Source organism: Musa acuminata, chromosome BXJ1-9 (assembly GCF_036884655.1).
Source record: "Musa acuminata AAA Group cultivar baxijiao chromosome BXJ1-9, Cavendish_Baxijiao_AAA, whole genome shotgun sequence".
NCBI classification, from domain to species: domain Eukaryota; kingdom Viridiplantae; phylum Streptophyta; class Magnoliopsida; order Zingiberales; family Musaceae; genus Musa; species Musa acuminata.
In genome coordinates this window covers 915,767-1,056,035 of record NC_088335.1, presented here as the reverse complement: position 1 = coordinate 1,056,035, position 140,269 = coordinate 915,767, and the positions used below count along the sequence as shown (strand labels likewise).

General features: G+C 38.1%; 18 protein-coding genes and 1 long non-coding RNA gene across 28 annotated transcripts; 13 read left to right on the top strand and 6 right to left on the bottom strand.

Moving 5' to 3' along the window:
- Positions 1–996: 996 nt before the first annotated feature.
- Positions 997–9,859, top strand: LOC135586841 (agamous-like MADS-box protein MADS4). The gene is made up of 8 exons (XM_065081688.1): positions 997–1,208; positions 4,322–4,400; positions 8,385–8,446; positions 8,561–8,660; positions 8,807–8,848; positions 8,932–8,973; positions 9,075–9,214; positions 9,519–9,859. The coding sequence occupies exons 1-8, from the start codon at positions 1,024–1,026 to the stop codon at positions 9,598–9,600; spliced, it is 732 nt and encodes a 243-aa protein (XP_064937760.1). The 5' UTR covers positions 997–1,023; the 3' UTR covers positions 9,601–9,859.
- Positions 9,860–11,728: 1,869 nt separating this feature from the next.
- Positions 11,729–12,203, bottom strand: LOC135592304 (uncharacterized). Its single transcript, XM_065081689.1, has one exon. It carries the CDS (start codon positions 12,163–12,165, stop codon positions 11,956–11,958), a length of 210 nt encoding a protein of 69 aa, XP_064937761.1. The 5' UTR covers positions 12,166–12,203; the 3' UTR covers positions 11,729–11,955.
- Positions 12,204–13,777: 1,574 nt separating this feature from the next.
- LOC135592302 (uncharacterized) lies at positions 13,778–14,235 on the top strand. Its single transcript, XM_065081687.1, has one exon. It carries the CDS (start codon positions 13,897–13,899, stop codon positions 14,101–14,103), a length of 207 nt encoding a protein of 68 aa, XP_064937759.1. The 5' UTR covers positions 13,778–13,896; the 3' UTR covers positions 14,104–14,235.
- Positions 14,096–22,311, top strand: LOC135583411 (CBS domain-containing protein CBSCBSPB5-like). 4 transcript variants are annotated; one of them, XM_065081685.1, is made up of 14 exons: positions 14,096–14,231; positions 15,542–15,710; positions 15,799–15,931; positions 16,029–16,199; positions 16,450–16,528; positions 16,693–16,806; positions 16,917–16,983; positions 18,418–18,523; positions 18,649–18,707; positions 20,753–20,862; positions 20,960–21,090; positions 21,188–21,273; positions 21,342–21,431; positions 21,665–22,311. In XM_065081685.1, exons 2-14 carry the CDS (start codon positions 15,597–15,599, stop codon positions 21,842–21,844), a joined length of 1,440 nt encoding a protein of 479 aa, XP_064937757.1. In that variant the 5' UTR covers positions 14,096–14,231; positions 15,542–15,596; the 3' UTR covers positions 21,845–22,311. The 4 variants fall into 4 exon arrangements, with proteins under 4 accessions (XP_064937757.1, XP_064937755.1, XP_064937756.1 ...); XM_065081683.1 differs by lacking the exon at positions 14,096–14,231 and adding an exon at positions 14,372–15,032; XM_065081684.1 differs by lacking the exons at positions 14,096–14,231; positions 21,342–21,431 and adding an exon at positions 14,372–15,032.
- Positions 22,312–24,302: 1,991 nt separating this feature from the next.
- Positions 24,303–43,596, top strand: LOC135592301 (calmodulin-binding transcription activator 4-like). 2 transcript variants are annotated; one of them, XM_065081681.1, is made up of 12 exons: positions 24,303–24,593; positions 25,190–25,315; positions 25,409–25,524; positions 31,130–31,218; positions 32,656–32,701; positions 35,018–35,531; positions 38,462–38,619; positions 38,987–39,457; positions 39,905–40,590; positions 40,848–41,439; positions 42,304–42,597; positions 43,256–43,596. In XM_065081681.1, exons 1-12 carry the CDS (start codon positions 24,584–24,586, stop codon positions 43,334–43,336), a joined length of 3,183 nt encoding a protein of 1,060 aa, XP_064937753.1. In that variant the 5' UTR covers positions 24,303–24,583; the 3' UTR covers positions 43,337–43,596. The 2 variants fall into 2 exon arrangements, with proteins under 2 accessions (XP_064937753.1, XP_064937754.1); XM_065081682.1 differs by lacking the exons at positions 24,303–24,593; positions 25,190–25,315 and adding an exon at positions 25,317–25,335.
- Positions 43,597–45,713: 2,117 nt separating this feature from the next.
- Positions 45,714–47,593, top strand: LOC135594180 (uncharacterized). The gene is made up of 2 exons (XM_065084594.1): positions 45,714–45,896; positions 46,762–47,593. The coding sequence occupies exons 1-2, from the start codon at positions 45,762–45,764 to the stop codon at positions 47,176–47,178; spliced, it is 552 nt and encodes a 183-aa protein (XP_064940666.1). The 5' UTR covers positions 45,714–45,761; the 3' UTR covers positions 47,179–47,593.
- A 789-nt stretch (positions 47,594–48,382) lies between these two features.
- Positions 48,383–52,071, bottom strand: LOC135592300 (nuclear transport factor 2B-like). The gene is made up of 2 exons (XM_065081680.1): positions 51,612–52,071; positions 48,383–48,739 (listed from the first exon to the last, which is right to left on the bottom strand). Exons 1-2 carry the CDS (start codon positions 51,906–51,908, stop codon positions 48,665–48,667), a joined length of 372 nt encoding a protein of 123 aa, XP_064937752.1. The 5' UTR covers positions 51,909–52,071; the 3' UTR covers positions 48,383–48,664.
- A 1,961-nt stretch (positions 52,072–54,032) lies between these two features.
- On the bottom strand, positions 54,033–58,936 carry LOC103996652 (mediator of RNA polymerase II transcription subunit 30). Of its 3 annotated transcripts, XM_065081676.1 has the most exons (4): positions 58,477–58,936; positions 58,147–58,224; positions 57,021–57,077; positions 54,033–54,405 (listed from the first exon to the last, which is right to left on the bottom strand). In XM_065081676.1, exons 1-4 carry the CDS (start codon positions 58,789–58,791, stop codon positions 54,307–54,309), a joined length of 549 nt encoding a protein of 182 aa, XP_064937748.1. In that variant the 5' UTR covers positions 58,792–58,936; the 3' UTR covers positions 54,033–54,306. The 3 variants fall into 3 exon arrangements, with proteins under 3 accessions (XP_064937748.1, XP_064937749.1, XP_064937750.1); XM_065081677.1 differs by lacking the exon at positions 57,021–57,077 and having other exon boundaries at positions 58,477–58,921; XM_065081678.1 differs by lacking the exon at positions 57,021–57,077 and having other exon boundaries at positions 54,033–54,324; positions 58,477–58,918.
- Positions 58,937–59,215: 279 nt separating this feature from the next.
- Positions 59,216–62,043, top strand: LOC135592298 (PHD finger-like domain-containing protein 5A). The gene is made up of 2 exons (XM_065081679.1): positions 59,216–59,334; positions 61,491–62,043. Exon 2 carries the CDS (start codon positions 61,512–61,514, stop codon positions 61,842–61,844), a length of 333 nt encoding a protein of 110 aa, XP_064937751.1. The 5' UTR covers positions 59,216–59,334; positions 61,491–61,511; the 3' UTR covers positions 61,845–62,043.
- A 3,685-nt stretch (positions 62,044–65,728) lies between these two features.
- On the top strand, positions 65,729–67,909 carry LOC135592297 (heavy metal-associated isoprenylated plant protein 7-like). Its single transcript, XM_065081675.1, has 5 exons — positions 65,729–65,833; positions 65,945–66,245; positions 66,358–66,572; positions 66,681–66,768; positions 67,292–67,909. The coding sequence occupies exons 1-5, from the start codon at positions 65,825–65,827 to the stop codon at positions 67,768–67,770; spliced, it is 1,092 nt and encodes a 363-aa protein (XP_064937747.1). The 5' UTR covers positions 65,729–65,824; the 3' UTR covers positions 67,771–67,909.
- Positions 67,910–78,673: 10,764 nt separating this feature from the next.
- On the top strand, positions 78,674–89,086 carry LOC103996649 (probable metal-nicotianamine transporter YSL6). Of its 2 annotated transcripts, none has more exons than XM_009417605.3 (7): positions 78,674–79,123; positions 81,016–81,188; positions 83,342–83,439; positions 84,744–84,881; positions 85,742–85,931; positions 87,211–87,343; positions 87,953–89,086. In XM_009417605.3, exons 1-7 carry the CDS (start codon positions 78,754–78,756, stop codon positions 88,879–88,881), a joined length of 2,031 nt encoding a protein of 676 aa, XP_009415880.2. In that variant the 5' UTR covers positions 78,674–78,753; the 3' UTR covers positions 88,882–89,086. The 2 variants fall into 2 exon arrangements, with proteins under 2 accessions (XP_009415880.2, XP_009415879.2); XM_009417604.3 differs by lacking the exon at positions 78,674–79,123 and adding an exon at positions 80,021–80,699.
- A 2,313-nt stretch (positions 89,087–91,399) lies between these two features.
- Positions 91,400–92,070, top strand: LOC135592296 (uncharacterized). The gene is made up of 2 exons (XR_010478986.1): positions 91,400–91,539; positions 91,612–92,070. It is a non-coding gene; the product is annotated as an uncharacterized LOC135592296 (long non-coding RNA).
- Positions 92,071–92,604: 534 nt separating this feature from the next.
- Positions 92,605–97,175, bottom strand: LOC103996647 (pentatricopeptide repeat-containing protein At2g13420, mitochondrial). The gene is made up of 3 exons (XM_009417601.3): positions 96,432–97,175; positions 92,853–95,169; positions 92,605–92,757 (listed from the first exon to the last, which is right to left on the bottom strand). The coding sequence occupies exons 1-2, from the start codon at positions 97,059–97,061 to the stop codon at positions 94,204–94,206; spliced, it is 1,596 nt and encodes a 531-aa protein (XP_009415876.2). The 5' UTR covers positions 97,062–97,175; the 3' UTR covers positions 92,605–92,757; positions 92,853–94,203.
- Positions 97,176–98,831: 1,656 nt separating this feature from the next.
- LOC103996645 (TPD1 protein homolog 1) lies at positions 98,832–101,061 on the top strand. 3 transcript variants are annotated; one of them, XM_009417597.3, is made up of 4 exons: positions 98,832–98,989; positions 99,435–99,688; positions 99,884–99,991; positions 100,143–101,061. In XM_009417597.3, exons 2-4 carry the CDS (start codon positions 99,562–99,564, stop codon positions 100,532–100,534), a joined length of 627 nt encoding a protein of 208 aa, XP_009415872.2. In that variant the 5' UTR covers positions 98,832–98,989; positions 99,435–99,561; the 3' UTR covers positions 100,535–101,061. The 3 variants fall into 3 exon arrangements, with proteins under 3 accessions (XP_009415872.2, XP_009415873.2, XP_009415874.2); XM_009417598.3 differs by having other exon boundaries at positions 98,840–98,989; positions 99,438–99,688; XM_009417599.3 differs by lacking the exon at positions 98,832–98,989 and adding an exon at positions 99,049–99,185.
- A 1,194-nt stretch (positions 101,062–102,255) lies between these two features.
- LOC103996644 (leucine-rich repeat extensin-like protein 3) lies at positions 102,256–103,816 on the bottom strand. Its single transcript, XM_065081674.1, has 2 exons — positions 103,424–103,816; positions 102,256–103,352 (listed from the first exon to the last, which is right to left on the bottom strand). Exons 1-2 carry the CDS (start codon positions 103,584–103,586, stop codon positions 102,583–102,585), a joined length of 933 nt encoding a protein of 310 aa, XP_064937746.1. The 5' UTR covers positions 103,587–103,816; the 3' UTR covers positions 102,256–102,582.
- Positions 103,817–107,650: 3,834 nt separating this feature from the next.
- Positions 107,651–113,210, top strand: LOC103996684 (probable serine/threonine-protein kinase PBL7). The gene is made up of 5 exons (XM_065081673.1): positions 107,651–108,108; positions 108,642–108,847; positions 109,099–109,288; positions 110,663–111,054; positions 112,283–113,210. Exons 1-5 carry the CDS (start codon positions 107,988–107,990, stop codon positions 112,739–112,741), a joined length of 1,368 nt encoding a protein of 455 aa, XP_064937745.1. The 5' UTR covers positions 107,651–107,987; the 3' UTR covers positions 112,742–113,210.
- Positions 113,211–118,123: 4,913 nt separating this feature from the next.
- On the top strand, positions 118,124–119,589 carry LOC103975081 (NAC domain-containing protein 83). The gene is made up of 3 exons (XM_009389992.3): positions 118,124–118,509; positions 118,627–118,913; positions 119,154–119,589. The coding sequence occupies exons 1-3, from the start codon at positions 118,326–118,328 to the stop codon at positions 119,340–119,342; spliced, it is 660 nt and encodes a 219-aa protein (XP_009388267.1). The 5' UTR covers positions 118,124–118,325; the 3' UTR covers positions 119,343–119,589.
- A 1,476-nt stretch (positions 119,590–121,065) lies between these two features.
- Positions 121,066–122,830, bottom strand: LOC103975080 (protein JINGUBANG-like). The gene has a single exon (XM_009389990.3). It carries the CDS (start codon positions 122,720–122,722, stop codon positions 121,211–121,213), a length of 1,512 nt encoding a protein of 503 aa, XP_009388265.2. The 5' UTR covers positions 122,723–122,830; the 3' UTR covers positions 121,066–121,210.
- Positions 122,831–122,882: 52 nt separating this feature from the next.
- LOC135592293 (dihydrolipoyllysine-residue succinyltransferase component of 2-oxoglutarate dehydrogenase complex 2, mitochondrial-like) lies at positions 122,883–136,693 on the top strand. The gene is made up of 14 exons (XM_065081672.1): positions 122,883–123,029; positions 124,991–125,046; positions 130,349–130,409; positions 130,486–130,513; positions 130,614–130,684; positions 130,775–130,849; positions 131,756–131,811; positions 131,908–131,952; positions 132,057–132,320; positions 132,419–132,513; positions 135,398–135,488; positions 135,561–135,671; positions 135,832–136,026; positions 136,105–136,693. The coding sequence occupies exons 1-14, from the start codon at positions 123,020–123,022 to the stop codon at positions 136,294–136,296; spliced, it is 1,350 nt and encodes a 449-aa protein (XP_064937744.1). The 5' UTR covers positions 122,883–123,019; the 3' UTR covers positions 136,297–136,693.
- The last annotated feature ends 3,576 nt before the right edge of the window (positions 136,694–140,269 follow it).

Genomic DNA, 140,269 nt, shown 5'->3' with positions numbered 1-140,269 from the left:
TTTCTTTATTTTTGATATGATATCTCCTCGGAGATAATACTAATTCTAAAATTTCCTAGATCTCTCTCTCTATATATATATATATATATCCACATATTAATGAATGTATTTATACTTTTTCTTCATTTCTTTTCTGATGGAAAACAGAAAATGCATCGAAATAGATAAAGAAAAAGACTCTGTGGATTATTATTCAGCATCAAGTAAACTCTCATTAAAATCAGCATCGATTCAGATTAAACTGTAAGGTTAAAATGGTTTGACGGAAATTGTTACCATGTCAATCATATGATGTCTAACAATATTTAACCAAGCAAGATAAAGAAAGTAAACCATCTTTCTTATGAGCTACACACAACTCTCTCTTTTGTACACATCTCATCAAATAGCAAGTTTAGCTACATGTTTACGTCAACGCTTTACTCTCACCAACTCCTCTCTCTCTCTGTCTCTCTCTACCATCTTCTCATCAGCCAATCCGAAGCTGATGCATTCCCCTCCGTCCATATGTCCAAGGTTGGGTCTGCATGATTTGAAGGCCGGATCCGATCCAAGACCGACGAACCAGCACTTTTTTACATCCCGCCTCGTCGTTCGACACGTACCCCGTCCCGGGACCAACGACTTCAATTCCACTGCCACCGCCACCACTCCATGTCAGTAGTCCCGCTCGTAGCGACTGACTCCTCTGCTAGTTTCCGCATAAATGTTAACGTGAAAATGGCTTAATCACCGTTAAAATATCGGTAAATCTCATCCTGACCGTACGTTTCGTGACGGGAAGATATTTGCTGTGCGGAAAATGGGAATATGGGAGTTTCCGAGGGTTGAAAGGGTGACGCTTTGTTAGAGGTCGCCTTCGTCTTCCACTCGCCTATAAATAGCAAATGGGGTTTGGTTTCCCCTTCTCTTCCTCAGCGCGAAAGCTCTCCTTTTTCTCCTCCTTTCTTGTTGTTGTTGTTGTTGTTGTTGCTGTTGTTGCTGTTGATCTGGTTCTTTGAGGGGAGGGGTGGGAAGGCGGAGATGGGGAGGGGGAGAGTGGAGCTGAAGCGGATCGAGAACAAGATCAATCGGCAGGTGACCTTCGCGAAGCGGAGGAACGGACTGCTCAAGAAAGCCTACGAGCTTTCGGTGCTCTGCGATGCTGAGGTCGCCCTCATAGTCTTCTCCAACCGCGGGAAGCTTTACGAGTTCTGCAGCAGCTCCAGGTACGTTGGCGCGGAAACGTGACCTGACCTAGAAAAGGTTTGCTTGGCTTGATCTTGGGTCGCTCCTGTTTTGTTGCTTGGTATGATGGGTTTCCGCTTTGGCCGGTTTCCAAGCTTGGATCTTTCTTATGGGTTTCCGGTTTCGTGAAAGAAATGGAAGGTTGATTGGACCTGATGATGAAATAGCACAAGATGGTGCACCAAAGGATTTGTTTTCCGATTTGGTTCTGCTACTTTCCTAAAAGTTTCTTTCTCGCTAGGGACCTGTGGACTGGACTATTTTGATGTTATGAAAATGGATCAGGCCTCTAACAATGAGATCTTTTTTTGCTTGCACCAGAAAAAGAAGCCAGCAAATGATCTGCGAAATGAACTCGCTTCGTCCTTCTCTGCTTCTCTATAATAAGAAATCTCTTTCTTTACTTCAACCTTAGCTTAAATCTTCAGCTGCTAGGCGAGAAATCACACACAAAAAGAAAACCTTTTTTTCCCCCCGGTTCCTTGTGCTTTTCACCAGCTCTACTCGACGGAGATTTACATGTGGATCTTTCTGGGAAAGAGCAATTTAAGATGTTATAGTCGATGTTGTTCTTATGGCTATGGTTTAAGGTTTCCTAACATCTTCAGTTTTTTCTATCTATTTTCTGGTGATCTCTCTTGGCACCCAAAAAGATCGGCTTGACTAATTTCTTCGTCTACCTTTGGCAGTTAAGAGAAACGTTTAGCCGAAAAGAAAGTCCAGGTTTTCTCTTTGGATTTTCTACGTATTATTACCCTTCCACATGTTTAGGGTTTCCTTCCGTGTTGTTTGATTCTGATTCAAGACTATTCAAGTACAGATCGGTGTAAGAAGCACATCATATGGCAAGTATATGCTAAAATAGACCTCGATTTCAGTATGTGACTTGATAATTCTTTCTTGCAGAGTTAAGGTTCCACCACATCGTCACTGTAGTGAAGAATTTAGGGTTTTAGCTCTTCCTACAAAGAAACCGCCTCATCTATCATTCTGCTGAAGAAGTCATGGCTTTTGAGGCAAACTAATCATCTTCTTGTCCTTTGGTTTTCCGGATTCCTCCTTGCCCTTCATATATACATAGCAACAGTTAATCACACAATTGTTCTGAAGAAACTAGGGTTTTTTGTTCTCTTAGATCCGTGCTGCAAGCCATCGCACATTCACATCTCTATGCCCTTACAGCTCTTCTGGAAATCGTCTCTCTTTTTTCTGGTCCTTTGCTGTCTAGATTTCAGCGTTTGGAACCAGGCAGCAGTAACCCTTTGGTAAAAGCTTGTGCTTTCGAATTGTATGCATGGCTTCGCCGCAGAATTTCTTTTCCTGATTTGATTGCTACTTTTCGCAGCATTTATTACTGTATTCTTATTTCAAGGTTGTGTTTTGTAATTCGAAATTTCGGAAGCCATATTATATGTTAGCCAGTTTTGAGAATTTTGATGAATAAAATAAACTATCTACATCAACTTATAATATTTTTTTCCCCAAAAGTTAAAATCTTTGACGCAACAACAATTATACACAGCTTTTCTCGATTTTTGGGAAGTAATTCACTGTAGGACTTCCAAATGATGCTTCATTCTATCTCCTGTTCATCATCTTGGATTTCAGCCAATATAGTAGTATCTCAAAATGAACAAAAAGAAAAACTTCTTTGAGAATGAAAATTTTATCCAATAAAATCTTGAGTTTCATGTAAATTTTCATCATACAAATGGATACCGCCTTGTTTTTCTTGTCTTCTTGTAGTTTTTCAAATATGATGCACTTGGCAATCCGTTTCCTCACCTTTTTTATAATCAGAGAACTAATTTGAAGTTACTGCCTATCCTCAATAGTAACTAACTCAAACACCATCTAAAAGTTAGGTTGAGATCATGTTCATAGTTTCTAATGGCCTCAAAGTGTTCTGTGACTATGCCAGGATCAGTAGATTAAATTGTAGTGCAATAATAGGCCTAGATGAAGAACTGGGAGAAAGATATATATTCTCAATTATGTTATTGATTGAATTGATTTTTCACATCTTTACCAAATCTTATGCATTTACCAATCTGTTTCCTCCCCCTTTTTTTTTTAATCAAAGAACTAATTTGAAGTTGCTGCCTGTCCTCAATAGTGACTGCTCATACACCATCTCAAAGTTAGTTTGAGATCATGTTCATAGTTTCTAATGGCCTTAAAATGTTCTGTGATCATGCCGGGATCATTGGAATAAATTGTAATGCTATAGTAGGCCTAGATGAAGACATTTCTGAAAATTATACTATAGATTAAATCGATTTTTTCATATCTTTTAATTTCCATTTGAAGAATACATATGATCAATATGTAAATGCTATAATCGCTGCATACTGAAGAGAATAACAAAACAAATAAAGATAAAAAATCATTAACCACAACTATCTACTCTTTTTAAGAAGCTAATTCAATCTTTATAAATGAGTTCACTTTTTTAAAAAACCATTTTAGAGTTTTTAGATCCCCACACTTGCAGATGAGTTGTGTGAACACCAAATCATTGGCTGGTTTGAGGAATCCATATATCGATGTCTTGCAAATCTTTGAGATATTATTTACAGAAAGAGAGAAGAGTCGAGAAATTTTCACCTTTTATCATGATAAGAATATGAAGGGAGAAAATATATGACCATTGAAAATCTGAGAGTAAAACATGATGAGAGAATAATGCAATATTTTACTCATTTTGCAACTTCGTATTCACTAAAAATTAAACATGTAGCTACATTCTTTTAAACAATAAATATTATGGGAAACTTTATGTTTTCATTTGCAAATCATTCTTTTAAGTTTTGACAATGTACAACAGTTTCATTAGTAGCTGACTTTATTTTCTTTTCCTTTTTGATTGTGGCTACTGAATTTTTTTTTTCCATAACAGAAAATGCATATTTTAGTATTTGATTGTTTTGAGTTGAACAAATGATCACAACCAACCATGATATATATATATATATATATATATATATATATATATATATATATATATATATATATATATATATTTTTTTTTTTTTTTTTTTTTTCATAGGCTGTTTTCTATTCTAATGGCTTGCTTTTGTTATTAATTTTACAGTATGCTAAAGACACTGGAGAGGTACCAGAAATGCAACTACGGGGCACCGGAAACAAATATAATATCAAGGGAGATCCAAGTAAAATATTTTTGGATTCTAAGGATCAGCTTTCTTCTCTTCTTTTGCTTTACACAAAAGTTATTTTTCTCAAATTTGTTCTGTTGGATTTGGTCTATGAACGAACAAAAACATGGCTATAGTGGCCCATCAATTATGCAAAGCTTCAAGAAATTTTGACATTTGAAACCATTTGCCATCATGACATCGTATTAATTGTAGTTGATTAGCCAAAGAAGCTGGAAAAAAGGAAAAATGAACAACTAAAGTCTATAGAGTTTTTTTCAAAGTCCAACATTTCATCTAAGGTTGGATCTGAATACAAATACTATTAATTGTCATTGAATTCCTTAAAAACTCGTAAATTTGTATTGTTTCTATATTATATAAGATCATTGAAATTAAGTATGACAAGAAGATTGTAATGAGATCCAAGTTTCTCCTATAGAACTATATTTTAAGAAAGTTGCAAAGAATTTCAAAGATATCCCAATGGGAATTTGCAAATGCTAGATAGATGGTTGATATGTTTATATCGGTTAACTTAAAAATTGATTGTATGCCATCATTTGCATCAAGTTGCGAGTGTTCTAATTTTTGTAATTCTTTGTCTTATCACTTTGTGCTTATTTGGTGAAATGGAAGAGCCAAAAATTAAGAGATCATAGAGTAATAGATTTGCAATCCATAAAAAAATTTGAGGGCCATTGAGATATATGGGGGAAGTGGGTGTTCATGACTACCAACATAGTATTATAGTTTTCATTTGCATACCAACATAGTACTATAGTGTCCATTTGTTTTAAGCTCTGAAGGTTTTTGCCTGTCCTCAAAGAATATCATCAATACCTTCTTGGTGCACCTTTCAATTGTAAAATTAGGGTTGCAATTTTAAACTATATAGAAATAACAAACAAAAATTAGTTACAGTTTGTGCAATTTGTCAACCTATTAGCCAAATGTGTACTTTCTGCATCATCATTTAGAGGATAACACATGCTATTTTTGTTAGTTTGCATGCCTTCCATGAAATATATTATAATGGTATACTGGTATTATACAATTTTAAGTTAAAAAATAATGCTAATTTTTAGGTTGGCAGTAAGTAGTAAAGAATTTTGCTAAAGACATGGTTATTTAAAAAAAAAATCTCATGATATGCAGGAGAGAAGTAACAAAAAACAAAAAAGAAGAAGGAAAATTAGTAGCAAATGAACTTGTAAAATTTGTAGTGAAATGTTGATGGTGGAATAGCAAATTTCTATTAGATAAGGGATAATCTAGAAAAATAACGTTATGGTTTCCAAAGAAGCTTTCAGTTAACTACTCTTTTCTTTATTGTAAAATTATATAGGAACATATAAGTGGGCCTTTGATCATTTAATTAAAGTAGCACTAAATTCATTGTTCACTTTAGCTGTTCTTTTTAGCACAGTCAATTAATCAAGTTATGAAATCATTAGATAGAAAGAAATATGAAGTTATGGTCAGTAGGAAGGGACTTAGACTTCTATCACTAGAACCACTATCGATAATTCTCCCATTGGCCACTATTACTATATAGTCTTTGCTATTATCAAGGTTGGTAGACTCACGATCAACATTGGTTCAGGAATTGGACAAATCAAATTGGTAGGATCATTATTGGACAAAATATTTTTAATAATTGTAATGTAAACTTGAAATATAAACATTCCTTTACCTATATGTTACCTATTTACGATATCTGATCCTTTAAAATGTTATGAAAAAAATTATTAAATAATACAACATATATAAGAATACAGGACATTGAAGAATTTACCTGAGTCATGAAATTTCATGGCTTCTCACCTCCACATTTTCATTATCTCTAGTTATTTTCAGTTGTCTAGCATATACTCAGTTTATTGGCACAGTTTAGATCTTTTGCTCTTCCAAGTTTTGCTTCTTCTTTTTCTTTGTTTGAGGAATCAACAAAGGACACAACATAGCAATATCAATTTCCAGATAGAGTTTAAATTTTTAACTTATTTGTGGTTATTCAATTGGTCAAATCTTGGAAGTTTGTCATATATACGATCTAGTCAGGAAAGAATATGTGATGCACAAATGCTTCAGCATTCAAAGAGTTAAATGCCTCCTTTTCATTATGATGAATAATTCTTCATTTGCTTCCTTTTCATTCAAAGAGTTATATTCTTCCTTTAAATAATTTTTATATGGCCTGTAGCTTATAACTTGTTCTCCTTTTCTTTTTTAAGTTTTACTAGTATATTATTATGTTAATTATATATAGCATCTTTTGGTTAAATATTCAGGATTTGATATTGAACCATCAGAATTGCCAGGAACAAAACTTGGGATCATTTTTCCCCTTCAAAGAGGAAAAGAAATTAGTCTTTTTGTTTATATAGAAAAACAATTAAGAAAAAGAAATAAGATAAGCATTTTCAATATGACTATTCAAACAAGAAACAAACTACCATATCTTTAGAGATAAAAAGTTGGGAAAATGTGAGATTAAAGGGCAACATGACTATTCAACTAAAGAAATTCGAGACTAGATTTTTTTGTTGACTTTCTTTTAGGTCCTATTAAAACTTAACTATGTTTTTTTTTTTTTTTTTCGTTTATCAACGATACATGTTAATTTCTATGCTAGGGAAGGTACATTAACATAAGTATTATACTTTTATGGCTCCTCTTAAAAATAGTTTCAAGTTCGACTGCCGCCCTGCATAGGTGTTATATATATGTAACTATTAGTTTTTGAGGTGTATATACTTAAAAATTGTTTGGCTTTTCATAATTCTTACCAAAATTTTGCTTTTCTTATTTTATAGATATAAACTGATTACATGGCAGAGAGTTACTTAGGTTGGAATGCATGTTTGTTATGTAACACTGTGAGCAAGTTATATGTATTAGATAGGTGGACATTCCTGTGGGTGTTTTCTCTTATGATATATGAACTTAGAGCCACTAAAGCAAGGAAAGAAAATGAATGGACCTCACAGGCAGACCTTTGTCTTTCATAGCATCATCAAAATTGGTCATGTTCAGTAGCCGTATGAGCTAGATTTTGCATTCACAGCAACAGCTTGCTGTAGTTGCTGAACTTTTCTCCATCCTGCTAGTTAAAGAAAAGTTGTTCTTTTGGATGTTTTTTTATTCTTGTCCCTTTCAAATTTTAGTGGAGAAACATGCTAGTGAATGTTGGATGACAAAGCACATACAATTAATAAATCAGTAAGTGCTAAAGAGAAATTAGCAAATGAACACATCAAAATGTGAATGTTCTCCGACCACATGAGACCTGTTTTTCTGATTATTGTTGATCTTATCCGTATTCTTGCAACGTCACATTTTCTCCCTTTTCTTCTCTCTTGTGCTTCTGCTGTAGTTCTGCATCTTTCATATCTTCTGGTAATTAGAGAATGAAATAATCTGATGTCTAACGCTTCGAGTTTATTCCATCTTTTATTGTCTTCAGGCTACACCCTTTGTTTATTGAATCTCCAGACAAGAAGCATTTCATTCCCTAGTTTGCATCAAATTCTAAAATCATCAACTAACATGGTAGTCATTTTATTTATGGTATCACCAGAAAATGCTTTGACTTGGGAGTCTAGTCGCCACCATTCTAAGGGTTCTTAGATGTAATACATGCTATCACACGAAACTGGACGAAGAAAACAGTTGAGATACTTTAGAGATTGATAGTAAATCTTAATTGCTTGTATAACTGGAAATTCTCGGATAGGTTGACCATTTTTTTCCTACATGATTTCTCAACAATCAGAATAAGATTATTCAGCAAAATGCTGCAACAGTCTGTCTAGTGCCTTCAGATTTCGGATGTGCAAACCAGAAGGCTCATTGCAGTTGCAGCAGTATAGAAATATAAGTAGTTACTATGTAAAGGATGTGCTTCCTCGATGAATTATTTGTGTTTTCTAAGTTTAATGATGATGTTAAATTCAGGCAATGCTGCGAGTTCACATCTTGTTTTGGCAAACGCAGACTAGCCAACAGGAGTACTTGAAGCTCAAGGCACGTGTTGAAGCCTTACAACGATCACAAAGGTGAACTTCTTTTGCCATCCATCCATCGACCTTAGTCTTCCTTTCTTTTACTGGAATTTTGGAAGATCATCAAAAGGAGTAATTGTCCATTTTTAATCTTCTTTGCGACTATAGAAATCTGCTGGGGGAGGATCTGGGGCCACTCAGCATCAAGGAGCTCGAGCAACTGGAGCGCCAACTCGATGCATCGTTGCGACAAATACGATCGACAAGGGTAATGTTCAGTCTCCTGATAGAAGTTGTCGGTAGCGACACTTGATAGGCCTCACTTATATTTTGTTCATCAGCTAGTTAAGCGATTGTTAAGCAAATGCTAAACACATCAGCTATTAACCATGAACTTGTATGATCCTTTGACAGACGCAGTGCATGCTTGACCAACTTGCTGATCTCCAAAGAAGGGTATCATTGCAAAATGAAATGCTTGTGAGCATATTTAGTTCTTACTATGTTTTCGAGTAACATCGTTTTTTGAGTTGTGACAGGAACAAATGCTCTGTGAAGCTAATAAAGCTCTGAAGATAAGAGTAAGAGGCATTCTGATGCTCATGCAATCTAATACTCGAGAAAGCGTTTAGTATAGCATACACCGGTCATCACATTGTCATGGTTTTCATGTGTCATGCAGATGGATGAAGGAAACCAGGCCAATCAGCAACAACTGTGGGATCCTAATGCTCATGCTGTGGCTTACTGCCGCCACCAACCACAGCCGCAGGGTGACGGGTTCTTCCAACCCATAGAATGCGAACCTACTCTTCAAATCGGGTAACTCCTGCTCTTCTTCTTCCGTCCCTCACACGATCACTGTGTATGATGACATCGAAGGCAGAGCAGATTGTCTCTCCATCCCATGCTATTTATTATTGGAGTAAAGAAATGGTAGATTAGCGTACATGAACTAAGAAATATTCATGACGAAGATTGAAAAAGAAAAGAGAAAGAGTCGTCACATTGATAAGGTTAAAAAGTCGGGGTATTTGATGCATGTTAAACCTGCACAAGACAGTTTTGACTCTAAAACTCATATAACATCATCAATCGATTTCAAGAATGGTTGTGTGTTCCACAGGTATCATCCAGATCAGATGGCGATTGCTGCGGCAACACCTGGGCCGAGTGTGAGTAGCTACGTGCCAGGATGGCTTGCTTGACAGCAAGATAAGACCGGCATTTCTGGGTGCCTCTAATTATGTGTTGTATGCTAGCGAGGAATGCTCCTATTTCTTGTGCTGATGATTGCTTATATAACTGGCAAACATGATGTCAATTACTGTCGGATGATCTATATGTTATTAATGACCTGCTATAAAGACCTCCTTCGGAGGGAGGTAGTCCCAAGCGTCGTATGTACTCGAATGCTATTTGGTTCTCCTCCTAAGTTGCTGTCAGCTATGATGATTTGGTTTCAAATGCTGTTTGGTCCTTGTTCTACGGCGCAGGCAAAGCTCTCTTTTATCTCGCCATGCCCTTCCCCGTCCTCCGCACCGTGAAGGAGAGGGTCTGCTCACCATGAAACATGGGGTGGGGGCGGCGACTTCTTCCACCACCCGATATCCACCGACAGCACAGAGGACACCCTGGCTCATCATCGGAGACCGCCGTCCGATAGGGCCAACTTAGTCCCATATCGGTTGAGGAGCGAGGGAACCAGGGGGTCATAAGGCAACCGTGAGTTTTTTAAATTTAATTTCTTGCACCCCCAAGGTACATTGAGACAGACCAAGTGGTCCTCTATCGCTTAGCATAGCAACTCACATAGAACTATTGACGAATCAATATCCCTTTTTTTTATCTTAAATTGACTACCGATATCCCAAAAGGTTCGATCGCACTCACCCAAAGCAGACAACCAAATCCTCTTTGGCTCCCAACGAAGGAGGGTCACCTGATGGGACCAACTTGGTCCTACATCGATTGAGAAGTGGGGGAGCCAATGACTCATAAGATAGCCGTCCCTCCGTTATCCTTAGAGACACCTTTTGGAGCTCTGTGACTTCGAAAGGATAAAACCGTACGAATTCGATCGTACTCATCCAAAACGAACAATCCCTCGAACCCCAAAGGATTCGATAACAATAGAGTCCAAAGATAAATAATTTGATCTCTTATTTTCGTTATTATCACTTCATGGGAAAAATATTCATTTTCATTAATCGAAGTATCAGTCTCTGATTCCCTATCTTTGGGCTATCGATAGTCAATTTAAGATTAATAAAAAGAGATACTATTCCTATTGCTACTGATTTGTCAATAATTCAACTGATTTGTTAATAATTTGATCGTACTCATCCAAAACGAACAATCCCTCAAACCCTAAAAGGTTCGATAATAATAGGAATAGTATCCCTTGTTTTTTAATCTTCAATTATCTATCGATAGTCCAAAAATAAATAATTTGATCTCTTTTTTTTCGTTATTATCACTTCATGGGAAAATATTCATTTCCATTAATCGAAGTACCGGTCTCTATATATCAAAGTACCAGTCTCTGATCCCCTATCTTTGGGCTATCGATAGTCAATTTAAGATTAATAAAAAGAGATACTATTCCTATTGCTATTGATTTATCAATAATTCAACTAATTTATCAATAATACATCGGTATGTGCTCACATGAACTATTGACAAATCAATAGCAATAGAAATAATATCCCTTTTTTTTTATCTTAAATTGACTACCGATAACCCAAAGATAGACGATCAAAGATGTCTTTTGAAGCTTCGTGACTCCGAAAAGACAAAATCGTACGGATTCGATCGCACTCATCCAAAGCAAACAATCCCTCATCGAGAGGGACCAAATGATCTCATCTCAAATTGACGCCTACCGTGAGACCCGAGTGGCCCAAACCCTCTTTGACTCCCAAAGAAGGAGAGTCACCTGATAGGACCAACTTAATCTCACATCGATTAAGAAGTGGGGAAGCCAAGGACTCATAAGATAACCGTGCCTCCTTTATCCTTTGAGGTCTTATTCTTAGAGACACCTTGGAGTCGGGAGTTCTATGACTCCGAAAGGACAAAACCGTATTCATCCAAAACTAACAATCCCTCGAACCCTTGAGGGTTAGATAGCAATAGGAATAGTATTTCTTATTTTTCAGTCTTAAATTATCTACCGATAGTCCAAAGATAAATAATTTGATCTCTTATTTTCGTTATTATCACTTCATGGAAAATATTCATTTCCATCGAATCGAAGTACCAGTATCTATATATCATTCAGAACTTGGTAGATGGCAGTGATACACTCCACAAACACATACTATAAACCAGAGAGACAACCGAAGGAGATGACGCCTTTCTGGTCATTCGTTAATCACCGAAGCTACTGCTCCCGAGATGAGAGGAACAACAGCAAATCAAGCTCGGCATCAAGCTAATCTCCAAGAACATGTTTTCGTTGACCGTACTCCGACACGACACAACAACGCATCCTCCTCTTAGAAATCCAGATAGCACAAACCTAATTATGACCATCCATCGGAGGTGATGGTGGTGGCGTGTCAGCCGGCGTAGATGTGGACGCCGATGGCGATGAGGAAGATGGTGACGAAAGCGAAGTAGAGGATGGCGTGGACGAGGATGGAGAGGCCGCTCGTCTGCATGTTGCCGAACTCCACCACTCTCCCCCTGGCCGGAAGCTGGATCAGCAGCCCCGGCGACAGCAGCACGAACAGCATCACCGCCACCACCACCGGCCCCCAATCCGCCATGAACCCCTTTTTATGTTGTTCTCCCCTCCCAGCAAGAAAGCATCTTATAGAGACAGAGCGGGGGCGGTTGTGATGTCCAGTTATGCAAGAAAGTGGGCCCAACATGTGTTATTTTATTATGAGTCGGGTAGCGGATGCGTGTATACGAAAGAAACGAGCATAAACGACGACAGAGGATGGTTCTGGAGCGCAACACGTGGAGAGCTGTGGGAACACGTGGTGGCGCAGGAGGTCCGACGCGGCTCTTCTCTCCACTCACCGATGGCCGACCTCACGTGACGCTTTGGATGATCCCCACGACACCACACAAGTCACGAATTTGCACGGTGTCGGTGGCTTGCCTGTGGCGGACACTAATCTCCACTGCACACGTCACTCTCACGCTTCTGTGGGACTCTGTCGTCGTGTTGTGCACCAATTAAATCGGGTTTAACGGACGAATTTAAATTAACGAGAGAATTCCTAAATAAAAAAAAAATCGAGTTTTTTTTAACGGAATTTTTCTTTTTACTTAATATCTGAAACGTTTAGAGAAGAATGTTATTAGAAAATTCTAAAAATAAAAATAACAATATGATGGATACCTCATTGTCACGTGATTAATACGTTCTTATCGTATGATTCATATTTTTATTATCGATATTTTCTTTTCATATAACGATATCTCGTTGTCGCTAATACTTCAGTATCACATAATCGATTCATACGATATAATATCACTCAACAATTTCAAACACTTTAAATTTAACGTAACATATTTATGCTTAATGCTTGAAAAGACATATATCTTTTAATTTTTTTATTTATCTTGTCAAATTTGAAGGGATATATTATATATATAATTATTATGACAAGAGGGTAAAGCTTGCGACATGATAATAGATTGACGAGCACGCACTTCTTTACATGCCCTCTCGTTGACAGTATTTAAAGGTTATTGTAAAGCTGTAACTCACATGGATCATTCTTGCGCTCACTATATATTCTATTAAAGCTTCTCGAGGATGTTACTGATTTCTTTTCACTAGAAAACCGAAGAAGTATACGTCCGATGATTTGAAATGCCATGATCCTTTAATGAACTTTGAGATCGATTGAGGTACAAACAAAACTAGGAATTATTGGGTTTTAGTTCAAGCAAGCAATAGAAAAATTACACATACTCTTCTTCATGTTGTTATACAAAACACAATTACATAAAACAGTAAAACGAAAGGTTTCTTGAGATGCCAAAGAGAATAACAATGACAAGTAAGTATGCGGACTTAATACTGTGAAACCAAAGCTCTTTCTTGAGTTGATGCCAAAGAAAATGAGCAAAGAATCCGATTCGATTCCCCACTCGCCGTAACGAAAGCTGTTGAGGATTATATCGATTGATGAAGGAAGATAGATAGCTTTTCTAACGAATCATTCTCCATCCATCCACTCCTTAATGTTCAACCAAGTTGATTAATCGAATCGAGTGCTCCTTCCTTAATCTAAGCCAGTTTTCCCGGCACACACCGATTTGGTATGCGTTGCATGGATCATATTCAATCCAAGTCTACATACAGCACACGTATAAAGGTGGATTCCATGAAATGATTGCGGCGTTCCCCAGCTTTCCCGTCGTCTCTGATGGTGCGCTGAGCATATTGGCATCCGAGGCGGTGGCTTTATGTTGGCTCATTCTTCCTTCCTTCCTTCCTTCCTTCCTTCTTCTGTACTCATCCTTCTTCTGGGAGAGCCATGAAGGACTGGGCTCCCTCCATCATCGCCACGGCTCTGTTTGCGTTCCTGTGTCCGGGCGTCATCCTGCAGCTGCCGGGGAAGCATCGCCCGGTGGACTTCCTCAACATGAAGACCAGCGTCGTCGCCATCTTGGCTCATGCTCTTCTCTTCGGCTTGCTCCTCTTGCTCTTCCTCGTCATCTTGAAGGCCCATCTCTATATCTGAAACCCTTTCCCTTCCCCTTGTATCTTTCAGCTCGGAGATCTTAGATGGTTATCAACGTTGGAATATTCTCAAAACAGTGTTGTATCATCATCTTCTTTTAATGCTCAACGCACGGACACCATCGACCGGTAATTTCGCATCATGAGATGTACAAATCAACACGCACACACACACAACATCTTGACCATTAAAATGTTTCTTGATGAATCTCCTATGACATGCATTGATATGATTTTTAATTATAGCATTCAGTACAAGATGATAATGCAAGAGAGATATTATATGTAATTAATATATATATAATTAATTATATGTAATTTTATAATTATTTTTTTTAAAAAAATATTAGAGGATATTTAAGTATATTTTGAAAAATAAAATAAAATAAATATAATAAATAATATGGAATTAGTCTTTGTTAAGCTGTGTTTTAACCGACCTGCCATTTGGCGGCACGCAAGGAAGCTACCTTTTCTTTCCGTAAAGCCACCCAACCTGGAAACACAAAGATGTACCTTTCCCGACCATCTCCATAGATTGGTGGGTGCATCGTGGGTGTTTGGTTTAATGGGCATAACATTTCATGTCAAAGTGCTAAAATAAAATAAAATAAACTATTGTTTTCCCCTTAATTTGAGAATGTGAGCGGTGATGGAAGCCCTCCGTTCCGTTCGAAACGGGGACGAAGAGGCGCGATAATAGAAGAAGGACACCGTGACAGCTCGAGTCCTCCGTTCCCCGGTGTGCTCCTAAGCGCTTCCTTGCCCATCTCGCGGGAGATTTGGTACTTCCGGTGGGGATTCGGGCCAACCGGAGATGGACCGCCGAGGCCATTCGAGGAGGAGCTCGTCGTTCAGTAGCTCGCCGGCGAGGAAAAAGCAGCCAGAGATCGGGAACACCGGTTGGAAGGCGCCCATCCCTCGTTCTCTGTGCGCTCCCTCTATTGCCTGCCTTGATTCAATCGGTTTCTACTTACATTTTGTTTCTCGCAAAAAATGAATATTCTTGTAATGTTTGTGTCAAATTTCTCCGATCGGTGGGTGGAACAGAATGATGTTTTCTTCGATCAATCATTTCGTTGTTCTAATCGTATGCCTCTACTTCTAAACGAATGCATAGAATCGCATCAAGCTCTTGAAGAAGATGATTGTTGCGGAAATTTTTGGTCAAAACTTCTAATTCTTATCCTACTCTTTATCTGTTGTACTGCTAAATCAAGATGTTCGCTGATGATCATGATGCTTATGTTGTGAATAAAGCAGGTAATGTGAAGTACGTTCTTAAAATTTTGGTAGGAGACTTTTAGATTTGTAACTCACCTTGAAATTGATGACATGAGATTAATCATATCGTCAGTTTCCTTGCTGACCTATGGGATGGTTACATTTGATGTGATAATTCAGTACTTTTATACAGCTCCTGTTTCTTCTGGAAGCAGGAGTTTGAGTGGTGACAGAACCGTGAAGAGGCTACGATTGTCGAAAGCGTTGACAATGCCTGACAGTACAACGGTGCTGGAGGCTTGCCGACGGATGGCTGCTTGTAGGGTTGACGCTGCATTGCTGACTGACTCAAATGCTTTGCTCTGTGGAATCCTCACAGACAAGGTTGTTATACCATATTTTCATTCATCAATTTTGGAAAATTAAGTCCCTTAAAAGTTTAGTGCTGGTTTCATATTGTTTGAATTGGAAGGATATAGCAACCAGAGTCATTGCCAGTGAGTTGGTGCTTCAGGATACACCAGTTTCGAAAGTGATGACAAGAAATCCCATTTTTGTTCTTTCTGACATGCTCGCAGAGGAAGCATTGCAGAAGATGGTCCTCGGTTAGTATTGACTTAAAACCATGGGGTATTTTACCTATTCCTATCAAGTTAAAGATTTTACTTCCTCTTCTTCTTCTTCTTCTTCTTCTATTTTCAGGCAAGTTTAGACATTTACCTGTCGTTGAGAATGGTGAAGTAATCGCTTTGCTTGACATTGCAAAGTGTCTATATGATGCTATTGCACGACTGGAGAGAACAGCTGAGAAGGGAAAAGCTATTCAAGTCACCGTGGAAGGGGTGGAGAAGAACTGGGGAACATCTATATCTGGTCTGTGTCGACAGAATATCAACAGCTAATGTATTGTTGATGAATATTCGTATGTGATTTTGCTGGTTTAATGCATATGTTTCTTTTTCACTCCCTCCATCTTCTACAGTTCTACTGTTACTCCCTCAACTTCTTTAATATTTGCTATTTTGTTCATAAAAAAGGGTATTGTTTCTATTTTCTTTTGTGGAAATATTTTATCTTCAATTTGATTATAAAAATTTTATATGTGAATTTCACTTTTATCCAGGGCCTGGTACATTTATTGAAGCTCTTCGAGAGCGAGTATTTCAGCCATCATTGTCAACAATTGTTCAAGGGAACTCAAAGTAGGTAATATATTTTTTGGGAATAAACCATATCATTAACAATGCTTATGTTATAGATGATTGCTCCACAGTGCCTTTATCATAGATGTTTGTTCAGATTAAACATATTTCTGATTGAATGTCTTTAGAGGATGATCTTCTTATTGTGAAGTTCATTGTATTAGGCATCTTACAGTTTCACCAACTGAGTCAGTTTTAGCTACCACCAAGAAGATGGTTGAATTTCAAATGAGCTCTGCAATTGTAACCAGTGGAAATAAGCCACTTGGAATACTGACGTATGCCCTTCAGTTCTAAATCTAAGTGCGTTTTCTTGAACAGCATCATCTTTACTATCAACCCTGCTGAGAATCTTACTTCCTCCTTTCCTGTGTTTCTTCCATATCAGTTCAAGAGATATTCTGATGCGTGTAGCTGCAAAAAATCTTTCACCAGATACAACTGCCGTGGAGAAGGTATGTGTTCTGCATGGAGCTTATCATTGTGCGATGTTTTCTTATAAGCTTGTTAGATTAGTCCTGTAAGTCTCTGGCCATCTCCACGATCTGCATAATGTTCAACTAACTAGTAGTTAATCTTGATAATGTATAATATGGTAAATGGTTTAGTCCAACACTTCAGTTTTCTGATTATGTAATTCATCAGCATGCATAACTATTTTGAGCAAACTATGAGATTCTTATAATTAGAATAAGCTCCTGCGCTTCATATTTTTCTAATAAATAACACACTAGTCTTTGCCTTTGTTTGCCTAGAAAAAGATAAAAAAAAAACAGAATATGGTTGTAACTACTCTGCACAATGACTCGGTAGAAGATGAATTTATTAAAAGTTATCTGATTAAGACTTTTCCAATGTGTATGTGAAACAATTTAATAAAATTCCGCAGATGCTATTGTCTTTGGATTGAGAGAAATGAATCAAAGAGAAGTATGAGAATCAAAAGGAAAACTTTTCATGTATGTATTAGAAAATACAGTCAAGTTTCGGAGACAAGTTAGGAATTTCTTCTATGTGCCACCAGATCTTCAGATTTGGTCACTTCTTCTTGATCTTCGAATATTATAGTCTATGATTTGTTTGAGAAAAAAGAAAGAAAATTATACCCATATCAACAAGGATGAGTGCCTCTCCCATGTGTGGAAAATGGCCATTTTGTTCCTCACTAAGAGGGCTTCCAACTATTAGGCTATGGCCTTGTGTCCCCACCATCAACCAGCAATTGCTTCATCATGTATAGTATCATATCCAAATTTGATGTTCACAAAGTGGCGTGGAGGGAGTTCCTGAGTTCTAGCTTAAGTTTGTAGCACGTTTTGTCTATGCACTAATTGTTATATTGTGTATCGCATTCTAATTAGAGCATTGCTTGTGATTTAATTATTGGCCTGTATGCTGACAATAGAAGTTTACAGAGTGGCAGACATACTTAAGCAAAAAGTGAACAGAGAGTTATCTTTAAGAAAGTGTCAATAACTTTTTGCTATTCCATTGGAATTTCAGATTGAGGTAGCAAGATATTGTTTCACAATCATCTTGGTGTGTTGTGGTAGATTGTTAAGACATACCATAACAAATGTCTTATGTTTTTCTTTTCTTTTCTTTTTCTTTTTATCTTTTTTGGATTAGAAGGCAGGACATAGAGTATGTTTCTTAATCAATGGTTCCTTTATTCCTTTATGACGAGTGTGGACCATATCAAAACTGGTGTTGTTGCACTGCGTTTGAAGCTTTATATATTGACTCGAACAAAGCAGACTGATGAAGCCTGTACCTAGTTAAATATTGGCCCAAACAGTGTAGACAAGTTGTTATCAGTTCTGTCTAGGCAATCATACAATATACTAATAGCAGTTCGTTTACTTAACATGTTTGGTTCTCATATTTAGGTCATGACACCAAATCCTGATTGTCGAGGCATCGATACCTCGATCCTTGATGCTCTTCACACTATGCGAGCTGGAAAATTTTTACATCTTCCTCTTACAGACAGAAGTAAGCTTTTTATTTTTATTTTCCTTTCTCCAAATCAGAAGAAAGATGGTCTTCAGAAAGATAGAATCGGACATATTATTATTATTAGTCTTTTACTGTTTCTTATATCATTTTGTTCATTACAGATGGTAATGTTGTGGCAGTCATTGATGTACTTCATATCATGCATGCTGCATTAGCCACGGTAAGTAATATTTATACTTTCACTTTGGACATTCCTTTGACAGCTCGTTTGTCTCATTGATTGACTCACTAAGCATGATGGTTGTACTCCCTAGACTGTATGGTATATACCATTCTACTAGTTCACCTCGATTATGGTTTATAGCCAGACAAGCTAAATAGTTCATCTTATTTATTTGTATACCATGGTTCGTCTTACGAGTTCGTACCAGTGTACTAACAAGTTGTCAGTATGATATGTACTGAACTATACCGGGCCATACCGAGCATATCGATAGATGGTATATGGGGGTATACCGATGTATCACCCATACGGGTCCCCTATCAAATTGTAACACATTGTAACATAGTTGGATCATGAGATGGTGGTAATCTTAAGATATGTGTGGAAGTTAATTACACATATTTATGTATATATGCATGTATAAGATTTTAGACCATGTTTGGAACTTATCTGGCTATTGCAAGATATGAATTTATCTCTTCCTTTTAACCACTGAAAATTTTCATTTCACAGTTGCTTCACAGTGCTAATTTTATGCATACTTATATCACCTTGCCCTTAAATGTTTATTTGAAAGTAAAGAATGTAAAGTATATGTATACATACATATATCTACAAGATTTCATATATCAATCGAACCAGTATGTACTGATCATTATTTACTGGTCCAACCAAGGACCAGTAACAACTTGTATGATTCATTACCAATTGGGATTTAGTTTTCTGTTAAATTTTGGTGCATTGGATGATACAAATTGGTATACCACTTGGTATACTGGTGCCATACTGGTCCAACTGATTATTAAAACCAGTAAGGGACCATGATTGAAATCATTATGTATGCATACACATATATGCATTTGTAAATATGCATATACATATAAATCAACACACACACACACACACACACACATATATATATATATATATATATATAAATAAAAGTTAATGCTGAATGGGACTGCTGGTTGTGGTAGATAAGCCATGCCATATCATAAAAATGAGTTGATCTGCACGTTAGTGAACTATATGTATTATGCAAATTGATTTATAATGATCTTGTCTGTGGTTTACTTAATGATATTACATCAAAGATTTATTTTGTTTAAGTGATGTATATTTTAGTATATGAGATCAATACTTTTCTTATTTTACTTTTTATATTATCTGAGTGTGTGTTTATTTCATCTACCAGAAGACACTGATGAAAAAGAAGTTGCTTTATTATTGATATAGAATGAGTATCGGAATTGAGCCCGAGTTCTTTCATACTCAATAGATCTGTCTGGAACTTGTTGAACATCAGTCCTGCCTTTGAGATCACTAAGTGCTCACCTTATTAGTGTATACTTGTCAATTTTTTTTTTGCAGCTTGTGAATAAATTTACTTTGGACTAATTGCAATTTATTTTGTGCTACCAATTACAGTTAGCTAGCTGCTGACAATGTCAAGCCGTGACATTGATAGAATGTCAGATATATTTTGTCATATAAGAATTTGTACATTTCTCTGTCTATTGCATTGCTCATAAAAAAATGTGATCTTAAGTTGGTTCAGGATTTCCATTATCAAAGCATTCAATTTTTGGATGTTAACTATGTTTACCTAGCCTAACATATCTCCATGACAGTATTTAGTTTATCCTAAGGTTCGCCGTACCGTACCGTACTGGCATTTCAACCCGAGCTCGGTACGGTATAGTACCGATATATCGAGTGGTACATCAGAGCGTACTGAGCGGTACATCCTGGTGTACCGAACAATTATATATATATATATATTTTTTTTTTCATACTGTAGCATTGTAGCGGTACTGGGCAGTCCGCGTACCGGTAAACTGTCGGACCGGTACGTACCGCCTATTACCGGGCGGTACGCTTCGGTATGACAAACCTTGGTTTATCCTATAATCAGCAATCTGTGACTAGAATAAAAAATTTCAATTCTGAACAAGCTGAAACTCCATGTATATCAATTCATTACATTAGGCCTTTGCTTTATTTAATTGAATAATTTTGATGTCTTGTTTATCATCAACAAGTTTGAAAGCACTTCTGCTGTTGGAAATGAGGCTGCAATTTCCGTAATGCAAAAGTTCTGGGGTTCTGCAATGGCCACAGGACCTTTGGAGGAAGATGATAATACAAGGAGGTAACCTGCTTTGATTACACATGGAAAATGCCACCTTACTTAGATATTCCTTCAGGAGGTCATTAGCTCTCAGTCACCAACTCTGGCTGTTTTCCAGTGAAGGATCTACAAAACTGACTTCTGAGGTTACTGACATGGTGGGCTCTTCTTACCCTTCTTCGAACCTACCTGATATGTTTTCTTTTAAGCTCGAGGATAACAAGGGCAGGATGCATAGGTTCCATTGTGGTAAATTTGCTACTCTCATGGTCTTTTGAATGCATGTTATTAATTAATCTTGACGTTTTGCCTTTTAGACTGACAATATTAGCCATTTCCATTTCAGAAACACAGAGTTTGACATACCTCATCACTTCCATCCTTGAGAGGGTGGGCGACGACATCAACAAGAATCATTTGGCACAGATTCTGGTACGTGCAGAATGATTCACCCCCATTTTGTGTCAAAATGTATACTTAGCCTGATTTCTCATTTTCAGTATGAAGATGAGGATGGTGACAAGGTCATCCTTGCATCCGACAGTGACCTAGCTGAAGCTGTGGACCATGCAAGACTTGCTGGCTGGAAGGCATGACCACCCAGCATATTCTTTTCATACTGGTCTCAATAGCACACTGCATCCTTTATGATATTGACACACCGGATGATACACAGATCTGTACCATCCTGAGTTAGTGAATAAAATAATATAAATTATCATTAAATAGCCCATGGCTTCTGCTTTCGGTCATAAGCCAGCTGAAATTAATGTATCATGTTGGCTCTTGATTGGCCTCAAATATGTTTTTTTTCTTGGCGCAGGGATTGAGGTTACACTTGGATTACTCCGGCACAGGAGGTGGGAAGAAAGGTGGAGGATCAAGAAGAATGGACTTGTTAAACATGGATGCCTGGGCAGCGGCATACAACATGGTTGCAGCAGGAGCTGCAGTCATGGCTGGCCTGGGTATGATGGCTTACTTGAAGAGATTCGGGTCATAAACCACATCACCAAGCCAAGGAATTCCAAGCAGGGAAGAAGGTGAAACCAGGCAACGCTGGTGTAAAAACAACCTTTGGTCGAAGCCATCACCAACCAACCCAATTTTGACTTTGGATCTCTCTCTCTCTCTTTCTCTCTTTCTCCCCGTAATTTCCTTTGACATCTGCCGAACAAGTGTCGATCAGAAGTAGGAAACGTTTTCCTTGGTATCCTGGTGACAGCATAATGTTCTGCCTATTGTCGAGTGCTTGTCGCTCTCATTGTAAAATATTTGTGGCGCCCCTTCTGGATCAAGTGGGCATCGTTGTTAGCCATGTTATCAAGAACGTGGATGGCTCCACTGTCTCTGGCCGTCTCCCTCGTGTTGTTGTTGCCTTTGTGTTCTTGGAAGGCACCTGTGGTGTTTTCGTTGATATTTCTGTTTTGTGGACTCCCATTAATACATAGTCTTTTATGGGGACGTATACACACACCCACCAAGGATCGCCACGATTTGCTTTGGAGACACAAAGAATGTTTACTGCATGATAACAAATCAACGCACGTTGTCTTACAACTTGGCATTCAAAATAGAAATTTGCATTCATTGTCCTTTCATAAAGTTATAAGTGATGTGTTGTATAACTTGAAATCTTCATTTTTTTTGTTTGTATAACTATTGTCATTTGACTCGGTAATGGTCAAATAGGGAATCGGATTAATCAAGCCAATAATGGATGCCGAATTTATAATTCAGGAAGAGCATAGATTTCAACAACATTTATGAAATCTGGGAACACTTAAATTATGGTGAGCATGCAGGTAGAGATAGCTTGATTGTTTTGACTATGACAGCGAATCCCCGCCCAATGGTTAAGAGATGTAATAATTTATGGATGTATTTATTAGTTTATAAGTTTCGAAGTTACAGATATACATATTATAAGGGACATAAACAATATTTATCACCATGTGGAGGATACGTGTGCAAGTTATTCTCGAAGCAAACCACACGCAAAACGTGATGGTGTTGTGATGGCCACCACCCACCGAGTCAAAGCCAACCATTCAACCACAATATTCCCCCCCCCCCCCTCCTTTTTTTTTCTTTTTAAATGTGAGAGAAACAGAATTTTTATTTCAATGCTCTGAACATCAATAATAAAATTCCATGATTTTGTTGGGATAAAAATTTCAAACTATTAATTCATCCGATCAATTAAAACGATTATAAAATCCTTAGTCATAGATACATATATATAGATCGTCGATCGACGGGGATGGTTATTGATGTAGGAAATTGAGTTGGACATGAGCTCATGCGGAACAAAGCACACCACACACGTGTGTGTACATAAATGTATTCTTGCGTTGAAGCAGACAAAGGAAAGTGAGGCAGCCCACCTTTCATCAGCGCTCATAAATATCAGTATCATCACCATCAGTAGTACCGTTGAGACGACAAAACGTGGACAAATTCTCCGTCAGTGAAGCAGCAGCTACCATCAGAACTCAAACGCAGTGTTAACTCGATCTCCTTTCGTTGGTGTCGAGTGGGGGATCGAGGAGCGTCGGTGGACATCACCTTTAACATATTTTAGGAACGATTACCGTCGATAATAAGGTGTTGAGATCATATCCTCCTGTCTCCGTTATTTACTTTCATAAAAAAAAAAAATTATTTTTTTAATCATTTGAATTCACATATTCATATAAAGAGATTCCATTGCATGTGGCATCAGTCTTCCTGTTTTATTGTTATTATTGATATTATCACGATACGAGTATGATGAGTTAACTGGTCAATAACTCCATTTTGATCCTTCAACCGCGAACCAAAATGTTTAAGCAGAAATTAACATAATACACTCATCAGGCTCTTATAAGTTAATCATACATATTAACTACTTCCGATGTGAGACTAATGAGATGTTACATAAATTGATATTTCAAATTTAAAGGACGAAAAAGATTTTTTTGATGAGAAAAGTGATTTATGCAAACTTAATTTAAGGAAAAACATGTTTTTCTAAAAAAAAGGAAAAAATAATATTTTGGCCAAATTATATTTTCCTAAGAAAATATATTTTTTTGACGTGATTATTATCTCCAAAGTAGGATAATGATTTGATAAAATTATTTAGTTTAATATTAATTGAGGAGTATAGTAATCAAGGGTTCATAAGTTCGTCGGGTCTCACTTAACTCGGAACATATCTCTTTTCCTTTAGAAACGGATAAAATCATGCATGTACGCCCGTTATCGATCGACCAAACGATCGATTAAAGATTTAGATAGGCCAACACCTGAGCCCACCCACCACCATCTTTAGATCTACACATTTGTTACAGTGTGACATGACATTACAGCTAATCCATTGTTCTTAAAAGCAACTCTCTATGCGCCGCTCCGCTTGAGAGAGCCATCTTGACTTTTGCCTCCGTGCGTCAGTCTCCCGTCTTTTTCATTTTAAATTGACCTTGTGTTTTTTCACCTCCTCCTCCTCTTCCTCCTCCTCCATCACCTGTTTCCTTTTGGTTCCCTCACCCCGTCCTCCTCCTCCTCCTCCTCCCGGTGAATCGATCAGACCCCAAATCCCATCACTTCTTTCTCACCATCTCTGTTCGCGCCCCCTCCCGGTTTCCTCTCGATATCTAGGTTTTGATTTCGCTCCCCTTATCCTCTCCCTCTTCGCTCCATCGGAGCTGCGTCCGCCGGCTGCTAGCGTCGTCGGAGCTGATCCCTTGGCCCGGAGGCGATGCAGCACGGTACGAAGAGGATCCATGCCTTCCTCTTAGTTAGACTGAAGTTTCTCTTTTCTTAGTCTTCTTGGGTTTGTCTTTTTCTGCTTGTTGACGTCGGATCGGTTCTGGTCTGGTACCCAATTTTTTTCGAGGGCGAATTGTGAAGAAATATTTGAGGGGATGAATAGCTAAAGTAATTTGTTTGCTTTATGTTTCTGGTCTGGAATCGAAAATATGAGATTTTTGAAGAACCTTTATGAAGGACTTGCATCATCCTGTGTTGTTGTTGTTTTTCTTTTCGCTTTTCAGAGCAAAGTTTGTGCTTTGAGGATTGGGATCGCGCGTTGTTATTCATTGTTTCTTTCTACTGTCAAGTGGAAGTTGCTTTTCAATCGGGCACCTCTGTGTATATTGATTTGTCGAAGCGTGGAATTGACTTACTTAAATACGGCGTTCGTTGATTGCATTGAAAACGTTAATTGAATAGTTAAGCTAGCATCAGCGTGAAGCACTGACCTCTTGTTCACCTTCGTTCGCCTACTGCTGGTGTTACTCGAATTGGATGAGTGTCCATTTCTTTTGCTAGTAAACCTGTTAGATAATAGTTTGTCTTATTACAGGTTTTGATATTAATGTGCTCTGCCAAGAAGCTCAGAAACGTTGGCTGAAGCCTTCGGAAGTTTTCTTCATCTTACAAAATTATAAGCAATTTCCTCTCACTCCAGAGCCACCTCATCTGCCACCTAGTAACATGATACTTCTTATAGTACTTCTCAAGTTGTGTTTTTTTTATTAGATTTTCTATGCTTTCATCTGATGCCATTCTGTTTTCTCAACAGGTGGCTCTTTGTTTCTTTTCAATCGTAAGGTACTTCGATTTTTCCGTAAGGATGGCTATATGTGGCGGAAGAAGAAGGACGGAAGAACTATTGGGGAAGCACATGAGCGGCTGAAGGTTTGTTAGAAAATATCTGATACTCGTCTTTTGTGCAAATCAATCGATCAATCTGGTTCATATCTGATACTCATCTTTTGTGCAAATCAATCGATCAATCTGGTTCTTGATTGGACTAGGTTATTTGACAATCATTACCATCAGAATTGGACAACCTGGTACTTCATCCTCTAGTTAGAAAGACCTGTGCTTTGTGCTTTGTAGGCTTATGGACTGCTTAATGCTTCAATATGAACATTTTATTGTGCCAACATTTATAGCCTATCCGGTGTTTCCATTTTAGTAACTTTTAAGCTGAGAATCATACGCCAAAACCAACATTCCATATTTTGGGTTTCTTTTGGTGTTTTAGTTTAGTAATCATGTTGGTAGCAAAATCAGTGCTACTTGAGATGCACTTATAATGCAAAAGATATTATAACTATCTTCATTAGTTGTCATATTTCTATATATAGCCTAATGTTCAAGTTTTAGAAGTGTCTATTGAAGAGGGAGTATAACAACCCAACTTGGATAGGGTGTTCTGTATTACAAAGGGTAAACTATCATATTACCATAGGTAGCGTGGGATCTTTAAGATCACAAGCATTCAATTTGAAGTTATATGACTAGCATGAATGGTTACAAATGGATATTTTTCTTCTTTGTTTTTATAGAACAAGATTTAGGAGTTAACCCTATGGAATAATTCTACAATGGGCTATAATTCAGCTCCTGGGTTAAATTCCGGAGGGCCTTTGAGTTTTTAAGGATTACGATGGTTGTAGGATAGGTGGTGGAATGCTCGCATAACAGAGGTACCCCCCAAACTGACACATATCTTGGTGGGTGGTTTTTCGTTTGTAGAACATATTGGAGTTGTGGTATTTGGTCTAGCAAACTAGCTAATTTGTTGTATCAAATCATGATGGGCCTGTTATAAATCATTGGTAAAGTATATCCGAATTATGGGATTTGATCTAGCAGACTAAGCTAATTTGTGGTAATTGAGTCATGAAGGGCCTGTTTTGCATGTTCATGTCCATATCTGATTGTTCATGACATGTCTAACGCATGGAGTGGACCCAAAATAACATGATAAAAGTCATGATGGTTATCTATGATAGTCGTGATTTTATCATGTGACCTAGGTCATCATATTTGGAATGAAAAAGAAAGAGGATGAGGAATAAGAAGAAGAGGGAGAAATGGGCAGAGTTACAGAAATAAGGAGATCTCTAAAAGATATATAGTTGCAAAAAGGAGGTAAGAAAACTGTAAGTATGATTAAATACAATAGTTTCTTTTGCAAACTAGTACTGGATTTTGGAAGGACACTAATTGGCTTACTAAAACTAGGGAAAGGACATTTAGATTATATTAGGTGTATAAACATGAAGATCAATGTCAATGAAATTGAGACTAGGGAAAGATGGAGTTGTTAACTTAAACTTTCTGTAGATAATTTAGCTTTGGAAATAGAAAATAGTGATAAGATCAGAAACCACAGATTTGTCTATGGAATTAGAGCAAGTGAGAGAAAAAAAAAGCTTTGAAGAGTGTGAAAATTGATAAGAGCATTAGACCTGATGATATTTTTATTGAGCTTTAAATGTTTATGAACCAAGAGCAGTATAGTTACCTAGTTTATTAAATTAATATTAATAGTGGAAAATGCTTGATGAATGGAGAAGCCTTTTTGGTGCTAATATATAGGAAAAAGGGTATTCATTTTGCTCAAATTTCAGAGGAATTAGGGTATATGTCAAACTATGCAGCTTTGGTAGAGTGACTGAACAAAAAATATGGTTTAAAATGTTCAGTTTCAAAAATTAGTTTGGTTTTGTATTTTGAAATTCAACTACAGGGGCTATTTAATTGGTATAATTTATACAAAATAAAAAGAGTAAGAAACGATTACACATGACTTTTATTGATTTAGAAAAGCCTATAATAAAGTTACTAGAGATCCTTTGTGTTGGGTTTTAATGAAGAAAACAAATCTAGCAGTTCTATTGATGTGATAAATGACATATAATTAGTGTTAAAATTATATAGGAGAGTTTCTGTTTACATTAAAATATAGTGTTATATTTTAATTCTAAACACACTATAGAGACAAATGTTAAAATTATATGTAGTTCCAAATTTACTTATCAAAATATGTTTTGTGTACAGACCCTCCAAAATAGCAAATATCACAAATAACCCTTTGAAGTTAATAAAATATCATATATAGCTAGTTTTTCCATTTATAAGTACATAACCATACAAAATTTCAAACTGAAATGGTATTCTTGAATTTTTTTCAACTTCAGAGGCCGTTTGTAATATTTTGAAAGGCATTCATGGAAGTTTGTCAAATATAAATGGGTATCTCTGAAATCATGTGCGAAGTAGAGCATCTACGAAATTTTACTAATTTTTCTAGGCTATATATATGTATATATATATATGTATGTATGTATATATACATACATGTATGTATGTATATATACATACATATATATATATAGCAACTTTAGCAATGTCTAAAAAAGAATATATAGTTAAGATGGTTAGACAAGAAATCCATAGAGTTCTAGGCAAGGTTTAACTTTTTGTGTCGATCGATGGTGTCGATCGGTCGGTGGTACGACATGTACTGCTCTGTACCAGCAGATCGTGTGTTGGTATGTTGGGGCATGCTGACAGTCCTAAAAAATCTCTAAAAAAATTCAAAAAATATCTGAATAATAATAAAAGTATAAATTTGATTTTTAAATTAGAACTAAATGCAAGTTTAGTTTAATTTCATATAAAATATTCTAAATTAGGAAGGGATAACAAATTTATTTATTTTTGAGCTTTGAGGAGTAGCTTTGCGATATGTTTCGAATCGTTATTATGTTGATATTGAATTATCTATAAATATATAACTTGAATTGTTAGATTATGAGTTGAAACGTTAAGATTCAAATGAATCAAGTAATAAATGGATTGGTCGATAGATATACCTGGTTCTACCACCAAAATAAATAGTGGGACTCCACAAGTAGTGGTTTGAGGTCATCAATCCTATATATTTGTATATCAACATAGTATGTTTGTCGGACTCAATCTTAAAATTTCTCTCACCACATGGTATATTGATAGACCGTATACCATTGGTGCATCAATGTGGTGACAGTTATAGCCTGATCGTCTTGAACCACACATGTGCAAAGCGATTCTTAGGGCAAGCATGACTGTGGCATGTATTGGTGTGGAAGTTGAAAAATGCCGCAACTTCTACTTTCCTACTGATCTTCTACTCCGTATCAGAAGACCGATAAACCTTAGAAAAGAATGACCAACTATCATCATACTGTTGTTAGCCATAAGATCCTCCATAATATGATGGCTGAGAATACGACGAGCTTCGTTGTGTTTACGTTGTATAGGTTTTGTCGCATCTACTCAAAATCATCAACTGCCTTCTCCTTCCCCTTTCATGTATAAATGTGATAACTACCTCCTTGAGCTGCATGATTTGAATCTTAGATGGTTTGCATAAGATGCTACTCTTTTATCACAATAAACATGTTAATCACCTACATAAAATTGACCCAATATGGGTCTAATTTCGATGAAATTCGTATTAAATCCACTAATCATGACATTAAAAATTATATTATTCCCTAATTAATCCTCTTTTACCAATATAAACATGCCAATCATCCTAATAGGCATTAACTACAAAGAATTGACCCAATATGGGTCTAATTTCAATGCAATCCGCTTTAAATCCATTAATCACTATATTAAAAAATTGTATTATTGCCTAGTTAGCTTTCTTTTACTATTATAAACATATCAATGACCCTAATAGGCATTAACTACATATAATAGATCTAATTATGTCATAAATTAACAAAAAACTAGAAAGAGAATGCATACATTATGATTGGAGTAATCCTCCTCTAAATGACGTGTTACAATGCCTTAGACGTCCCAAATGAGCCTCTAATTAATAAATTGCAGCTTCGCTTGAGTTGAAGATTTAGAAATTGTGAGAAAGAGGGGGAGAGAGAGAGATTTGAGTGTGAATGAGTTAGAGAGAGTGTAAGAGTGAAAAGAAGTTGAAAGAGAGGGGAGGAATGGGCTTTAAAACCTATTCAAATGCTGCCAATGGTCAAATTGACCATTTGAATTAATTAAATCAGATCCGTCGGTCGAAATTCAATCATTATCGATCGACTGGTACAGGTCGGTAACAGTTCAATTTCAGACGTATGGCCTGATACGAGGGGGTGTATCACCCGATAACACCCCTTCCCCTCCTCCCCCCCCCCCCCCCAATTCAAACTGCCTAGTATAGGGCGGTCTACATCTTGGTTGCCCGTCGGATCGGTATGTACCACCCATACCGTATTGACTCTGCCGAAATGACATTCCTTGGTTCTAGGTATCTTTGAACATTCAATAGGACTAGAAGATTGAGAACATATTATGAATGACCTTTTGGTGAGATGATTAAGGTAAAGATGTATCCAGAGATGTGTGATCATCATTTTCCCTTAAGATTACAAGGGCTATTTTATAAGATAGTTGTAGGGCTAAGCGTGCTTCATGGATTAAGAAACAAAGTGCATAAAAGGTTAGCATGACTGAAACAAAATGGTAAAAATAATTACTAGAGAATATAGTATAAGAAATGTTTACATTCGTAAATAATGTGATGTAAACATTAGGATAAAATGAGAAAAAATCATTTAAAATGGTATGTGTGTATTCAGCTCTCCTCTGGTCATGTTGATATCATCTAAAATAGTTTCTCATTATTTTACCCTCCATCCGTACTACTCCATGTTGTTCACATATGTTAACTTCTCTTATGTAAATAGAGTTGATCTGAGTCTAGTATACTACGTTATATGGGCCACTATAAGTGGGTACACAATAACAAGATATAGTGACCCAACCCTTTAGGGATGATTACATGGATCTTTTCCCACCATTAACAGTTCTATTAAGTGCAATGTCATTAACTGTTTAAGAGTAATCAATTTTTTTAAAGTAAAATTTTCTTAGTATCTCCCTCTACTTCTCATACAAATAATCATAGTCGCTTACTCATCTAACAATGTTATGTATTGGTCTTCTTTTCATGTGGCCTATAAACAAGGTAAGCCAGTCAGGAATAGTCATGCTAGAAGTGGTACACGGATAAATAACAAAAAATTATTAGACATAGCACAAAAGAGATACCATTTGATTAGTGATATTACCCTAAATAAAGCTCAATGATCTGAATGGTTGGGACATTATGCCTTGTTTTTATTAAGTATTGACCTGTATAGGTCAATATAACACAATATTTGTGCCTATACTGGCCCAGTAGAGGACCAGTATGATTACTCGTATTGAGATTGAAATCCATGCTGCTGGTAACAGTATAATGTTTTTATAAACCTAACACTTATACTACTCTTAAAACATGTATATTTCTCCTGACCTGAATATATACCTTTCTAAGTTTGTTAATGAAATTAATCAGTCAATTCTTTTTTTGGTTTGCTAATGAAACTTGACCATTAATCCTTTTCTCCTAATTTTACTTTATCTTATTTCCATGTTGTGGTCCTTTTGCATTCATCCCGTGCAGGTTGGGAATGTTGATGCTTTGAGTTGTTATTATGCCCATGGGGAGCAAAATCCTTATTTCCAGAGGCGTATTTTTTGGATGCTGGATCCGTAAGTTTGCATTTTGTAGATCAGCATGAATCACTTAACGATTTTGTTAAATTTTCATTCATGAGATATTTTATTGCAGTTACAGTTCTGAAAATTACAACTGTAACTCTTTGATTGAATTCAGGATTATGCCTCCATTCAATAGCATTACAAAATCATGATTCTTGGACACCGAATTGGGTAGTAATCTTCTTCGAATTGCTACTTTTTATCTGGGCAACTTGAATGAACTTGGTTTTCATAGTTAAATAGAAAGTTGCTCTGAGTCGGCATTTGTGCCCACCATACTTTATGTCAATGCAACATGACTTGTTGTTGGTATCATGTATGTGTTTGACTTAGCTGATGCAGATTTGAATTAGTCAGTTCCCACCAATCTGCTATTTCCATCAATGTTACTATGCCATTATTGCTGGGAGATAGAGAAGAAGGGTTGGAGAGGCGAGTGATGAAAAGCAAGAGGCTTTGGGAACAATCTTATGACTTACCCAGAGGGGGGAGAAGTAGAAGATGCAAAGAAGATAAAGGAAAAAGAGAAGTGAACAAATATATAAATTAGTTATCAAAATCAAATACTAAATAGTACCTTTTATTTTAGTTGTGAAGTAACTATCTTGGAAATATTTTTATATAATTCTTAATATTATATTTGATTAGTTTTAAGTTAAAAATATTTAAACATATTTAATTATTTTATATCATATCTTGTATTAGTTGGACCCATATACATGCACATGTATTTTAGATTTGGGCTGCCCTTTTAAGCCATAATCCATGCCAAAATCAAGGATCTAAGGTGGCTGGATAGCTCTAGCTGAATTTTAAACCCTGCAAGAATGACGATTACGAAAAGCCATTTGTGTCATGAAATTCATGCGTTAGAAATAACAAGGTTCAAGACCTTGAGATATTTTCCGATCCGCTCATTATAATTTATAATTTTGATGTGTTGTTTTGCTTCTAGTTTTTGAATCACTTCTGGCATGAAGAACTTTGCAAGTAGTTATAATTTCTTAGTGGGATAACTCCATTTTAACTATATTATTCTTGACTATCAATTTACCATTGTTTTCATTTCCTTTCTTTGGCACCACATGAACGTCTTTAAAAGTGAGAATTTTCACTTAGGAATATTAATTGAACTCCTAATTAAAAGATGCAATCACCATTTTTATGAGTTTAAAGTTACTGATTTTCACTTAGGTGCTCCAGTTAACAAAATTCACTGTTCTGCAGGGAATCTGTCCTATTTCACTTTTTGTACCTGTCAAATGATATAAGTAATTTTCCTCTGCATGACATGATACTATGCTATGGTTTTCTAGAAGAAACAATATTAAGCTTTCTATAGATCTTTATAAATGTGTTCTGCTAATTATTGACCTGAATACTTTTATGGTATATGCATCAGTAAAGTAATTTGACATCTCTTTTCAGGGCATATGGACATATTGTTCTTGTTCACTACAGAGAGGTAGCTGAGGTTTGTCACTGACTCTTTTCAAACATGTTGGCTTTTACAAAAGAAGGTAGAACCATATGTGCTTTTCGGGAACGAAAAGCAAAAATATGATGCAAAGACTAGAAGGAAAAGGAGATAGCACATAACTAGGAAACGAGCACTTTTCATATTACTAGCATTTACAAATTGTTTTAATACAACCATACAAGTAGAAAGGATCAGCTGATGGCTATTTATGAGTTGAAATGATGTGGTTCCAAACTTGCATGTCGATATTCTCTTGTATGGCTTCATTAATCACTAGAAATCCTCCATTTTCATATAAACTCCCATTCATTTTGCTGTAATCTACTAGTCAACAAGCAATCCAACCAGAAATAACGTTCGCTACTAAGCTCAATCAAGTCTTGAATACCTGATGTTAGTGCATGTTAGTTGCAGAGAAACTAATGGAATATGGTTTTCCCTATAAAAACCTATTTTTTGAAGTTTGATTGTCACTATAACCAAAATATCCCTAGGAAAATTTTCCTTTCTGTTTCTCAGATTTTTTTTCTCAGAAAAGAAAAGAAAAGATTTCTCTTAATCGTTCTTTCTGCTTATTTTTTATTGTAATTATCCAAAAAGAAAGCAACTATTTTTTTCTTGCATTCAAAACTTGAAAACGAAATGAAAAAAAATTGTTCTCCGTTCCTTCTCTTGCTATACATACAAATTGTATTTTTGTATTTATTGTATCATTTTGTCTCATCGAAATCCCTTTTCTTCCGTTTTCCTTTAGAACCATATGGACCCTTGTAGAAGAAACATAATTAGAATTGGATATTGTAAAGCTAGTATGAAGCATACACTAATATAAGGGGTTGTTTTAAGGAGTATGTACAGAACTATGACACTATTGGTTAAATTTTGGTTAGCCAAGTACAACAAGGTTGCGAGTTTTTATGTTCATCTACTAGCAAGCATTACCTTATGATTCTTGTGATACAATCTCAGATACAATGTAAGACTTCCAGTAAAGGATATCTGAGGCTCAGTTTAGAAGAATTTTTTAGGGTCCGTACAGAGGGTTTTAACATCAAGACTGCGGTTGATGAAATGCACACAACGAGGTAGGCTTAACCTCCAAAATCAACAAGAGACAAATTGGAAACTCCATATGATCTTCAAATAAATTTTATATGTGAACTCAAAATTCAAAGATATGATGATGAGAAAAGACATTTAAGATTTGTTTGCAAAACTTTGTTTGGCTTTTAAATAAATTTTATGTGTGAACACAAAATCCAAGATATGATATTTTAAAAAGATACAAAATATGCTTGCCATGGCCTGACATGCCATGGGGACAAACATAATTAAATGAAGTAACATGATATACCTCCATTATAGTATCAGTTGTCTTGTCACTTTGTAGCTCAAGTCCGTATATCACATCGTGGAGAGCTAGCGAAAATTCCGATTATATGGCCAGGTTAAACTGATATTAATATATGGGATTAAGATAATATACTGCACCATGAACCCAATACTTGAAAACTGTGCATACTTTTTAAATGTATATTTCATAATTTAAAAGGAATGCAAATTTTTTTTTCCTGCATTGTTGTCCCATCTACAACCAATGATATTATATCAATATAAGCAGATGATTGTAATCATCAGCAATTTTAAAACTTTCCTTTTGTATGTGCTCACATCTCCCTTATTCTAGATGCTCTGTTGATTTAGGAAATTTTCATGAACTTATAGTGTATTGAATAAGATAAATTTTTCTGTCTGCCAACTAGCATATCAGATTTTATGTAAATCACTCTATTAGTTAAACTTGCCTCCGCTAGGAGTCTTATCAGCATAAAGATAACGATGATGACAATAATGGTTATAAAGACTCATGGTAGCTGCAAGGGCTTTGCACCCATCTCCAGGACAATTGTTTTTACTCTAGCCATTAAGGGATTTCTCTTGAAGTAGATAATGGCCCATCTTTTGTAGTCCGTGTTACTTTACCCTCAGTACAGATATCTCCAAAAACAAACATGACTCATTTATTTTGATAAATCTCCATGTCCAAGTGAAAGTCATGCAGAGTTCTTTTACTGAACTACATGACTAGGCTGGCCTTGTGTCATTGGATTCTTTCTACAGGCGTCTTAAAATTGCTTGTTTCAATTTTATAAGTTCCACTTTGAATATTCTCTTTGACTCTTGGTTATACTGTTATATCTTCCTTTCACACAAAGTAATTTGAAAGTCAATAACTTTGATATGGTTGTTGATTTCGATTTTTTCACCATAAAAATGAGTGCTGAATCGTTGTTTACTTGTGTCATTCAGGGAAGATATGTTTCTGGATCAATCTCAAACTTTTCAACAGAATCTTGTTCAAACTTGAATCAAACCACTAGTATTATTAATGCCGATAAAGGCATTAATTCTGGAACTACTGAATTAAATGAACCGTATTACAGTCCAGGATCAACAGAAGAAGTTAGCTCCAAGTTTGTCTTAGAGAACTTTGAAGCAAACCGCAACAATCTATTGGATAGATTAGAAAACCCTGACAAAAAACCACAGCCCGAGGTCAACCAAGCATTACGGAATCTTGCAGCACAGTTGAGTTTGGATGATGATGATGATGATGACTCCATTTACTTTCGAGAAGTACTGCCTGCATACTCTACACAGAATGAGAGTACACTAGGCTTAGGACATTTACATTATGAACAAACAGAGTTTTCTCAGGCACATGAAAATCTTCTCCAAGGATTAGAGTTAAGAGGACATGGCGAAATTAATGAAGCTGAAAAGCAGCAAAGTTATGCCACTACCCAACTGCCAAAAGTTTTAGGTACTTTTATTTATCAATCAATTGTTGGATGTCCTTCACATATTTTAATATGTTGTGAAGTAGTTTCAGTGCTGCAGATTATCCTTTTGTTCCTACTAAATGGTTTTATGTTACTTGAAATGCTCAGTTCTGAAGAACAAATATATATATCCAATTCTAATGAGTTTGCTTTTCTCCCAGCAGGAATATTCTTGAGCACATAATTTCTCCTCATGGTGTAAACAAATTTAGTTGTATGTTTTCAAGTGTTTTTCCTTTCATGTTCAAATACTTCTTGGTACTAAGCTATGATAAGGAAATTGTGAAAAGTAACGCAAATGTAGATTCCATAGTAGCGACTTGCAGAGGTAAGGCTGCATCCATTGTTCCTCTCCAACTCCTGCATTGGCGAGAGCCTTGGGTGTTGGGCCATCTTTTTATAATATCAGATTCTACTTATCATAACATTGGTCTGACAGCAATTCTGAAACGTGTTGGATAGGTACAATATTGAGATACCAAGCAGTGCACCAACATTTATTGCTGGGTGTCACTTAAAAATAATAAAACCAATCATTATCTAGCAATATGTTTCATTAGTAGGACTTTGTTAGGCCAGTAAATATTGATTGGTACCGTTTGGTATCACTATAATATAAAAATAATATACTTAGTGTAATTGAGCTGTCTGGTTCATCATTGGTGATTCATTCGACTGGCAAAAATTGGTTGATATGTACTGATTTAATGGGAACTTTTACTCCATGACTATGACCGATTGACAAAACCTTACAAGTCTTTTCAAAAACTCCACACCGATAGCTTTATATGTTTTTGATAACGTCTTCCATTTTGGCTTAGAATTAATCTTGATAGGTGCGTAGGAGTTGTGCAAGCCTTTACATTGTTAGTCCAACCAAACAAGGGCCAACCAAGGTCATAATAGGTCAAAATAAACTCACGAAGATCTATGGTTGGTCTGACTTGAGTTTGGCAGGGGCCAAATATAAGCCATCGGTTTATGTCATATTGGTTTTAGATTTACGTTTATCTGTTTTTCTGGTTCTTTGTAGGTTTTTTATTTAATGGTGTTATTAGTGGGGCTAATTAGGGAACCTAAACAAAAGAGAACTGGTGGCTGACTTGTGAGATAGTTATCTTTAATTGGTTTTAGCTAACAAATACAGAGGATAAAATAATTTGAATTGGCTGTTTAAAGGGGATTTGCCACCAAAGAAAGCCTGTTGTTGCCTGTAGAAGCACAAAAATATTGATGATTGGGGCTGTTTTCTGGACTGGTATTAGTTTATTGTTCCAGCTGGTAGGTACTGTGGTGGTTTCAGCTTGCAAACAAGCAGAAAATCTACACTTTAGTAAGGATCGAGCTACATAAATGCACCAGGATGCCATATATATAGCATCATGGATACCAAGCTACTATTATTTTTTCGAACGCCTAATGAAGTCCATTCCACAGCTGGCTGGTTGACTATATAAAAATGCACTATTTTGTTTATAAATGTGGCCTCCCAAGAACAAAGCAACAATCATCACTAAAAATTTACTTGGTACTAGTTGAAATATAATTACAGATGAACCCAAGTTCCAAGTACATTAGTTACTTATGATTAACCTAATTTAATTTTGTGAAAGCTCCTTCCTGAGTGTGCACTGAAGCTCCATAAACGATCTGCCAAATTCATCTGATTCGTTCTGAATCAGTAATTGATTGTATCATAAGAACATTGAACCAAGTCTGATCATGCACTGAATCCTCCACCATCCATCCAGTGATTGACAAGAGACTAGAGTTCTAACTGCAAAGATCATGCTGGCTTACTTCTAGAACAGGATCTTGATGGTGTTTGAGCCTTTTTGACATGTGGCATGGCTTGTTGTGATGGAACCAAAAAGAAAATAAATTTATAGAGATCAATTAGAACCCATATCTTTGGCAGACAAATTCTCTGGCACTATCAACTTTAGCTGAAAAATTCCCTGCAGTTGCTGTGGGAAATAAATATCGAAGGCAACTCTTTGAAGAGATGGCCACTGCTAACTGACTGGTTCAGTTTGTTCAAATTCATCTTTGTTCTGCACACTTCTGAAGATGAAAGATGAAATTTAAAGTTTTAGCTTCTGCACAATTAGTCCTATACATAATGATTTGTGTCATTCAAAAAGTTAGCTTGCCCTGTGGCCTCTTAATGATATTTGACCCCATCAAATAATCTACACAGATGCAAATTTCTTGCTATGAATTTTAGAATTGTTCTTCTGGAATAGTATTAGTTCTGGTTGGTTTATTCTATGAAAGAAATGAAATTACATATCTTGCAATATAATTGCCATTATACAGTTGTAGGATTATTGAATTTGCTTCAATTGGCTCTGAACATGTAATGCTATGTGAAATGAAACACCACCTGTGGTTGTTATCAAATAAATGTCCATTAGCATGACCTCTCTCTGATTGTTTTGGTCTTAAATTCAGTATTCATTGTTACCATCAATACTCACTAGGATGTATAACTTTCTTCGAAAAATTACATATAACTCTGCAACTTGGCTAAGACTTTTGAGGCACTCAGTAAATTGTTCTGCTTTATGGGCATTTAGTTCTTAATATAACGTCAACAATTGCTAAAACTTCTGTTTCCCTGTTTGCTCGTTTTTGAGTTGCATAAAAATTATTGATAACTTTACTGTCTACCCCCAAACTAATGCATTGAAAGTTAGAATCAATAGAGGTTTCCTAAATATTTTATGCCTTGTTATTTTAAGTCTGACATGAGATGTATAAACAATTACTACTTTTCGGGTACTTGCAGAATGATTGCATATGCCTGGTTATTGACATGGTGGCATGCAATAATATCTCTAAGAAACTCTTCTGCTCTTATTTTCTAAAACACCTGAAACTAAATTGATTACTCATAATACACATCCAGGTGATCATGGAGCAAAACAAAGTGAACCACTATATCTGGAATCTCCCTCATGGACAGATGTACTGACATCGAGCTCGAGTTCTGCAGGGGTAAATCGCCATGGAAGGAACTCAAATTTCTTGGCTTTAAATGGCATTCTTGATTCTTCCATTCCCAAGGTAAGTGGACTTGAAGCTGAGTTGTCTGTTGTTTTTCTGCAGCCTGGATTGGTGAGGGTTCAAGTTGTATATCCTTTTCTTCCGCTGTTTTCAGTTTTTTCCTTTTTGGTGATAAATAATGTTTTTGTGACATCAGATTGCATGCTAGTTTTTGAGGAGTTGTTAAGTTTATAACCAAAAAATATAGTTATTGTTGTCATGTAAGACTAATAGAAGAGCTGGTTCATGGCATGCGGTCATCCTAGGTTCACAATTTAAGTCTGTAACTGTAATATTCTACATTTTTGTGTGAGTTGTGAATTAAGCTTTTGTGGTTTTCTGGTCATTACTTCTTTATGAGCAACTTCTGATATGGTTTGTTTTACAGGATACACTTCGTCCTTTTTTAGACAGGGAGAAAATATCTGCAAATTCATTTGTACCATCAGAAAATTTGGATTGTTATAAAGCAGTAGATCAGTCTAACGGTCATGAAATTTTGGAGAGTGACTTGCATCTCCAACTATCAGCTACTAGAAGGTTTCTGTTAGGGTCTGAGAACTCTATCGAATCACCATCCTCTGTTTCACATCTTAAAGCATCTGACATCCACCATACTTCTGGTGAAATTACTTATGAAGCAAGCAGTAGAAAAGAAAATAGCACTGATTGGATGGGAACTATTCCTGTAACTCCTGGAAACACCACATACACATCAGAATTCTCAAGCATGTTGTTCGATAATAATCATTTTGGAGCTTCTCTTGGAACAGATTCAAGTTTGACTGTGGCACAGAAACAGCGGTTCAGCATCCGTGAAATTTCTCCAGAATGGGCATTTTCTTATGAGAGCACCAAGGTATGCTTTTCTCACTTTAGAATTTGTTGGTTTAAGGTTGAGCTACCACAATACATGCGATATCACACAATTCTCTTTGTTGGTTTTATGTGTACAAAGTGCCATATATGCATAGATGTAAGTTTATTGTGAAATGCTTTGGTGTCTTAGTATCTGTTTAGTTTTATAATTTTTTAGTTTAACATGCTACCCTACAATTATTAATTTATATTGATTTTGAAATATTGGAATTTTAGATTATGCAGGCTGGAAAGATTTTCATATTTAGTCCTGATGAACTAATGATACCTGTGCCCCTCCCCCACCCTCCCTCCCTCTTTTCTCTCTTGTTCTCCCTCCTTTAGTCCCTTCCCCTCTCAAATCACTATAACCATTGTTTTTCTATCTTTGTGATTTGAGTAACATACCATACATGTTTATGTGCTGACAGAACAACATGGTATGCAGGTTATCATTACTGGAGATTTTCTTTGCAATCCCTTGGAGTCTCCCTGGGCAGTCATGTTTGGTGACATTGAGGTTCCTTCTGAAATTGTTCAAGAAGGTGTACTTCGTTGCCAAACTCCACAACATAGTAGTGGCAAAGTCACCCTATGTGTCACATCTGGGAACAGAGAATCCTGCAGTGAAGTACGAGAATTTGAATTTCGTACTAAGCCTACCACCTCTAGCTCTGGAGATATATGTACAACTGATGCAGCAAAAAATTCTGAAGAATTGTTGCTCCTTGCTAGACTAGTACAAATGATGTTATGTGGATACGATGGTTCAACAATTGCAAAAGGTGCTATCGAAACTCAACTTGAGAATTCTAGAAAAGTGAATACAACAGATGAACGCTGGCAGCAAATCATTGAGGCACTCCAAATGGGCTGTGATATTTCACTAGACACCAGAGACTGGATCATGCAAGAACTATTAAAAGACAAGCTACAGAATTGGCTGTCATTGAGACGTCAGAGCAATGAACAAACAGGTTGTTTGTTGTCAAAGCAAGAGCAAGGCATTATACATTTAATTTCTGGTCTTGGATACGAGTGGGGTCTAGGTCCAATTCTTGATTTTGGTGTTGGCATAAATTTCCGTGATTCAAATGGATGGACAGCCCTGCATTGGGCTGCACATTATGGCAGGTGTGTAGAATTGTTTATCTAACCATCTGTTATTGTCATACCTATTCTTGGATCTATATGGTTCCCCTCTCAGACCAATAGAATATTGTTACCATATATAGCAGGTTTCAATATTCTCAAGTCAGTTGTTTTTCTGGCAAATGTGCAGAACCAATAACAAAAACCTTATATTTCATACAAAATTTGCCTAAATCTTAATTAGTGAATTAAAAGTTCTGTTGCTGATATAGGTGGAACTTTCTTTTTACCTTTTGCAGAGAGAAAATGGTAGCTGCACTTCTTGCTGCTGGTGCATCAGCTGGGTTAGTCACTGATCCCACCACACAAGATCCACTAGGCAAAACACCAGGATTCCTAGCCTCTGCTACAGGTCAGAAAGGTCTTGCTGGATATCTTTCAGAAGTTGCTTTAACTAGCCATCTCTCTTCTCTCGTTATTGAAGAAAGCGAGATATCCAAGGGTTCTGCTGAGGTGGAAGCAGAAAGAGCTGTTGAGAGCATATCTCAGAGAAGTGTTGAAATACGTGGTGGAACTGAAGATGAACTTTCTCTAAAAGATTCTTTGGCAGCTGTCAGAAATGCAGCTCAAGCTGCTGCTCGCATACAAGCTGCCTTCCGTGCCCATTCGTTCAGGAAGAGACAACTAAAATCTGCTTGGAGTTGTGATGATTATGGTATGACCCCAGGAGACATACAAGAACTTTCAGCAGCGTCAAAGGGTCATCGCCTTTATCATGGTTCACATGATCATCATTTTGATAAAGCAGCTCTATCTATCCAGAAAAAGTACCGAGGTTGGAAGGGACGTAAAGACTTTCTTACTTTGCGCCAGCATGTAGTGAAGATACAGGTACTCTAAATATGATGTGTTATTCTCTGTTGTTTATAATCATCAGAGTTTGTTATTCAGTAGTTCTGTGCAAGCATGCATGCATCAATGGCATTCCTTATATTACCAGTGTTATTAAAATTTACATGGTACAAAGGCACAATTAACTTGGAGATTGTACCAGCTTATTTATGAATTACATTAAATGATAATTTGCAATAACAATTATATATCTCGGACGCCTGTTAAAATCTTATTACACGTGTTTTATTTGCAAATCAATTCTGGATGCTGAAGGTAGTCATGTTGGTAGTCCTTCCCGAAGTGGATTGAGAGACACCAAGTTGAAAATCTATTTGTTACTTGTTGATAAAATTTCTGACATGAGATTTTGATTGACACAAGAATTTTTCTGAATAAAGAATAACTCACGAAATATATGGAACAACTAAGACTCCTAAAAATCTTAATACTATTTAATAGTTATCAATTCTGAGTTATTCAAGTGGATGAGACTGATCTCCCACAAATTTGTTCTCATCTCGTCCTGATAGGGATATTGTCTCAGTTTTGACATCTATGACTACTACTTTCTTTTACCTAGGTTCTTTTTTATTATAATAGATTACTATTCTATTATTGAGTATCATATCTAGAATAAAGGATTTTTATATAGCATTAAAATTCAGTTTCCTGTTGAAATTTGATGTTTGATTGTCCTTAAGCAGATCATTCCTCATCTTACGTTCTGTTGTAAATGCAATACTAGGAAATGGGAGGTCTCTGAAATTTAATTGGGAAAGCAAATTGGATACATATATATTGCTTTTAATGGAATAAAGGCTTACAGTTCCCTCACATTCTTTTGTTTCATCAACTTTACAGGCTCATGTAAGAGGCCATCAAGTACGAAAGAAGTATAGAGAATTTGTTTGGACAGTTAGTGTCATTGAAAAGGTCATATTGCGGTGGCGTAGGAAAGGAGTTGGCTTACGAGGGTTTCGGGCTGAACCAGAAATGGTCCGTGATGAGGAAGAAGAAGACATAACTAAGATTTTCAGGAAGCAAAAAGTGGATGCAGCTCTCGATGAAGCTGTTTCAAGGGTTCTGTCGATGGTAGAGTCCCCTGACGCAAGGCAGCAGTACCGCCGCATGCTTGGGCGATACCACGAAGCCAAGGTAAAAAAACCAACCTAGATTGGAACCAGTTACGTGACATACATTGAAGGCCTAGATTTAACAGAGGTGTTTTATTCAATGACTTTATATTTGTTTGTACAATTCCCATGAAATCTGTCCATTGATCAAGTGAAATGATTATTATACCTGCTAAAGGCATCACATCTTGCAAGAACCATTCATTTTGAAAGCATGTACTATTCTTAATGGATTTCTTGCAAATTCATTTTACTGAATAAATTTGTCTAATAACTTTCCTGCACCTATGGTTTGATAAATGGGAGGAACATGAGCTGTAGGACAAAGATATCTAATTCAGTCTTCTAGTGCTTTACAAATTTATGTATATATTAGATAGCATGAGTTTATTTTTTGAAATTTCCTAAATCTCTAAAGTAGATATGACAAATCTGTGGCATACTGAACTTGTCTCTTACATGAATATGATACATGTTTGATATGTGTAGTCCACCGGAAGAGAATAAAAAATAGCAGAAATCCATTCCCCAAAAGAAAATGGAGAAAATAATGTTGTTATAGATCTCAAGTAACATTCCTAGAGTGGCCTGCTAACTTTTACTCAAGTTCCGTATCTTTTGTAATGCATTAAGTAGATTTCAAGCCATGTTTCTGATGGTTGTTTTTACACAACCTGCAGGCTGAGTTTAGCAATTCAGATGAAGCAACATCAAGACTTCGAGATGATTTAGAGGCCATAGACAATGACTTTATTTATTGACGCAGATCAACATCTTGCACTTACTAAATGATGTGAAGCTTGAGAGAATTTAAATGGTTGCTGTGTCGATAATTTTATGGGATTTAACAGCTTATACATAGTGTTTGATGTAAATTATATATACTGTTGTAGATATAAATTAATGACACAATAGCTTGTAAGGCAATTAGGGTGCTGCTTCTGATATAACTGAAATCTGGAAATGTGTTCTTTCTTGTATGTCTATTGAATGCAATGGAAAAATTATTTGTAATGAATCATAGATGGCTCTTTTGTCACTCTACTGTGGACAACATTGAGAGACGAAGAAAGGGTTGTGAATCTTATTTTGCTGCTGTAGCATCTGAGAATAGCCCTATGCTATTCAGCTCCCCATATTCGGTGATTTGTGTCAGGTGAGATTTTGAGTTAACTGTCTGCTTTATTTTAACAAAGGACAGTTTCAATGTTTACTAAGGACTAAAAATTTGTTGCTACTATTGATCTTATCTGGAGACATGGTTGCAAGATGAGCTTAATGATATGGGGCATCTCAATCATTGGGGGGTGGCAAAATATTGATCTCAAAGTCCTTTGTGCTTATTAGATTAAAACCATGAATGTTGAGAACAAAGATAAGTTTACTTCTATGGTTATGAACTCAATAGTCTACAACAAGTATTGGTTCGCTTCTGAATGTATCAGAAAGCGTTAGAACACATTATGTATGTACCCATGGCTCATATTCTAAATGGAATAAGATAAATGGAAATAGATTATCTACATTAAAAATAAAAAGAGGAGGGGGATTTGTTGCAAATGCTAAGCATCGTAAAACGATCAAAAGTTTAAAGTTAGGATCAGAGTCAAAAACGCAAAATTAGGAATATGTATGAAGGAGGGCGTAGAGTTTAATTGGAGTTTTTGAAACTATTGACTTCAAATAAAAAAAGAGACAATTTTATCTAAAATGTGAGATTTTATCATCAATCATTTCATCTAAAAATTTAAAGATAAATTCTCAAAAAAAAAAAAAACTTCAAAGTTTTCTTCTTCTTTTTTCCCATAGAATACCATTTATTTCTAAAAGATGTGATTACCCTTTCACTGTAGTCACTTTCTTCACTTCGTCACATTGTTAGTTATTGTGACCGCCTTCATCGTGATTATGTTGTCAGCAATGCTTTGCCACGATGATAACCCTTGTTGTAACGATTTCCATGATGGCAACCTCCATGGTGATGAGCCTCGAGATTTCTCTCTCTTGATTCCCTTGACGAAAGCATTTGCCACGATGATAACCCTTGTTGTAACGATTTCCATGATGGCAACCTCCATGGTGATGAGCCTCGAGATTTCTCTCTCTTGATTCCCTTGACGAAAGCATGAATGCTAAGATGAAGGGAGGGAGGTCCTTGTCATGTTATAAAGCATAGGGCGTACAACATGTGCGAGGATCTTGCTGCCTCCCTTAGTCGTTGCTCTAGCCTGCCTCTCCCGATCATATTGCACAATCTCCCATCACCGACGACAACGTTCGTGACCTCAAGGGTGTCGAGCTCATTGTTATATGACTCTAAAAAGAGGAGAACGTCTTTACATATGAGGTTCGGGGGGAGGGAGGTGAGCGGGGGAAAGGTAGAATCCTCTTCAAAGATGTCAAGGATCCGGATCTCCATCACACCACGATAGTGTTCATATGGGACAAAGGAGACAATGATGTAATGGATACCAACATCACAATAAGTATTGGCATTGGCCACCAAGAATTGTGTTGCGTGAATCCAATGATGTAACGATAGGTCAAGGACTCAATGTTCACATAGAAAAATCCTACCATTGGCCCTTGATCCGACGACCCCAAACGGTAGTTGGAGATGGATGGTAGATAGCACAACAAGGTAAAGATGACCACACTGAGCAAATGGATAATATCATCTTTTAAAAAAATAAAATGTGCTATATGAAAATTAATTAAAAAAATTAAAAAGTTATCCAAAACTTAAACCATAAGATGAGACATGATTTATATTATTCATCTTTGGCCTCACCTATAGACGGTCAGCCCAAATTTATTGGGTTTGACTTGTGTGTGACATTCTTCCCCTGATACAATCTTAAATGTCTTGAACATTGACCTTTCATTCAAAAGTTTATGCCAGACAGACATCATCTCTATTCTTAACGAGCTTCGAGAATCCTTTATGCTGGACGTCATCTATATTCTCAACAAGATTAGAGAATCAATCCTCTTGGATTATTCTTTAATCCATACGAATAGAGAATAATTATCTTCATAAGATTAAGATGAATTCGAGTAAGGGATTTAAGAACTGCACAAGTCCTGCCAGGTGTCAGAATGGGGGGTCAGTTTGACTCATTAAACACATGCTTCGAATCCATCCTAGATTGCATCAGGTTCTGGGCCTCTTTTGTTCTCCAATCCATGGAACGTGCAAAGAACACGAATGAGAAGGTGGAGGTGGTGCACGAGGCCCTTCATCAACTCCTGGAGGAGCGGAAGCGACGCCGCAAGGAGGAGGAAGAGGAAGACCTACTCCTCTCCAACTTGCTCCTTCAGGTTGGTTCCCTTGTTCCTCCCATTCTGTAGAGACCGGCAATTGTGTTAACCTAAGCAATAGATTCTTTTGGAACCCCCCCCGCCCACTCTTGGAGTTCTTTGGGAAAGGCACTCGCGTTCTCACACAAATGCTAGTATTCATTCCCTAGACAAACAGAAACCATTTGTCGAAGGGGTTTCTGTGTGATAAGTTATTGTGTTCATCGCATTAATGCTCACTAGAAACCGATAGTTCAGAATAAGAGAAGAGAGATGCCCGATGTTGTTCTAACCATCATCTGAATCTTAAATCAGAGTTTCCTTCCTTTGCCATGAATCTCGTTGATGAAAAGATAAATATCAAGTGTCCATCAGCTATGAAATCATCTGTATTGTTTCCCTGATGTCACAGAATTTCCCAGTGTATCGAACCATAACAAATGGCTTCTCCTTCATCTTACTGATTTCTATGTTAGCTCAAGACTCTGTTTGTAATTTGACTCTCCTGTGGATGTTGCATACATGTTACAGAATTTTCCAATGTATTAAATCATAACAAATTGTTTCTCCATGGTCTTATTAATTGCTATATCAGTTCGAGATTGTGATTGCAATTTGACTCTTCTGTGGGTGTTGTTGCCTTACGTTTCACCAATGTATTAAGCCATATCAAATTGTTTCTCCTTCATCTTCTTAGTTGCTATGTCAGTCTGTAATTTGACTCTTCTGTGGATGTTGCATACATGCCTTGGAATTCCCCAATGTATTAAACCATAACGAATTGTTTTCCTTCATCTTATTATTAATTGCTATGTCAGCTCAACATTGTGTTGCGTACATGTCACAGAATTAATCAAGTGTCTCTTCTGTGGATGCTGTATACCAGTTGGAATCCTTAGAGAAGGATGGCATCGCTACGGAAGGGACGAAGGAATCAGCTATCGAAGAAGAGCCTGAATTCTCCAAGCCTGTCAGCCAAAACTGTGAAAAAAGGGAGGTTGGCATGGATGAAGAAATAGCAAGGGAGCTTAGTAAAGTAAAGAAGCAGAATCTCATTACCCATTGCCTTCTATCTGTCATGCTCGTCATTACTGCGGTATGGCAATTCAACGAGGTCTCCCTTCTGCTCGCGGTCAGGGATAAACTGAGCCACCCCCTCCGAACCGTCGGGGATGTGGTCAAGCGGTGTCTGAAAGGAAATGGCAAGAGGCCGCAGATTGAAGCACTTCCTTTGCCACCGATTGCTGTGCCAGAGCTGTCTAATGCGGATTTGCTGCCCTTGACTCTGAGAAGCGAGGAATGAATCTTGTGGGAACATTATCACCGTTGATGCATGTAAGCGTTCTCTTCGTCGCATGATACTTAGCCACCAATTGCCGTGCCAGAGCTACCAAATGTGAATTTCCCATCCTTGACTCTTGGCAGCGATGAATCAATCATGTGAGAGAATGATCAGTATTGATGCATCCAAGTGTTCTCTTCGTCGTATTGAATGCGACATTTCAGTTTCCTTGTGGATCTTGTGCCATTATCCATTTGAAACCTTGCATTGGACAATTTCAGTTTCCTTGTGGATCTTGTGCCATTATCCATTTGAAACCTTGCATTGGACATTTCAGTTTCCTTGTGGATCTTGTGCCATTATCCATCCGAAACCTAAGTATTATCTCAAATTGTGTCCAATTTAAATGTGTAAAGGACATACTTAGCAATCCAAGTATCACTTTTGTCCCCAGTGCTCTTTGCTAATGATCTGAGGCTGGCGCGAAGCAAGTAATGTTAGCAATAGAAATTGATACACCAGCTTGCCTGCCAGAATGACAATTGTATCTGTGAATTCATATCCATTCTTATGGGAGACATTTTTTAGTAGGATTTTTTTATTAAATAATCCAGAAATTTGTTCATCGATATGGTTGTTTTCCATGCTTAGCAACTCTATTGGAGAGAAAAAGTATGTTTTATTTCCAATTATTAGTGTGTATGTGTGAATATTTTTGGGATGAGGTTAAGAACTTAAAAGAGTGAATATTATTTCCGTACATGTTTATGCATGTGTGTGTGAATATTATTTCCAAACATAAATTGCAATGAAGAAACTGAAACATCTTAAGAGTGATAACTGAGGTTGTCATGATCATTAAATAGGTTTTAAGGAGGAGTTCATTATGGATAATAAGATATATTGTGGTCTAGTAATTATTTAATCCAACATTAGAAATGAGACAATCACTTAAGATTCTTTTGTGGTCTAGTAATTATTTAATCCAAAAAAAATGCTTAAAATCTTTCCAGATATTGTCTATTTCATAGGGTCAACCAGAAACTCTTTCCAGCTTACAACAGGAATGAACACAGGTAAATTACAAGTTGAACAGCATTCCAAGTAAGCAATTGTTTCGAAGCATGAAGCAGATGTTTGCAAATTGGCATCATGACGAGAAACACAAGTACCAATTTGAATGCACTCCAATCACATCAGCAGCAACCAAAGCAACAAGGGATAGTGTCACAAAGAACAGCAAATTCATGACTAATCTGCATATAAATGTTAACAGAATCAGTCTCTCATCAAACGAAGGAAGGTTCGGACACGAAGAAATGATCACAGTTTCACTCCTGTATCCATAAAAGATTCAAAATCATTTTCAAAAGTCCACCACCCAACCAGAAGGAAAATAAAATAAGGAAAAACGACCACCCTTCTTCAAACCATGACCACCTATGACAACGGCATAGCATGTGCCACTCGGCCACTGCCGCCTCGTGGATATACTTTAAAAGATTTCTCAAGCATAGTTCAGGCGGAATATGTCATTCAGCACATAGAAACTTCCCTGAGGTGTTGGCATCAGATGAAACATCTACAACAAAAACACACAAACCAATCAGTATCCTTGAGTAATAGAATCAATGTCATCTGCTGTCATGAATCAATGCACGTAAACAAAATAAAAAAGCTGCAAAACCATTACCTAAGCCAAATGAACAGAAAAAAAAAAAAAAGCTGACAAAGTTGCTTTGGCAAACTAAAACAACAAAACTCAATAATGGTAAGCACATTTTAAGTCAAGGACAACAGGATAAGTAGTAGGTATCAAATATCTAAAAGATAAAATCTGTGGGTGGAAGAGGGCAGAAAAGGAGAGCAGGACAACAACATTAATTAAGCTAAATCTTCAAAACATAATATAAATATTCTAAACTTGGCAGAAATGCTACAGTTTGTGATTTTTTTATATATGATTCTATTTTATGCATGAAACACCCATAATAGCCTTCTCTTAGAAGTGTCCCCAAATGTACATTTCACCAATACCATGAGGTAGAAATTGCTATCATGCTGTTAAGACATTTCTGGCATCCTTTTAACACACTGCATAGTTCTTCCATTTCACAACATGGAATATCCAAGCAAGCATCTCTCCTTAAAGGAGCCTCTAGATTCTCTTGATTCACAATGCATTTTAACTAGTAATTATTAAAGAAGAAACAAACAAGCATACATACAAATGATATTGGAATACCATGCTATGCAAGAATGATAATATCAACACTAATGGTGATAACAATATGAAATACTCTACCCAAGGAATCATATTTCGGTTGTACTGAGCGGTGCACTCAAGAAAAACATAAGGCGTGGTACTCGATCAATATTTTTTATTATTTTTATCTGGTAATACTGGGTGGTGTGGGTATGTATACCGCTGATATACCCAGTACTATACCAATTTGACTGGTTATTGAAATTGGTACCAGACCAAGCTTCAAATCTTTGATTCGTCCAATAGGCAAGAACCGGGCCATAGGAAAAAAGAACATAATGATATAACAGCAAGGCATGGATAAAGAAAAAGGACACCAGATAGTGCGTTTATCAGATAGTAAGATATAGGGCTTTCATCAATGATATTCCTGAAAATGGATTTGTGAACAAAACCTGCAACAGTTAAAGTGCAGATCAATATCTTTAAAAGAACTAACATCTAACTGAAAAGAAATTACTTCATCACGTGAATTGACAAACAACTAAAGTTTTGACATACAAGAGTTGAACACTGTATAAACATATGACAATAAAATACTAGTTTTCACATGATGTTGTACATAGCTTTGAGTGGTTGACGACATCAGACAACAACCTGATCAGACAACAGCCTGAAAGTAAGCATCTTTCTATTCGACTAATTTGGAAGGACTTAATAAGCATTTTGGACAAAATCACCAAAAAGGCAAGGGGTCCAACTATTTGATAAAATTCACAAACACCAAAGGAAGAATGGAAATGGATATACATTGTTGATGACACTACATGGAAACTTGGACAGAGCAATTTTATGATATATTGGTAAATAGTTTTATTTGCATTTGGTGCTGGCTGGAATCTTACATGTTCACAACCAGGAAACCTTTCATTTCTCATCAAGAGAGATCCAATCATTATTCAAGATGTATTTAGATCAAACCAAAAATTTTCCTTTCCATTTGAACCAATAAGTGGTTTAACCGTGAACAAATTTTATGATTCATGTGAGCCAATTGTATGAACCATGTTGGTTACAGGGGAAGTACCAGTTTAAGGAGGCAAAGGATTGACTATATTAAGTCAACTGATATCCAGCTTCTTAATTAGGATAAGAGAAAAGGAGTTTTGGTGGGATAAGCGAGAGGTTGACAACTCCTCTCTCATGTATGATGTTTTTCTCCTTTCTGCACATGATTTCTCGACTGAAGCTTCTCTTTCCTCTATCTGCACCTTGTGCCTGATTTTCTCCTCACGTAGAGGTGATCGAGGTGTGTCACCAGGCTTTTCATTGGGTTTCAAGAAATTGAAACAACTTTAGTTATTCCTCTTCTTGATGGTAACAATAGGAAATTATAATAGAAAAGTAAAATAAATCATTTTCATACAGTGTTCTATCATCAGCTCCAGCCTAAAAATTAGATTACAAGATTCCTCCAAACCAATGTTTGCACATCACAAAACTTCTTTGCAATTATCATGCAACAAACCGCATTTCCCAAAACTGTCACAAATATAGTCTACAATATTTGCAGACTTCAAGGTCTACCACTACACATGTGTTTTGTTACGAGATAAACGTTGCTAGATAGGTTTAAATAACAGAATCAAAAAGAGAAGAAGAAAGATATAACAAGTAAAAATAGAGGAAGAAACAAAATAGGAAACTAAAAGTATAAGAAATATCAGACTCTCACTCAAAATTATATAGATGACTTAATCAATATATACATAGAAGATCTTCTTTTCTTCCCAGCCTTGAATTTAAACCTGCTTGGGCTCTTAAGAACAGTTCATATAACAATAAAACAATTCTATATTAAATGGATTCTTAGTCAAACTCAACATAAGAAGACCAAAAGAATGTTGCATCTGATGTTTCTATTTTCTATCAACAAACAAAAATATAAAAATCAAGTGGAAATGCTTTACCAACACAGATCAATCCTAGACCCAAGGAATGAATAAAACCTAATGTAAAGTCTCAAAGAACTTGACCCAATAAACCTTATTATCATAAAAAAGGAAGATAATTAACAAACAAATATAGATCATCAGATCTTTCTTTAAAATCGAAAAAAAAAAGAAAAAACAACGGAAATCACGATCCATCAACCGATCAACATGGATATAGAATAAAGTAGACATGCCGATCTGATCGAATCAACCAATCGATAGACGAAAGGCGCAAACACAGAGAGAGAACATACCTGGCTGAACTTGAGGGTGTGGGACTCGCCAGCGAGCTGGAGGGAGCCGCTGACGAAGACAAGCATGCCGCCGGGGGGTCCCGAGGGCTGGAAATCGACAGTGGAGATGGCATGGGCGCACTGCTGGAAAGGTAGGGAGGTGAGCTTGGCGACGATCGCGGCGGCGCCCTGAATCTTGTCGCCCTCGAAGGTGAGCATGGAGGCGTCGTGGTACAGGCCCGCCAGAGCTGCCCTGTTCCCGTCGAACGTCCGATAGTAGTGGTCCACGAACGCCTTCGCCACCGCTTCCGGATCCATCACCGCCGCCGAAGATACCTCTCGCCTTTCACACTTTCTCCTCAGCCGTAGAGAGAGGAGAAGCGGAGAGGCCGTGCGACGATAGATCCTTTGTCCACTGGTCCGGCCCCTGTTAGGAGGAACTACAAAAACCTAACAAGTCATCGGCTAACATCCTCCATCCGAACCTTAGAATCCAATTTTAAAACGTTACTACTTTATTATTGCCTATTATTGATCATTTTAAAAAATAATAAAATTTTATTTTAATCTCTTAAAAACTTGAAATATCTATATTTTCATGAAATATTTAACTTCATTCTGTCATCGGTTTTACCAACAAAGATACAACACATTTAGAAATGATATGAAAATATATAAAAAAAAAAATTTAATATCCTAATTACATTTTTAGTGTTGGTGAATGACGACACTACATGTGGCTATAATTGATGAGACGCTAAGGTCTTGGAGGGAGAGGATGAGGAGGGAGAACAACGATGAGAGATAAGATAAAGGAGAGAAAGAAGAGGACAATGCAAATGCTGAGCAATTGCTTTTGCATCGCTCGACAAGCGTAACGGGAGAAGAAGGATGAGCGATGCTCGGCATCCCCACATCGTTTTGTATCACTCATCCTTCTTCCCTCGGTGTGCATGTTGAGCAATAAAAGGGGAAAGAATGACGAGGGATCAGAGAAGGGGGGAAGAAGGATGAGCATCACTCTTCCGTGCATCATTATCAGTGCAATGTAGAGCAATGTCACTCTACATCTGCGTTGATATCGATGCGGATGTCAATGTAGAACAATGTCATTTCGTTGCTCTACAGATGCGTTGGCGTCAATGCAATTGCCAAGTAACAACAACACAGATATAAAGCGTTGATATCTGCATAGTCCTTTGCCTCCTTTCCCTTTACCTCATCTTTCATCATCACTCTCTCTCTCGTCATCATCCTCCTCCTCTAGCAATAAACCACATAAGTCCCTATCGTTCTTATAGACTAGTGTGTCGTTCTCACCAACCACAGCCACCCATAGTCGTCAATGACGTCGTCATCCGTCACTACTAAAAACATAACTAAGATATTAAAATTACCTTTTTACCCATCATTTTTATGTCATTTCTATATATGCTATCATGTACTATATCTTCCGTTGATATTTCAATGTAAATTTTTTGATTTTAAATATTGATATACTAAAGATGTCTAATTACAATGGATAATGGGTAGAGGAGAAGCAGAGAGGTCATGTAACGACAGATACTTTGTTCACTAACCTGACCCCAATTTTAAAAGGTTACTATATCTTTCGTCGATAGATATATATGTTGTCATATGCTATATCTTCCATCGATAAAACCGATGATGTTAGAATAAATAAAATTAAATATTTTATTTTCATAAATATAGATATTTCAATATAAATTTTTAAAATTTAAATATCAAAATACTAAAGATGTCTAATTATAATGAATAATGGGTAGAGAAAAAGCAGAGAGGTCCTGCAATTTTAAAAGGTTACTAGTTTGACATCCCCTTTTTACCGCTGATTATTGATAATTTTAAAAAATAATAAAATTTTATTTTACTATTTACTACCACTACGATCGATTTTACCGATAATTCAGCACTAAAAACAATCAGATTTAACTTCTAGAGATGTTAAGAAATGTGACTGTTGACTGTTTTACTAAGAACAATCAGACTTACTAATCCCTGTCAACGACAAGAAGGTGAAAGACAATATGGAGATGAGGTGTCAGAAATAATCTAAACCATGAAAAACTAGTTCATCGTGGCATATAGTTGCCTCGCCCTGTGATCACATAGCTTATGAATGATCCCATCAACTTTATTTAGTGACATGTGTTTGCAAAAAGATTATTGAGGCAGTAGAGAGGACGACAGTTGCAAGAAAATGATACAACCCCCCAATGCCATAGCTAAAAATTCACACAACTACATGATCCAAATAATACACAGTCAAGTCGATGTTTTTGGAAGCCACTCATAATTTAGTCAAACTTAAAGAACTTGACCAGAAAACAATTAAACATCCAAAAATTAGTACGCATAAACGTCAGTAAAAAAAAATTAAGGATCAATTTCATGTACCTGAAAAATGTGGAAGCATGATAATCAATCCAGAAAGAGCAGTAGCTTTGCCAATCACAATGAACCTTCAAAACAATAAGGCCATGTGGAGCTGTAGCTACATCTTTTTTTCATCCTAATGATGGGTTAGCAACAGAAGCAGACGCTAAAAGTACAGTAGTTGTTTTCTGTTTCCAGATGGACACTTAATAGATGATTTTGCATAATAATTTACATATCTCCCAAGATTCAATTTCCAGAGCACAAAAAGGAAAATTGAGAGCTTTGCAATGTCCGTCAACCTTGGCCCAGCTGAAGATCATACAGAACAAGGACTCTGCCACATTGCAATGTCAGTGATCAGATCTCGAAGTTGATCAATAAGAAGCTTGAGATGCTTGTTCTTGTTTTCGAGTTCCTACAACCATACAGTGACAGAGTTGAACAGACTTAAGAGTATGTTTCTACATAATGTTTTAGTGTGAGAGTATGGGCCAATTCCGTGTTCAGATGACCGAGCCCATAAGAAGTCGTGGTCTAGGACACCATGTTTTCCGCATTTCAACATTAAAAAATCTGAGCAGATCTAAATTTGGAATATACTTTAAAAGACAAAACTGAATGAATACGGTACGTAAGTGCATGATATAGAAATAAATTCTTCTGCAGAACTTGAAAAATAATGTAACAGCTGGCATATTAAAAAAAAGGAAAAAATCAAGATCTTGAGGGTCATACTAATTTGCTAAACTTGTCTTGTAACTTTGGTAATTATCTTTCTCCACTATTTTTTTTTTTCATTTCATCAGAAGGTGGAGATGACTGTAAAAGGAATTTTGGTGCAACAGATTTAAATCATCAATAGAGAATCTTTTGGTTCATTCTTCTCCAAATTGCACATTTCTCTCCTCACCTAATATACCTGATACTTAGGCAAGCAAGAAATTAGTTTATTCCAGTATAATTTTGAGAAGTATTATAGAACCACAGAGAAGAAAAGGATGGTAGCAGAAATATAAGTAATTTTTTAACTTTGATAGTTTGAGAAGAATGCTGTCAGTCTGAAGGTTCAAGTCGACAATTTTTGCTAGCTGGTACAAATAATAGTCGTTACTGTTATGTCGATGTAGAACTCTTAGAATACAAACACTTCAAACTACAAACATATCATAACCTTTGTAAATGTGAACAACCTCTTTATGCAATAAGTGAATTCAAGTTCTCATGTTAAAGGCTAGAAAGATATGCCACCATCTAGCAGCACTAATTTATAAAATCAGAAAAAACAAAATTCTTCCTGAAGAGCTACTACTAGGCTATAGTTAATTTTGCATCAGCTACAAAAGGTGATAGCATAAATAAGCTGCTTGAAATTGATACTAAGTCACAGATGAGCACAACTTTCAAAGCTAGGAAACTGGATTATCAACTGCAAATCCAACTTTATAAGATTATATATAAAATACAATGTCAGAGGTGATGCATCTAAACAAAAAATTTTGATTCAAGGTGGAGAAGAAACTTCCCAAGCCATCAACAATTATAATATAATGATAGGGGCAATCAATAATCAACCTAATATTTTGACCGTTCGTGAGCAGAACTTGGTCATTCATGTCTAAGATCTGGTCTCTGTTGATTTACTCGGTAACATACAAATCGTTTTACAGTATCCCTGATGGTGATCTATCTCCAGAATCCACATTAGAGTGAAGCAAAATTAGTTTCAGAAGTATGAACCAAATACTCCAAACCATAAACACAGTGGACAGAATATAAGGCAAGATTCAAGTCTCAACAATTACAACCTGTTCCTGTGTTTCTGCCATCTTACAGAAAGAAATACTGCCAAATTGTAATACTGCATGGTACAGTTGGTCAAATAATGGTCTCTGAGTTACCACAAAATTAAACGTCGACTGTAGTATAATAAAATTCATCATGCTGAATAATACGATGCAAAAGTAAACAGGTAATTGTCTCATTTAGTGATACTTGATTATCATGATTTTACTTGATTGCTCCAGAGATCACGAAGCACCATATTGCACTGTAGATAAAACTGGTTAAAGAAGCAAGATGATCAACTTCAATAAATTGGTTTCTTGTCCCATTACCAAGCTTTAACTTTGACACTTTAATGCATCCCTCCATAACGCAACAAGTCATGACAATAGGCTGGAGAATAAAATACACCTCCATTTACCCCATGCATTATCAACATCTTACTGCCAAATACAACCTCAGCTACCCAACAGTCATCTATTCAATCAAAACAAGCTACTTCATTACCTTAAAAAAAATCCTAGTTCAAATGATGTTTGATTCTTGATCTTTGAAATTCTAATGAAGCATTGCAAAGATCTTCTGAGAACAAGTTCAATAAATTTGGATCAGTTTTGGGATTAGTACTGGAATTTCCATTTGGGTCACTTGATATCAACTTGATTAGAATGTTGAATTGAAGTTTCAGTTAATAAAAAAGGACAGAGAATCCATATTAAGAATCACAAAATTTAGAAAATAGGAAAATTCACAAAATTTATGAAACTCATGAAATAGAAATAGTATAGGCAAAAGAGTTGCAAAATCAGTAGCATGAAAAAAAAACACATTATTCTCTTCAACATGTCTTTCTTTCATTATTTTTTCCTCTTTGGTTTGCTTCTTGCACATATTTGAGGGATATTGTCACAAGAAAAGGGGAGGTTGCACATAATGAATAATTGAAGTTTTCGTCTTGTTTCTTGGTTGTCAGGACCATTGCTTTGCAAAAGAATCCAATTAATTTCACTCAGATATGCTCTCCCATGGACAAGTCTAAATTTGTGCGATTTTTCAAATCTAATCCAATTCTGAGACCCAACATCAAACCCATAAATAAAGATTTTCATGGTAGACTAAACAGACTTTGGGATTTACTCATTTCTTAAACCTTGTTTAGGATTTTTCAAACTCCTATATTTATGAAACAAAAATGAACATTTAACTGATGTAATCTCAAAAAACAATGAGAAAAGCATAACCACTCACTTGGGTAAGGCCAAACAACTCTTTACACCGGATGGTCTCAGTAGCATATCTTTGTGTCTAGCACCAAAAAAGCATAGTTCATGGTATCAGCCAACGCCGATACAATACATCTAACTTGTGTAAGTATCATCTAAGACCAACCCTATTTTGGCTGATCAGCCTTATAGCTAGAAACAGATTGGATTTTACTGGAATGCATCAGACTAAACTGGAGCTGATTGATTTTTGTCCCACACCTCAAAAGGAAAAAAGGAGAAAGTGGAAATAAAGGAATGAAGCCAAAATAGAAGAAAATACAACCTGACTATAACTATGATAAAAATTACTACTATTTTGTTTGATATCTGTTGTAACCATAATATTTGCCTTTTGCTGCCATTCTGGCAATGTTTGTTGTCCAAATGAAGGAAAAAAAATCAAGAAAGAAAAGATATGGTTAAATAATAGTCTCTAACCTCTTAAGATAATAAAAATGCCATGAGATTCATGAATAATCTCAGGCTCCACAAGAACACTCTTCAGATGAAATTTTTAGTTGTCTTTCCATTACTTAATATTTCAACCATATGATGATCAGAGAAGCATTGGCGTTACAATGGGATCTATCACTGTCTTCAAACCTGAAATTGGATTAATTTTAAATCTTTTGTATGACAAATAAAATAATAACCTATATATTATAATCTTTGCATGATATGATCAATAATTTATTTTCTAACAAAATTACATGATAACTATATTTTATGTATAATTCTCCATTCATTTATTGTCTATAAATTCTTTTACATTTTTTATTCATGTGTTTAGGAAGTTGGATATTTTATGAAGTCTGAACATAAAAGGAATTTCTCGTATAAAATTTCAATGGCTAAACGTGAAAGATGAAATAGCAACCATCAAATTCTGCAAAACTGCCTTATGATTATAAAAGAATCTTTGATTGACTAAAAGGGAAGATAGCAATAAATAAATGAGAGAAACACTGATGTTGACATGCTATATAATTGATGAAGAGCATATAAATTGAAAGGTTGGTGCAAGAAGCAAAACTATTATAATAATTAAAATCATAAACCCCAGCAGTGTAAATTTTCTGTAAGGTCTGCACATATAACCACATAAATACCTTTCTTAAAGAAGATGCCCGCTCTTCCAGTCTCTCAAGTTCAACTGCATCTGCTCTGGAATCCAATGCACCTGCCTCCTGCGATTATCAACAACCAAGAAATCATTACCATTTAGAAACCGCAGAACCACAATGACAGAAATCAGATTTTCAATAGTATATTTCAAAGGATGACAAAAAATCGTCTCGATACTGTGTAAGACACTTGAATCACAAATAGAATTCTTCTTCAAATATTCATCTAACTTTCCAATCTGTGGAAAACCTGAAACGGTTCAAACAGTTCAATTTATGACAAATTTTCACGAATTTTGGCATCGAATCACGGACCTGTGTGGCGCTTGGAATGGCGGCAATACAAGAACGAAGGGCAAGGACCGCAGACTTGTAGCGTAGCCGGGCTTCGTCGAGCACTCCGCCGCCGCTGCCGCCACCCGCTTCCGACGGGTGCGAGGAGGAGTCTACTGGCGCATCGCCAGCACCTGCCAAGGCTGCGGAGGGATGGCCAGGGGAGAGCGTGGACCAGAGGACGGGGTTGCAGAGCTCGTCATTCATGGAGGAGAGGATCTGGAACGCCGCGTTGATGGTCTCCTCCAGGTGCCTCTGCCCCTCGACCCCCAGCTCTTGCTTGCTCTTTGCCGCCATCAAACGATCTCCAATTCCTCTCTCTCTCTCTCTCTCTCTCTCTCTCTCACAAAATCTCTCGCCCAAGCCCTATTTGACGTCCCGTCGATCTGGAAAACCCTAATTAATTCGAGACAAAGCGGGAAGACCCGGTGCTGTTTACTCATAAAACTACGCTGCCTCGCCTAGCCGCAAAAATACTCTTCCCAATCGCGTCAGGTAAGCCGAAAAAAATGTAATTCTTACCTGCCTTTTGATTAGAGGGAGCAATACATCTAGAGTTGGTCCCAACATGTGGTCATTGCTTCCTCCAATCACCAGACAGGTAATCCAGTGGGGGGCCGAAGGTCGGGAAACCCTAGAGCAAGTAGGGGAACCCGCTCACCGATTCCATTTATGAATACTCGCCACGTAAGTAGAACAGTTTATTATTTTTTACTCTGGAGGAATACCAGACCTGGTAAATGGGACAAGTCTACCCGTGAGTCTTCCGTGTCATCCCTCTTCGGAGAGACGCGAGGTGAACCATCGACGATCGGAGAGCTCTTTCTTCGAAGACGCGAGGTGAGTTCGATCTTTGTTCAAAATAGAGATTTTCTTCTCCTTTTAGCGATAGTTTCCTGTTCCTTTCTTCATTTTGCTTCCCTTCTCTGATTGGACACAGTTCTCACGGAGAACCGAAAAGGGGGTTTTCTTCCTTTAAATATGTTACGTATATCCTAGCTTTTTCCTGTTATCGATAGATAGCAGAAAACATGTGAAGTGTTTATTAACAACGGTAGAGGAGACAGAATCTTGATGTAGAAATTTATATGACCATAATCTACAGATCTAGATGAACCTTAAACACGTCATGTAGAAATTGTATACCTGGAATTAATATTTTGCCAACAAATCTTTGGAATAAAGGTGGAATCTTGTAGTTGAGAATTGCGTTCGAAGCGTACAAAATAATTGACAAGTAGGGATATCAGTTAGATTCAAGTAGACTCTGAAGATTGACATGCGTCGAAACAAGGAATTCGATCTGGGGTATCAGACCTGTACCACTCCTGGCTCGGAACTAGAATGGATCTATCTGTAGATCCTGTATCCAAAACCACTGGACATAAGACTGTTTTTAAAGAGAAAAATTAACCTTCTTTTTCTTAATCAGAGCAAGCCCATTTGGTGAAGTCCCATAAAATATTCTATAATGGCTAATTAAATTAATGCTATATGTAAATCTAGTTCGACTAAAGTTGGAGTGATTAGACCCCACCAATCAATACTTTCAAAGGGTTTGAACATATATTGAAAACATAAAAGCATTTGAATTTTTTTAATTATTTTTTATGAGTATGACTACATATTGATTCTAACTAGGGAGCCTCGTTCGCTAGGCTCGTCCAGATTCTTGGACTTTGCCAAGTTGCTAGCTACCAAACATTAGGAAAATTATGATGTTGCGATGCAAAACCATTTGGAAGCTTGATAGAAAAAGCAAAGGGTGGTGACCATATAAGGGTGTGGAATGGAAGGTGGCTTACCAATGTGGAATTAAACCCATTCCCACATGTCACACTCCTCTCCATTTGCTAATATCTTTCTCCTTCCAAGCACTCGAAAATTAAAACCCAAAATGGTCATTTACAAAAGTCAATCTATTTAAAATTCATAATATATATAAATATAAGGGTATCAGTAAATAATCACTTGTATGATTGCCTATTTACAGGTGGAGATCTTCTCACATATTCTTTTAGCCTAAAGGAGTAGAGGAAGGAACTATAATACCTTGCCATTTTATGTTTAGTCCAATTCTCAACTAGCTGAGGATACTGTTTACTCTAGGGAAAACCAGTAATAGTTAGGTTGTATAGTAATCAAGCAGTCACCTATATGGAAGTTGAGCAAGAGACGTGAGTGGCTAGGATGAGGTAGATATCATCACAGTAAATTTCTGTTCGTTCCATAGTGCTAGGCTGGTCATGTGTGATACTCCTCTCTTCGTTACTAATAAAGAACCTGCAATCAACTTTTTTCTGGAAATAAAGAGGACATAGATAATATTACTTAACCATCCAATAACAAATTGTGATCTATATCAAGAAAGATACCGCATCAACGCTGCACTTAGGAAAGACAAGAACAACAAGTCAATTAAGAGGCACTGAGTAAGTTCTTACCTGGTGTGGCTCGGTTGAGCTTCCCAAACTGGCTATCCAACATAGTATAGTACCTTTCTGGTCAATTAAGTTAATACTTTTCTGCATATCTGAAATTTTCTTGAATTCACCTTATTTTCAGAAATAAAAAGGAATAACACAATAAGTTTGTTCGCTTCAAAATCTAGCTTTCTATAAAGGAAAGATTACTAAATTTCTAATCAAATTACTATAATACAATAATCCAGAGCATTAGGGTCTAGGCTTAGGGATGGGTTAGGTTGGACTGGCTTGGATTGGATTGGATAGAAAAGTTATATAGGGCTAACTTGAACTTCATCGGACTCACCAGTGGGTCAGAAAATTCTTGATCTGAGCCTGACCCATGCAGCTAAAGAATTGAGTTGGGTTGGGCCAAGTTTGGTTGAATCCTATCATCAAGAAACATATGACTGACCCATAAGTAACCTGACCGATTAGTTATTTCCTTGTAACTTCCATTATATATCTGCATCACTTACTTCACAGACTATATCCGTGCAAGCTTCATTTCCAAAGAAATTTTTTTTGCAGTGCCAGTAACACCCAAGGATCATGGCCAAGCACCATCCTGATCTCATTATGTGTCGGAAGCAACCAGGGATTGCTATCGGTCGCCTGTGCGAGAAGGATGATGGGAAGTGTGTCATCTGTGATTCATATGTCCGTCCATGTACACTCGTGCGGATCTGCGATGAGTGCAACTACGGTTCATTTCAGGGAAGGTGTGTCATCTGTGGAGGAGTTGGGATTTCTGATGCCTACTATTGCAAAGAATGCACCCAACAGGAGAAAGACCGTGATGGGTGTCCCAAGATTGTCAATCTGGGAAGTGCCAAGACTGATCTTTTCTATGAAAGAAAGAAATATGGATTTAAGAAAAGATGATATGTTTTCTCTTCTACTTAGGACTAGTATGTTGTTAATGTTGTAACAACTATATGCGGAAGACTAAGCACTTGGTACACAGTGCAGTTATGGGACTGTTTGAGAAAGATTAGAAAGGAACTATATGCATAAGCTGACAAATGATATTAAGTGCATTTTCTGTAGTTCGAATCATATATGAACTTTATATGCTTCTTTCTTTCTTTTTTCTCGATTGCTAAGACATGTTTTACCTATTGGAAAGCGAATATTGAATTCATTTGCACACCATGTCTGGTTGGAACGCTTATCAATTCTTCAGTCAGGCCATGGCTGGCCCAAGAAGATCTGCCCGTCCTATGCCTCTTCGGATGTGTTAAGACCATTAGATCTTCCTTTATTTTTTACCGAGTAATCCAATCAGCATTCATTTCCTTACAGTGATCAGTGGTCAAGGAGTTGGTCAGAGCAACAGATGCAGGAAGGGCTGCAGAAGGCACAGTGTTTGCACACAGGCTCTTCTTCTCGGAACATGATGCTGCACATAGCAACAGGATGGACCACAAGTGCGGTGAACAGGAGCTTAATTGTAGCCTTGTGAGCAAAGTATGAATTGTAGCTTTGTGAGCAGTGTTGTGTGAGGACAAGCCTGCTCAGGAGTAGTGGAGCCACAGAAGGGTCAGGATCATCTGCGGCAGTGCCTTCAATAGGAACCACACCACGCAATTCTTGCATCCAAAACATTTATTCGTCTGTGAGCAATCCTATTTTGAATCCGCTGCTGCTGTCACTGTTTGCCTGCGATGGAAAAGCCCTCTGAGCCCTTGAGTTGATGAGGAATAGGAGAATCTCATTTTTTTTTACCTTGTCTGACGAGAACTGTAAGTTTCTATTGTGTGGTTGTTTTGAAACCCTGTTCGTCGCGATTTGCTCATGAAGAATGGTAGAGCTCTATTGTCTGTCTTCTCATCGTAGTTGCCTAAGGTCATTCCACCAAATAATATCCGGTGAAGGACTCCCAACTATGCAAGGGAATGGGGTTGTCTTCCTTTGTTGAACCGAAAGGACTTGTCATTACGAAGCTGGTCTCATAAAGAGATGATACGAGCAATATAGAGGACAAGCAATCAAGCTGGTCGACAGGCACAGCTCACGTTGGCTTGTGATTTGTGTGGTGCGCTACTTCGAGTCGAATGTCTCATCCTTTGCTCTCGTCGCATGCACCACTCGGGTGGCATCACCATTGCCCACAGTGCCGAGCTCCATGTGCTGCTACGGCTCAGAACCGGCGATGCCCTTCGCGCGGTACGTCCCTTGTTCTTCTCAGACGAGGAAAAGATCACCAGAGTCGAGAACATGCTCTCTGTTTGGGTTACGAACAGATGATACAGCGACCTGCTACTGCTGCTCGCAATGATTAGCATTGGAGTGGAGGGAAATTTATGATGGAGAAGAAGCTATGTAAAATTCGAAAGCTCTCACCGAAATCTCAACCCAACATTTGTTATGATGCTTAGCATTGGATCCGAGGGAAATATTTGAGTCTTCGAAGAGGTTATGATCTTTATTTTGGAGCAAGTGCAGATCAAGAACACATATAATTGACAATAATTAAGGGATGCAAGCCACGTTGGAGTAGACAGTAAGATCGCAAGTATGGAAGACATGATCAAACATGCACGCTGAGGATGCAAGCATCGAACGAGTACATCATCAACGAGGCTGATCATTCACACATCAATGGATAGAAATCAATATGTAATACTTGTTTTCATCCTTCAAATAAATGGATACATGACGAATTGCATGTTTTAGTGGACTAATCCATATGATAGTCGTAGCAGTCTTTTCTCGAAACAACACGACTGCTAAAAATTGTAGTAATTCCATCACTGCAGCATTTGGAATTTACGGAATGTTTCTTTGCCAATATCCAAACTCTATAAGTAGGCACAAAAGTGTCATTTATGCATCATGCCGTAAGATATAAGAAATCTATGATAAGAAAATGAAAGAAAGCATAGGCTTGTAAGATATTGAGAGAGTAGCTTGAGCTTATATCTATCTGTTAATCTCTTTCCTCATGAAGCTAGACAAATTTCCGATGCACTTAATTCTCAGGAGCTTGTCGTAAAAGTGCGGGTAGGAGAATTCCCACAAGAATATATGAAGGTTGTAGTTGAGCCTAGCAAGAGACATATTATTTTTAGTACTCAAATTAATGTGAGATATCTATCCTAAGCTCAGGAGAAGAAAGTGTGAAGATTTGAATCCTGTGCTCGTAAATTGGAACCGGTGAAGCTTTGGTTTCTAAGCCCATGAAAAGTAATTGATGTGGATTTGGTTCTGAATCCCATGAAGAGGAACCAAAAAGGTTTTGTTCTCGAGCATCAGAAAACAGGAATCCATGTAGCTTCTTTACTTGGTTCTTTGCTTACTGCACCTTTAATCTGATTAGCTAACTCATTACCAAGCTCTTCATATTTCTCATTCTAAAAACTTTGGAACTTGATGAAACAAGTCAAGTTTGATTTGAGTTAAACTATTGAGTTTCGACGAGTCGAATTAACTCGATTGGATTGATTCGATGAGATTCGAAGAACTATGATCTAAACAACAACTCGGTCACTATTGTAATGTAAATTCATTCTATTTACCAAGCAATCAAATAGTTAAATTATATTTGATTCGTCTTCAGCTTCAGCTTCAGCTTATATAACTTAGATTGAAGTCATGATGCAAAATAATTAAATTATATTGCGACTATCCAACAACTGATTCGATCACATCATATTAATTGAGATTGAGACATTATTTGGTCAACAAAAGCTGAGTACTTTCTTTCGACCTCAGCACACAGGATATGAGATGGCCTCAACCTCAGAAGGAATGATTCTCTCATTATGACAACGATAATTCTCATTGGAATGGTGTAACTGTGTCCATCATGCAAAGTCCTACTTGAGAACTTATTTTCTTCTCGAGTGATTCACTAAGAACACAACCCTAAGATTTGAATCAAGATTGCTGTGTAAGATCGATCCATAGGGTTTAGAAAGCTCAAAACAAAGTTGTCTGTGAAACAACATTCTCTGGACATGTGCAATAGCATGTGATCCTATTACTAAATGCTTTGCTACGTACTGACTGTGTGGATGCATGCCCACTGAGAGACTCTCAAGTTAAGATTAGACTAATTTAATGACTAGACTAGTAGTTAACACTCTTCTATATTACTACTAATCTAAACCCATTCTTTACATATAACCCCCGCAGGTGGAGTAGTATCTCAGATTGCACCATTTCCTTGCAGTTCAAGAAAAGAGGCAGCAGCATCACAACACCTTCACACTCATCGATTAAAGAATGGATTCCTCGATACAGCATCTGTTTCTTATTTCCATATGGTTGTGAGCTTACTGTTGCGTCGAAAGAATAGCAATTTGATAGAGAATTTCTTTTTCCAAAAAAAATAAAATGTCGTAAGAATTCTTTCATAATAGTTCTTCTTCTTCTTCTTCTTCTTTTTTCTTCTAATTTTCAGATAATATATATATATGGATCGAATTGAGATCCTTCCACAGAGAGTAAGATGGGAGTGAATGTTGAAGCTGTACGGCTATTAAATTGCATGCTTGGCGACGCAGCAAACATGGAGAGATGGTGAGCTTGCAGCGGTGGAATCCACGCGACGAATGGCGTAACTGCGACCCTATCGTAAACGTTTACTACGTGAGCCACTGAACCACCGCGACCGCCTTTCTACAACCGACCATGTAAAGGGTCTCTGGTACGTGCACCGGCATGCGTTGTCCGGCTCTCACGTGCCTCCTCGCACGTGCCCGCTCTCGCCTTGCTGCCGTCTCCTAATATAACTCGGGACACGGGGAGGGAGGGAGAGCCGCGCTCGTTCCCATAGCAGTGAAACGCCTGCGGTGTCGCTTTCTGTTGCCGCCGTTGTCAGCTCGAGCTCCTCGCAGCGACTGAGCACCGAGAGAGGGATGGGGGAGGTGCAAAGCTGACGCCTTTTCGTTTTTGCGCGGAAGATTTCGGGTTTTCTTTGTTTGTTTTTGTGAGCCTCGGTGGATGATTTAAACCCAAAGATGCGAGCTTTCTTGCAGGAAGAGAAGAAGCCGGAGGCGGGGAAGAAGGAGGCGGCGGCGGCGGAGGAGGAGAAGCCCAAGGCGAAGGAGGAGAAGAAGGAGGAGGCGAAGGCGGACGACGGGAAGAAGGGCGGCGCCGGCGAGGGCGAGAAGGAGAAGAAGGAAGGAGGTGGCGAAGAGAAGAAAGATGGGGGTGGTGAGGAAAAGAAGGAGGACGCGCCGCCGCCTCCCCCGCCGCCGGAGGAGATCGAGATGCGCGTCTTCATGCACTGCGAGGGGTGCGCCAGGAAGGTCAAGCGCTGCTTGAAGGGATTCGAAGGTAACGAGGGTGTTACATCGGTCTGAAACTCAAGAATGTCTTCTTTTGTTCGTTTTCTGCGAGTGATTTGAATAAAAATCTGATTTTTTTTTTTTTTTTTCGGTGATGGAAGGGGTGGAGGGCGTGATGACGGACTGCAGGACCCACAAGGTGGTGGTGAAGGGGAAGAAGGCGGCGGAGGACCCGATGAAGGTGGTGGAGAGGGTCCAGAAGAAGGCCGGGAGAAAGGTGGAACTGCTGACTCCTCTGCCGCCGCCGAAGCCGGAGAAGAAAGAGGAGGAGAAGAAGGAAGAAGAGAAGCCCAAGCCGGAGGAGAAGAAGGAAGAGGTGAGTCGTTCTGTTTTCTGATACCAATGTTCTCTCTTTTACCTCCGCCGTGAGTTCAAAACTGAAAACTGTATTTTTTTGTTTTTTTTCCCTTCTCTTCACGCACAGCCGCAGGTAATCGCAGTGGTGCTCAAAGTCCACATGCATTGCGAGGCCTGCGCACAAGAGATCAAGAAGAGGATACTAAAGATGAAAGGTTCCCTCCCCTGCTTCTTCTCCTTCCTCTCTCTTTCCTGATCTTTAGGAAATACCACCTTTTTAGCAGAATCTAATCTCGTTTAACGTAGTTCCTTGTGCTTTAACTTTGTGATGATACTGATTTTTCTCCATAAGATTCAACTGCTTTTTGGTCTGCTGCATCTTTACAGGATGTATATTCTTTCTTTTCCCCTTTTGCTTCAGCTGCACTCAGACCCTGTTTCACTGAAATATTTGGCTCTCCATCTTGTAAAGAACCTTCACATCTCCATGAGAATTCAATAACCGGTCTCTTTCAGGAGTAACCGAGGCTCTTTTTCTCAGGAACAGAAAACAAGCTTATCTTATTTCTCTCTTTTACCTGTAGTCCTCTGTGATTACGGTTTGTAGCTGAAGCTTCCTCTGTTTTTTTTGCTTTCTAATAATTCGAAGTTGGTGGAATCTCTCATCTTCTGTCCTGGTTTTCGATCGATAACGACTAAAAATCGGATTTTGCTTCCAAAACTCTGCGAATCGAGCAGGGGTGCAGTCGGCGGAACCGGATCTGAAAGCCTCGCAGGTGACGGTGAAGGGCGTCTTCGCCGCGCAGAAGCTGGTGGAGTACGTGTACAAGAGGACCGGGAAGCACGCGGTGGTGGCCAAGGAAGAGCCAGTGGACAAGAAGCCGGCGGAGGAAGAGAAGAAGGACGACGGCGCCGGCGGGGACGCTGCCAAGGAAGAGAAGAAGGCAGACGAAGCCGGGGGAGCCAATGCCGAGGGCGAGAAGAAGGAAGAGAAAGGCGGCGAGGGGGGCGGCGGCGGCGGTGGGGACGAGAATGACAAGAAGGAAGGCGGCGGCGGAGCGACGGAGGACGGCGCGGCGCCGCCCGCAAAGGTGATGGAGCTGATGCGAAACGAGTTCTACCAGTACTACCCCAGATACGCCGCGGGGTACGTGGGGTACGCGTATCCCCCTCAGATCTTCAGCGATGAGAACCCTAACGCCTGCTCCGTGATGTAAAATAAAAATAAGAATAAAACCTTTTTTGTTGGGCGAAAAAAAAACAAAAGAGAGATTAATTAGTGTATAATGTGATGTTAATTCCACCTCGGAGAAACAGTACAAATATAAGTCTCTGCCTTGTTTCGTTTCCGCCGCATTCCGGGGGGTGGATGGCATTTACGATACTCGAGTGGAAACCGTGGTAGCTATGCATACATACATACATGGCCATGTGACCGTAACATGTCATGTCCGAAGGGAAGGATGATGACCCTGCATCGAATGGGACATGGTAACTTTACATCCATCTCTGCCAAATGATTTGGAAATCTCAGTGTCTTCGATTGCCTGTCACCGTATGATGATATGGAGCAGGGTAGTCTCAGGTCCTGTACGCCGTCCGTCGTCGGGTACAAGTGAAGCCTCAGCTTTGTTCGTTTAGGCACACAGACGCGGGCGTTTGTGATGCCACCATCTCAAGAATGACTGCATTTAATTGGCGTTTGAAGGTCGGATAATTTTATAGCTCTTGGATATGTTCCTCCATCCAGAATATATATATATATATATATATATATATATATATATATATATAGTAAGAGATTGTCGATCTGTGATTATGTTTGATGCTACAGATGATGAAATCAGAATAATCGATAATATTGCTGCAAATTCATCCATTTCTTTGTTTTTTGTTTTTCCCCACACACTGACAACGCACGAAGGAAATGAATCCAAGAAAAACTCTTCGGCCATCTCCACCATCATCCGCAAGCGCTGTGTCGTTGTCAGCTATCAGATGATGGCAGTTGAATCAGATGATTAGATTCCCTTCCGAGCCAAAAGAATTCCGAGATCCACAGTGGAGTAGGGCAGCGTGGTAATTGCGCGACATGATGAAGCCACTTGACCTTGGCCATTAATGTACCCCGTCCCCCCCCCCCACCTTCGTACCCTTTTGTCTTCGTTCCCATGAAAAGCCCCGTCAGCTTTACACCGAAGAAAAGCTTCGTTGGGAAACCCAACCCCAACCCCAACCCCAACCTATTGTTTCCTTCCTTCCACACACCACACGTTGATCATCGATCGATCCATCCATCCATCATCTACTCTTCCGATTAAATTAGTATTTATTAATCATTTCAATTGATTCGGTGGAATCGCATTCGCATTGAATCCACGTCGATTATCGAAGTTCTACAAGAAACTTGATTTGGATACACCAACTTCTCGTCCTTGCAGTTGCAGTTTCATCCATCAACAAAAGTTGGAAAGACAAATCTACAAGTTTGACAAGGATTACTGTTTTTGATGCAAAACAAAGTTGGCTGCTTCTTTAGAATTCTTTGGCTTACGGTAAACGTTCATACGCATCGAGAAAAGTTTGCTGTCAACCCTATCGGTTGCAGTGTCAACTCCGAGTAAAGATCACAATCATAGAGGTGGAAGACCTGTGAAGCAAAGGTTACTTTTAGGATGCTAGTAGCAGATGAAACAACCACACCATCACATAGTTTTTTTTTTTTTTTGCTTTGAATTTTGTATTACTTAACCACCTTTGGTGATATTATCTTTTTCAAGAAAAAATTATATAAGATTTCAATTACTCAATATTTGTTTTAAATCAATATTTTATATAAAAATTTGATGCTTTATGTATGATTTATTAATTTTTTTATTTTTTATAAAAAAATAATATATCGTATACATCATCATCGATAAGATACCTTGATGTTCTCGTTCTTTCGTCTCTTTGGCTAATAAGTTACTTTATGCATCCAACAAAAAAATTATCTTCTTGTGAGCTATAACATTACAACTTTCACAACATTGCAAAGTGTTTAATATCAAAAATTAATAGTTTCGAATATGAGATGTTAATAAATTTATGTTAGGTTACATGACTCTTTATAATTAGATAAGATATATAATATAATTAATTAAATTCTGATGATAGATATTAGCTCAGCAGCATGCCCTTATACGAGGAACTCAGTTAGAATACGTAATTGAGATATTACGATTTTAGATTTAAAAACGATGTCTTTACAAATCATATAAAATCATATCGAAAGATATACATTCTAATATTAATTTAATATTATTTAATTTTAATACTAACATAAAATAATTGTTTGCATTACATATTACATATTACATGTTTTACAGTTACTATCTGAGCATTGGATGCTACTCATGGCGCGCATATATATCAAACGTCATCATAGCGTAGCAAAAGTTCTCAACACATTCCCACGAGTTGTTTGGATCGCTGTTGCTTTGCTCATCTGCATATAAGATCGGCCATTGGAGACTGCAATGGGGCCCATCGGTGGGTCCTCCTCCTTCCTGTCTTCTCACCTGTAAATAATATTAGCTCAGCAACATCCGAGAACCATAAATGGAGATAACATGAGCATATCACGTGTACTGTTTCTCCTCCTTCCTGCAGAAGCAGGGTAGATCAGCTAAAAGAACCCCAGCTTGAAGTCTTCTCGGTGTCCGCAGGTGGAGCAACAAGACTTTCCATGCATCTGCGAGACGAACCGAGGAGATCATGGTCTTGCAGCCCACACCTGTAACGACGATGATGTTGCTGAGAGCATGCATCCTCGTACGTACTTCCATCAGCATGTAGATATATACATCGAAAAGTTGCTTTCGTTCCTTGCGTCGCGTGTGCTATTCCCCTACGTACTGAGATCAAATCCAGGGTATCTGCAGGCTTCCCAAGGCTGAGCAGACGCCAAACCTCCACTGACCGCCACTTTTCCTCTCGAAAGAAGCAGCGTGGGAGGGTGGCGTTTCTTTTTGCCTTCACAAGTTCCGAGGAGCCATGACAAGACTGTAGTGGCGGTGGTGGCGATGGTGGTGCCGGGGAGGGCGACTGCACCATGAGCGCCACATGGGTGCCGTGGTCGGCCTTCGCGATGCCTGAGGGGCTCGATGGGTGGAGGGATAGCACGAATCACGAGGCAGAAGGCGGGTGACTGGCGTCGTGTCGCCATCGCGATGGTCCCTGCCGCCGGCGTGCCGGCTACTGCAGCGGATCTTGGCCGGATCCGCCCCCCACGTGACCTCTGCCCCCACCCTCCCCCACTGGCGCCCTCCATCGTACGGCCAGGATTCCTGTGTCCCCTGCCCGATGATGTCTGGTCCATCACACCGAACACCCGAATCACCAATAGGGGCTCCGGCCTTTTTACGTATCCGTCCCTTCAAAGTGTAGAAATAATAGCATCGTCCTCGCAAATTTTGATATTAAATTGATTCTATTCACATATATTCCTTTTATTGATTCTACTCACATATATTTATTTACTCTCACAACTAACCTCCACTATTATTTTTAATTAATTAAATAAGATATTTTATCAAAAAAATTTCATGATGATTTTAATTAATTAAGTAAAAATCGAACTATGATGATTTTAGTTTGATGGAAATATAATAGCTATAAACAAAACACTGGATGAGTTAACCTAATCGTGATGAGTCTTGTAATACAATGAATCAAGGTGGTATAGGTTATGTGCTAAGAATTATTCCTTGAAGAAATTTCTAGAACAGGGATATAAATTTTATCTTTCAATTAAAACTAAGATAGATTAAAAAAAATTAAACTAAACTATAGGTTCCAATAAACAATATAGTTTTGACTTTTTAATGGGGTTGGCACTCCTAAACCAAATATTTAGCCTCTACAAGGAAATATACTCTTTCTTCCATTATCCTCAGAACTTATCCACCTCTTATTTATAATTAGTCAAAACATGACTCACTCTGTCCCATTCCTAATGCTGCCTTCCTTTTTTTTTGCTTTTTGCAAGTCAATTTGATATGATGTAGAATCAATATTATAATCGAGACATAAAAGGACGAGGTCAAATCTACTATATACATTTTGGTACTTAAATAATCCTTGAATCATGTGCAAATAGGAACCACTAGAAATTTAAATTTTTAAAAAATAACACAAAGGAATCATTGAAATAAATATTGATAAGAAAATAATAAAGTTATATATATTTAGTGTGATATCAACTCACGTTTATCTCATTGGTCTTTCGGTGGAAGGGAAGGGAGCTTCTAAAAAATGTTAGTACCAACCATAACGAATTTAATCTTATTTAAGATCTATCTAAAATTTATTAAAAAGATATCTATTCATGTAATTTACTACTTCATATATCTTATCAAGATATATGTAATCTTGATAAAATAAATAAATAATCTTCTATCGATACGAGTGATTTATCTGTAAATATAAGATATATAATATGTTATATATAATATAAATTTTTTTTTTATGCTATTAGATCCTATTTATTTATAGGTGAGAGTTTCTCTCATCAACCATATCTCCTAAGTAATTCTATTATAAAATAGATTTTTTTATTAATCAATATTATTATCATAATTTAAATATTTTTATTATATATCTTATCTAATTATAAATAATTACGTAATCTAATATTATCATCTTATATGTAAATCCTGTTTCGTGATAATAATTAACCGCAAGTTAGATAGCCTTTTTTTTATTATCCTATAATTTTTTGTTTCCATATATATATATATATATATATATATACACGCTAAATGATTAAATGGATGAGCGGTGGGTTCGTTTCCCGACGGCCGAAAGGGACGCGATTCCCTGGGGAATGGGGTGGCCCACTGACAGCCCATGGATCGGACGGTTGACAAAAGGTTCAGATTCCCCCACGCGGCATGTCGGTTGATCTGGCAGGGATGGTGGGCGTCACGTGGGTAGTGTACCCTCGTCTCCGATACGTCCATCATTGCTGACTCAGATGGGCCCCATAATGTCCTTGGGTTTTCGTCTGTGGCGCCGTCTAAAGTTGGCAAGAGAATATTGGGAGACGGTAGCGAGAGGGTAAAAAGAAAGGAGTAATGCACATACTGCTATATTTAATTGATTGATAGTCGTTCATTGTTATAATAATTATTTTTTATTACATTAAACGGTCTTAAATATACGATTCCAACGTATGATACTGTTCTGATACCATTAATTAAAGCTTAAGATATTATGAAATGATTCTTTAACATCTCCACTCGGGCGATGAGATGTGGAGGCAAGAATTGGATTATTTTATTCTCTTCTGAAATCATCATAATTTTTTAATGCTACCTAATTTCAAATTTGTAGCCTAATTATGTTTATACGTTTAACTATTAAAATAATCTCATTAACAAATATCGTATATGTTGATCTTTATCCTATATATATATAATTAATAAATTCATCCATTAGGCATGTAAAATGTTAAATTCTCATATAGATTCTTGATATAATCATATATTAATAAAAATATTAATAGATTGAATTTATTTTATATAAAAAAATATTCATCTCTAATCAAATCTCAACATGTGACATTCTAACATTAATAAAAGAAAAAAAAAATCTTGATCGATCAATCAACTACGCTAACATTAATTAAACGAAAAACATTCAAAGAATATTTTCTATTACACATAATTTTTTTTAATACATGATATAATTATTGAGATCATATCCTTCTTACCCTTACCTACCTAACCTAAATATCAAAGGGATATGTTAAGAATACTCTTCGATACTAGTCTTGATTTTCATAGTATAAGTTGACTCGATACGCTAAAGCATATCGTATCGGTTAATCATGCATGATTTTGTAGTTTATATGACGAAGTAGATTAACCTCCCCGAGTGATTAAATCTAGAATGATAATTCTTTCTGCTGCAGTGATAGAATTGATGGATTATTGGAAACAATAGCTTCCTTTTAATGCTATAATAGTTGGTCTGAACACAGTAGAATTTAGGATAGTGTAAAGACTATTGGCAAGTCAACATGATACAAAGTAATCTAAAAAGTGCCAAAGTTGAAGCTTTTGGAGAAGGCTTTAAGGGAGCAAAATGGCAACACAAACACAGGTTATATAATTGTGGACGAGCAGTTATCGATTCTTCAAAAACCTATACAACGATTAAAAAAATAGAAAAAAAAAATCATCGCTAAGTTGCACTAAGAAGATAAGAGTTTTATATACAAAACATATATCACTTTATAATCGAAGAAAATATGTTAAGAAGATAATTTTAGACTTCATAGCAATTTTTCCTATTGTAACAATCTTCCCTGCCTCCTTAGATCCGTCGTTCTTCTCAAGTGCCTCATTCTCAAATCATAAATTGAGTTAAAATATAAGGAATATAAAAATATCATTTTATCTCTATCATTTTTTATTATTATAAAGAATCTTGACTTTATAGCCTTTTTACTTCATTCACCAAACAAGCTCATCTTTATTTTTCCGTATAGGGTTAGAGATGGAGGTAGATCTTGATTCTAGGGTTTTGTGATGATCTAACAAAGATTGATTTACTAACATTTGTTCTTAGGGGCTATGTGAATTTATCAAAGATTGATTTGTCACATGCTAATAATATACATGATGAACCTTTGGCTAGGTAGAGTCTAGGCTCCTGCTCATAAAGAACACAAATAGACTCTTGATCACATCAAAAAGGCATGCGAATATGTAATCAATTCGGTGGTTATATGATCGGATGGAAAAACTGGCCCTCCTGTTCTCATATTCACATCATTCACCACAGTGTACAACATGCTTGCAAAACTGCATTGGCATTCGATGCCTGCTGCTACTACTTTTCCTTTAATCGATGGGTACGATGGAATTCTTTTTGGGTGGGTGCGAGGTTAGAGACCTATTCATGGAATATCATGAACATGACCTTACAGGACTTTGTCACCATCCGTGGAAATGAGCATGGCGTCGATGGGTGGTAGACAAAAGCCTTTATTTATAATGATGAAGACAAGAACAGATCCTCGAGGGTGATGGGAAAGCAAAGGTTTTTGTTACAAAGAGGAGATATTGGTGGTCAATCATGTCCGGTGGATGGAAAAGAAAAAGGTTGTGATGTGAAGAGCATAGGTTGGCCTTTACCCATCAATTACTACTGTCCATTCTCTCATTCGGTGATAGAAACCTCCTCATTTATCGATGGATGTTTTGCACCAACCAAAGTGTCAAACCACCATATCCTTTTCTTTCTTTCTTTTTTGTCTCCCGAAAGAATAATTATGAATTGTTTACAAAAAAAAAAAAAATCTGATGCTGTGATTTTCATATCTTGAATCTCAAGCCTTGGAATGAATAGTGATCAATGAAGTTCAAATATTTTCCAGTTACATACATAGAATCACAAGCATGTACTGATCATCAAGTTCATGGCTTGCTGAAGCAAATCATATTGCAGCCTAGTAGTAATGAACTTTGGCATAACATATATATATTCCTTCTATTTAAATTGAAGGTTTTGATCTCTTCTCATGGGAGGGAGAAAGGATAATAAGTTTGTTTGTCTTTTGGAGGAAACAAAAAATCACTGATTACCTGAGATTTTTATTAAGAGATCAGAGGGCTTTTTTTTATTGGTTTAACTATAGTTTGCCATCAAAGTAAATCATAACATGGAATTACTGTCTTTTACTTGTACTTTTTGCTGAAATGAGACTACTCCTACAGCAAGAAACACACACATGGTCACGCTTGAGCTGATGAATCAAAACAAAGCAGGAATTGATTACATTAAAATGATTGCAGGGACAGCATTTGTTTCGATTTTCCGTATAATTAAAAGGAAATTATGTGCTTCCTTTGATTTATGTGTGTCGAAAAGCAGATGCGCATGAAAGAGTCTCTTGTCACAACATGAGCTCCGTTGTCTTCTTATTCTTATCTCCTTATCTCTTATGATTCCAATGCTGCTTTCTCACTCCTACTACTCTCCTTTTTCTTTTCTTTTGCATAACTTCTACTGTTATCTTTGGACCAGTCAGATGACAATTGTAATCCTTTGATTCATTGCGACAACAAATAACAATAAAATAGTAAAATTTTAATTATTTAAGATCGATTTAAGTTTTATAAAACTTATATTCTTAATTAAATTAAAAATATTTAAATTTTTAGTAAGATCTTTCTAAATCTCATTCTCTCTCTCTCTCTCTCTCTCTTAGTGTATCTGTTAATAGTTTCACATCTTTCAACTACAACATCTTTTAAGCCTCCCTAGCACATATATGTAAACCTCATTCTATCCTCTATCCAGACTACACATAATTATTTATGATTAAAAATATTTTTTTTTATCTTTCCTAATAAATAATTCCATGCATCAATCAATCCTTGAATCCTTTGATTCAGTAGAAAAGCTAAACAGTTTTAGGCAATATTGCAACACCAGGTTGAGACTCCAATACTTACAGAAGAGCGTAAAGAATGAATGTTCTCAGGTTGGAAACAGTGAATGTGTTTTAAATGGAAGATGTTAATTTGTTGCCTTGGCTTTCCAAGGTATATATATATACCATCGCATTCTCCATGCTGCATGCATGTGACCTAATAAGCCCAGCCCATCACACTGTGGTGAGAGGAGGCCGAGCGGTGAGGGAGCTCAGCTCACGGGGACAAGTCATTGTGCCGGAAAGAAGTTGAACGGGTGCAGCTAATCGCAAGGTCTTCTTGATGGAGGAATGACGAACATGGTGGGCAAATCATGCATCGAGAAAATGCAAGAAAAGAATATACATAATCACAGACACTGATATATATATATATATATATATATATATATATAGATACTTCTCAATCTAACAAAAGATGCTGAGGCATCAGCATTCTCTCTCCCCGTAAATGAGATGATGTTATGACGAAAGAATAGATGATGGAATCACGAAGCTTCTTTTGCAAGCCTCCTGTAACGTTATTTTAATTTCCGAAATGATGTTATAATCAATTTCTAGATAAAATAATGAAAGAACTTTGGGGATAAGAATATGATGCATCGAGACACCAAGAACTTTTTTCTTAATGTAAGCGATCTTACTATAAATCTATTTCTATATGGATTATTGGAACGGAGAGAAGACTTGCCTTTGCTATGAAATGCATAGTTAAGAGTGGCAGCATAGATATCACATCATGTTTAGTTGCTAATAAGGTGGTCAAAAGATGATTTGATAGTAGAAAAGTTGGAACGAAAAGAGTATACTTCGGACATTCCATACGGACAAATCTTCTTCTAAAGAACAATTTAGATACGCTCGTATGATAATGTCGGTATTTATGCACATAATTTGTCAGTCAAAAGATGAATAGATTTGCAACTAACGAATAAAGCACGCTCTTTGGATAGATATCATTGGTTTCTTACCAGCCATTTTACGTACAACATCAAGTAGGGTTACCTACTCGTCACTTTGTTTCATGATGCCAACTGACGATACTAGCAAATGGAGGAAAGGTACAAGCAAGAAGAACTTGATTCGACCGTCTGCTATTCGTAGGTCATACTGAACACGCACGCAGTTTGAAGGCAGCAGGCCGTCGGCAATTGTGCTTTCTTTAGTTCTAAGTTGCGGACGACTCATCGGAACTAATCAGACATGGATTCGGTCTGATATCGGCGGTTCTTCTGGATTTGGACCTGTTGGGACCTGACGCTGGATCTGTTTACTCGGTTCACGACGACGGATTCGTTTGACTTGTTCACCTGCTTCGGCCAGAGCCGGTGGTTCTTCTGGATTCGGACCTGAAGGAACCAGACGCTGGATATGTTTTCTCGACTCACCGGAAACCGGTGGTTCTCTTGGATTTGGACCGGAGGGAACCTGACGCTGGCTCTCCACTATGCTTTCCATCTCCTCGGCTTCGTTCACGAGGAGTCGTCGACGGTTGTCGACTTCATCCGACCTATGACGGGACGATAAGCTTGGCTCCTCACGAAGAAGCCTCCTCGCTGCTGCAGCAGTACTACCTGCAAAAAGCGCCAAGACCATCACGACACAAAGCCTCGCTCGTCGCTCCATACCTCGGCTATACACGGTGGGTGGAATTCCTGATGCAGCGGTAGCATATGAAACCACGGCCTTGCTTTTATATACGACTATCGAGAATCTCGTGCTTCTGTCACTGGTTTTCTGATCTCTGATGCGGTCAATATCCGCTTCTATGTATGGGACAATCTTTGTTTGCCGAGCGGATCCCTTTTGCTTTGTTTCTGGCCATCTTTTATGGTCTTCCTCATCCGCAGCCACAGTTGCGCTGTACGAAGACATGTATTCCCAATGGGAATACTACCTTGTCATGGACGTCAGCGAAGCAAACAAGGCGAGTGGGAAGCAGGCCAACGTAGGTAGGTTGGGAAAGATGCAGAAGTCCGCTGAGACGCCTGTGATACGCTGCGCAATCATTGCCTGCAAGTCATCGCAAGAGACGTCGTCGCGTATGGAGAGAAGATTCCTTCCTACATCGAGCCCTCACCAAGGCAACTTCATCCCATTACGCGGTGTTTGTGACGACGGCCCACCCATTGGTTAATCATTCAAAGCATCTACCATTGCTCAAAGGATCCACTGACAATTACATCTTACAACATTTCTCCTTTGGGGGGCTTTGGGATTTGCAAAATGGTATTAACAAATAATAAAGGTTGAGTTATTCAGTTCTTGTATGGGAATATTGATCAAAAGAATTTTGGGTGAAATTTATTGAATTAATTAATATTATTATTATTATTTTTTGGGTTGAAAGTTATTGGAAGGAGCATATGTGGAGGATCATAGTATTTGGATGGAACATATAAGTTATATCAAAATTTATAGGGGCAAATGTATCTTTTTTCTTCACATTTTAAAGTGTATATACATTAAAAAGATATTATAATTTTACAATATGAATGAGTTGGTATCACATCCTTTTCTTTCCAGCCAACTATGCTAATTAACTGCCGACTAAGTTGCATATCACTAGTATATTAATTAATCATCTTACTTCGTGATCCAGTAATCCTAATGGATGATCCCTACCAACTTTGCTTGGGAGGCTGTTTTGCATCACCACAACCACTAATTATTATGCTTGAGCGGTGGAGTTTCCTCCATCCAAGAGTTCACGGACATGCGCGGTCAAGGAGAGATGCAAAGCGCGAGTGCAACTGAGCTTTCCGATCATTGCCCGACCAACACAGAAGGCGTAGCAGAACCTCCGGCGGACGAGATCCCTCCATGGGAGCAACAGATAACAGTGAGAGGGGTGGTGGTGGGAGCCATGTTAGGGACCTTCTTCTGCATCGTCGAACACCACTTCAATCTGAGGGTAGGCCTGGCGCCGTCCATCAACCTGGCTGCTGGACTCCTCTCCTACTTCTTCATTTCCCTGTGGACGCGCACTCTCTCGAAGCTGGGATTCGAGGTTACTGCCTTCACCAAGCAGGAGAACACCATGGTCCAGACCTCCATTGTGACCTGCTATATGCTTGCTTTTAGTGGTAATCAAGTAGTAACTCGGTGCCCTCTTATTTCCCGATTGCTTGTCATATCTACTGCCCTACGCTTCCGCTGACCGACCAGGCACCAGCTACCATTCCTTTGCTGCTGCACTAGTGAATTGGTTTCCATGCTAAAGTAGTTCTTTAGTGACTTCTGCTTGCTTGCTCTATATGTTCTTCATGTTGTTCTTATCGGTTTTAGAAGATGTAGGTTAAATGAATCTTAATCATCGTCAGAATAGTATTTTTAGGGTGAAGACTCCACTTCTTATCGTGTGTGATTCATCAAATCAATAATATTAGATCTCTGCTAAGGATATTCTCGACTTCATCATGTATAAGTTTAGCGAATATGTATATTTTAGTTCTAATGAGTCATGTGAAAACAGGATTTGAAATGTTGCCTGCTGATGTGGTTATGCCATCACCCTCCCATCGATGCTTACATTTATTTGTCAGGTCCACCTCGTTTATTTCTTTGACCGCCGACTCCTATTCCCAAATATAGTGTATCGATAGCTTGGCCTTTCACATCCATCAAAAGATAAAAGGCGTTTGTGCAAAGCTATCGACGTGGAGTCGACGTCAAGTTAGCTTAGAAAAAGCGATAAACAATTGCCTGCTTGACAGACATTTGAGGTCTTTTAAACTCCTTCAAATTATGATTATGAGAAAGCTTAGATGCTACTAATACGAGCTAAATGACAATATAATCTTAGTTCCGTTGCAACTTTTTGTGAATGGTCAGCTGGATATTGATGCAAGTAATTAATGTAGCAAAAAACATAGGTCTATCCATCAAAATCGTTCAAGTTCCTAAATTATTTACTATTTAATTTTTAATATAATTTGGTCGTCAAAGCTTTATTATTATTATTATTATTATTATTTGTAGATGAGGATGAAATATTAGACGGTATCATCACCGTCTAAGCGTCGTTTAGACGATTGGTTTCATCACAAAGTATGAAACAAAGAGCCTCAATCATTATTCCGTAACAGTACCGGATGAGTCACCACACGACCAACTACCAGCCAAACGGAAACGCTGACAATGACCGGTTCAGCCGTGACGTCGACCGCCAGAAGGACCAATCGTGTTCCGTCTTTCCTGACGCCGCTGCGACGCTCTGTTCCGAGGAAATCCCCACAACCGTCCTATCGATTCCCCCTTCCCCATCGATTTCTCCACTGTCCCCGCTCATCACCGGCGAAGCGATGGGAATGGAGGTGGGCTCCGCGGTGGAGATCTCGGAGCCACTCCTGCCGCCGGAGAAGACGGGGGAACTCGTACACGCTGAAAAGATCCCACCTTGGAGGGAGCAGATCACCGTCAGGGGCTTGCTTGTGAGTACCGTCCTGGGGGCTCTGTTCTGCATCATCACCCACAAGCTCAATCTCACGGTGGGAGTGATCCCGTCGCTCAACGTAGCCGCTGGCCTCTTGGGGTTCTTCTTCGTCAAGAGCTGGACCGAGCTTGCATCGAGGATTGGAGTCTCGGCGAAGCCCTTCACGAGGCAGGAGAACACGGTGATCCAAACTTGCGTCGTGGCCTGCTATGGATTGGCCTTCAGTGGTAACTGCTAATATCGTTTCTGTATTGGGATTTGTTGTTCCTTTTTCGTCGCGTGTCGAATTTGCAGAAATAGGGCTTTTATTTCTCCCCTGCTTTCTTTTCACGTTCTCTTTGATCTTGGCGATGCATCCGGTGATTGGTGTTGTTTTGTGATGAGGCTACGTTGTCGGTTCGCATGGTTAATATGTTTCTGGGGCTATCACAATCTTCTAAAGTTCTGTGTTAGCTGTTGAATGGCACAGTTGATCCTTGTGATTGTGGTTTATGGGTTGACATTGCAGTTAAGTATAACTATTAACCAACATCTCCTTCACAGGGGGGTTTGGGTCGTATATGCTTTCAATGGATCAAAGGACGTATGAACTCATAGGAGCTGATTATCCTGGTAACAGAGCAGAAGATGTTAAAAATCCTTCCTTGAGTTGGATGATTGGTTTCATGTTTGTTGTGAGTTTCCTCGGGCTATTTAGCCTCGTGGCACTACGTAAGGTATTTGCAGCTATAATTTTATCGGAATTTGGTACTAGAACTTAGTTGTGTTGTTGGATGCATTCTATGTATAATGTTAGTTGGGATTTGTTGCAGTGAAATATGCTTTATGTTGGAATATGTTTCATGGATCATGTTAGCTTCTGATCATCATTTTTCTGTTAAGGTATTCCACCACCAATTTGTTGACTGAGGTAGGTAAATAAAGCAGTGCTGCTTTTGCTTTGGTTCTATACACATCTGACGTTCTACATAGTTATTCCCATAACTAAGGAATCAAATATTGGTAAAGAGCTCTCAGATAAAACAGAACGAAAGTTAGCAGCAAGACAGATATAAATTAGTCTATACAAGGTTTCTGCAATTGGGTCCAGTTCAGGATTGATGAAGGAGATCAAATCGTTGCTTTAATTTTAGTTGTGTTAAATACCACATGATGACTAAAGAGACCCAGCTTGGATCACAAATTGATCAAAGGTGGTTTTAGGCTGGAATAGGCCCTGTAGATTCTCAAATTGACTTAATTTGGATTCATCAAGAAGCGTTTTGTGACTATAAGCATATTTGTCATTCTGTTGTTGTCATCACCGAGTCTAGGTAGGACTGATTAACTATCACACTCAATGATTGCTACGACTAAGTGAATATCTCTCTCTGTATAGAATGTATAACTTTTTAGCTTTATATGGTTCAACAGTGTTCCAACTTTTTGGGGTTGGTTGCTTGGATCTTTTCCCTCCAGTAGCTCTAATTGGCATTTCAAATTTATTTTTTTTACTTCTGTTATGCTCAAACCAATGCCGAGGAGCTTCATGCTTCATCTTTATTGTCCATATTTCATCTATTCTGCATGAAGAAAAATACTAGAACATTCAACTATCAACATGACGAAGAATACATACTTAGGAATTAGAAAATATATTTTCTAACAATGATTACCTGTATTGACCCTTCTTTTCCTTACTTTTTCCATTGACCAAAACGAAGAAGCTTTAAGAAAAAGAGACGTTAACATGCAAGGTAATATAGAGTTTTTTTAGTATTGAAATTGACCAGTGATTTCATTTCATAAATTTCTGTCTGTCATAGACAAACTTAATATATTTGAAAATGGATTAGTTTTAGCTTTTAGTGTTTCATATGAAGTATTTATGTACATGGATTAAATTTAGGTTGTTGAAGCCATGAAACCTCTCCGTAATTAGATTACATATGTTTGAAATGAACTTAATAACTAAATGTATAATTAGGTTTCTGTCTGCAGTAAATATAGACATGCTTGTACAAGTTTATTCATCAATCCAATAGCTTGGCTAGAATGTACTACGCAAGGAATATGGAGATGTATGACATTGAACCTGTCATCATAGCAGAGATATATATAATTTGGTATTGTTTTGGAAATTGCGTAAGACAATTAGTTAGGAATTGTATTAATGTATTATTGCAGTTTACTATTTTGCTGAAAAACTTTTATGCCAAGAATGCAAATTTCAACATTTGGATTTACTATCTTAACTTTCACTTTACAATTTCTTAGTCCAATGCACTGTTGGATTTTCTTTTGTTTGCATAGAATAAAGTTCTAATCAGTTGTTATCTGCTACCCTAGAAGTTTCTTTTGGACAACAAGAGCCTGATAAGATGAATAAATGGTCACTAAGTACTGTTGTTGAAAAGCCTTATAACTGTTTGGTCTTACAAGCTCTCTGGTTTCTTGATACAGAGACTGAATAAATTTTTCGTTTGGCAGCTTAAAGAAGCTTTATATTATTATTTTTTTTCTACCTTTGGGGAAGCCAATTTAGTTCAACACAAATCAATACATTGTAAGTATCATTTTATAAAAGGCGAGAGAAAGCTCGGGGTGATTATCCTTGAACCTCATTTGTGAGAGTAGATCTCATAACGGTCACTTAGACCCTTTCTCATGTCAACTTCTTTGTTGTCTAATGCCTATGAGTTTCTAAAATCAACAATCATCTATTGCTTTCAGCCAAAAAAACATCTATTGCTTGATGATTACCAGAGGTTTTAATCATTTAGAAATTTAGTATGTCCCATCTCAAGTGGTGTTTAAACCTTTTCTTTAAAGGTTTTATTGACATTAATAAAGTATCATTCCCATATATTTACTTGTTATGATGTTGCAGGTTATGGTAATTGACTACAAGCTTACATATCCTAGTGGGACTGCTACAGCTTTGTTGATAAACAGTTTTCACACTACTACAGGAGCAGAGCTTGCTGGGTATATCTATTTCCTTGTGCATCTAGCTTGAGATTAACTATGTTGAGTGCTATTCAGGCACAAGATAGATAATGTAAATGTATGATTTTTTTTTTCTTTCATTTGATATGACTTTCATGCACTAAATGGCCTCAGAAACATCTCAAACATTCTAGAAAGCAATATAAACAAAGCTTCCACTGGGAAATTTTGGTAGCTTATTTGATTTACTCTGAAGTTTGGTTTTTAAAAAAAAAATTCTTGCAAGGTTGTTAAGTAGTAATGATAAGTTAATTAAGATCCATATCTAATGACATTAACATATGACTTTCATGCACTAAATGGCCTCAGAATCATCTCAAACATTCTAGAAAGCAATACGAACAAAGCTTCCACTGGGAAATTTTGGTAGCTTATTTGATTGACTCTGAAGTTTGGTTTTTATTAAAAAAAAATCTTGCAAGGTTGTTTGGTAGTAATGATAAGTTTATTAAGATCCATATCTTAATGACATTAAGATATGAAATGGATTTGTTGGGAGAACACAGAATAGTAGCTAACTGCTTCCAAGAACTTTATAGTCAACATTGAAATTGTTGATGAGATTGTTTAAGATAGTAACTCTTGCCTTGAGTAAGAGAAACATCCATCAAAATGTTAAAGCTGCAACCAAGAAAAGGATCGTAGTGTTATCTGCTGCAAACACTATATGTTTGAAAATAAAATATGCCATTATTTTTCTACAAAGAAGGTGTTCCATGAGAATGCCATCATTTTTCTTCTGACCCATGACAGAGGATGTTTGCAAGGTAGATGTGCTAATCAAAATTTGAAATTAATAATCCAGACACATTGTTTGATTTTCTCCTCTTCCTTTGTATGGTAAAGTGGTGATTGACTTCTTTATGCTGTATGATCAACTTTCAAGCTCATTTTTGAAGTAGGCCGGGATTTTCAGAGCTTCTCCCAGCTCACACTATGGTAGCAGAGGTACCACCGTTAAGATCTAGGAATGTGAGCAGCACGAGCTGAAAGGCTCTCATACTGTTTTGGGGGCAGGGGGCATAGATGCCAAACCTGACCCCTATCCATCATCGTAGAAGTTGTCCATTTGAAAGATTATGGTTCTCGGGTATTCAATCAATTCATCCTCCAAATCAAGGGGAGAAATAATATTAACAGTTGTTGCTATATTGGTATAGGTTTTTTAGTTCCTTCCACAGTTAAGTTGCAACATGCAGAAACGAGAAGATAACTTATCTAGCAACATGAACTCCATAATTTTCATTAGCTAGACATGTTGATTATTATGTGATATACTGCAGGAAACAAGTTCGTTGCCTGGGAAAGTATCTGAGCATAAGTTTCTTCTGGAGTTGCTTTAAATGGTTCTTCAGTGGTGTAGGAGATTCCTGCGGCTTTGACAATTTTCCCAGCCTCGGACTTGCAGCATTTAAGAACACGTAAGTGTTTCTGCCTCAACTTTTGTCATTATTTTTTCTTTGCATTTGCTAAGTGAAAGTACATGGAGAAACATTGGATTTTCTGGCTGCATCGTCAATGGCTTTGATCTTATGCTTGTGTCTTGGTCTTTGTTTAGTAGAATATCTTAGCTAGTTTATATATGAATTTGCTTTAACATATCTGTTTTTTCCATGTAAGAATCTTTTCTTTCTTGTTTCACCTTAACTGAAAATTTGGAGAATTTATGACTAAAAAACTGTTTGATGTAGGGCTTTGCGTATACACCACTGCAAATCATAATATTTACTTTTGCAATTATGTACTGTGACTGTGTGTGATTCGATGCATGTGGGAGAGGAGGGAAGGGTAAAGGAGAGTTGATGCAACATTTTACATTGCTACAATCAAGTTTTTGATCGTGTCAAATGAAAATTTAAATATTGAGTTTCTACTTTGATGAACATGATTTATAACATTTAAAAAGCTTTGACACAAAACATCATGTGGTTTTAGTACTCTTTTATTTGTTCATCAAGCTAACAGAAAATTAAATGTGAAACTTGCATTAAAGTATGTTATTAGCTATACTGATTGAGGATCCAAAGAATCTTGCCTGCCAAATGTTTGTCAATTCACCTGAATCATCACCCAAATAAAGAAGAAGAACATTAGATATTTGTATATAATGCTGGCTGTTGAGGGATGACAATGGATTTGCATGTCTATTTTTAAACCTCAAATTATTCTCTTTGGTAGTGCAAATGTTAGAAAGAGATCCAATTCAGGCAAGAACCTCTATACCAGAGAGGAAGCACTCATCTATGTTCCATCTGATTATGGTTTACATTCCTCGATGCAGATTTTACTTTGATTTCAGTCCAACATATGTTGGATGCGGTCTCATCTGCCCACACATTGTTAATTGCTCTGTCCTACTTGGAGCTATCATATCTTGGGGTTTCCTTTGGCCGTTCATCGCCACAAAAGCTGGAGACTGGTATCCAAATAACCTTGGTAGCAATGACTTTAAAGGCCTCTATGGATATAAGGTATGACAAAATTTTAGTGTTCTATTTAAATATTTGCTACTGAGTCATGAGGAAATTTCCTATCTATATGAAGCTTTAAAAAATATAAACAACACATGAGTTCGTTGTTGTAGGACTTGTATGGAAGTATGGAACTGTTATTAATGTTCATCAACTTTGTGCTAAGGCATTGAGAACAATTACAAGTAAAGAGTTTGGCAAACTTCGCTATAGTAAAGCTGGTCCTGTGGTTGGATTAATGAGAGAGGCTGGCTGAACTGAAAAGAATTTGCACCCTTAACACTCAGAGTTGATTGTTTATCTTCAATTCTTGATTTTTTTCATCACTAATTTAAATAATATTTTTTTATTGCTCATTTTTATGATTAATTTGGCATGAGTATTTCTAGGTTTTTCAAATCTTTCTTAGAAGACACTACCAACCAGACTGACATGGTGTTCAATGGGTAGCATAATGTGGCTTACCAAAGAGGCCTTAGAGTTTTTTTTTATTTATTCAGTAGATTTGTTTTTTATAAGTGAAAAGGAGAGAGGAAGAGTGGTGGAAATTGGTCGAGGGAATAAATAAAGCTCTATAACTTTCTTACAAAAAATTCTTTTATCAAGGCAGTTTCCAATGTAATTATTCTCTTACACACTCAACTTCATGAATCTCTATTTATTTATACTAAAAACATTTATTAAAATGGTTACATTCAAAGTCATGCACTATTGAAATATTCATACATCATTTCATAGTATCCCTATTTAACATACTTTTAATACATCTATTTTATGGTGTCTCTTTTCCAATATAAGATGTAAGATAAATTAAGTTTTATTGTTCAACCATTCTTGCTAGGCAAGTATACTGGATTGGACATTAGCTTCTATTGCTGAGTGAATTTGATTAATCGCTTGTAAGAATTTCAATTAACAAAAAATCATCTCAAGGCTTCGAGGGACATTGGCTTATATAAAGTTCCAGAGTGATAAGTCCATTGATAACTGCATCTCGAGGCATAAAGATGGAATTTTCCCTTCAAATTATTTCCCTCAATTATCTCCAAGAACCTAGGTTTGATATATTTCTCTAAATGTGGCACCACTTGGTTGTTTTGACCTTGTACTTTGACCTTATATTGATTTTGTTTGTTTTATATATTTTAAAATTATTTCATGTCAATGGAATTAAATTTTATCAAATAGGGCACTTTTGACTTGCTAGTTTTTTGTCTAGCCTATTACATGAGTAGTCATTTACTCAAGTTTCTAATATCAAAATTTAACTATGTTCCAGGTTTTCATTGCTATCTCTCTTATTCTTGGAGATGGTCTTTACAACTTGATAAAAATAGTAATCATAACTATCAAGGAATTCTTGAATGCGTGCTCAAAGCAAACAAGCCTTCCCCTTGTAGTGGCTCATCAAGGTAACCTGTTTCATTGATGTATTATAGATGCACTTTTTTATTTTAACCTGTATAAACAATAATCCCACTTATTCTGAAAACTGAGACAATAATAATTATTTTTGATATTAACCTTCTTTAGTGGACATCACACGACAAAATGAAAGAACTGAAAATATCAACAAGAGGTCTTGATCTTTGATAGCAAGTTTATGAGGTAGAATCTTGTATTCGCCATGTGCCTTTGCAAAATGAAAAAAAAAAAAAAGAGACTACAAGAAATTAGAAATTGAAAAAGGCCTGTTTATTAGATTGGTTGCATGCAGAACCGGAGGCTCATACCACATACTAACAAAACAACTGGAGTTTCGTAATATATAACATGAGTTTACTTCTAACAACTTGACCTGACAATAGTTCTTAGAAAAACACTGCTCAAAGATATTTGTCTTGGAGCGGTATTGGATGAATTACGGTAAACATGATTGTAACCAAAAAGTCTTCCTGCAGATGTTCTGTAAGCCAATCCTTCACAGAAGATCCAGTTACTACCATGTAGTTTGTGCACATTATCAGATGTTCACAAAATATTACATTTTAACTTTACGTCTTGATCTCTGCTCTATGTAGATGATGAGAGTTCGAAACTGTTAATGGAGGAAAGGCTGCAGAATGAAACATTTGTGAAGGACAGCATACCATCCTGGTTTGCAGCCTCTGGTTACATTGGTCTTGCTGCTATATCCACTGCAACGATACCGTGCATCTTTCCGCAGATGAGATGGTACCTAGTCCTTGCATGCTACATTGTTGCGCCGGCACTGGCCTTCTGTAATTCCTATGGCACTGGTCTCACTGATTGGAGCCTTGCGTCAACCTATGGGAAGATCGGACTTTTCGTCTTCGCCTCACTAGTCGGAAGCAAGGGCGGTGTCATCGCTGGGCTGGCAGCATGTGGTGTTATGATGTCCATCGTGTCTACCGCTGCCGATCTGATGCAGGATTTCAAGACAGGTTATCTTACCCTATCCTCTCCTAGATCCATGTTTGTATCCCAGTTGATTGGCACGGCATTAGGTTGTATCATAGCTCCTCTCACTTTCTGGCTCTATTGGACTGCTTTCGATGTCGGAGCCCCTGATGGAGTGTACAAGGCTCCATATGCAGTCATATACCGAGAAATGGCTATTTTGGGTGTCGAAGGCTTCTCAGCGCTGCCAAAGCACTGCCTGGAGCTCTGTTGTGTGTTCTTTGTTGCTGCGCTTGTGATCAATGTTATGAGGGATGTGACTCCAAAGAATGTATCCAGTTATATTCCGATACCGATGGCAATGGCAGTGCCTTTCTACATTGGAGCATATTTTGCGATCGACATGTTCGTTGGGACCGTGATACTGTATGTCTGGGAACGGCTGAACCGGAAAGAGGCTGAAGACTATGCCGGAGCGGTGGCTTCAGGCTTGATTTGTGGTGATGGAATATGGACCGTTCCATCTGCAATCCTGTCGATCTTTAGGATTGATCCACCAATCTGCATGAACTTCACTCCTAGCAGCTGAACAAAGGGCAGACCTGTGTCTGTGGTTGCCATATGTAGAATGTATGCCACCGTGCCATCTGTAACTGGACATAGCATTTGATGGGCTATTGGTATCATCAGTTCAATTATGCATGTACGAATCAATTGTCATGCATCAAATAAAATATCTGTATAAGCTTATAATTCTTTCGGGAAAGGTAATTCGATTATATTTTTCTGAAGAACAGTTGTGCCTATTTTTGTGGTTCTGTGCAGTGCCAGAATGTTTCCGGAGCGACAAAGAGGGGATTTGAACGTACTTGTACATCTCTCGAGGGTTAAAAGCTAGAATTAGGACTGCCGCAGGGATGACGGTGTCTCTCTCTGTGTTGGCTTTTCCTTCACCTATTTAATCTATTAGTTTTCTCTATGTAGCGCGTGTCCATTCAACCTGGTCTCTTCGGATCCAGAAACGCACCTCCTCCTCGCCTTTTTTAACTCACCTTCTTCTAATTTGTCGGTGATCGAGACTTCTCGCCCTTGTTCTTCCTCGATCCACCGTCTCTGGCCACCTGCGATCTCCCTCTCGCAGCAAGGCCATGGATATATGATCGACAGGTTCTTGAACTAGTCCTACCTCCCTAGTACTTCTTCAGGCTTTTGTCGTCCTTCCTTTCCTCTCCCTTCGCCGAGGACATGACCCACGAGGTGGTGGTCATCACGGATGCCTCCTCCGGCATCGGCGAGGCAAGTGTCGTCATCCCCCTCTCCTCCCTTCTTTACCTGCGACCTTTCAGTGGTGCATTCACATGCATGCAACAAAAAAAAAAAAGAGAAAGAAAGCATTAATCTTATCTTCTAGATTGTCAACATATCTTCTGGAAGAATATATAATTTTAATCAGAATTTAATTAATTTTTAATATATCTAATCCTAAGTTAATTGTGTTATATAATCTTAATATGAATTGCTCGAAGATCGCTTTGGGGAAGTGACATGTCGCCGCAGGTGACCTGTTCCGATGCCTCAGGTCGAAGCTTGCGTGTGGTGGTGGTGGTGGTGATGACGACGATGGGCAAAGGAGGTGATGAGATTAATAAAGGGAGGTCGAGTGATGATTTCAAGCATCGATCGAGTAGAAGTTTGTGTAATGGAAATCACAAACTTGATCCTTTGTGATTTCTCGTTTGATGATATGGAAATCTTTCGTTTTTGGGTGAAAGAAATGACATGTCCAACTGAGACACAGCTTCTTTCCGAGTCATATTTGGAGGTACCAATAAATGATGTTGACTTTACAGAAAGCAGTAGCGGATCAAATTATGGCTCGGTCAACGATAACCTATAGTCAGTCATATTCAGGAAAAGTCCAGTCTTGACATGGAGCTGCAGACTGCATGGCTGAGAACTTGGGACCTCACCATCTTCCCGGACGCTGTTTTCGGGATTAGAGTTCGAGAAAACAACTCTGCGAATCTTCTTGTACAAAGAGATGTTAACGATTTAATCGATCAATAATCTTAACAAATGATATCATAATCGATTTAATAGTAAGAAAGAATGGAGCCAACCTTATTTGGGTCTCGTATGTACCATGATAACGTTTTATTCCAAGCCACATTGGTTCTTAACAAAGACATCAATCCCTTCAATGATAATTGAAAAGTGTGTAATACTCCGGTTTTATCTCTCGTTGGGACTTGAGTATACTTATAAAAACTTAATGAATATACTACGAGATGTCAGTTGATAGGGTATATTTTAGTACTATCCCGCGATAACAGTCAACAACCACGTCAGCATCAACACGGAGCCTCAGGGTTGATATGGTGCATTGCATCGACGTGACACCTCAAACTCGGATGAGACGATCGCTGGTTCCCATGCTGTCCGAGGTCGTACGAGACAACATTGCATAGCACAAAGCCACTTCGAAAACCTCGGAATGACATCGCGTGGCGCGGATCCGTGCAGGTCAATTGACGCTCGCTCAGGAGGTGCAAGCCGACCACTCGAGGAGTCGACCGTCATTAACGGATCACATACGATCGACCCTCATTCACAGGTCTAAAAGTCAACCCCTAATAGACGTCAAGGGAAGGACCTCGAACACTTCAACTCCACTTAACTCCACTCAACACTAACTTATGATTCGGAAGGATCAAGTCAAGAAATCTTTCTCTCGACTTCAGCTTGTGTGCAGTAACTTGACGGGAGAGGAAGAGCAACTCATTGCTCTACCTAGAACCAATTCCGGAGACGAAGCCCGATCCAAATCTGATGTCGACCACCTCCGTTCAAGCATCCATGTGGGCGATTCTGTGCACTCGGGATTGGACCGAGCTATATTGATCCATTAGCCACGACATAAGGTTCCCCAACACATGTCAGTCATTTCATCGGATCGGATCGTCACACATCACATCTATTTCTGACATGATTATCATGTTCAATTGGTTAGGTTTAGTCTCTGATCTCATCCATCCTAATGTTTGTTAAAGAGGTAAGCGCAGTTTATGTTGTTGTCAAACGAAACCTATGCTGTAGCTATAAGCGGCTTAAGTGTATTGAAACCAAACCTGTTCCATGCCTCTCTATAAATAAGTCTCCAGATCCTAACCTGTGGCCTACAGCCAAGTAACAGGAGGAAAGCATGGCAAACTCCCTCAGACTACTCTTCTTTGCATCGTTCACAGAGGTAACATGTCGGCTTCTCCATAGTCCATATCTTGTATCGCCTCTCATCATATGCACCAACACCTCGATGCAGGCCTGGGAGCAACGTGCGGTGTGTCCGACATAGCCATTCGACAGAGGAAGACCGGAGCGACCGTGGAAGGGAAACCGGAGTACCAGGTTTTGGTGAGCAACGAGTGCAGGTGCCCGCAGTCCAAGGTGGTGCTGCGGTGCTACGGCCTCAGCAGCGTCGAAGCCGTCAACCGCCGCGCCATCAGAGCGGTGGACGAGGAGAGGTGCATCGTCGCCGACGGGCGGCCGGTAACCAAGGGTACTCCTGTAAAGTACAAGTACGCATGGATGACGCCCCAAGACTTCCCTGTGGTCAGCACTCTCATCCACTGCCACTAAGGGCTGGAACGAGGTTTTCTAGCTTCCTTCTCTTTCTGATCATGGGAAGAAGAATGATCTCCTTTTCCTATCGAGTTGGATGTCCAACGTAGTTAAATCCAAGAATAAAACACCGTCTCTCTATAGCTACAGGAAGCTTAAACGTCGGTGTTGTGGTCGAGCTTCGCAGGATGACTGCATTCGAGATCACCCCAAACATCTCTTAACATTACATTACTTTTCCCTCGAACGTTGCCGTTGTTGCTATCGCTAATCCTCTCTCCCTCGTTCTGATGTCTCATACATTAAGTAGCGGACAATTTTGACCACAGAGAAAGTAGCACAAAGAACGTTACAGATGTTAACATCGCTAATCTTATCCACCACAAAAAGCTCTGTGGTGTGATCATCGCACTTGTAGCCCTGGATACAGACACACTTCAGTGCTGGTCAAACACTTTTACCTGTAGAGCTCATAGGATGAAGAAGGACAATGACAAATCCCAGCATGTTAGGGGAAGGTGGCTGACGAAGGATTCTTTCGAGGCATCCCCCACTAGCCGTGATTTGTGCTCGACTCAGAGGTGGGCGCCTCATCTTCAAGTTGTCTGTGGGCAGAGATTTGTTGACTAGATGAGTGGCTATTGACATCATTCATTCCACTTGGATGTTTTGATGATATAATCCACCCTTACACTAAACCTTGGAAACAGGTGGCTAAATAAATGAATGGTAGGACAAGTGATATCATTCATACAATAGTTATGTGTTTACATACTACAAGAATCCTACACGCATAGTGACAGACGATTGTCCAAAGTACATCTTAGGCATCTTCTCCTACTCTGACCTGCATGTTTGGTGCTCCATTGCATTAAGTTTATCATATGTACTTCAAAACACTTGCAGTAAATCAGATGGAATACGTAAAATAAGGGATCTTACCATGTGTTTAAGAACCAAAATTTGAAGGATTCCAACAGTTGATATTTTCTCTAGTCCTTTCTTCCAGGGTGATCCCAAATTGTGTTCCTGTTACACACATCATAAAAGCCCCAGAGAAACTTCCAAAAGGACAGTTAACCTGCTTTTCTCAACAGATATCAGATACAATGAAGCTAACATGGTAAATGAAGGGCCGCATGTTCTCCACCAACATTATTAAATCCTCGATATGAACTCGTCATGTTTATTGCCTCTAACCACTCAGCAATCCAACAAGCAATTTTATCACCAGTGACACTGCCCCAGCCAAGAAGAGAGATGCAATGGTTGAACTGACAGAGCAAGATTATGCCATCTGCAACTGTGTGGTGATAAGCAGCCAAGAACTGCTAAAACTAATCAGTCAGGATTGTCAGATTTCATACCATGTAAACAGGAACAATTTTTTATCAACTGTAATTGCCTTTGCCTCTTGGTGCTACTCAGCACTAACTGAAACTGATTCAAGATAAGCGTCCTAAGCATCAACATACCTTTACCTTCAAATCGTATCAGTATCAAGATTTTTCTTAATAAAACAATGTGGATTTGCAAAACCCTTAGGCTGCATATGTTGTTGGACACATCCGCTCCCGATATAATGATGTCATGAAAGAATTCCATGGTTGTGCACATTGGTACAACATCTTGCACAACCTTTTCATCATCAGATCTTAAATTATGTGCATTCTGATCCAATCTCAAACCACAAATATGTAAAATTTGTCGGATAACAGACAGAAAATTCAGCAGAAGAGCATGGTACACATTGTCTAGTTCTTTCGATAAGTGAAAAAGGGTAGTGGAAGATCTTCATGTAGGAGAATCGCAGAACTTCTCTGCCTTTCAGAAGTAATGATACAAGCCAAGGTTAAGAGTCAGGCAAAGACCTTGATCATACCATTCTACCGGATGAATGGTCATGTAAAGGTAGTCCCATGTTTAGTTTAATATTGGTCATTGGTCACTTCCACCATCAAATCCCCAACCAAATTCAGATCTGACAGAAACAATTTCAGTTTAGTTTGCACTTATATTAAATAAATCGAAACACACAGTTATTGGACAGATCAATCATTCATAACACCAACACCAGTTAATTTTATCAATGATATAATTCCAGTAAATTCTCTCTCTCTCTCTCTCTCTCTCTCTCTCTGACAAGCAAATCCTATAATTACCATTATGGTACATCATGTGCTTCAAGAAGATTGTCAGCAAGATGATTCAGCCACATACTAACTTACCGATCTATTGCAATCTACATAGGCATATTGCCCTGAGGGAATCATTGTAAGACTTATATTATGATCTATCTCTTGTAAGGTTTGAAGTGATAATGTTGGAATTCAGCACCAAATTTTAGAGATTCTTCTTCAACCTTGTTCTTTAGTCTCCTCCAAGTCCTCAACATATCTGACTGTATCAATCCCCGGTACAGTGTCTCAAATGTGACCTTTTGTGGAAGATACCCCTTCTCTATCATCTCCATAAAATACTGGCAAGCTTCCCTCCACTTTTTCTTATCACAAAGCCCATGAATTAACAAGGTGTAAGAATCCAAATCTGGGCCAGTACCGCTAGTAACCATATCATTCCATATTTCCCAGATAATCTCCATGCGATTTAATTTTGAAAACATTCCAAGTAATATGTTATATGTATGAATATCTGGCCCACTTGTTAAGCCCATTTCTTTCATTTTCTTGTACAATTTTGTAGCACCAACCACGTCTTTCCTTCCACGATACTCCTTGAAGAAACAGTTATATGTAGCTGGAGTCGGGCACACTCCATCACGCACCATCTCACTAAGCAATTCTTCGGCTTCTTCCAATCTTCCACATGATGCAAGACACTTGACAAGTGATGTGTATGTTGCCACTGTTGGGCAAATTCCCTTCTCTTTCATTGAGCGAAACATATAAAGAGATAGTTCTGGTTTATGAGCTCGACTGTAAACATGAAGGATGATAGAATAGCTTATCGTATCAGGTTCAATGCCTTTATTGTGCATCTGATTCAAAAGATCCTCGGCAGCTTGGATTGTTCTATCAAACCTATTGTCTGGGTGTAAGCTTGCCCTCCTACAGATCCCATTCAACAAAATATTATACGTAACCACATTTGGTTCTAACCCACGATTGACCATCTCGTTTAGAAACCTTTGTGCCATTTCATGTCGGTTTACCTTACACCATCCATAAATCAATATTGCATATGTCTTTTCATCAGGTTCATACTTAAATTTCCTCTTATTGAATAACTCTGTTGCAACCTGCAACCATTAGCAGAATCAAGAATGCAATTAATTTTCCAGACAAATATAGACATTCTAAAACGAAAGATGTGCATATTTTCACAAATGAAGGTAAAAGTTTTCATGGCATACATACTACAATTTCTATAAGCAAAGCAACAAAGAGTTATGTATCTAGGAAAATAGTATACAAAACAAATAAAATAGGAGAAGAAACATAGGTAAAAGTATAAAATGTCAACAGCTCAAGTCAACAACAAAAACTTTATCATCCCTTAAAGAACCAAAAGGAAGATAACAATGGAAAAGCAGAAGTTTCAAAATATCATGAAGGACAAGATCATCATGCGTCTAAGCACTGAAGGATGTGACTATCTGATAAGTGAAATTCTTCAAGTTATAAGATACATAGTGAATTAGTTATGACCATATAATTGCTCCACCATACCAAAAAAGATTGTTATTTCAGGCCAACCTGATTTGTGTCAAACACGGACCCTGTAATTTTTTAACACAGATTGGCTGCTACAATAACCTGCATGCTTCTGTTGCTTAACATGCAAGTTTTTCTGGAAAAATAATTAAAATAATAATCAGAGTCTATTATGAAGATGAGAGAGTGAGAAAGAGACAGAAACGAGAACATCAAACCAACTGAAGTAAAATGGATGTGACAGGAACATTCAGTCTTTCTACTTAAAAGATGAATTGGTGTGAAGCAAGAGTGTTTTGGAAAAGAAAAAAAACCCAACGATGTTACATTAAAATGTCATGCAATAATGATAGTTTATAACTCTGAAATGCAACATATAACAATGGCTATTGAAAGAAAGAGGGTGTTCCCGAGACTACCGGTAATATGGGATAGGTCAATGTTCGTATCTTTATATTAGAGAGGCTGTTATTGAGACTAAACCAGGTCACAAAGGAAACAATCGCCAAAAACGTTCTTCTTAATGCGAATAAATCCAACCATGTGCATCAGCAAAATCATCCCTGTTTATCATCAAATGACAATATGCTACATCCCATAAGTATATTAAGATGCAAAACATTGCAATGGAAAAAATCTCAGTGCATAAGGTGTTAGCTTAATCTAACACTGATGCGGTGTTAGTCTGAAGGAATATGATAATCTAAAACAACTCACCTGTTCATCAATGCGGTAGCATCAAAAACCAAAAGAAGTACATATTTTTATAGATCAATCAAAACTATATACTTGCAAAAGAAACACATGCTCAGAAAAGAAATGTGGAAGAAAAAGATAAAGGTAACACCTTAGGGTAGCCATACTTGCAGAGGGTGTCGAGGAGCATCTTGAACTCCTCCCCGTTGGGTTCCCTCCCCACAAACGCCTCCATGTCGTCGAAGGTTCTGATGGCCTGTTGCGCCATCCCGGCGGCCACGTACCGCCGCACGAGCACAGCGAACGTCCTCGGGGTCGGCCCGACGCCGCGCTGGTCCATCTCAATGATCATCTGCCACGCGACATCGAACTGCCGGACCCTGCCGAGGATATCGACCATGAGGCCATAGGCATCGGAGGCGTGCTGGTGGTGGGCGTGGTCGCGAGCCCAGACGAAGAAGCCGAGGGCGACCTTGGAGGCGTGGCGGAGGCGGAGGAGGGTCTGTAGGACGAGGGAATCGGAGAGGCCCACACCGGCGAGCTGGAGTGGGGACTCCATGGCGTGGAAGGGGTTGTGGTGCTGAAGGAGGAGGCGGGCAAGGGCATCGGCCTCGGCCGAGGGCTCGATTGGCGGTGGCGTCGGCTTTGCTGGGGCGGCGGCGACCTCATCGGGGAGTCCAAGATCGGGGTCGAGGGAGCCGGAGAGTGAGCGAGGCGAGGAGGAGGGGATAGGGAGAGGGGGTGCGCGGCGGCGGGCTAAGGTGAGCGACCTCCCGAGCATGGTCGAGTTGCGCCGAGGTTTCGAGGGTTCGAAGGGAGAAGGGGTTTTCCGGTCCGACTCGGAAGACGACTCAGCGTACGAACCCCTCGCCGCATGCTTAGCCTCGTCTCGAGATAAAAAAATCAAACGCTAACTTCTTCACGACTAAAGACACTACAGGCTGGCGTGGCGCACAACAATAGAGCAACAGAACGAAGATGTTATAATTATATTCAAAGATAGTATAATTAAGTTTTAATTAGTTCGATCACTTACAAACCTTAAATCAGCCCTTATTTTTTTTTATTTTTTATAAAATAGTTTATTTAAGAGTTTTGAATGAAGTCGGAAAAGAAAAACGTTTTCACATAAATTATAAAAGAAAAAATTAATATCGATAAAAATATTATTATAAAATTATCTTTTTAATTATATTTTAATATTATTTTTTGACATGTGATAATATGTACGATATTTTTCTCAACAAAATCGAAGATGATAGAAAAAATAAGATTAAATATTTTATTTTTTATAAATATCTTAATATAATTTTTAAAATTATATGGATCAAAATACTAAAGTTAACTAATTAGTCGATTGATTTCTACACTAATGAACCAAAAAACCTCTTTAGAGAAACCTAAGCATCTCGATCCACGTTAACGAGTCGCCGATACTGTCTGCGTGAAGCACTTCGACGTCCTTCTTAGCATAGGCCGATGATGAGACGAAATTATCGGGCGTACATCCCGGAGGATGCCGTGATGTGTCTGCGCAGAGAATGGCGGCGCCCATCAAGATCTTGACCTGTGATCACTCACTGTTTACTTAAGAGTGAAGTAGTAAAGGGATACAAAGCCAGATTCTCGTCGCCGGAGCGGTGCTGTTTTGGCCCCCAGTGGCCTTCCTTTTGATATCACTAATGGCCCACATGCCTTCGTCTTCCACTCCAAGCAATGGCGGCTTTCAGCATCAATCCACCGATACGTTGTCCTCTTGTATGAACTGACATGGAGTCCTACCTTCTTTAAGTGATGGTGGGTAGAAGGACGAATCATGAGTGTCGTCGCAATTGGCTCCATGATTTAATCACACTTTGTCTTTAAATATATATATATATATATATCGAAAAGAAAGATGATCTAAGTCAATGTAGATAATTCTAAATTATAAACTCTAAATCCTAAATCCTAAAATTTATAGGAATATATAAATGATCTAAATTAATTTAAATAATATATTATTTAAATTATATAAAATGCATTTCTGTAATGTCAATACTTTTCACAGTAGATTTACATTATATATAAATAATCCTTGATATAAGAGGTATCTACATCATATCATATAAAATTTCCATTGTATAATGTAATGTTATTCTAAAAAATATTCATTTAATTTATGGCAAATATATCGTCATTTTTAACACGTTGCACATCTTTAGGAGTAGGATTAGTGGGTTAGTGGCGTGGACGCTGAGGCATTAGGCTTTTTGGTGTCCATGTTCCTTTGAGCAACAGCGGTGATTAGGTACAAGTCGTTTTCATCATAGAGAAGTGGGTTCATGTCCATCGACTACTCCTAATAATAATGCCATGCATGCATGCAATCTAGCAACTCAAAAGGACGATGTCTACCTTGCTCATCCAAATCGTATTAGATCCACTCGCATGGATCCAAATCCATGGTCTACCTTCGTGATCCGAATCCGAATTATATTAGACCCATTCCCAAAGTCTACCAAAATAGTTGTCAAGGGTATATGCATCCCTATAAATACCCACCCCCTGGCAGGCCACAATCTGTACTCTTGTCTTTGCTCTGTGTGTCTGTGTGTCTGTGTGAGAGAGAGAGAGAGAGAGAGATACGCTCTTCGCTCACTCTCGCCTCGCCCTCGATCGCTGGCACGCCTCCTGACGGCGATTGCTCCTTCCCCGTGTGCCCCAAAGGTTCGATATTTCCCCAAAAAAACCCTCCTTTTTTTCTCCTTTATGCTCTACGCTTCTTGCGGTGCTCATCTCGACCGGGTGAGCTGCGACTGCGGGGACCAGTCTTGTGCCCCCTCCTTTTTTGCCGCTCTCGTGCTAATCTGTCGTTCCTGGAGAGCTGTCCTCCTCTGTGCGTGGTATCGGGGACAAACCCTCGGTGAGTCGTGAGGCTACATGCCCGAAACGAGAAGATTTGGGGGAGGAGCTCCGTTTTCCTGTTTCGGAGATCATAGGCAGCGATGGAATTGATCGAAATCGATCCCCGCTGCCTGTTTCTTCTGTTTCCTGGCTCCACGCCCGAGACTCCAAGTCAAATCGTTTCTCCATCTTATACTTGTCTGATAGATGGTCTTGTTCACCCTGCTGATTCCTGGCGCCTTCTTGCCGCCTCCCTTTTCTGCTGCAGCAGCGAACAGCTCTCCGAGGGTTACTAAAGCGGGAAAAAGACCAAGAAAATAGGGGTTTCTATCGCTTGGAGCGAGCTCGAGGTGCCGTGACACTCACTCGTCCTCCGTAGACCGAAGAAGAAGACGATGCTTGGGGAAGGGTCTCGGTCGCCAGATCAGCGGAGAAGGGGAGGCGTCTCTGGGCGGCGAATGGCCGTGGCGGCGGCGTCGGCTACGGCTTCGGTCGTGGCGCTCCTGCTTCTGCTCACCTTGGGTACGTGTGAAACCATTCTACCAGCTCTGCCATTTTTCATTCCGGAATAAAATATTTATGTCGGGTTGGCAAATTGCGTGAACGGTTCGCTTCGGAATATTCTTCTGATTCTTGACGGGATCTCCATCTTGTTTTCTACTGCTCGTTAATTGATTTTATATATTTTTCTATTAATTGTATTTTCTCCTCGTGCAGGGTGTTATTGGCCGCGACTGGATGGAAGACAGTTCGGGTTCGGATTCCGATTCCAGCAACTCCGCTCCGTCAGTGTTTCCAACCGCAAGCTTCTCCAAGTCGACGCAGGTATTGCTGCTTTCATTCAGCTACCGTAATCGAATATCGAACGGTTGAGTTCGACGGATGGCCATCTCCGAACCGTCGGATCGGTTTCTTTTAGTTTCACGCTTTTGGTGATCTGATGTGCCTAATTGCGTCGTGACAAATTATATAACAGGCGCCAAGTCGTCGTCGTCGTCGTCGTCGTCGTCGTCTGCGTCTGCATCCCGGTCGACGGATCGCATGGGTGACCGGTGCAGCGTGGACGACATCGAGGTGAACCAGGGGGCGACGCCGCCGCTGCCCAGCGGGATCCCGACGTACACGGTGACGGTGCTGAACCTTTGCTCGTCAAGAAACGGCTGCGCCATGGGACAGATCCACCTGAGCTGTGGCGCATTCAGCTCCACCCGCCTCATCAACCCCCGCATCTTCCGCCGCCTCCGCATCAACGACTGTCTCGTGAACGATGGCCGTCCCCTCGCCCCGGGAGCTTCCATCTCCTTCCAATACGCCAACTCCTTCTCCTACCCTCTCTCCGTTTCCAGCGCCACCTGCGTCCCCTCCTAAACCATGTGAAAAGGCCTCGCCACGAAGCTTCATTACGATTCCTATTCCCCCTCTTTTTCATACCATTTTAGCAGCCGATGGTGCCGACCAACTTCTACTTTTTGTTCAACCCTACTGTCTCTTCCCGTTTTCTGCCGCAGACTTCTATAGGTTTACACAACGAGAGCGAGGGGGAGAGAGAGGGAGAGACATGAGCTTGTCGCTCTCTCCTGTATAGACTTTCTGACACAAGTGATAGATTACTGATGTATGTCTTTGGCTCTTCTTCCCTATCGTTGCTGCTCATTGATTTAGAGAGAGAGAGAGAGAGAGAGAGAGAGAGAAGAGAACTATATTGATCAAACAACCAAACTATGTTGGAGTCCACCTCGATACGAATGAACTAAATACTCCCCAGTGAAGCCTTCCGAAGTCCTTCACTGATGCCATCTGCATCACAGGATAGATAGCTTGATTCATAAACCAAACTGCATCTAATAAAAATGCAGAATCCATCAGAATTTCGAATGAGAAAACAAGATCGCCTTGCAATTTTGATCGAATGATCTATCGCTGTTCAACTTATATATATACCACTCAAATTGAAAATTTTCCCCATAGAGTAAATACACAAGTCTCGTTTGTCCTTCACAAGAAGGCAGGCAGCATAGCCAAAAGAGAACTACTTCGAAATCGTAGGCAAAAGTGAAGTTTAGCAAACCAGAAGGTGAATATTTGATTTCATGTCGAAGTCGGTCTGTGCAGAAATTAAGTGCTTTCGTCTGATCTCAATTCAGAGTGAAATAAAATAATTTTATCAATTCCAATGATTTAGAAATGCAACCAAATGAAGCCCATATCATCTTTTGTCATAAATAAATAATTTTTAATACACACATATACATGAGGGATCAGATGTATTAACATCAGGCTTTCTTTTCTCGTGATTACTGCGTTCCATCTGCACATTAGAATATAGCAAGTATAGACGAACGTTCTCATGATCCTCATCATTCTCATGCTTCCTCCACATATCTTCGCCGTAGAAGACCAAAAGTTGGAGGTGACCAGTCATTGCTCTTCTATCTACATTGCAGGAGACAAGCGGATGATTGCTGTCGCCAAAGATGTGTTGCTGTGGCCCTCTGTTGCCTTCTTGTGTGGCCATATAATTAGTGCTCTCACTAATTGCTCCTAATCACCACCTTTAGTGTTTGCTTTGACGCATGCAGCAGACAAAGGGAGCTTGTTTGAGGGGCGGTGGGCAGGAAGACGAAGCATTAGTGTCGTCAAAAAGCGCTTCAGGACTAAAACCACACTTTGCGCATCCTTGGAAGTGAGAGGAAAGACTAGTGGGTTGGTGGTGTAGGTGGCGGCGGCGAGGAAGTCTAAAGCTTGGGAGGTAGGCTTCGGTGCAAATTGATGACCATCCATCCATGCATGTTCCTTTTGGAGAAAAAGACTGATGCATGATTTAGAATATTGAAGCATCTGTGAGCACGCAAAAATTGCTTCCAATTTAAAATTACGCTGCAGTTGGGCCCATAGTTATTAGAACCGATTGGGTTATTAATCGGTCCATTTCAATTATTATATCAGAAATAAATCGATTTATTATTTATTATATTTTTACAATATTTTAAATCAAACAGGCAGTCTTGCAAGTTGACTCGGCTTGATTTGCTCTGCTTTTTATTGATACACTTGTTCTATACGATGTGCACACTTAATTATATGGATAATATTTACATGAGAACAAGCTAGCTTGTATGAGTGCCGTATACGCTCATCATCTAGCCGTCAATATGAATGAAGTTTCCAATGCAGCATACTCGGTGCTTTTTTCCACCATTAAAAAGAAATCAAATCGAACAGCGAGATCTAAAACTTTCATGTCATATGTAGTGTTTGCATAATTTTGACAATATAAACAATACTTGTACATCGATCACAATAAGTGGGGTTTAATAGCTTTTATGCCAATAAAGGTGAATTATATATGGATGTCGGTCTCATGGCTGTCTGGAGGAGGATGGAGGGTGGGGGGGAAAACCATGTTCTTGGATCTCTTAGGGAGAAGATGAGGAAGGCGCTCCAGAGGTTGTGGTAGTAGGAGGGAACGGAGGAAATGGGAAAGGAAAAGATCCAGGTGAAGGAAGAGAAGGTGGCATAAACAGAGGTGGCATTGGAGTAAAGGGAGGGAAGGGTGGGAATCGAAAAGGGAATGGAGACGTCGGCGTTGGTGAAGGAAAAATAGGTGGTATTGGAGGCAGCGATGGCGGTCGGTTCGGTGCTGGGGGGAAGGGCAAAGGAAAAGTTGGTGTTCTTGGGGTCGGAAACAGAGGAGGGAACGGCCAAGGGAGAGATGGCGGTGGCGGAGTTTGGAATGGCAGGGGTGGAAACGGGTAAGGCATAGGCGACGGCCAGGGGAACCCAGACGGAGGCGAAGGCGGCCAGAGGAACAAAGAGGAGTTCACAGAGGCAGGTAAGTAGTGCCCGCTACCGGTGCCGCACAGGTTGGCGTCCTTCTTCGATGGCCTGTAGTTGAGCGCGTTCAGATTGTAGAGGCAGCGCTTGCCTTCCCCACCTCTGACCGCCACATGCCCGGTGGAGGTATTCAAGCCGGGGACATCGCACAGAGAAGACGGACTCCCGAGCAGGCTCGCTCGACAGCAGGAGTCCATCACCACACCCTCCCTGCACTCGAACCCCTCCACCGGCGGGATGTCGAGCTTGTACACCCCGAACTTGTCCGTCGTTCTGTCCACCGTGATCGACATCTCCTCCCTGGACGTGGAATTCGTCACTCTCAACATGCACTGCACTCTTACTCGGACACCTGAAAGCGCACTACACTCTCAGTCGGAGGAAAATAACGCGGTGACGGTGTAGCCTCGGAGTTCTTTTTACCTGCTAAGAAGTAGCTGTGCTCGGAGAAGACATTGTTGGCGCAGGCGTCGCAGAAGACGGTGCCCATCACGGTGACATTAGAGATGGGACTCGGATCAGCTTCCAGGCATAGGGATGTGGCGAGAAGGAGCGCTAACACAAGGACGAAAGCGGTAGAATTCATGGTGAGAGAGGTAGGAGGGAACGCCGGAGATTTGATGGTGGCCTTTTAGGAGACTCTGCTCGCGGATGCCGGGAGGAAACGATAAAGACATGTGACAAAGACATGTGAAGGTCCTTTTCGGCCTTTTATGAGGGATATCAAAGAGGGGGACGCCTGTCACGGGTGGTCTGCGTTGCTCGGTGGGCAGTGCGTGGACGGGCAAAGCGGTCTACCGGACGCCATGGGTGACGAAATAGAAGATGGGGATATGCCATTTGCAACAAGAACTCCTCAACGTGTAACAGCGTTTGCACTGTGAGTTGTCCTTCGCCTTCTCCTCCATCCGTTTGTCTATTTGCTTTGTACTTTTATTTTTATTTATTTATTATATTTTAGCTATTCTAATGTTAGATATGTTTGTTTGATAGTTACCATTTTGATAAGTGATTAAAGTCAAACCAAATTAATATTAACGTATTGATATTTGGTATCAAAGACAATCTAGTATTTAGGTATCGATCTAATATTTGAATAGGATGATGAAAGATCGATTCGAATAGGAAAAGATAATTTTTGGATGAAATCAAATGACTCATTGAGATTGTGGATGTAGTAATCTTTGGGCTGGTGGTTCCCTTTGTGTTGTGCCGTTCATCGAGAGCCCATCTCTAATGGTGCAGCCATCAGCTCGAGTTGCATCATATACTACTTTGTGAGTGGTACTTACATCTCATTAGAGGAGTCCATCACGTCACAATCAAGACAAGAGATAACACATTAAATATGAGTATTAATGTCGCAATATAACATTTTATTTTTCAATAAACAAATAAATTTATTACTTCGACCCAAATGGAATGTTTATTAAGTCTTTATGGTGTATTGTATAAATAATATTAATATACAAAAAATATAGATCGAAATATAAAAATAATTTTCAGGCTTCTCAAGAAAGTTAGCAAACAAGGCGTAAGAGAAATTTTTCTCGATGTGGAACATAAAAATGATATCATTCATGTCTTAGCACCGGCTTAATCCATGTCATCTTGGATGTCTAGTTATGTTATGAGCTACGATCGCTCAACTCATTATTATTAGTTTATGTGTGACAATTATATCATTCAATAATTCAATAAATTCTTTTATCATTAATCAATGATTTCATATTATCATCTCATAAATTAACCTCCTGCTTAGCTTCGACGATCAAGCTCCTTACAAAAAAAATTTCCTACATGTTCTTTAAATTATTTGAAATAATTTAAATATAGAGTATATACGTGTGCCACCTCTATCACACCACCAAAATAATATTCAATAAGTGTGAATCTATCTTAAATAAAAAAAGTTATTGTTCCTCCTCAATCAAAACCCATCCAAGATATAACATTTGAGGACACTAAAAATATTAAATTATTATTTACATCTACAAAATCTATATAATTTATAATCATTCAATTTAAACCTAAAATCAACTAAAAAAATCATTAATAATCACCTATAATCCTAAAAGAGTAAAAATTAATACAATCATAAAATCAATCATTTTTTTATTCATGTGGTTATATTAATTTTCTCTGTATCATTTAAATTTTATCATATGTTAATTTTATCATATGTTTTCGATGAATTTTCTGTTCTACTATCTTATATATATATATATATATATATATATATTGGACATACTCCTACTAATATTTCTTATGAAATCTTCCAAAAAAAAAAAAATTCTTTTCTCTCTCTCTCGAGACCTAAATGTATGATGAGATGGGACGGTGGACTCGAATTGATTTCAAGCTCTCGATGATTGAAGCCGTCGATCAACAATGGCAAGCCCTGACATGATATAGAGTCGAGCGTGTTTCCGCTCGTGCTTTACGGGTTTGATTGACACTAAAAGAAGAGGAACGACAAGTGCGCAGTCTTCTCCGTCGTGCAAAGAATGACACGACGCCAATACGACCCAAAGGAAGCAGAGATGCCAAAGCCGAAATGATTCGGCGCCGGTCTCTTTGCATCGACACCACGTCAAGCTTTCATCTTTACACGCATGCTGGCACACGTGTGCACGTGCCGAGCTCCCGAAAGCTACACCTTTATGTTTTCCTCGTCCTTACTCAAAGGTTGCAGCAGAGCAAAGCAGAGCAGAACAGAGCAGGTGGCCTCAATTCTCAGAGTTGCGGTGGATGCCGACAACTGCTACAAACAATTCGGCTTCCTTGTGGAATCTGGATATATGTACAACTTGTCGATAGAAGATGAAGGAACAGTTTAGTGTAGTATATGAGATATATTTACCTACTTACAAAAAAGATACTGGGTTTCAAATCTCATCCGATAAATCTACATCTAAGATTTTACTGTCGGATACCAACTATGTTAGCTGATAGTTAATAGTAAAGTGTAGGAGCAAATGTCAAACAACTTTATCGTACATCTTTACCAAAGAAAGAAGAAAGTTTAGATGGTAAAGATGATAGCAAAATGGAATCCTAGGAAAAGAAAACTTTGCTTCTGGTTGACGGTTTCTAAAGCTCTCTGGGCATGGCAAGATTCAATATATCCAGCAAATCCTTCATTGCTAGTCGGCTGCATGTCTTTGTAGCAACAAAGAAACAGCTTATGGATATGGAATGATGCCCATCTTTTGCCTGTCTTTAGCATGGTAAGGATGAATGGGGGAAGGTTGGGTGGGGTGGGCCTTCGTGTTGTCTCCCCGTCTCCTTGTTTTGCGAGGTTTAGTAACTCATAACTCTCTGAAACCGATGGAAAGCATTAATGCATCTCCATCCATATATATACTACTTGGATACACACAAGTCTCCGTCTCATGTTCTTCTTCCTTCCTTAAAAGCAATTGATCTTAATCCAACCATCATCAGAGTATGATAGCTCTACATTTCCAATTTATGATCCAAAATATAACTTAAACTCGAAGATTCTTTTCGTTTTCCAGTCCCTTTTATCATACTCTATGAGGACTATAGACGCTTTTGTCATCAACCACCTCAATCATCTCTACCATCTTCTCTTCTAGAAAGTGAAAATAATAATATTTTATCGGATAAAATTTTATGATCAAGATCCGTTTTTATCGTTTATCCTTTGAGAACACAAAAGTAAGTTTTCTACCTGAAACTTACTATATGAAGCAAAAAAATAATATTATATATTCTTTGGAAACCAATCATATTTAATCTCTTAATTTAGGCTTAGCATATATCTCTCTCTATATATGAAGGGTAACATTTATGATTAGTTCAAATATAATCTAATTTTTTTTAATATGCATATGATGATTCATCTAAATCAGCATTGAATTAAAATAAACCATCTAAACTTTGCTTATTATCTTAAAATGGTACTTTTATTTTGTGTTATTATTTTATGTAATATATTATTTATGGCTACTATGATTTTATATTTTATATTGATATTACCTAAATTTCAAATGTTGTAATTAAATATTTTTCTTTCTATTATCAGATACTGATATTTGGTTACACAATATATTAGTTTAAGCATACACTAATTTTATGTTGGAAAGGAGGCAAGTCAGAAAATAATTTATGAATAGGTGTTTTCAATTATCCAAAGAAAACTCACTTTAACAATTATTAGCCATCGCTATTGCTTTCTAATTTGAATCAAAATATTTAAAATATACAAATACATTAAGAAAACCTTTAAAATTCTTATATGATAATAGAGCTTGCAATAATAAATGAGGGACATCGATTTCGAGGATATGTATGTTAGCTTTGTGAATTTTACAAGATATGCCTACTAAACTTAAATTTAAAGAAATAAATAAAAATCAATAACTATATATATATATATATATATATATATATATATATATATATATATATATATATGAAATATGTTTGAAAATCTAATTCATAAAATATTTAAAGGACAATTATTTAATAGTATAAATATTAGTAAGAAATATGTTGGAAAAGGAAGGAAGGAAGTAAGGAAGGAAGGAAGGCAAGAAATAGGAGGGGGAGGAGGGGGTGTCAACGTCAGAGGAATGATAGATTGACCACTCTCTCTAAAAATGATCTGAGACAGGAAGGAGACAATGGAAGGAATCGACATCCCCCATTTCCAATCCACATCCGCTTTCCATATCACCAGCCACCAAAAGCTGATCCATTATATTAACAATGGCAATGAGTACCTGCGGATGCAGCCGAAGCTTTGGGCGGCTTCCGCACCTCCCCACTCCCCACTCTATCATTTCATGCCTCTTCTCCCCATGGTTAACTCCTCCTTTCTCCGGATCACGTCTGATTGGATCTGCCACCGAAACATTTGATGCGGTGATCGCGTCGAAATAGAGCAGTGGTCGAGTGATCTCGATGAAAAATCCCATCTTTTGCGGTCATCGTTGAGCAAGTTTGAATCTTTGGCGATATGGGTTGCTTCCCCTGCTTCGAGTCGGAGGAGGAAGCGCAGCTCAGCCATGGGAACGAGTGCGATCGCACGAGAGAGGAGCGGCCGATGGTGGCGCCTCGCGTCGAGAAGTTGTCTTCTGGTAAGCTTGAGCTTCTGCGATTCGATGATTGGGGGATGGGATCCGTAGCTGATGAGCTTTGAATTCCGTATTATCTTTTGATTTCTTTGCTTGATGCTAAGAAACACGACTAACACACGAATGCTTTCTCGTCTCTCGTGTTTTAGTTTAAGTCAGTGTCTATGCCTATTTTTTAGCTCGAAGATCAAAGGAAAGAATAAGGTGCGATGCGCGTTTGCTGCTTTATGTGTAAAGATGGAAACTTGAACTTTTGGTAGCACTATCTCAGACCATATGAGATCAATCTTGCCACATCTTTTTGGACTCATCTAACTCTCAGATGCTATTCTACAGTTTAATTGGGTTCATGGGTACCTTGGAGACTTTTGTTCATTTGAATCTGATCAATTCCCAAGTTCATTGAGTTGCATTCGATCAAATGATGAATATGTTGCTGAGATGCTATTCTACAGATTGACTCTGTGACTATGATCCCTTGTCTTACCTAAAAATCCTCCTATTCAACTTTGACACGCTGTTTCATGAATTTGCAGGAGATGATAGAATGAAAACCGCCAGAGATTTGAGTACAAAAAGGGAATCATTGGGCGCAATAGAGGGGTCTGATTTTTCTATTTCGGCACAGACTTTCACCTTTTCGGAGCTATCGGCCGCGACCAGTAATTTCAGAACAGAGTCTTTGCTCGGGGAAGGAGGGTTTGGACGCGTCTACAGAGGTCGTCTGGAAACTACCGGTCAGGTAGTTTTTCAAGTGTATAGTCTTTTTTGTGTGGTCATTCAAATTTTGCTTCATGCTTGAGGATTGACTAAAGTTTCATCAGCGTATGTAAAGCCTCACTGAAGTTTTGAAGTTGGAATTCTTGCAATGCTCAGAACGAGAAAAATCATGAAATATGAATTTTTAACTGCATAAAGCTAACGTTTCTTACACTTGGAGATTGGACCTGTATCTTCATATTTATGGGGATGAATGTCTGTATGTGCCTGCAGGTTGTGGCTGTAAAACAGCTTGACAGGAATGGACTCCAAGGCAACAGGGAGTTCCTAGTGGAGGTCCTCATGCTTAGCCTGTTGCATCATCCCAACCTTGTGAATCTAATTGGTTATTGTGCTGATGGAGACCAACGCCTTCTTGTCTATGAGTATATGCCCTTGGGATCATTGGAAGATCATCTACATGGTATGAGTTTACATGGTAGTCCATCACAAAATATGGTTCTTCTGTTTTTTTCAGTACAATGTTCCTTATTTAGATTTATTTTTGCTAAATCAATCATGACATTCTTATGCAGAATCCCCTCTGTGTTTGTTATTTTTTTCTTCTTTGTGTGAACCCAAAGCTAGCTAGAGCCATGTGACATTCAATTAAGTATGAAATTTCAAAACTCATGGTTGGGCTCATTCTTGTTCCTTTCAAAGAGCTCAAGGTTATCTTGGAAAAGAAATCAAAATAGTCAAAATGGCTTATAGCATCAGGAGATATTATGTGAAATTACTCCTAGTCTGCTGAGATTCTTGGTCCTTTCTATAAGCTTCTTGAGTTAATTAACATTTTCTTTGCTTATCAATGGTCTCTGGTCCTCATTCGTGTGGGGGATGCCAATTGTCTGCATAAGAACTGTATTTTCCATGTGTGTTCACCTTTCCCATGAACATCTATAAAGATTCATAATCTTCCATGCAAATCAACTTTGTATTATCTGTAGGCTATATGATAGTCAAAATAATTTAGCATTCAGCACTAATTTGTATAAGGTAAAAAGGTTTGGTGATGGGAAAAATAATAAATATTCACAAGAAACACAAATCATTTTTTTCATATTATTATGTTGTAAAAATTGTTCTATTTAATTACAAACCAACAAGCTATTTGGAGAGAAAGTCTAGGCCTGTCAATTACAGATATCACAAGTTTCTCAAGTGCAAACCTGGTAGCCATACTATGGGATAAAGGGAAGAGTTGGACTTTCTACCTTCATACGCATGCCTGTTGCAACCTTCCAAGTGTTAGCAAAAAATTTTCATAGTTGGCCACTTTCAACACGAAACCACACAAGGCGCATTTGTACATTTTTTTTACAAATTTTGAACATCAACCTTCATTTGCTTTTCCCACTCATTTCTCACACCTGCATGGTGTTTTTATGTGCAACCATTTTCTTTGTCACCAACACAATCAATGTTCTAAATACTCACTTCAATTATCATTTTAAATACTCACTAATTACTTGTTAAACGCTAGTTGATTTTTGTTTGCCCATATAATGGAAATCCTAGGAAAACTATTTTTGTTTCAAATGTTTATGGTTTCTTTGTATGGCTGTCACTAGGATGGGAATCTAGTCAACCTGTATGTTCAGCAAGTGCATAAACCAGAAGGCATACGTCCACATACTCGGATGATTAAATAGGTTATTAATTTTCAGCCATCTTAGTGATAGATATGAGCTTCTGGACAATACTTTGTATCTTTTAGTTTTGGATGATTAGCTTTTAGTGATTTACTAGATAGGTAGAGATGTTATAAATAACCTACCTTTTTGTTTATCTTCAGACTTTCCACCTGATAAGGAACCACTTGACTGGAATACAAGGATGAAGATTGCAGCTGGGGCAGCCAAGGGATTGGAGTACCTCCATGACAAAGCCAACCCTCCTGTTATATATAGAGACTTGAAATCCTCCAATATCCTATTAGATAAGGGCTTCCACCCAAAGCTCTCCGATTTTGGACTTGCAAAACTTGGTCCAGTTGGTGATAAATCTCACGTGTCAACAAGGGTGATGGGAACTTATGGCTATTGTGCTCCAGAGTATGCCATGACCGGACAACTAACAGTTAAGTCTGATGTTTACAGCTTTGGAGTTGTACTATTAGAGTTGATTACCGGACGGAAGGCTGTTGAAAGCACCAAATCACATTCAGAACAAAATCTCGTTTCATGGGTAAGCTTTCTCAACTTACTTTTTTAGGGATGATCTTATTGTCTTATTGTTTTTAAGGAAACACTAGTCCTGTTCTTATCTTCAGTGCCTTTCCATTTTTTATTTTCATAAACAGCAGTCTGGCATATAGCTAAAAGGATCAAGTATTGGCACACTTCTGTTCAGCTTCAAATGGTTGCATCTGTTGATTTCTGGTAGAACTGAGACAGTAATGCAACAGGGGGTTGACAGAATTTAGTTTCATTAGACCGATTGGGGAAATGCTCTCACAAGAAACTAGTAGTTCACTTTTCCCCATAAAGCTTGAATTGTTAATACATCTTCACTTTTTTTTTCTACATTCTCAATATTTCTGGAAGAAATGCTTCGTAATTAGTGGTAAATCTTGTAACAGTCATTTAGTTGTTTAATAAGAACTTGTCATTTACAATTGAAACAAATGCTACAAAGAATTATCTAATAAAATATTAGAGAAACTGTAGCTGATTTTCTAGTTATAACATTTGACTGCCTCTCTCTCTCTCTATATATATATATATGTATGTATATATATATATATGTATGTATATATATACATATACATACATATATCAGATCTTCATGGAAGATCTGATATTTGAGGACTTCACGAAAGACTCGACTTTGTGACTTTCCAACTTGATACAACCAATATAGCTGATGCACAATTTCTAACGATGGCAAATCAGAAACTAGGTTATCAGGAGATACCATAAAACCTTAAAAATGACTCTCTTGGAGGTGGAGTGGCCTGTTTATGCACATCTTGGAAGCAACCTTCTGCAACTGCATAACCAAGAATAGAATCTAAACAAAGATGTGGTGGCTGACTTTACAATCCAATGTCTAACTTCAGAATGCAAAGACATGAAAAGTGAAAAGAAAGTCCAAAGATCCAATGAAATATAAAGCAGTTTTTCCATTCTCCACACACGAAAAGGGTGATAAGGAAATCTATTCTTGGAAGTGTGATATTTTATGGAGACTCTTTTAAGAATTAAGGCAAGAAATGGGCTTGAATTTGGGTATATGGTTCTTTGGGAGGATAAATCTACTAGGCAACTTGTAGAATACATCCATGATGCCACCCTATGATTGATTACTGCAGTGATCTGACTTAACTGTTTGCTCGTATTGTTCAAGATATATATGAGACTGCTGCTACAACTACTCATTTTCAAAATATCACATATACGTGCATCTGTTTCAGGCTAGTCCTATGTTCAAGGACCGCAGAAAACTGGCAAGTCTGGCTGATCCAAGACTACAAGGTCGATATCCCATGCGTGGTCTCTATCAAGCTCTTGCAGTGGCATCCATGTGCATCCAAGAAGAAGCTGCCTCCCGTCCCGCTATTGCAGATGTGGTCACTGCTCTGTCTTACTTGGCATCCCAAGCATATGATCCCGGTGCATCTCCCACAAATAACAATAGACCTGGTGGTGAAAGAAGAAATAAGAATGCTGATGAGGGAAGTGGAAGAAACCCATCTAACAATAACAGAGAGTCTGACCATAATTCGCAAATGAATTGTGAAAACACTTTGAAGGAGAAAGCTGCAACCTTGAGAAGGGACTTTGACCGGGAACGAGCTTTGGCAGAGGCCAAGATGTGGGGGAGGAACTGGCGGGAGAAGACACAGGCTAAAGACAATGCAGAGGGAAATTGATGATGTCACGAGTGCGATTGGACAGGGATTCGCTCCCCATTTGTGTATAAAAAGAGTTGAAGTTGCGGATCATCATGTCCTTCCCTGGAACACATCTTTCGTTCCTTTATCATTTGCAAGAAGTGATGGAAAATCTCGACTTACTACTGTTTGTGGCAAGTAGGTGTTGTGAGTGGTGAGCAGGGACCTGGCATGCTTGTTGTAAAATGTCAAGAAGAGAACATTTTATGAGGTAGAAGGAAACTATGTATCATCCTGTTTTGCCGTCACGAACTCTCGGTTGCAGTAATATGGGTTGGTATCTAATTCAACCTCAGATGTGGAATAGATGAGGACCACTTCCATTCTTTGTCAATTTATTCTTCAATTTTACAAGGATGTCAATGGAATCCTCTTATTGTAGCCTCTTCAGATTTTTTGCTTTGACGAGTTATTAATCAGCATCTGGTGCCTGATCTGTTTGCTACAAGTCTTCCTTCATTATGAAAAATATATCTAGTAGTGTTCAAAATGGTGACTCATGGAATGCCAAGAGGTGATCTTAATGTGCCAAACACCTCTAGTGAGGGCCCATATGTTTTCATGCAAGGCCAAAATTTAATGACATCTTCCAAATTTCAGGAACAGTCATTGGAGTGTTCATGCAAGGCCATGATGGGTGGTATGAAGGTTGGATTGTGCTAATGGTGTTTGTCTGTGGTGGAGATTCTCAATGACCATCAGCTTCCCCTATGAATGCGTACAAATATGTTCAAGAACATTGAGTATCAGTATACAACATATCCATAGGGAAGAAAATAGAGCTACCCACCAGGGAGTAAACTTTGGTACCAATTTTTGGGACAAGTATTTTATGAAAGGAGGATTTAATGTTCTTGTCTCTGATATAGATGGCAAATTTTGTACTCGTTCTCTTTTGAAATAGATTCTGGTTGCATTTTGTGGAATAAAAAAGTATTTTATTGATACAATAAAATAAACCAAATGTGTACAATTGCAACGCAGTCATTTAGAACATCTTGAGATAAAGAAAAAAGCAGTCTTCATCACAGCCACTCCTACAACTATTTACTAGACCTCTTCGCATCAATAACTATTTTTTCTGATGACGATGGAAGAGTAGTGTCCGAGCTGTCTACACCAACTACGTCATCAATCTTTGGAAAACAAAATGGCTATTTAAACATAGGGAGAGAGATTTGACTAGGATGAAAAATAAAGAAACCACCCTTTTTTTTATTATTAACAAGTATTGAAAATTCATTAAAAATTATTAAAGTATTATTTTACTATTTTATAACTTTAATATTATTGATTTTATCTCTTTTTTCACTCTCAAATTTTTTTATTTTATCCTCGTTATCAATATTAACCAACATATGTTGTCACCCCACCGCCCCACCCCCCCCCCCCCTCCCCTTTAACATCTCTCTTTTTATTGTCGACATCGTCAACACCCACACGATTACCCATCGACGTTGGCCACCTCTTTAATCGCTATCATCGACGTCAATATCGTTCGATACTGTTTGACATCACTCATCGCCCCTTAAATTTTTTAAAAATGAGATGATAAATACTAAAAATTATAAAAGTATTATTTTACTATTTTATAACTTTAATATTATTGATTTTATCTCCTTTTTCACTCTAAATTTTTTTTATTTTATTCTCGTTATCAATACTATTCTTGTTACGTCTCCTTGTTAACTAACGTCTCTTGTCGCCCCCTTTGACACATCTCTTTTTATTGTCGATATTGGCCATCTCTTTGATTGCTATAGTCGATGTCAATATCGCTCGATGCTGTTTGACATCACTCATTGCCCCTTAAATTTTTTAAAAATGAGATGATAAATATTAAAAATGAGATTATAAATAATAATCTCCAAAATAAAAAGTTCAATAAGAGGATTCATAAATTTAATCATGTTAAAACGATGACACGTGGATGATCCAACCTCACATCGAATACTCTCTTAGCTCAACATGTTAATCAAACGTCATGTCCATATTCCATATCAATCAAATGCCACCTATCTCTGATGAACATTTACTCTCTTCCATTACCATTACCAAGAACCTATTATAAAACCCCTAGGTGCAAATTTCTTTTAGGACCTATGGAACAAGTCTAACACACAACACTCCTACCTTTCAAATCCTCCAATTCACAAGTTAAGGAGAGAAACATTTGTTGGTCATATGCATTGCAGCATGATCGGATAATGTTGATATGGACGGATTATGTTACAAATCATCCAAGGCTTTATTGGGAGCAAAAGATTAATAATAGAGCTTTCGTCTAAAAAGTAATTATTCGCAGAAAAATCATTAAGGTAGCATGAAGACCAACAGATGCACCATCAAAAGAAAATCTTAAACAGATTCACTCTGATAGTACCAATAGATTTACACTTCCCCATCTCGCTAGTGTCGATAAAATGATAATCATAAATTCCAATTCCATAACAGTTCTAAGAACAACTTCAGTCACCATGCGTTCAGGTGTCAAATGATCATCACACCCAATTCAAAAATGAATAAATATAATATAATTAACTTCACCAGTACACTGAGTTAATACAGTGCAATTTGCCTAAAGCTATGCAGTAATGAAATAGATTAATAGACACTTGACTTGTAATACTAAAGATTGAATAAATTCCATGTTCCCATATTAGTTACTGCATGGACTGAAGCTTTTTCATGATGAGCATGCTCATGTCCATGAATCGCCGAGCACAATTGCTAAGGCAAGCTGAATCTTTGGAGCTGAGCTTGCTGCCAGGAGTCCCACTGATGCATTTATCCCAACATTGGTCTGTAAGTTTCCCGACCATCTGACCGATCATAGCATTTTGACCCTATTGCTACAGTAAACCAAATCAAGATGAAACGGGTGAACCATCGAAATTGCTTTTAAAATTACTTACCAATTCATAAAAAATAAATGCAAATTCATACGTTAATTTCCCTTATTGTCTGGCAGGTAATTTAGCTAACGTGTGTATCAGAAAAAGCAGATCATACCACGATCACATTACGAATATATTCACAATATTCAATAAACATCAAGAAGCACATGGGGCCAAATTTAAATTATTGTCAAAAAAGGGCATAAAATATTACTATAGATACCAGAAAATCTCAAAACACTAGAAAAAAGCATAATAAAATATCGCATCAACATGAAGAGTAAATTGTTCAATTATTGTATGCTATTTAATATTTTAATCAAACAAATGAAAATTTGACCTAATAAACAGATGGTGAAGCAATGTCATCAAACTGCATGAGCAATAAGAAAGGATCAAAAAACACAAATGGAGACCTAAAATTTATGATAATCAGGTAAATGTTTATAACCCACCATAACCTGAATTATCAAATGTTGTGAAAGCTTCTAGATTTGAAGTTAAAGGAGTTTCCAAACATGAAATGGCTCACAATTTATTCACTCTCATTCATAAAAACCAAAAAAGGTCTATAATATCAGGATTTATATTTAAATACAAGTCCCTATTCCAATATTGTCTGAACATGCATATTGGTGAATTGCAACTAAAGCGGAGCCAAATTTGAACTTAACCTGAACCAGAATTGTGAAACAAAAAAAAAAATCAACTTTAATTTGAATCTAACATATATACAGAGAAACAACAAGACTCAAACAGATCAGAAGCACTAATCAATCGTCTAAATTTAAAACATTAGAAGAAGTATTCAGGGAATCGAAATTACATGCAATTCAAAAAAATCCTGAATTTGCGCTTCATACAGTCCACATACACAACCCCACAATAAGCCCCAAAAAATTCTTTTTCTTTTCTTTTTCCAACTATCCTTCCTTGGTCCACGTGTAAAACACCTTTCTCGAACGACGTTGCATCGCATATTTCCATTGCAAAGTCTAGCATCTCACATCATATGCTCTCAAACCAGATAAAAGGAAAATAAATAAATAAATAAATCTTAACAAAGTCAAAATATACACCTCGTTACAGCCAAATAGCCAAAGTAAAAAAAAAATTCATGTGAGCATGATGTCAGAGAGCGACAAAAACGAAAAAGAAACAAATATAAGAGAGCGAAGAGCAGATGTTTCAAACCTTGAGAAACGCTTGCAACTCCGACGAATTATCCATCGTCGCCTCGGCCAAGAACCCCAAAAGAAAACAGACAAAACCCCTTAAATCCTAACGTGTTGGCCGCTGCAAAAAGAGGAGATTTATGGTTGGTGGGAACGGGTTGGGCCGTACGAACAACCTAACTCGGCCGAACCGGCACTTGAATTAACCGACGCTCGCTTGAGCCAGGCCCGGTTCATTAACATAGTATCTCTAAAACACGTTGTGCGAGAAGTGAGAAATAAAGAACTATTGTGACTAATTTCTAGCTCCAAAAAATCTGAAACATTAACTAATATGTCCCTCCAATATATTCATGTGAGATTGTAAGTTATAGATAATATAGTAGATAGGTAGGATGTTCGTTAGTGTCCAAGTTAATAATATATAGGGACAACATATACGTATAATATGAATAAAACAGTGGAAAGAAGTCGCCTACATCTTAAGAATGGAAGTGGAAATGAATTCATTAAGCTAACAATTTGGCTTGAGAAAGCCCAACTGAGACACTCCATCTTAAAATAATGTGGACAAAGCTACACCAAAGCCGCACTCAGTCGCATTTTGGATTATATATTATTTTTCAGGTCCAAAATGTCCCCTTCGCCTATCTCATGCGGAGACGTATGTAATAATCCTAAATATGAAGGTCAATCAAATCATCTCACAACCGGTGGCGCATACGCTTCGCAGTCGTAAGCATGACATCGTATAGTTATCCGTCCTGCAATGACTAATTGGCCCTTCACGATGCCACGGATAGGCAACCCAAAGGGTTAGGGCATTTCCGGTATACTCAAAATAATAACTCCTCCCGCCACTCCAACGTCAATTTCCAGCAGGAAAGTAATCCAAGAGTGACGAGGATCAACACAATTTTCTCGTGAAGCATCACGTAATTTCTCTAACAGAGAATAGCAATGCCTGTTGGGGAGGTTAATTCAGCTCAATCATGTCGAGTCACACAAGGAGAAACCCCTTTTGTTCTGCATATCCATTGGGTTAGACACCAAGGACCCACTGCCAACTCATACCAACGTTGATGTGCCTGTGCAAGTAATAGATTAGCTTACCAGTGTGTCCAACTCTCGAGTGTTCGATATTAGTTTTTTGTGCGGTTGCTTATCGTGATGGAATTACTCGCACCGCAGGAGTCTGCTCAATAATTTCGAAGCATAAGTCTCCCAATCCCTATCGCCGCACATTGTTTTCCTTCTCATTACATTGCATCAGACTGCTCGAGTTTTCTGCTTCACGTTACTGTGGTCGTCGGCCTCTTTCCGCAACCTTTTTCTATAAAGAACTCTCCCTTTTATCTCCTCCCTTCATCACCACTACTCCTCTTCCTTGTCCTTCGATCCTTCTCTTCTTCCATCCTCTGAACTGAAGGATAAATAAAGCAGCATAACATGGGACTGTGATCTCGAGAAGTCGGATCATAACACACTCAAATGGATCACAAGCCGAGTCCTGTAAGGTGTGGAGCTTTGAGGCTGCCCCCCGGGTTTAGGTTCCACCCCAGCGATGAAGAGCTAGTTGTTCAGTACCTCAAGAGGAAGGTCTTCTCCTGCCCATTGCCAGCTTTCTTCATTCCCGATATCGATCTCAGGAAGCACGATCCGTGGAACTTACCTGGTTAGTATGATACTATGTGCATATTTGATGATACAAATTACTATCACAAGTCATTTCGGAGTCGTCTTCGATTCTACCGCTCAGTCCAAGTGATGGCTCCTCCAAATACTCGTGCAGGTGCGTGCCAAGGAGAGAGGTACTTCTTCAACCTTAGAAAGTCCAGGTATCCTAATGGCAAGCGATCGAACCGGGCGGCGAGCTCCGGTTACTGGAAGGCCACAGGTAAGGACAAGCAGATCGTAGCTTCCGGGTGCAACCAGGTGGTGGGGATCAAAAAGGTTTTGATCTTTTACAGAGGAAAACTTCCTGCTGGTTCTCGAACTGATTGGATTATGCATGAGTATAGCCTTGCCGGCTCTGATAACCCAGCCTTGATCTTTCCGCAAAGGAAGAACTCAACTCATGTGAGTTTCTAATGCCAACGTTTGCCTTTTAGTAATCTTCACTTAAGATTATGCAAGTGCGTGTGCGATCCTAGTCGTTGTAAGTTGGAAATTAGCATTGATCTTATTCCGACGTCGGAGTGAAACCATCATCTTCTATCTTTCTACCAAGTAACAGGAGAACAGAGAAGAAAAACTACGTCAGACGGAGATAAATGGAACTGTTTGCTGAATTCTTCAAATATGTTGTCTATCATGCAGGGTATGATGGTTCCAAACCAAGATTGGGTGCTCTGTCGCATTTTTAAGAAGAGAAGAACCACCAACATGGTCGATGAGATTGAACAAGACCGCGACGAGGGCAAGATTAGAAGCAGTGCCGCTGGTTTCATTGATTTCATGCAGCAGAGAGAGAGCGATCAGACACCATCCTCATCCTCTTCGCCTTAGAGGAGCTGTGTCGCTGAGCTCTTCGAAGAAATCATGAGTTCATCTCCCTGAGGAATAGAGGCCAATTATATCAGTTGTTTCGCGTTGCTGTATCAAAGTTTAGTCTGTATGTTCTTTCCCTGATCGGAAACCTAGTGAGAATACACAAAGAGCGCTTAACTCTAGGATTTGAAGTCTCTGCATCTTCTCTCTAAAGTTTCCTGCTTGTAAACACATGGTTCAATAATTAATCCGACCTTTATCCTTACTTCCTACCACTGATATGGATACGCTTGACAAACATCATCTTCACCAAGAATATTTTGAGCCAGATTTTGCCTTGGCAACAGAGAAGAGCATTTGTTTGACCTCTGATATGGATCCAGCCATGCATTCTTAAGCTGCGGTTCTTGCTTGATCAAGGATGGCATACCCTTGTCCATGCTTTATGCAAACACAAAGCTGTCTGTCATCGGGACTCTTTACCACATAGTCCAAAGAATATTTCATTAAACTGCAACTTCATAAGCAATTAATGAACAAGCATTTCGAGGGCATCTCCAAGAACAATGTCCGTCTATGCACAAACGCAAACCATCCCATCTTCAAGTGATATCTACGTCTTTGAATCAAGCATTTGAGGACCATTAGTGGTGATGTGCGATGTGTCCATCTTGATTCCGCAAAGACCGTCTTCCCCGGACCACTTGCAATTAACTTTCTCCTACTCCACAGCCACTTGTAATCATCCAGAGTTTTGGAGGTGTCCATGACGAAGACATGGCCCAGAAATGGACAATCATTTGGACGGTATTAACCGACGAGCTAAAGCTGATCCCACAGATTCTGACGTTACCTCCACCTTAGCAACCACTCTTCTACGGTAGGATTATACTTCTTTCCAGCATTAAATTCAAGTTTTCATTCTTCCAGATGAGATTTTTCTCGTCGCATCTCACTATTGACATCATCCTTATAAACAATATATGAATATGTACACGGAGGGTAGGTTAGCAACTCTTGGAAGCGATCAAGCTCATGAAGCTTCCAACTACAGGTTGTGTCCACCGCCAGTTAATACGAGACGAGGATTATTCTTGTGGAACACACGATACAAATGCTTCCAGGAAGTATCGCATTATCGACGGTGGGGGATAAAAGTTCCAAATCTGCAAAAGGTGGAAGCTCATAATTTAGTCACGAGTCTAATCCAGCTCATAATTTGGATCTAGCATGACACAGAGTACAACCTTAAGACATGATGAGAGTGAAATATGTGATTGTAATGAACATTCCACGCAGTTTGGTTTAATGATTTAGCTTTATTAATTATGGCGGGTACTATAAAAATACTCGTTAAGTTATAATATCGTTCCCGGCCGATTACAACTCGGCATGTCTGCAATCGTACTCACCACTTCAAATCTGCTTTTAGTCCAAATCAATATAATTAAATTGTGATTGTGAAGTGGTTGGGAAACCACCATTTGGAACTTAGCACAGCAAAGAAGGAGACATAATATATATATATATATATATATATATATATATATATATATATATATATATATATATATATATGTATATATAATTAGCCTGATCAGATAAAGCTTGGCTTAGTAAAACATGTAGAGATCTCTAAAATAACATGCGGACATAACTGCTTCCCAAGTGTTCTTCTGCCCGACAAAGTTTGTTGTGAGTGACGTTTTGGTATCGTCATCCAACGTAAAACCTCATCCGTGACGTAACCCATCGAGTCACCAATAAACTTGGCAATATCTTCTCATGAAAACAGTTGAAAAGTTATTAGATTATTTTCAGGAATCAGATAACGGTGTAATCTTGGATACAATGACGGTTGAGGCCATGCCAGTCTCTCCCTTCGATCAATACGTATCGAAGCGTGGCGCGTCCCGCTCCTCGTAGGGCGAAGCGGCATCGGAGTCCCACTGCTGCCGCCGCGGCGGTGGATGACTGTCCGCCACCTTCCACACCTTGACGGACTTGTCTAAGCTCCCGCTGTACACCACCCACATCCCCGCCCCGCCGTCGTCAGCGTCCGGCTCCACGGCCAGGCACTTGACCGGCCCCGTGTGCCCCGTCAGCACCGAGAGGCACACGTGTCCCCCTTCCCCCTCCCGCCGCCACACGCATATCGTCTTGTCCGCGGACCCACTGAACACCAGGCTCCGCGCCACCGCCAGGCACAGCACCGCCACCTTGTGCCCCCGGAGCACCCCGCCGCACCTGCCTGCTCCATTGACCCCTCTCCGGTCCCACCAGCTGACCCCGCCGTCGGAGGACCCCCCGTATACCACCCCCGCCGTCGCGTTTACCACCAGCGCCGTCACCGCCATGTCCTGCCGCACGAGCGTCAGCGCATGCTCGTGCCTCGTCAGGCCGCCTGGCTTCTTCCATCCTTTCTTCTTGTCCGGCTTGGGCACCTCCTCCTTCCTCCACACCTTCACCGTGCCGTCGGCCGAGCCGGTGAAGACCAGCCCGTCGAACCCCACCGCCACCGCGTTGACGGCGTCGTCGTGGGCGTTCACCGACTCGATGCACCGCAGGTCCTCCACGCGCCACACCTTCAGCGTCCGGTCCCACGACCCCGAGTACAACAAGCTCTGGTCCTCGCTCAAGCAGAGGCAGGACACGGCGTCGATGTGTCGGATCCAGACAGCGGAGCGGTGGTGGCGCCACCGGGCCTCGACGTAGTTGCTTGGGTTCATGGAGCTCTTCAGCAGGTCCTTGAGCCGCGGGAGCGTGCCGATATGCTTGTGGACGCGCGGATTCTTGGGGGAGACCTTCCAGACCCTGACCTTGCCGTCCTGGTGGCCTGTGAACACGCGGTGGTCGGCGGAGATGATGATGGCCTTCACGAGGCCGCTTGCCGTTTTGAAACCAGAGAATTCCTTCTGCCTCTTCCACACTCGGATGTTCTTGCTGTCTGATCCGGTGTACAGGAGGTCGCCAGTGGCGGCGAGGGAGTAGATGTGGCCTTCCTCGCGGACGAGGGAGCCGACGAGGCCGGTGCCGGAGTTGAAGAGGTCGGTGGCAGTGGTGGCCATGGGAGCAGGAGGGCCGCCAGAGGAATCGAAGAAGAGGTTGGTGGCAGGTTCGTGGTTCCAGGGCGACAAGCGGAAAGGGGAACTGTCGGCAGAGGAGGTTTGTGTGAGGGTGGTGGAGGAGCTGTGGTCAGAATAATAGCCGGGGCTGGCGGCGGAGCCGTTGCTGTGGCGGGTGGGAAACTCTTCCTCACTGGTGGACCTGACGAGGGGCTCGGAGTGCATGAGCGCTGAGAACTTGGAGGGCCGGGGTAGGCCACCGCCAGCTTCTTCGAAAAGATCCCGGCCTCTGTTGCCGCCACCACCACATCCTCTTCTTGATCCGTCTTTCATATATGCAAATGGTCGCAGAAGGGATTCAAAGTGAGAGGGAGAGAGAGAGAGAGAGAGAGAGAGAGAGAGGGGGTGGGGGGGAGCGGAGAATGGAGGGGAGGAAAGATGATAGCAAGGCAATGCGAAAGGAAGAGGAGGGAAGGGACCGGGGGGGGGGGGGAGGCGACACGCGTGAGGTGGAGAGGAATCAGAGGGAGGAACGGAGGAGAACTCGGCCCGCCGCAGGAGCGCAGGGAACCACGATGGAGATTCACCTGTCTCACCCGCGTCAGGGAACAGGGTGCTCCTCTCACAAGGATGATGTCAGGTAATCCAATCATGATGTCATGCATGGCCTCACTAACTGGCTGCACGTTCTCCGGCTTTGGGGTCGTGAGAATATATATATATATATATATATATATATATATATATATACAGAGATAAAAATACTGATATCGATATATAAAAATAATATAAAGGATAATAAAAAATATTTTAATTTATGAATAATTTAATTATACATTTCATAAGAGATAAAACGAAGAACATCTTAAGGATGGTATCTGCTTATTTAAGGAGACCTACAAATGTCAAATGTTAGCATTAAAAACTATACATAAAAACTCAAATGTTATTAACCTAATCACAATAAAAGATCCAAATGGCTGACCTAAATAATTAGAACATTATGATTTATTATTATTATTCTAATGTTCACTAATGGACATATTATGATTATGTTGTTTTAGAATAAAGTTACGCCGGAAAAGAACATAATACTACATGAAACTACATAAATGATTCCACACCGTCTTATTTTGTTTTTCAGAAAAAATATTACTAAAAACTATACATAAAAGTTCAAATGTTATTAATTCAATCACAGTAAAAGATGACCCAAATAATTAGTACACTATGATTTATTGTTATTATTTTAATGTTCATTAATGGATTATGTTATTTTAAAATAAAATAAAAAGTCATTTTCCACTCTTTTTTTAAATATTGTTTATAATTACATCTTTTCCCTTTCCATTAAACACTGAATGTTTATATAAGTAATGTCTACATTATAATTAGATTTCCATCATCAATTTTAATTTATATTTTTATAAGCTATCTTTCCAACTTTTTGACATGAAATATGCCAAATGAGAAAAACATATACACTGTTTTACACTAATCTAGTTAGTGAATTCAAATATTATTATTTTTATATAATGCTTAAGTTTTTTAGTTTATTCATTTAAATTATTATATTATTTTACCTATTAGTATTTTATCATGTTTTTATTATTTGAAACATAAAATTATTTTAAATTTATACAATATATTATTACATTCTACAATCGGTTTAATAAAACCATCAGTAAAATAAAACTTTAATACTAACGGGTCAAACAAGTAATAAAAAAATTATTTAAGGAATTGAAATGGTAAGGAGCATTTTGGAAACTTCTAGAGATTTTTTTGAATATTATGGAAAAAAATCACTAAAAAATAAAAAATTGCTCTTTGATAAATTCATGGAAAAGGTTTCGATTTATGGATAGTGCCCCAACTTCCAATAATTCTTAGTAGAATTTTTTAAAATAATAATATTATCATCACACGGATCACATTAGCCTTTGTCGGTCTCATCTTTACATGTCTTCTCTTTGTCGTCTCTAGCTTGTTAACCTCGTATCATTATGTATTTTGCTCTTGTTGTTTTCTCTTATGATCTAATCCACTTACCTCTCTATCATGAGGTGCCTATGCTAAAGTTGACGAAGATAAAAAAAACTTAAAAAGCATGTCCAACGGAATAAAAGATGAAGAGAGTTAGAGCAAGAACAATAAGAGTAAGTGATTTATGCCATAAGCAAAAACAATAAGAGTAATGTGCATAGGAGAAAATATGATAAGGACCAATATGATTTATGAAGACGAATGATGATATAAGAGGTGAGTGCAACGGTGCATGACTAAGGCGACGATGAGTTCGATGGAGACAAAGTAAAAGAAGCTTTTTCATGCAAAAAGAGTGTTTTGTGAAATTTTTTTAAAATTATTTGTTTTTCAAAAATTCGCACAAATGAATTTATAAGAATTATGTATATTTACATAATAAAATAAAAATAGTTATTTACATGTTGACACCCTCGAAAAGAAAAGAAAGGAAGCCGCGAGAAGAAACACTCAAAATAAGTGCAAAAATAAGATTTATCCCACGCTTAATATCTTTCCCTTCTCTCTCAAATGTAAAGAATGACATAGTCCTTCGTCCTCCGTGCTTCGTTTCAGATCCATCGGAGATGGCTTCGAATCTCGCTCGTCGGATGATCCGTCGCCCTCCTGCAGTAAGCTCTTTTCCTTTTTTTCCGATTCACTTCCGATCCCCCAACGAAAATTTAGGATCCGCAAGCATTATTCTTTTTTTCTTATTCGGTGATATTTTGATAGGTTTGTTTGCTACGAGCTAGAGTTTGATTCAATTCGATGCTATATCGTGTTCTTTTTCTCATAAATTATGCGATTTTCCTTTTTCCCTCTTGTGTTTCGTAATTGCGTCGTCGTGACAAAGAGATATAGTGTTGTGCGGTCATAGTGCTTGTGCGGTGTCGTCTGATTCTGGTTAAATTTGGTACCATTTGGATCACTTAGCATACCATGACACGAGATGTGGATCTGGAGGGAGACGATCTTTATGGGACGAGGAAAAAAAGATAATCTTAAGTGACTATCAAAGAGTAAAATCAGCATGATTATTATTTGACATGGGATTGCCGGATTTCAAGATTTGATGTACACTATTCTGAAGCAAGAAAGTCCAGTAGAATTGAGTCTTTTAGAGATGCATAAACTTGTCTTGGAATTTATTTTGTTGAGCCAAAGAGACAGCGACCCTTCAATATTTTCTGCTCATGTTTATTTTTTGGGAGAAATCTTGGGAGATACAGCTACCAGGAATCAGGTGAAAGTATAAGGTCCTTTATTTTCTTGGTGGCTTTTGATGTTTAGAGTGGTCAACGTGAAACCATGAAAGCAAAAGCAAGAATTACCTGTTGTTTGTAGGAAATAGTGCAATAATATGGACCAACGATAAAGTGACGAGTAAGTAAGCGGAGAAAGAGCAAGGACATTTAGTTTTTAAAAAAATAGTAGAAGAAGACAAGAAGTAAAATATGGTTAGAAAGATAGAAGGTGTTAAGTAAAGATGGAGGACCTTTAAAAGCTTGAACAAGATTAAATCAATTTCAAGTCCACAATTTGGGTGAATCTAAAATATGGTCTTTCAGTAATCTATTTTGGAAAAGTTCTTTAGTTTCCCAGAACATGTGCTCCAACTACTAATTATGCACTGATAAAACTCTAGGACTTCATCTAAGAAAATAAATAATGATTTGATCACTTCGAGGGGATCAACCTCCAAGTTGGCCAAAGACTTTGAGTTGTATTTGATTGTTTGAGAAAAGTAGCCAAAGACATTACATATATATAGAGTTATTAATCCTTAGCCAACTAGGACTAAGATTTCTAATAAATAGTAATTCCTAATTTGTTATATCAAAGGACTCCTACAACTCAAAAACTCCTACCATAATTAAGAAAAATTAAATAGGAAAATAAAGATTAATATCAAATCCCTAAAATTAGGGACTCTTAAAATTAAGGAATCCTAACATTTCCCGCCTCTCCAAAACAGTCTTGTACTCAAGATTGAGCAGCTACGAATTCTTGAAACTTCTCCTTCAACATTTTGTAAGACTCTCAAGTGGTATCTTCAATTGGTAGGTTGGCTCATTGAACAACCACATCAGTGAGAGGATATCTATGATGCATCACAACACGTCGATCAAGTATGGCTTGAGGTAGAATTTGAACCTCACCAGTAGAAGAAATATCTGGCAAATGGTGTTGCATCACATCATCCTCACTTAACTTCTTTTTAAGACAAGAAACATAAAAAACTGGATGTATCTTAGAGCTTGTTGGCAAGTCCAAGCCATAAGCAACTGGGCTAATACGTTCCACCACCTTATAAGGCCCAAAGAATTGAGGAGACAGCTTCATAGAAGACCGAACTTTTGTAGAAGTGTGCTTGTAAGGCTGAAGTCGAAGAAAAACTCAATCACCCACTGCAAATTCTCTCTCACTACGATGCTTATTAGCTTGTTGTTTCATTCTAGCTAGTGAGACTGTAAGATTATCTCTTAGAATTTGAATAATATTATCCCTATCAAGCAATTCCTTGTCCACTTGATCAACCATAGAAGAACCAGGCATGCATATTGTAATTATGGGAGGAAGTCGACCATAAACCACTTTAAAAGGAGTTATTTTAGTAGAAGAGTGATAAGTGGTATTGTACTACCATTTTGCCCAAGGAAGCCATTTCATTCACTCCTTTGGTTTATCACTGGTAAAACATCTGAGATAGTTTTCTATACATCTGTTCACCACTTCAGTTTGCCCATCTGTTTGTGGGTGATAAGCAGTACTCATATTCAACTTGGTACCTTGCAAGCGAACGAGCTCCTTTTAGAAGGTACTAGTAAAAATTTTATCTCGATCACTAACAATGGAACGTGGAATTTCATGCAACTCATTATATTCTCAACAAAAGTGCGAGCAACGCTTGGAGCAGTATAAGGATGTCGTATAGCACAAAAATGAGTATATTTTATAAGGCGATCCACAACCACAAAGATGATGGTTTTACCTTGAGATGGTGGAAGTCCATCAATAAAATCCATGGATATGTCGGTCCAAGCATCATCAAGAATAGGAAGAGGCTGAAGCAAACCCGAGGTAGCAACTATCTCACCTTTGTGGCACTGGCAAACATCATATTCTACAACAAACTTCTTGATGATTTTCTTCGTACCCTTCCGATAAAAAGGTAGATAGATGCGTCTGTATGTACGAAAAAATCCAGAATGACCCGTAGCTGGTGATGAATGAAACTCCTTCAAAATTATATTATGATAAAAAGAATTTGGTGCCAAAACAATTCTGCCCTTGTAGCGCAAACCTATGAGATCCCAACTATAATTAGGAATAGAAGTTGGATCTTCTTTTAACTTTTTAATAACATCTTGAATTTTAGGATCATTTAACCATTCACTCCTAATAAGTTCTAGTGTTTTGCAAGTAGAAGTAGAAATAGCCATTAGTTCAACTTGTTCTGGAAGGCGAGAAAGTATATCTGCAACTAAATTCTCACTCCCCTTCTTATAAATAATCCCGTAGTTGAAACCCAATAGCTTAGTGACTCATTTTTGCTGTGCTAAAGAAGAAACTCTTTGTTCAATAAAATAGCTTTCCCTTTAGGATCACTTGCTTTCAGTTGATAAAAAGCTTCATAATTAATTTAGAAAAATTCCAAAAGATATCGCTCAGAGTTAATAACTATTCAATTCCAAGCACAACCTCATGGTCCTCCAATGGTAGTAAGAAAAAAATTCACGAGCAATTCTTGGCCCTCGAATTTATCACAGTGTTCAATACAATAGGTCAATCACATGGCAACCTTGTTATCCATAAAATTTTTGGTGTTACTAATATCAATTAAAACAGTAAAAGGTTGGTGTTTCAAAAATCCTTCAACTTTCATAGTTTAAGGATTATAATAGCCAGCTAATGCATGAACAGTATGTGATAGGTTCAATAATCTCATTGTTATCAATACCTTTATGATCAGAGTCTACTGTCTCAATCTCTCGTTTCTCCTCAATTGGTTCAATCATCAAAAGTTTTTCTTGCTTACATCGATGCTCCCTACTCCACGTTTTATCATAATGTCGACACAAGCCCTTTGTTGATCATTCTTTGAGTTTCTCTTGGGTTAGTCTTCTAGTATTAGAATTTCGATTAGGAATGGTTGGAGTAGTTGAATTGCTGATCACCTGTTTATTAACACTCCTGGTTCGACGATTTTCCATGTTAATTTTTTTTCTTTATGTAATCGTGCAAAAGAAATTGCTATTCTCATAGTGCGAGGTTGGCGAGCCTTAATTTCACAATGAATGTCTGAATTAAGACCTTCAATGAATGCTCCCACCAATTGTTTTTCAAACCAATCTTTAGTCCGATTTGATAATTGTTCAAATCAACTTTGATACTCTAACATAGTAGAAGTCTGGCAAATCTTGGCAAGCTGCCCTTCAACATTCTCATATTTGGATGGTCCAAAACGAATAAAAAGTCCTTTCTTGAACTGCTCCCATAAGGGAACTTCATGACAAATTTTATGCCAATCATACCATTGAATAGCATTCTCATCTAGTTGGATTGAAGCTATTTTCACTTTAGAATCTTCTAGAGTTTTATGAAAGCGAAAAAATTTCTCTACTCTAGAAATCCAACTCGTCGAATCTTCATCTTTTCATCTAAGAAATTCTACTTTCATATGAGGGTAGTTATTTTCATGCTCGTGGATGCTCGTGGTAACTTCTTCCTGTGAATTCAGATCAGTCAGGTTATTTACTTGTAGAAGTCGAATTTCCATTTTGTTGAATTTTGCTAAAATTCTCAAGCAAACTTTTTTTGAAATCATTGATAGTTTCTTGTAGCCTGCTCTCAATTTTTACTTTTAATGCTTCAAATTTAGCTTTCATAGAATTGTTAGTAGTTATTGCGTATGATTGTAAATCTATAATTCCTAAGTTTTGTTTATGATTTCGGATCAAGGGCATGAGCACTGCTTACTTGGCGTTGAAGGTGAAGTCATTGTTGGCAGTGTGGGCGTCGGGGCTTGTGGCAACGTCGGAGAGGAGATTGAGGGAATGCCGAATAAGTACCACAAGAACTTTAAGAACGTCGAGGACACACCACAAGAACTTTAGAAACATTGAGGACACACTGCTCTGTTATCAGATGATAAAACCCTAGGGCTTTATTTAAGAAAATAGATAGTGATTTGATCGCTTCGAGGGAATCAACCTCCTTTTGATCGCTTCAAGAGGATCAACCTCCAAGCTAGCCAAAGGCTTTGAATTGTATTTGATTGTTTGAGAAAAGTAGCCAAAGGCATTACATATATATAGTAATAAATAGCATTTCCTAATTTGTTATATCAAAGGACTCCTAAAACTCAAAAACTCTTACCATAACTAGGAAAAACTAAATAGGAAAATAAAGATTAATATCAAATCCCTAAAATTAAGGACTCCTAAAAGTAAGGAATCCTTACATGCACTTGTAAACTTGGGGCATGATGATTTCACAAAATTTTCTAACTGTACAGAATGCAGCTGATTTTTAAGTTCTCTTATAGTTACAAAGGACTATGTAATGATTATTTTCTGAATTTTCTGAAAATTTTGGTCATGACACCAATCCCACTTTACTATGCTAGAGTATGATTTATTTTTCAGCAAGAAATTTGATGTTTATGCTTTCTTGTTATTGTGGCTTTGTATTTTTTTCCCCCAATATGTTCCAATTACTTCTCTTTAGAATGCTGGTGAACTTGTTTAGGTTCTTTTGGTCAAATGCACTCATACTGTTGATTTCTGATTTAGAAGCATATATAATGCCTAACCTATGCCGAAGTGGATTCTACTGTGTAACTTGATGCATTTACTTTGATTTTTTAATCAGTTTTCTATAGGTCCGTCAAGGTACCGAATACTCTTATCATCATCACCTTTCTTGCAGACATTGTTCCTCTTGAGAAGTAATGGACATGTTCGGCACTTTAGCCATCAGATTCTCCTAGGTGATGATGTTTCTATGATTAATATAGTTATCTCACAGTAGTAGAACTTGAGCATTTTATATTATAATGATTTCAGGTGGCTCTATCTGTGCAAAGCCTATGAGGTTAGTGGCTGGAAACTTTTCAAATTTCTAACCTAATTGTTTACATACTTGAGAATTCTGCTTCCTAGTTGTTTTACATAGTTTTGCATGAGTATTGCAGGGAAGCTACAACATTTCTCCCAAGAGCCTCCTCTTACCTATTATGGAGTAGGTCATTTGCTTCTGAGAGCAGTAAGATTTTTCTGCTCCACCAGCTCTGTTAAGTTTTAGATATTTCTTGTTAGAAACTGATTTTTTTTCTTCTTTTCTCTTCTGTTGAAGGTGACCTTGTCGATGCTGTTGTTCCATTCATGGGTGAATCTATAACTGATGGGACTTTAGCAACTTTCCTGAAGAGTATGTATTTCACTCTCCCCTTTCCCCAAACAAATTTCTTTTTTGCATGTCTGAGAAGACATGTACACAAAAATTATGTCTATATGCATATGTATCAGAAGTTTGCTAAATTGTGATTGGGATTGGCAGGTCCAGATCAGATGATCGGGATTGATCAAGATATGAAAAAACCCTATAGAGTAAGAAGATTAAAATTAAGAAATATATAAAGAAAAGTTATGTCAACTGTCCATTAATTTATGTGACCAAATTAATAGTTGCTCCATTGAGAGTAATCTAACATTCCTTGTGTATGTGCAGACAAAATTACTTCTGGAAACACCCTCACTACACATTCAGTCAGTTAAAAGTGAACAATCAAATATCTTGTTCCTGCAAAACAGCAACCTATTTCAGCCAGAGACTGAATCATGATCTTGATCAAAGCATATAAAATCATAAACTAACTTTGGGGCTCTTAGACCCAAAGAACTAGATAAGATGCTTTTCTTTCTAGTATGGTATAATGCATGGTCAATGACTCAATATCACCAAATTTTTTTATAAGTTTTTGGGTGTAGGCATTTTAGTCACCATCAATCACATGGAATTATTCAACTCTAGAGTTCAGTTCCCTATTAATTAGACCACAAGTGAAAGGTTTCGCCTTCATGTCCTGTGCAGAGCCTAGCAGTCTGTCTATGACCTGTGTGCATATTCTCATAAATGCTTGCATGCTCTCTTTGCCAAATGTTCAAAGAAGTTGGATTTATGTCAGTTCCCTTCATATTATGAGACTGTCTCTCCCTGAGACAGAAACTTCTAGGGATGGGTCCAGCCCTTTTGTTGTGGGTCATGCATGTCAAGATGCACATTATTGTTCAAATAGTGCAAATTTGGCTCTTACAGTGATGATATTTGGAACAGAACCTGGTGATAGGGTTGAAGTTGATGAACCAATTGCGCAGGTTGAAACTGACAAGGTAATACTGCTCATAATTTACAACATTTTGAGTTAGTTAAGGTTACAGAGTGGGTGAAGCCGAAGTCAACTCATTTGTTTTGTATGTATATTTCAGGTGACTATTGATGTAGCTAGTCCTGAAGCTGGCATTATCCAAAAGGTTGGGGACCAATTTGTGCTGCTTTAGATAGTATTCTTTTATATTGTTTTCTTGGAATTCTGGTTATGATTGTGGAATATTTAGTGGCCATATGTTATCAACAGTTCATTGCCAAGGAAGGGGATACAGTCACTCCAGGAACAAAGGTTGCTGTTATCTCCAAGTCTGCTCCAGCAGACACTCATGTTGCTCCATCAGATGAAAAAGTAGGTAAAGATACTACATCTCCTGCCAAGAAGGAGAAAATCAATAAACAAATGCCAAAAGTGGAAGCTCCCATCAAAGAGAAGCCAAAAACACCATCCCTCCCACCTCCCAAAGCTTCACCTTCAGAACCTCAGCTACCTCCTAAAGAAAGAGAAAGACGAGTAAGTCTCATATGAATAAAGATTTTAAAGTTGCATGAGACAGTGAAAATCTTTCATAGGATGGCATTTCCCATTTTTTGAACCTATTGCAATTGCAGGTTCCTATGCCAAGACTAAGAAAAAGGGTTGCAACACGTTTGAAGGATTCACAGAATACGTTTGCAATGCTGACTACTTTTAACGAAGTTGACATGTAAGTATTTGTGTTCTTATTTAATTGTTGACCTTGCTGAGATGTTTGTCTGACCTGGCACAATGCATGTTTTCCTTTTACCCTTTTTTGTGTGATATCATATTGCTGAAATCCCAAAAAGGCATTACAGCTTGTTTTTTGTTGTTGCTGTTGTATTATATTATTGAATCTAGATTCATGAATGGAGAAGAAAAGTCATATGACATTATAGTAATTTCATGAATGTCACATGGACATTTAGCTTAAAGGTAGTTTACATATCTTCCATCTGTTATGGTACCTTATTTGCTAACTGGCAGTTTTTCCCATCTGCTATGTGCAGGTGACCAAAATAATTGTGTTAAGAAAAATTATTAAGTTCATTTGGTTGTTATATTATCTGTGTACATACTTGAAAATCTTAATCTGCTCGTTCAACATACTCAATCCTTTATGCAAGACAGTTTAAGTTTGATGAGATGTTGATATCAATGTATAAAAGAAGGAATAATTAAACAAAAAGTATCCCTGAAGTTGACATGGCCATTACCTGAAGAATGGACTCATGCTCTTTCGAATTCTTTGAAGAAAAAAGGATATGGCATCTCACATATATTGTAAGTTATGATGTGGCAACATATCCAATGCTTTTGAGTTTCTTATATCATTCAAAGGGAAGAAAAAAGAAAAAAAAAAAAAAAAAGGAAAAATAAAAAAAAAATCAAAATCTAATTTTGATTGAAGATTATGAATCTTGATTGTGAATTTCACCTCTATATCAAAGATTCATCATTCTACAAAGATGAAAAGCTATCAATCTTGAATATAATAAAAAATAAGATTATGAAAATTAAATCTATTTGAAGAAGGAAAGAGTAGATGTTTATTTGATTTATGTAATTGGAATCATTAATTGATTTCTATATTTTTCTTTTTATCCTTGTACTTTGTGTCTATAAAAAGGAGAAAAAGATATTGTAATTGGATCAAATGATGAATTAATAAATTGAAGTTCTTTCCCACTCTATATGCGAGTAATGTGAGGTTACCTCCTTGTGGTAGAGCAGAGATGCGATCTTTCTTCTCTCATTTTCCATTCCTCTGATATTACAAAAAATATATATGTTTCCTCTATCCATTGCGATTGTGTCTTGCATCACACAACTAAGCTAAATTAAATTTTGAAGAGTTGATTTCGTGCTTTACTGATGGGTGCAGTAGATTTTTTCTAAATAAGTGCTGAATATCTAGAAGAAGTGTGTCCATTGAACTATAAGAAATGAAATCCTCAACAAGAATCTGATCTGTTAATAAAGAGATTAGAAAATGACAAAAGAAAATTTTATTCTCATCAACTTATAGTAGTACTTATAGAACATATTCTGAAATTATGAGTGCAACACCGACTTTAACAACATTCATGTCAGAGAGTTATTCTGTTGTCATCAGTCTTAAACTTTTCCTTTTTTAATTTCTTCAGAGCTTTGGTTGTGGTAATTGGATTGTTCTTTGTTTTGAGTATTCACTAGAAGCAGAAAAACATGTCTGAGGGTCATCAGTCTCATGGTTTCACAGGCATTAAATGATTTGACAAGATGATTTCTTTGCGTATGTTAAGGTGGGTACTTGACATGACCATCAAAAGTGTATTAACAACTAGTTCTTATGGATTTTACTGGAGCTTGAACATTACAGTGCAGAATCCAAGGCTTCTTAGTAGTTGCAGCACCCTACTTTAAGTTATGTTTAGCCCTTGTGTTGGAGGCAAGGGCTATACCAGTGTTGTCCTCCAGCAACTGGATTCTTGAGGGCAGAGGAAGGCAAGGTTCTTAGAACAAGAAAAAGAAGGACCCGAAATCGACAAATAAGTTTGCTTTAATGTAAAAAAAAAAAAGTGTTTTTTTTTCTTTTAAGCGAATGCGAGTTCATAGATCATGTGGCTTCATAAACTCAATTTGTGTCTTAATCGATAACATTGGCCCCCAAACCAAGCAGAAGTTTATTGATCTAACCTAATTTTCTACATAAAATTGTTATGTTTCTCTGGAACAATCAAAACTGATATTTGAGTGGATAATAATGAGTTAATAGTGAAAACCAAGAACAAGGAGAGCAACAGGAAGGAGGGACTGGAAAGGAGAGATGAAGTCAATCAGAGATCAGGATAGGAAAACAGACCTCACTGATGGTCCACATCTGGCAGTTGACAAAAGACACTGATTACCTTAATGCAGAGAGTGAACTGTACCCATTAAAGGATCTTTGATTCTTTAAATATCGATGATTATCCCTAATAACAATATTCAGATTTCCTCTTTCAGATGAAAGAAAGAATAAGGATTCACTTCTCCTTTTGCTCAAGCCACTTCTCTTTTTGTCCAAAGTCATCCTATTTGTGGTGCACAATTTCATGGAGGTAGCAGTTATGACTGCATTAGATGTCTGCTTTTGGGTTGGGCAGTAAGGGTTGACGAAGGGCAATCACTCTTAAGACTAGAGTTGGGTGAAAAAGAGATGGAGAAGCATGAGTGGTAAGAAAATCTCTAGGATAGGTGAACACTTTGATGAATGAGGCTGGATGGCAATCGTCAAATCTTGAGGATAAAATTGGAAATCTAAAAAGTTCTAACCCTTCCATCCTGAGTTCACTCAATATTTGCTGACAGCTTTCTAATGTATAGATAATGTTAATCTTTTCCTTCCCTTATATTTTTCCTTCTCATTTCTGTACTTTGCTTACGGAAGCTTCAAGTGGAGATTCTTTCCTTTATATTTTTCCTTCTCATATCTGTATTTTGTTTATGAAAGCTTCGAGTGGAGATTCTTTCCTCCCTTTTCACAAAAAAAAATATGAATCAATTTCCATATGTTCTGCTTCATTATCATAATGTATTTTATTTTGTAGGACTAATCTGATGAAGCTCCGTTTTGATTATAAAGATGCCTTTGTGGAAAAGCATGGTGTGAAGTTGGGACTTATGTCTGGTTTTGTCAAGGTATTGTCATGTGAACATTGTGTATTCTTTTTGTTTGCCTGTATATTCATTATTATCTTGTCATGGTGCTAGGCTGCTGTTTCTGGACTTCAAAACCAGCCAATAATTAATGCAGTCATTGATGGTGATGATATTATATACAGGGATTACATCGATGTCAGCATAGCTGTTGGTACACCTAAGGTCCTGTGCTTTCTCGTCTATTTGGATGATTCGATTGAGCAATTGATATATATACATGGTGTCCTACATTTATTGCTTTTGCATTATTGGCATCCAAGCATTGGAGCACTACAAGACACTAAGAGTTAAATTGTGAATTTCATTTCTTAATTTTTTGCAGGGCCTTGTGGTTCCAGTAATCCGTAATGCTGATAGAATGAATTTTGCGGAAATAGAGAAGGAGATTAACACCCTTGCAAAGAAGGCAAGCAACGGGACAATATCCATAGATGAGATGGCTGGAGGAACATTCACAATCTCCAATGGTGGAGTCTATGGAAGCCTTCTGAGTACACCGATCATCAACCCCCCACAAGTAATACACCTAAACCTTAAGAAAGATGGGAACTTGTGATCATGATGTACTCTGACCTCACATAACATGTTTCTGCAGTCTGCGATCTTAGGCATGCACTCCATAGTATCTCGCCCTATGGTGGTTGGTGGCAACATTGTCCCAAGGCCAATGATGTATGTTGCACTGACCTATGATCATAGATTAATTGATGGAAGAGAAGCTGTTTTCTTCCTGCGACGTATTAAAGATGTGGTTGAAGATCCACGAAGGCTTCTCCTTGACTTGTAGGCACATCAGATTACTGATGGCATGAGAGAGATTTTTTTATCACTTGATAACACGTTGCTTCTCGGTGCATCATTTACGAGTTCATATACAAGCTCTCGGCAACCACAATGAATTGCATCATGACTTGTGTTTTTGCTAAAGCAGAGGTCTTTCATTTGACTCCCCGTGAAATTTGGATTCCACCGTCACATTGAACATTGATTTGTAAGATTGTATTTACTTTAGCTACAATTTGTTCAAGTTCAATATCGAGTGAAAGCACAGCACGGGCTCATTCAGGCTTTCACACTCGATGTTTCTTAGCATTGTACAATCGCTTGGTCGTCCAAGTCTGTAAGGCATACTTTGAGCTGCAACAATTACACGTACCCCACCCTTTCGGGGCATGATCATAAAATTGCTGGTTGTCGAAGGTAATCTCTGTATGTGATTAGTTTCTTCCATCCATGTCCAATAAACCTTTTACATTATTGCTTGGTTTATGATGTAGCAGTACAGTGAAATCTATACATGTCCAAGCCAATCCGTCTCGGAATGGTGTGTCGTTATGCTACCACCGAACTTGGTATGAATGAATTAGGTAAGATGGTAAGACACATTACAAGATTAGACATAATGTTAGGGGAGCCATTTTCATCTTATCAAGTAGATTGGGCATAATCTTTCTCGTATGCAAGATTTCGAAAAAGGAAAAAAAAAATCAAACGAATGAAACATGATTACGGTGAAATTATACAATCGTTAGTATTTTAAAGGTCAGGCCATCGCTAGGATTAAAGGACTCCAGGTGTGAAGACTTCGATCGAATAGGATAACATTGTTGGATACAAGATGGACCAGAAAGTGTACAAATCAGAAGTGTCAATTTCTTGGTCAAACTCTTGTGTCTTGCTCCTCAGGAAAGGAACACAATTCTATTGAAATTTTTATGAGCAGAACGGGATACATAATGGTCATAACTTCGTGCTCTGGTTGCTCTTCTGCTTGCACCAGTACCAGTGCAAATGGAACTGGAACTGCTCCATCCATATAGCTGGGTACTCTGCATGTTTTGGTGATCGATATAGCTGGGTACTCTGCATGTTTCAAACCATACTTGAATGCTCAGCACAATTGACACCAAATTGTTTGACCAACGAATGGACATTTGGAGAGGCAAAGTTGGGGTCACAAGGATTTGATACAGGGAAGAGGATACGAAGGTGAGTATTTTTAAAGAATATACTATAGTGTTACTATTCAAGTTATTACGAAGGAGAATAAAATTGACGTGAGTCTTATAATACGATGATAGAGACGAGTTGCAATCTGAAGCAATTGGTCGAAAGGAGTGAGGAAGCGATGGTGGGTCCAAAGTGACTTAGCTACTTAAAACCAAACATCGATTAGAATGGAGGTGAACTCGGAATAGTGTTACAATATTGTAGAGGTGGACTATCGATCGCAAAGAAAAGATATACAAATATGAGACGACGGGTACTAGGGCCATAGTTATGGCAACACTATGATACTGCATAAGTATGACTTCCATAAATTTATCGATCCCTTGTTCTTATGGAGGGAGAGTACTTAGTAATGAAAGATGTCAAGGAGGTAGATAATGTAAAGACAAACTCCAAGTACTAAAATAAGACTGAAATGCAAAAGCCAAAGAACTTCATAAGATCGATAGCAATGAGCTTCTTATTTAAATAGCCAAAAGTAGGAGACTATAGGTCAATACAAGAATGCTCGTCCAAAGAATGAAGTAGGCAGTGCCATACATTTTCTACTTACAAGAGTAGGCTGCAAAAATAATGGTAAAGATGGTAGAATCCTATAGGCTACCAAAACTATTAGACTTACTCAAAGTTGGAACAAAACCTTATATTTTTCGCACAAAACTTCTTACATTACAGAAGTTTGGTAGTAATGAGAAGGCGAATCGCAATAGCTAACTCAACGTAAGGAGTGCAAATACTTCGAATGTTTTGAAAGTGTGAGCAAAGAGTAAGTAAAGACTAATAACCAATACGATGCATAAAGTTAAGTAGGCGGGCGAAGTTGAGTAAACTTTGTATTCTCAACTCTTTAGAGATTAGGTGAAATTGAGTATTCTACTTCTCTTATTTATTTAGTAGAGGAGCTCGGTACAAGTTTATAAACCCTTTGAAAAAACTTTGTGGAAGACAACAATTCTTGAATCATCAATAATGGCAATCGATGCTATCGAGAGTAGACTATCCACTTCATTTCTTAACAGAATATCAATCGAAAGTGAAAATGATATAGATCTACTTGGATGTGATAACTACGTGGAAGAAGAATTGATGGACAAACTTTACAAAGGAAAGACTTAAAAAAAATATTAAAGTCTATGAGATAATATTCATTAAAGCTCCAACCAATATCCACATAATTCAAGTGACATGAGATGTTTAAGATACTAAGCACATAATAAGGAAGGTTTTTTCCTTTATTTGAATGATTCACAAGAATCAACAAAGATCAACATAATTCTATCAACCCTACACTAAAGTCAAGGCATAGTCATTGACAATTTGAAGTAGCAGATCAAATTTTGATTGCATAACAACAACAATGATGAGTAGTTGAGAGCCAAGTGGCGTGTTATAACTGGAACAGAAGATTAAAGATTCAGTAAAGACAAAGAGATGCAATGCCTACAAAGGCTTAGACAATGATGTCTAAGAAATAAGTGGGGGAGAATGTCATGGACAAAATTATAAAGTGTTTGATATAATACTCATGTATTTTCGTATCTTTTGATTTTATTTATACTTTACACATTATGCAGAAGGCTTCCAATAGGGTTGGTAGCCCCTTTTTGTTAGCTTTTTTGATCATTTCAGACTTGTAAATAGATTGTATACAATCATTGCACAAAGGCAAAGTTGTCCAATAAAAGATCATCCAAGTAGTCATTTTGAGGGTTTTCTAACTCTGTAGAATAGTGTAGTGTTAGCTAGAACATCATTCAAGAGCTACTTGGATGGAACATAGTTGGATGGACCTTTGGGTTAATGTTTAGAGTTGATTCGCTACTTTATTCCATAGCATTATCGTGTGTACACTTGTAAGAACTTTTGTCTGTCACAAACCACCTTAGACTCTTTGTTGAGTGACTGTTTAGAACTTACGAAGTCTATGTTTGTAATTTTCATTGCCTATCAAGTGTTTGTTGAAATAATTACTTATGGATCCTGAGTTAAATATTTTCTCTAACTCGTTTTCTCTTTTGCAAATCTTTAAGGAACCATAATGACTAATCCTTTGCGGATATATACACAAGGATGTCATAACTAAATTCGTAATAAAATATCAAGCATGTTGACATATTTCGGTAAGCTTAATGTGTAAACTTATAAATTTAATCAATATCAACACTACTCCAAACCTCCATCCAACCTTATGCCACTTGCAAGATTTTAAGGTGTTGAAAAGGCTGATGTTTTGGTCTGCACCATAATCTACAAAAAAAAAAAAAAAATCATAACACAAAAACTAAATTATTTTGGGATAGTTTTGTTTATTCTTACTCTGTGATCCTACAAACTATTCCTGCTCATAATTTTGAAGTAAAAACACATTGCCAAACATATATAAAAAGCAAACAAAAATAACGAACGATCTGATCATCCATGACATTACGATAATAGGTTCATCTAACACTAAAGCTTGTAAATTGTACAAGTTCTTAATAATGCAATGCCTTTCAACAAAATTATCTCATGCAAGATCATGCGATGACTCCTCGTTGCTTGCTCGGTTTGTTGAGCTTTATGGAGTTGTTGTCTTGAGATACTCCTCAACATGTGCGATCTGTTGCACATGATTCTCCCTCTAGAGAATCGGAACTCATCCTTTCAAAGTATATGTCCCGTTGGAATAACTTTTCTCTTCACATCATTCCCTTTAGAAGTTTCGGAGACTACCATCTCATTGTACCACTTCACCTTATTGAACAAACTAT

Coding starts and splice junctions, on each gene's coding strand:
- LOC103996652 (XM_065081676.1), bottom strand. CDS start 58,791: ATGGCGGCAAAGAGCAAGCAAGAGCTGGGGGTCGAGGGGCAGAGGCAC. Junction 57,078..58,146: donor GGGCATCTTCTTTAAGAAAG/GTATTTATGTGG, acceptor TTTTGGTGCTAG/ACACAAAGATATGCTACTGA. Junction 54,406..57,020: donor AGTTGTTTGGCCTTACCCAA/GTGAGTGGTTAT, acceptor GTATGGTTGTAG/GAACTCGAAAACAAGAACAA.
- LOC103975080 (XM_009389990.3), bottom strand. CDS start 122,722: ATGAAAGACGGATCAAGAAGAGGATGTGGTGGTGGCGGCAACAGAGGC.
- LOC135592304 (XM_065081689.1), bottom strand. CDS start 12,165: ATGGCGGATTGGGGGCCGGTGGTGGTGGCGGTGATGCTGTTCGTGCTG.
- LOC135592293 (XM_065081672.1), top strand. Junction 130,410..130,485: donor TAGCCATCAGATTCTCCTAG/GTGATGATGTTT, acceptor TAATGATTTCAG/GTGGCTCTATCTGTGCAAAG. Junction 132,514..135,397: donor ACTTTTAACGAAGTTGACAT/GTAAGTATTTGT, acceptor TTTATTTTGTAG/GACTAATCTGATGAAGCTCC.
- LOC103996647 (XM_009417601.3), bottom strand. CDS start 97,061: ATGCTCGGGAGGTCGCTCACCTTAGCCCGCCGCCGCGCACCCCCTCTC. Junction 95,170..96,431: donor GCAAGTATGGCTACCCTAAG/GTGTTACCTTTA, acceptor TAATGGTTGCAG/GTTGCAACAGAGTTATTCAA.
- LOC135592298 (XM_065081679.1), top strand. CDS start 61,512: ATGGCCAAGCACCATCCTGATCTCATTATGTGTCGGAAGCAACCAGGG.
- LOC135592302 (XM_065081687.1), top strand. CDS start 13,897: ATGAAGGACTGGGCTCCCTCCATCATCGCCACGGCTCTGTTTGCGTTC.
- LOC103996644 (XM_065081674.1), bottom strand. CDS start 103,586: ATGAATTCTACCGCTTTCGTCCTTGTGTTAGCGCTCCTTCTCGCCACA. Junction 103,353..103,423: donor GCACAGCTACTTCTTAGCAG/GTAAAAAGAACT, acceptor GTGCGCTTTCAG/GTGTCCGAGTAAGAGTGCAG.
- LOC103996684 (XM_065081673.1), top strand. CDS start 107,988: ATGGGTTGCTTCCCCTGCTTCGAGTCGGAGGAGGAAGCGCAGCTCAGC. Junction 108,848..109,098: donor GTCTGGAAACTACCGGTCAG/GTAGTTTTTCAA, acceptor ATGTGCCTGCAG/GTTGTGGCTGTAAAACAGCT. Junction 111,055..112,282: donor AACAAAATCTCGTTTCATGG/GTAAGCTTTCTC, acceptor CATCTGTTTCAG/GCTAGTCCTATGTTCAAGGA.
- LOC103996645 (XM_009417597.3), top strand. CDS start 99,562: ATGCTTGGGGAAGGGTCTCGGTCGCCAGATCAGCGGAGAAGGGGAGGC. Junction 99,689..99,883: donor CCTGCTTCTGCTCACCTTGG/GTACGTGTGAAA, acceptor CTCCTCGTGCAG/GGTGTTATTGGCCGCGACTG. Junction 99,992..100,142: donor GCTTCTCCAAGTCGACGCAG/GTATTGCTGCTT, acceptor ATTATATAACAG/GCGCCAAGTCGTCGTCGTCG.
- LOC135586841 (XM_065081688.1), top strand. CDS start 1,024: ATGGGGAGGGGGAGAGTGGAGCTGAAGCGGATCGAGAACAAGATCAAT. Junction 1,209..4,321: donor GAGTTCTGCAGCAGCTCCAG/GTACGTTGGCGC, acceptor TTAATTTTACAG/TATGCTAAAGACACTGGAGA. Junction 8,661..8,806: donor GACAAATACGATCGACAAGG/GTAATGTTCAGT, acceptor ATCCTTTGACAG/ACGCAGTGCATGCTTGACCA.
- LOC135592300 (XM_065081680.1), bottom strand. CDS start 51,908: ATGGATCCGGAAGCGGTGGCGAAGGCGTTCGTGGACCACTACTATCGG. Junction 48,740..51,611: donor ACACCCTCAAGTTCAGCCAG/GTATGTTCTCTC, acceptor TTTTTGTTGTAG/ATGTTTCATCTGATGCCAAC.
- LOC135583411 (XM_065081683.1), top strand. CDS start 14,920: ATGGACCGCCGAGGCCATTCGAGGAGGAGCTCGTCGTTCAGTAGCTCG. Junction 15,711..15,798: donor GTGGAATCCTCACAGACAAG/GTTGTTATACCA, acceptor TTGAATTGGAAG/GATATAGCAACCAGAGTCAT. Junction 18,708..20,752: donor TGCATGCTGCATTAGCCACG/GTAAGTAATATT, acceptor ATCATCAACAAG/TTTGAAAGCACTTCTGCTGT.
- LOC103996649 (XM_009417604.3), top strand. CDS start 80,132: ATGAGTCACCACACGACCAACTACCAGCCAAACGGAAACGCTGACAAT. Junction 80,700..81,015: donor CTATGGATTGGCCTTCAGTG/GTAACTGCTAAT, acceptor TCTCCTTCACAG/GGGGGTTTGGGTCGTATATG. Junction 81,189..83,341: donor GCCTCGTGGCACTACGTAAG/GTATTTGCAGCT, acceptor ATGATGTTGCAG/GTTATGGTAATTGACTACAA.
- LOC135594180 (XM_065084594.1), top strand. CDS start 45,762: ATGGAACGTGCAAAGAACACGAATGAGAAGGTGGAGGTGGTGCACGAG. Junction 45,897..46,761: donor TCTCCAACTTGCTCCTTCAG/GTTGGTTCCCTT, acceptor GCTGTATACCAG/TTGGAATCCTTAGAGAAGGA.
- LOC135592297 (XM_065081675.1), top strand. Junction 66,246..66,357: donor CTGCTTGAAGGGATTCGAAG/GTAACGAGGGTG, acceptor CGGTGATGGAAG/GGGTGGAGGGCGTGATGACG. Junction 66,769..67,291: donor GAGGATACTAAAGATGAAAG/GTTCCCTCCCCT, acceptor CGAATCGAGCAG/GGGTGCAGTCGGCGGAACCG.
- LOC103975081 (XM_009389992.3), top strand. CDS start 118,326: ATGGATCACAAGCCGAGTCCTGTAAGGTGTGGAGCTTTGAGGCTGCCC. Junction 118,510..118,626: donor CGATCCGTGGAACTTACCTG/GTTAGTATGATA, acceptor ATACTCGTGCAG/GTGCGTGCCAAGGAGAGAGG. Junction 118,914..119,153: donor AAAGGAAGAACTCAACTCAT/GTGAGTTTCTAA, acceptor TCTATCATGCAG/GGTATGATGGTTCCAAACCA.
- LOC135592301 (XM_065081681.1), top strand. Junction 38,620..38,986: donor TTGATTCTTCCATTCCCAAG/GTAAGTGGACTT, acceptor TTTGTTTTACAG/GATACACTTCGTCCTTTTTT. Junction 39,458..39,904: donor TTTCTTATGAGAGCACCAAG/GTATGCTTTTCT, acceptor CATGGTATGCAG/GTTATCATTACTGGAGATTT.